Below are 136,315 nucleotides of genomic sequence, written 5' to 3'. Positions count from 1 at the left end.
GAGTCCCGTTCTTCTAAATGTGATTTATGGGCCACTGGTTGTGAGTGTTTTTTAAAAGGCTTATTGCAGAAATTAACCTCAAGTAAACCAAATCAGGATCTCTCTTGGAGAAACTTGGATACCTGCATTTTAATACCACTCCCTGGAATTGTTCTGAATTGGGTTGTCTTCAACAGTAGGGTCTTATTGTCAAGTTCTATGGACCCTGACTGGCCAGTAACTCTAAAAGATGTAATCCATTCCGAGTACTAGGCTTTTTGTTAGCAATAATGTTTATAGTGCCTAGTAGGGGCATTGTTGCCTTATAATAGGGTAATGCCATTTAAATTATGAACTGCATACATACATACATACATACATACGTGCATATATACAGTTTAGGAACCTTCTATAGTAGTAGGTTTCCATATGTCTCTTCCCAAAGGGCTTTAGTGTTTCTCTAGTGTTAGTCCTTCCTAGGTTTCCTTCTCTACCCTTGCATGTTTTCATTATCCATTTTCTGTATCATTATCCATTTTCTGGCTATTGTGAGTATAGCAGGATTGAACATGGATGAGCTGTATCTCTAGAACAGAATATAGACCTCAGGGTATGCCCGAGAGTAGTATAGCCAAACCATGTGGTGTATCGATCTCTAACTTTTGGGGAACCCTCCAACCTGATTTCTGAAATGGTTGCAACAGTTTGTATTCCCTTTATTAGTTCTCTTTCTCCTGCAAAGGACATTTGTCGTCGTCATTGTCATTTGATTATTTTAACCTTAGCCATTCTGACTGGGGTAAGTTTTAATTTGCATTTTCCAGGTGACCAAGGAAGGTGGACATTTAAAAAATGTTTGTCAGCCATTTGTATTTCATCTTCTGAGAATTATTTAGTTTAGTTCTATGCCCCATTTCCTGAACTTATTGAAGTAAGCCAGAAATTAAGTTTGATGTGTTGATTAACTGCTATTCTTGGGAAAGATTAATCTGCAACATGATGGTGTTTGACAGTATTTTATTCATACTAGTGATGTGTTTCAACATCGGGGTCAGTTTCCTCAAACCTGTTGCTGCATTAACAAGCAGGTTTATGTAATACTCAATGCTTTTTTCTTCCAATGGTGTTCACTGCATCCTCTTAGAGTGGATTCCATCCTCAGAATCTACTTGCTTTGCTCATCAATTAAACGTACTTCTCTGTTTAAGTGTTTTTCATGAGATTAAAAGCAATTCAGCCACATCTTCAGGCTCCAATTCCAACTCCAATCTTTCTGCTATTTCCGGCATATCCACAACTACCTCCTTCACTGAATCTTGAATTACCTCAAGCCATCCATGCTTTGGAATTCACTTCTTGCAAACTTCCCCCTTCCTCCGCTTTGGAACTGGCTCTCCTGTAGCCCAGCTTAGCCTCAATCTCATGTAAAAGAAATGAACTTTGAACTCTTGCCTCCACTCCCTGAATACTGGGATTACAGGTGTGTGCTACCATGGCCAGCTCAAATTTTCTTGACATTGACATTTTGACCTCTGGCCATGGATCACAAATGTTCTTTGTTTCATTTAGAATGTTGAATTCTTTGGGAGAGTTTTGGTTTATTTTGCCAAGATCCACAAGTATTGGTGTGTAAGATGTTGTAGCCTTACAAATTTGGTTTTCTCTCCACTTTTCTCCCCCAGATCTCTCATTCCTTCCCTCTCCTCTCTTTCTGTCTCTCTTCCTCCATTCTCTCATTTATTTCTTCTCTCCACTTCGTTTTTTGAGACATGGCCTTGTTTATTCCATCCTGACCTCAAACTCACTAATAGCCTAGGATGACATTGAATCTGTGATCTTCCTGACCCTATGTCTTGAGTTCTGGGATTTCAGGTGTATGCTATGCTACTAGGTATATGCATACATATTTATTCAATAATAAGACTTGAAAATAAAAATTGTATCCATCGCAGAGTGGATTTTGTGTCTCCTTTGGAGCTCTTGAGTGACACGTGGTGCTAATGTCAATTAGCAGTCATACTTGGAATTGTTTTTTTTTTTTTCTTTTTTTATCCTGAATAGTATGTATCAATAATGGGCTTAAAATTGTCTGCAAACCATGTTTTAAACAGATATGATATCATCTGGGCTTTGTTCCATTTACAGCGGACAGGCAGAATAGACAGTATAAATCTCAAGGGCCCTAGGGTTTTCAGAACGGTAAGTTAGCAATGGCTTCAATGTAAAAGCCCCAGCTTCATTAAGCCCTAGCAAGAAAATTGGTCGGGCTTTTGAAGCTTTGACAATGGCATTGACATCTCTCTGGCTATAAAAGTCTGACATGGCATCTTCCAGTAGAAGGCTGCTTCATCTGTGGTGAAAGCCTGTTGGCTGGTGTAGCCCCCTTCATCATTTATCTTTTCTAGACCTTAGGCATAGCATGCTGCATCTTCTGCATCAGCACTGGGTGCGTCATTGTGCCCTTGGATGTTATGAAGACAACTTAATTCCCTGAACCAAATGAAGCAACCTCTGCTAGCATCGAATTCGCCTTCTGTGGGGCCTTCGCCTTTCTCAGTTGTCATAGAACCGAAGATAACTAAGGCCTTGTTGTAGATTAGGCTTTGGCTAAGGGGAATATTGTGGTTGTTTTGACTTTCTATTCAGACCAATAACTTTCTCCACATTAATAACAGGGCTATTTTAGGTTGTTTTATTATCACTCACGTTAATCCCCTTCAAAAAGTTCTTTTCCAGTGTGTTTTTTATTTGCAACTTTTAACAATAAAATAAAAAAAAATCAGTGTATCTTTTAAAAGTTTTCCTCCATCTTTACAACCTGACTAACTGGTAGAGTGGGCTTAGCTTTTGGCTTGCCTATACTTTTTGTATGTCTTTCTCACCAATCTTAACCTTCCTAGCATTTGGTTTAAAGTGAGAGAGAGGAGATTCTTCTTTCATATGGGAATGTAAGAGACCTCCATGTGTGAGCTTAAGGGTTTCATTTCCTTACTGTGTTTCAGGGGCTCTAGGGAGACACAGGTAAATGGACTAGTCAGGACACAGATGATGCTAATGGGTTGGGCCGGCCATCTTATATGGGCATGATTTGTGGCACTCAGAAACATTTACAGTAGTAACATCAATGGATACTGATCCCAAATTACTGTAACAGACATAATGAGAAAGTTGGAAATTCTGTGAGAATCACTAAGATGTAGCACAGATGCCTGAAGTGATCACACGCTGTTGGGAAGGGGACCAGTAAACAGACTTGCTCCATGCAGCTGCCACAGAGCTTTAGTTTGTTGGGAGAGAGAAAGCAATTATCTGGAAAGCCCAGTAAAACCAACCACAATAAAATGAGGTATGCCTAAACTGTACTTGTGCCACGAGTATAAATAACATAAACACTGTGACAGTTCTAGGCAACTGTACTTATGTTTTGTTTTCTGCCCTTGATAAAGTCCATATGACCTGGAAGTTTTCCATTAGGCTGGAAATCGCTTGGAGCAAAGGATATTCTTTTCTTATGAGTCCTCAATTAGTACCAGTCAGGCTGCTTTTCAGTGAAAAGTCATTAATAAATTAAACATACAATTTTAAGTCCTTATTATGATGTGGGTATGGTCCCTGGCATTAAACAGTCATGCGTCTATCCATCCCTCCAGCCATCTATTCAAACATATCCCATACCATATACTCAAGATATTATAAACAGGCATACAGAAGTGAACAAAGGGGAGATAAAGCTTAGGTACTCATGTATGTAAACAGATAATAGAGATGTGGAGTGACTCAAAGTCTAGAGTAGGAGACAAATAAATGAGGGATTAATAATCTCATAAAGGCTTAGCTAGAGTGCATCCTGAAGAGCAGCACCTAATAGATGGATGAAAATGAGTGTAGCTTTCTAGAGGAACTGCTGCTTGGATTTGCAGCTATGAAAGTTATCATGCTATAAAACAGAGATACGAACTGCACAGCATGTACAGACAATGGCATTCTACACTGATGACCCTATCCTTCCCAATTTCCAACCCTTTGTTTTGACACACGGAAATCAGTTATGGGCAAAATTCTCATTAGCCTCTCCTGAGGATACTGCTGCCTGCGGCTCTTTCTTCATCTTCATCCACCTCCCTCATCATCAGGGGAGGAGGCAGCCATCTCCCTTGCTCCATTTCAGTTGCTCCTAGGCCACTGTCTTTCCCTTCTCTGTAAACATGCCGCCACAGTTCTGAGTTCATGCTCTACGGGCTGATAGCCTTGGAGTTGTGTTTCTCTCACTCATCCTCTTTTGAGTGTCTAGAGATGAGATTGATACCCTGGTTTCTCAGTTCCTTCAGTTGCCCTCCAGATAGCTTTACTCTTCAGCCATAGAGCTTACTGATGTTCGTTCTTCAATCCCTGTAACTTGTGTCTTCACCCTCCATATTATTATTGAAACCTTTCTATCTGTCCACATAGTCAGTCTTTCTAGCTTACTCTCTTGTTGCCCTAACTCTGATAGTTTTTTTTGAGCTACAAGAAGTCTACTTTTTAATCAGTCTTGTTTTATTTTGTTTTGGTTTTTTTTTTTGCATTTTTTTTTTATTAATTTATTTTGCAATACAATTCAGTTCTACATATCAGCCACGGATTCCCTTGTTCTCCCCCCTCCCGTCCCCCTCACCTTCCCCCCAACCCCCCCCCCCCCCCATTCCCATCTCCTCCAGGGCAAAGCCTTCCCCACAGACTGAGGTCAACCTGGTAGACTCAGTCCAGGTAGGTCTAGTCCCCTCCTCCCAGGCCGAGCCAAACAATCCTGCATAGGCCCCAGGTTTCAAACAGCCAACTCATGCAATGAGCACAAGATCTGGTCCCACTGCCTGGGTGCCTCCCAAACAGATCAAGTCAATCAACTGTCTCATCCGTTCAGAGGGCCTGATCCAGTGGGGACCCCTCAGCCATTGGTTCATAGTTCATGTGTTTCCATTCATTTGGCTATTTGTCCCTGTGCTTTATCCAACCTTGGTCTCAACAATTCTCGCTCATATAAACCCTCCTCATTCTCGCTAATTGGACTCCCAGAGATCCACCCGGGGCCTAGTCATGGATCTCTGCATCCAGATTCCTCAGTAGTTGGATGAGGTTTCTAGCACAACAATTAGGGTGTTTGGCCATCCCATCACCAGAGTAGGTCAGTTCGGGCTGTCTCTCGACCACTGCCAGCAGTCTGTTGTGTGGGTATCTTTGTGGATTTCTGTGGGCCTCTCTAGCACTTTGCTTCTTCCTATTCTCATGTGGTCTTTATTTACCATGGTCTCCTATTCCTTATTCTCCCTCTCTGTTGTTGATCCAGCTGGGATCTCCCGCTCCCCCAAGCTCTCTTTCCCTCAACCCTCGCCTTTCATTACCCCCACTCATGTCCAGGCTGTTCATGTAGATCTTATTCCATTTCTCTGTCATTGGGTGATCCCTGTGTCTTTCTTGGGGTCCTGTTTTCCAGGTAGCCTCCCTGGTGATGTGAGTAGCAGACAAGTCATCCTTGTTTCATGTCTAGTATCCTGCTATGAGTGAGTACATACCATGTTTGTCTTTCTGAGTCTGGGTTACCTCACTCAGGATGATTTTTTCTAGATCCATCCATTTGTCTGCAAACCTCATGATGCCATTGTTTTTCTCTGCTGAGTAGTATTCCATTGTGTATATGTACCACATTTTGTTTATCCATTCTTCAGTTGAAGGGCATCTGGGTTGTTTCCATGTTCTGGCTATTACAAACAATGCTGATATGAACATAACTGAACAAGTGCTCTTATGGTGTGGTTGAGCATTTCTTGGGTATATGCCCAAGAGTGGTATAGCTGGATCTTGGGGGAGATGGATTCCCAATTTTCTAAGAAAGCGCCATATTGATTTCCAAAGTGGTTGTACAAGCTTGCATTCCCACCAGCAGTGGAGGAGAGTTCCCCTAGCTCCACATCCTCTCCAGCATAAGGTGTCTTCAGTGTTTTTGATCTTAGCCATTCTGACAGGCGTAAGGTGGTATCTCAGAGTTGTTTTGATTTGCATTTCCCTGATGATTAGGGATGTTGAGCAGTTCCTTAAATGTCTTTCGGCCATTTGAGTTTCCTCTGTTGAGAATTCTCTGTTTAGTTCTATAGCCCATTTCTTAATTGGACTGTTGGGCATTTTGATGTCTAATTTCTTGAATTCCTTATATATTCTGGATATCAGTCCTCTGTCAGATGTGGTGTTGGTGAAGATCTTTTCCCATTCTGTAGGCTGTCGCTTTGCCTTGGTGACCGTATCCTTTGCTCTACAAAAGCTTCTCAGTTTCAAGAGGTCCCATTGATTGATTGTTTGTCTCAGAGTCTGTGCTACTGGTGTTCTATTTAGGAAGTAGTCTCCTATACCAATGCGTTCAAGACTACTTCCTACTTTCTCTTCTAGCAGGTTCAGAGTAGCTGGATTTATGTTGAGGTCCTTGATCCACTTGGACTTAAGTTTTGTGCACGGTGATAGATATGGATCTATTTGCAGCCTTCTACATGTTGATATCCAGTTTTGCCAGCACCATTTGTTGAAGATGCTTTCTTTTTTCCATTGTGCACTTTTGGCTTCTTTGTCAAAAATTATATGTTCATAGGTGTGCGGATTAATGTCAGGGTCTTCAATTCGATTCCATTGGTCCACATGTCGGTTTTTATGCCAGTACCAAGCTGTTTTTATTACTGTAGCTCTATAGTAGAGCTTGAAGTCAGGGATCGTGATGCCTCCAGAAGTTGTGTTATTGTACAGGATTCCTTTGGCTATCCTGGGTTTTTTGTTTTTCCATATGAAGTTGAGTATTATTTTTTCCAGGTCTGTGAAGAATTGTGTTGGTATTTTGATGGGGATTGCATTGAATCTGTAGATTGCTTTTGGTAAGATTGCCATTTTTACTATGTTAGTCCTGCCTATCCATGAGCATGGGAGATCTTTCCATTTTCTGACATCTTCTTCAATTTCTTTTTTCAGGGACTTAAAGTTCTTGTCATATAGGTCCTTCACTTGCTTGGTTAGTGTTACCCCAAGGTATTTTATGTCATTTGTGGCTATAGTAAAGGGTGATGTATCTCTGATTTCCTTCTCCGCTTCTTTGTCCATTGTATATAGGAGGGCTACTGATTTTTTTGAGTTGATCTTGTATCCTGCTATGTTGCTGAAGGTGTTTATAAGCTGTATCAGTTCCTTGGTGGAATCTTTGGGGTCGCTCAAGTATACTATCATGTCATCTGCAAATAGGGAAAGCTTGACTTCTTCCTTTCCAATTTGTATCCCCTTAATCTCCTTATGTTGTCTTATTGCTCTGGCTAGAACTTCAAGTACTATATTGAATAAGTATGGGGAGAGTGGACAGCCTTGCCTCGTTCCTGATTTTAGTGGGATTGCTTTCAGTTTCTCTCCATTTAATTTGATGTTGGCTGTTGGCTTGCTGTAAATTGCCTTTATTATGTTTAGGTATGTTCCCTGTATTCCTGATCGCTCCAATACCTTTATCATGAAGGGGTGTTGGATTTTGTCAAATGCCTTTTCTGCATCCAGTGAGATGATCATATGGTTTTTTTCTTTGAGTTTGTTTATATGGTGTATTACATTGACGGACTTTCGTATGTTGAACCACCCTTGCATCCCTGGAATGAATCCTACTTGATCATGGTGGATAATTGTTTTGATGTGTTCTTGGAGTCTGTTTGCCAGTATTTTATTGAGTATTTTTGCATCAATGTTCATGAGGGAGATCGGTCTGTAGTTCTCTTTCTTTGTTGTATCCTTGTTTGGTTTAGGAATTAGGGTAATTGTAGCCTCGTAGAAGGAGTTTGGTAATGTTCCTTCTGTTTCTATTGTGTGGAACAATTTAGAAAGTATTGGTATTAACTCTTCTTTGAAGATCTGGTAGAATTCTGCGCTGAAACCATCTGGTCCTGGGCTTTTTTTGGTTGGGAGACTTTTAATGACTGTTTCTATTTCATTAGGGGTTATTGGACTATTTAAATAGTTTATCTGGTCTTGATTTAACTTAGGTATGTGGTACCTATCCAGAAAGTTATCCATTTCTTTTAGGTTTTCCAGTTTTGTCGAATAGAGGTTTTTGAAGTATGACCTGATGATTCTCTGGATTTCCTCAATGTCTGTTGTTATGTCCCCCTTTTCATTTCTGATTTTGTTGATTTGGATGCTCTCTCTCTGTCTTTTGGTTAGTTTGGATAAGGGCTTGTCTATCTTGTTGATTTTCTCAAAGAACCAACTCTTTGTTTCATTAATTTTTTGTATTGTTCTCTTTGTTTCTATTTTATTGATTTCAGCTCTCACTTTGATAATTTCCTGGCATCTATTTTTCCTGGGAGACTGTGCTTCTTCTTGTTCTAGAGCTTTCAGGTATGCTGTTAAGTCTCTAGTGTGAGATTTCTCCAACTTATTTATGTGGGCATTTAGTGCTATGAATTTCCCTCTTAGTACTGCTTTCATAGTGTCCCATAAATTTGGATATGTGGTGTCTTCATTTTCATTGATCTCTAGGAAGTCTTTAATTTCTTTCTTTATTTCTTCCTTAACCCATTGGTGATTCAGTTGGGTATTATTCAGTTTCCATGAGATTGCAGGTTTTCTGTAGTTTTTGTTGTTGTTGAAATCCAACTTTAGACCATGGTGGTCTGATAGAACACAGGAGGTTATTCCAATTGTTTTGTATCTGTTTAGATTTGTTTTGTGGCCAAGTATGTGGTCAATTTTAGAGAAGGTTCCATGGGGTGCTGAGAAGAAGGTATATTCTTTTTTGTTAGGATGGAATGTTCTGTAGATATCGATTAAGTCCATTTGAGTCATGACATCAGTTAAGTCCTTTATTTCTCTGTTAAGTTTCAATTTGGGAGATCTGTCCAGTGGTGAAAGTGGGGTGTTGAGGTCTCCCACTATTAATGTGTGGGGTTTTATATGTGATTTAAGCTTTAGTAATGTTTCTTTTACATATGTGGGTGCCCTTGTGTTTGGGGCATAAATATTCAGAATTGAGACTTCATCTTGGTGGATCTTTCCTGTGATGAGTATGTAATGCCCTTCTTGATCTCTTTTGATTGATTTTAGTTTGAAGTCTATTTTGCTGGATATCAGGATGGCTACACCCGCTTGTTTCTTAAGACCGTTTGATTGGAAAGTCTTTTCCCAGCCTTTTATTTTTAGGTAGTGTCTATCTTCGAATTTGAGATGTGTTTCTTGTATGCAGCAGAAAGATGGGTCCTGCTTTCGTATCCATTCTGTAAGCCTATGTCTTTTTATAGGTGAATTAAGTCCATTGATATTGAGGGAAATTAATGACCAGTGATTGTTCATTCCTGTTATTTTTGGTGGTGATGTGTGGGTACTTCTATACGTTGGGGTTTACTGCTGTGGCTTTATCTGTTGCCTGTGTTTTCGAGGGTGTATCTGACTTCCTTAGGTTGGAATTTTCCTTCTAGTGCTTTCTGTAGGGCTGGGTTTGTGGATAAGTATTGTTTAAATCTGGCTTTGTCATGGAATGTCTTGTTCACTCCATCTATGGTGATTGAAAGTTTTGCTGGGTATATTAGTCTAGGCTGACATCCATGGTCTCTTAGTGTCTGCATTACATCTGTCCAGGTTCTTCTGGCTTTCAAAGTCTCCATTGAGAAATCGGGTGTTATTCTGATGGGTTTGCCTTTATATGTCACTTGGCCTTTTTCCTTTGCTGCTCTTAATATTCTTTCTTTATTCTGTACGTTTAGTTGTTTAACTATTATGTGGCGAGGGGACTTTTTTTGGGGGTCTAGTCTGTTTGGTGTTCTATAAGCTTCTTGTATCTTCATAGGCATTTCCTTCTTTAAGTTGGGAAAGTTTTCTTCTATGATCTTGTTGAATATATTTTCTGTGCCCTTGAGTTGGTATTCTTCTCCTTCTTCGACCCCTATTATTCTTAGGTTTGGTCTTTTCATGGTGTCCCAAATTTCTTGGACATTTTGGTTCATGACTTTGTTGGCTTTAGTGTTTTCTTTGACTGATGAATGTATTTCTTCTACTGTATCTTCAACGCTAGAGATCCTCTCTTCCATCTCTTGCATTCTGTTGATTATACTTGCATCTGAAGTTCCCAATCGTTTTCTCAGATTTTCTATTTCCAGCATTCCCTCTGTTTGTGTCTTCTTCATTTTTTCTATTTCGCTTTTCAGGTCTTGGACTGTTTCCTTCATTTGTTTCATTGATTTTTCTTGATTTTCTCTCAGTATTTTATTGTTTTCTTCCAGGACTTTATTGATTTCTTCTAATTTGTTTGCCCTTTCCTCTAGTTGTTTACAGCGTTCTTCACATTTTTTTGTCTTTTCCTCTACACAAGCCTCTAGCTTCTTCATGATGTCATTCATAAGGCTGTTTTCTTCTGCTTCTTCCAATTTCTGATGTTCAGGTCTAGGTGTTGGAGGAGGGCTAGGGCCTGGTGATGCTGTATTGCTATTCATTTTGTTGTATATGTTTCTGCCTTGACGTCTGCCCATCTCCTTGTGCTTCGTTACTGGCCTTATCCGCACACTTGGTTCAGCCAGACCAGTGTTCCAAAAGGGAAGTCCGGAGCAAGATGGGAGCTGGGGGCCGGCCTCTAAGTCTCAGGAAGAGGCTTGGGGCTCAGGCGGATGGGCGTGGGGGCAGGGCGTGGAGACTGCAGGGCCTGCCAGGGGTCTTGGAGAAGGGGATCCTTCCCGGTGGGGCTAGCAGGGAACCTGCCCGGTGGCCAGAACCTGGGGCCAAGTTGGGTAGGTCTTCCCTGGAGTGGCTGGTGCCCAGGGATGGGGTCTGGGGCAAGGAAGGGTACTCACCAGTTTTCCAAAAGGGAAGTCCGGAGCAAGATGGGAGCTGGGGGCCGGCCTCTAAGTCTCAGGAAGAGGCTTGGGGCTCAGGCAGATGGGCGTGGTGGCAGGGCGTGGAGACTGCAGGGCCTGCCAGGGGTCTTGGAGAAGGGGATCCTTCCCGGTGGGGCTAGCAGGGAACCTGCCCGGTGGCCAGAACCTGGGGCCAAGTTGGGCAGGTCTTCCCTGGAGTGGCTGGTGCCCAGGGATGGGGTCTGGGGCAAGGAAGGGCACTCACCAGTTTTCCAAAAGGGAAGTCCAGAGCAAGATGGGAGCTGGGGGCCGGCCTCTAAGTCTCAGGAAGAGGCTTGGGGCTCAGGGGGATGGGAGTGGGGGCAGGGCGTGGAGACTGCAGGGTCTGCCAGGGGTCTTGGAGAAGGGGATCCTTCCCGGTGGGGCTAGCAGGGAACCTGCCGGGTGGCCAGAACCTGGGGCCAAGTTGGGCAGGTCTTCCCTGGAGTGGCTGGTGCCCAGGGATGGGGTCTGGGGCAAGGAAGGGTACTCACCAGTTTTCCAAAAGGGAAGTCCGGAGCAAGATGGGAGCTGGGGGCCGGCCTCTGAGTCTCAGGAAGAGGCTTGGGGCTTTTTTTTGCATTTTTGAAATTACAAAATAATTACATCATTTCTCTCCTTCTCTTGTTTTCGTTCCCTTCCCTTATCTTCCCTTATTAACCTCTCCCATTGTTCCTCTTAAATTCATGGATCCGTTCTCTCTTTGTACATATATATATATATATATATATATATATAGTACAATATATACATATATACATATATATATATATATATATATATAGTGCAATAATCCTCTTGTACACTGTAAAGGTTTGTCACTAGAATTGGTTTAATAAAATGCTAATTGGCTGTGAGTAGCCAGGCAGGAAGGATAGGTAGGGTGACCAAACTAAGAATGCTGGGAAGAGGAAGGATGGAGTCAGGAGTCACCAGCCAGATGCAGAAGAAGCAAGATGAGAATGCCATATTGAGAAAAGTTACTAAGCCATGTGGCTAAGCATAGATAAGAATTATGGCTTAATTTAAATGGAAGAGCTAGTTAGGAATAAACCTGAGCTACCAGCCAAGCATTTATAAGTAATATTAAGTCTCCAAGTCAATTATTTAGGAAGGAACTCCTGGGTATTTGGGAGTTGCTGGTGGGACAGAAACTTTGGCCTATACACACACACACACACACAAACACACAAACACACATATGCACACATACATGTATATACATGTATATATACATGTATATACATGTATATATACATGTATATACATGTATACATATATGTATATACACGTATATGTGTGTACATATGCACAAATATATAAATGCAATTTGGTCAGCCCATTTAGTGTTACTTGTATGTGTGTGTTTCAGGGCTGGCCAGCTGGTACTGGATAGTCAATTAGAGGCTCATCCCTAGAGAAGACTATTTCTCCCACTCTTAGTCTATTTTAGTTGCCTATACCTCTTTGTTTAAAGGTGGGGTCTTGTGAGGACCTCATGTTAACACATCTGTTGCTGCTGTACTTGTCTGGGTCTTGTTTAGGCAGCACATTGTTGAGGGGTCATGAGTGAAGCTTCCCTGCCATTTCTAGGAGATTCAGTCTCACAGATTTCCTAGAAGTCTACATTTTCATCATCCCTCCTGTCCCTCCTGTCCTTCTGTCCTTTCTTGCCCAGTTTGGACCCTGTGCTTTATTATAACTCTCTAAGTCTGCTTAGTCTGCTTGTCCCCTTCTGTCATACTCACCTGGCAACATTTAGTGCTTTTACTGTGACCATTACCTGTAGTGTACAACTCTTGTTGGCTGGCCCCCACCAGGATCCCTTTAAATTAATGTGTCCTGAGGTTAGACCTTGCAATGGTCCTGCTCTATCCATTCCTGATTCCTAAGGTTAGACCTTGTTATGGTCCCTCTGCTACATCCATTCCTGATTCCTGAGGTTAGACCTTGCCATGGTCTCTCTGCTACATCCTTTCCTGATTCCTGAGGTTAGACCTTGCCATGGTCTCTCTGCTACATCCTTTCCTGATTCCTGAGGTTAGACATTGCTATGGTCCCTCTGCTATATCCACTCCTTATTCCTGAGCTTAGAGCTTATAATGGTTCCTCTGCTACATCCATTCCTGATTCCTGAGGTTAGACCTTGCTATGGTCTCTCTGCTACATCTATTCCTGATCTAGATCAAAGTCTTTGATCAGAGGGAACCTTGTCTTCCCTTCCAGTACTTGGATGCACTGTCTTTATTCTTAGAAAAAGACAATTCCTCTCCACCTGTGCCCTAGAAACTCACCCCGGCACATCATTCCAATGGTTGCTTCCTTCTCTCCCACACCATCAGCATGTCCTTTCATTGGCCCATTTCCAGTAAAATAAAATGTGCTATGACTTCACCTTTTTCTAGGAAACAACCTCTTCCCTCCCTTTCAGGCAAGTTCTTCAAAATGTTGTCCAGCCTCTCTCTTAAAATTTTCTCCTCTCCTTCATTGCTGAACTTTCCATGAGCCACAGTACTGATCTCAGGGTCTACTGTGACTTTCCTGATGTCACTGAAAGATTCTTGCTTATTACCTAACTTGACCTTATGTAACGTTTAATAAAGTTGACCACCCTTTCCTGTTTGGATACCTCCTCAAATTTTCACAAAAGCAGACTGTTCCTCCTCCTCTTCCTCTCTGCCTCCTCATCCTTCTGCACCACGTTGGCCACTTCTGAGTTTCACTTGCTGGTTTGTCCTCACTCCCTTTATAGATCTGCTCCTGGTATCACAGTGGAAGCCAGTGAGGGTGAAGCAGTGAAAACGGTGGGCAGTTGAAGATGATTAAAATGTGAGGTGCTTTGAAGGGCATGTTGGGGCAAGGTCTTTAGATTTCTCTCTGGGTGAAATGAGAAACCATGGAAGGATATGGAACAAAAACACTTTTGGAGCTACTGAGGAACTTTAAGTAGGGTGTGTGGAATATTATTTTGAGATGTGTTACATTTGTTTATGCTGCAGAGTATTTGTTTAATGATGCAAAGATGTGTTGCATTCTTTTATGCTGCATTTGTTTAACTCAGTAAAGCTATGTTACTTTGCCTGTCGAACACACCTGATTGGTCCAACTAAGAGCTGAACAGCCAATAGCTAGGCAGGAGAGAGAAATAGGCAGGGTTGGCAGGTAGAGAGAATAAATAGGAAGAAGAGAGAGAGAGGAGCAAGAGGAAAAGAGGAGGACTCCAAGAGCCAGCCACCCAGTCACACAACCAGCCACAGAGTAAGAAGGAAAGAAAGGAATATAGAACAGAGAAGGCAAAGGGTAGATGGGATAATTTAAGAAAAATTGGCAAGAAACAAGCCAAGCTAAGGCCAGGCACTCAGAAGTAAGAATGAGTCTCCATGTATTTATTTGGGAACTGGGTGGTAGGTCCCCCAAAAGAGTAAAAGTAGGGGAATCACATGATGAGAATCTTATTTTAGGGCAATCATTCTCTTTGGGACAAAATAACAAATGTGACTTGTTAGGTAGGCAAGCTTGGAAAGTTGCATAGCTGTAGTGGTCTATGAGACTCTACTATGCAGCCAATAGAGACTGTACTCCGGCCTCTGGCCCATCTGATCATTTAGATCCTCAGCAGCTCTTGAGTCTATTGACAACTCTTAATTCCACATCTCAAGTTCTGTCCAACATTCAGCTGCTGGCTCACTTCTTTAATCTCACTCTTCACTGTTCTCTGTATGTTCAATTTCTTTCCATTCCTGGAATCACTTACTGTGGCACTCTAAACACGATGTCTTCTCTGTTGGGAACACTCATCTTTGCTCCTAACCACTGTCTGGCTAACTCCTGCTCATTCTCACATCACATCTTTGACTTTCAATAGTTTGTATACCACATGCGTGCATATGATTGACTTTGTGCAGGAGACAGGGAACACTTGTCAAAAACATCCACACACTGTTTCTGTTAGCAGCCTTGCAGGGGATTTAGTTTTGTGACTGGGGGCCTTCTAGACCCAAATCTGTCCCCAATTCATAGTTAGCAAGGTCTCACCTGATTTCTTCCTCTCAAGTCTTCTTGCAGAGTGCTTTTCTTTCTCCACCTTCCATTTTTCTCCCATGGTTTTGTGTTCATCTGTGCTTCCCTAGATCTGTCTCTCCAGAACTTGTTTCATTAATGTCATATTTTTATGGCTTCTTGGTACTTTCATGGAAATACTAGATTTTTACTTTATTTGGTTGTTTCTCATTATTATGGACTTGAAAAGATTCCTCTCAACTTTCCATCTCCCAACCATGAGCAGAAGTCTTCCATTCCATCCTTAGTTTCTCTGATCTGCCCAAGGATGTTATTCCTCTGAATATATGCTTCCAATCAGCTCTGCTTAATCTTGTATTAGCTAATACTATACTTGCCTGTTTGCATAGATCCCCATTGGATACCAATTTAGGACAGACCGCCTTGATCTCTACTTAGATTCCAGCCCAATGTTTGCTGCATAGCAAACCTTTAGTAAGTATTTGTTGATTATGACAATTAGACCTAATGACCGTGGTGCTTTCACATCTTTACCCTCCATGAACTCTCAATTTAGGTACAACTCACAACTCTGGGTGTTCAATCAGCCTTTGTGAGACACATCTTTGTCAGCCTGTTCTACCTCTTCAGAGCCAAGATGTGCTCCCAGTCAGAAGAGGGAGAATTCAAGAGTGGGTGAAGGAGTTAGACAAAAATCACCACTAGTCACTGCCTATCTATAAGTAAAGTGTTTGTGTGCATATAAAACAGGATCATCAATTTATGAATGTCTCAGCTGGTCAGCAGAAAGCATGGCTATTTCCGTCTGCCTTCTTGGATCTTTGATGAGTACTGCTCATCAGTCATCCATAGTTCCTGGTATCAGTGCCATTCTCACTTTAACACTAGAAGTTCTAGCACTAATAAAAAAACAACCCCTAGCTAGAAATTTTGGCAAACTACCAGGAATCTTCTGACATATATGGTTTTGTGCAGACTTTCTCCCACTGGCAGAAAATAAAACACACTGCCAGCTTTCATTTACTCTAGTGAATTTTGGCAGTAAACTGAGACGATTATGATGAACACTGACTTTAAGGGTAGAGACTATATGTGTCACTCACATTTATTCACTTGATAAAAGCAATCTTAAGAATTTTCAGCAGTTACTTTTGTTTTTGTAGGTGATTTAAATTTAATTTTACCATGGATGAGTTCTTCGGTGGGAGAAAGGATGAGAAATAGGCTCCCATTTTTACTCTGTTCCCTGCTTTAAGATGGAAAAGTTAGAGGTGCACAGATTGGTTCACAGTCACAGGAAAAATGGAATACCCCTTATTCTTTTCCTCTCCTCTAGGCCCCATTCCTTGGGAGTGCTGTAAGCCTCTGTTGGGACTTGGTTAAGGGAAGGAACTGCAGTCTAATCACTCCAGTGTGTCTGTCTTAGACTACTTCTGTTAAGTGACCTGGCTTCCCCAAGACTGCTCACAACACCGGACTATAAATTTATATCCTGCGGGTGGGGGACTAGAGTCTTCTCTAGAAACCCAATCACCTCAAGAGAAGGGGCCCAAAGGCATTTAGTCAGAAAGTCCCCAGTAAAACAATAGGGAGCCCAATGCTATTCTGAAGGTTATATATATTTGAGGGCTTTGGAGAAAAAAAATCTCTCTCATTTCTACTCATGGGACTTTTATCTAAGGAGGTGATTAGGTGATGATACAAAGAAGTTATTAGTCAGCTGGCTAAGGTCCTGTCACTCTACTGAGTAAGAATTGTAGGCTGGTGGGACGCCATTCTGGTGCTGGCAAATCCAGGTGAGTGCCCAAGGCCTACAGGCTAGACCAGCAGACCCAGTGGCTTCCAGCTCTGAACCTTGAAAATTAGGGCTCTGGGTCTATGCTGCCAGGCTGAAGGCTTCCAGCCATGGGGATTAAGAACCAGCAGTCCTGGAAATTGTCATCTTTGGCTTCAGGGAGCAGACAGCAGTGAGCAGAGGTGGGTGACATCATCTAGTGCTGCTGTCATATAGGCTGGGAATGTCCAGGAACAGGGACAGTGTTCCAGGGTGTTAGGACTCTTGGTTCTCAGGCTTGGAGATTCTCTGGAACTCGAGTGTTCAAAGCCTGACATGCCCATTCACCAGTTCCTCACATCTCTCCTCTTCTTTGCGTCTGCCCCACGCATCCTGTGCCTGCCTTATCTGTTCTCAGGAACTCCCCAGCTGCCTCGGCTGCTGTCCTTTCTTCAGGTCACCAGGCCATCCCACTCTGCTATGGGTGAAAAGCAAAAGCAGGCAAGAAACTCTGGAGAAGCCTTCTAAGGGCCTCATGTTGCATACCACGGGGCAGTACAAGAGGCAGTCTTCTGGCCAGCTCAGAAAGTAAGCCCAACAGTGCTTCCACAGTTAGAAAGGGGCGCATGAACCAATCATAGAAATGATGGACTGGATTTGCACCACTTAGAGGCCTTCTGCTGCGCCATTAAGGGCAGTATTCTTCCTTTGCTCTGGGCAGAAAAAGCAAACTCAGAGTTGAGCAAGAGTTTTTTAGTGGCAGAAAGCTCTGTACAAGATGTTGAAAACAACTGTGACTGGGACAGGGCCTTCAGGAGTATAGCTTTGATTTAATAGCAAGCAGCTGTGGTTCCTGGCTAGCTTCCTCAAAGCATCCATGTGTTTTTCAAAGTGGCCATTGCTGGCATGAGGATAATCCAGCTAGCTGCTGAGCTGACGGTCCTTCGCTCAAGGCAGCCAAAGCACTAGGGAAGGATCAAACACTTGTCAATTAGGGAGTCAGACTTCCCTGGCCTCCAATCCCTTAGCTTAATTTAAAGGAGAAATAAGTATTAAAAGGGTGATTACAATAGGGACATCATTAGCAATGCTCTAGCAGTCTACAACGACATTGCAACAATGCTTAACTCCTGCTCTGGGAAAGGTAGGTCTCAACCAAGAAAAGTAGGCAAGAACTCCATGTAAGGTAGACACAAGGGACATTCCAGATCTTGTTCAGGAGACAAGGCAGTGTTGAAGTTTTTCTTGTGAAGGCAAGGTGGGACAAACAGTTTAGGACTGACTAGTTGAAATAATTCTGGAGATCCTGAATCTGGCACCAGAACCACCCATTTGTTTGGGGTAGAAACGAGGTAGGCCTCGATCCCCAGTCTTTGCTTAGTTCTGCACACCTTCAAAAGCATTTAAATCTTCTTGAAAGAAAAGTCTACTTTAAAAAACTCAGGGTATGATGCCACTATCAGCTGCTTTTCATTAACCCCTCCTGGCTTTTTCAGTAAATGACTCAGTACCTGGACTTCTCAAGGTGGTCAGGTTGTTTTGAATCACAACTTCATATAGTCATTTAGATGGGCTCTAGCAGTTCAGCATCAACATTTCCTCTTGAAGCTTTGTTTCTGGACTTGAAAATATCCTCAGAGTTTTGCTATTACAGCTCAAAAAAAAAAAAAAAAAGACTAGGCCAGAAGTTTTGAGTACAACAGTTCAGGAAGTGGTTCGTGTTTGCCAGATGAGGGCCACTCTTTTCTCCTCCTTTGATTTCTGCTTTTTTCGATGTTAGGGACCAAACCTAGGGCCTAGGGCCTTCCATGTGCTAGGCAAATGCTCTACAACTGAGCTCTTTCCTGATGTTGAGAAGCAAGCAAGCAAGCACACACACACACACACACACACACACACACACACACACACACACACACACACACACAGTGGCTAGACATCTAATAGTCATTGGACAAAGGTACACACATTGCCGAGGAAACAGACATATTAAATGAAAGTGGGTCAACTGTCTCTGGAAGTCCACAGCAATATCCCATAGTTCCATTCAAGCATAGTGTTTCCCACTTTGTTTTCCAGACTAGACTCCATTAGCTTTCCTTATCTATTCTTCTTTAGTGCCCAAGCCTTGTCTCCTATGTATCTGTGGTAGGAAAGGTTAAAGTACCCTGGTTTTCAACTCAACACCAGAGCAGAGGTAAATCCAGAACTACATAAAAGCCACCAAGGAGAAAGACCCACCTGGATGTATTAACATTAGGAACTTAACTTTCTCTACATTTCTTAATAAGGGCCCCAAATACCACCATGTCTGAAGGCAAAAAGCCTTATTGGCAGCCCCACTTCCCCTTCCTATTATGAAATTTAGGGGCAGGAGGTGACAGATGTCAGGACACGTTAACTCAATGTCTGCTAGAAATATGTAAAATTTGATTTTGAGGTGTCTATTCTTCCAGGATCCAAAGAAATTGTCATTTCTAAGACTTGATAGTGATAATATGAAATTATTTCTCTCCCAGGTATTTTCCTTTAGTAGGTTTGAGGAAAAATGATCCAAGGTCTTGCTAAGATTATGTATGCAGAGCACACATCTTAGAGATCGTAGCATCTAAGTGGGATGATGCGGAAAGGACTCAGTCAATCACACTTCACAGCTTCAGACTGCTCCTCAAACACGAGTGTAATGTATTTGTCAGGCCAATCCAGGAAGTGGTCGAACCTTCTAAGCAGATGTACATATGACTTGCTGAAAATCATTAATACATAGAGTAGAACCACACATATATCTCAGTGAGGGATACTTCCACATCTGTTCTCCAGGAATAGGGTGTTTGGAGAGAATGCATGACCGAGCACTTATCACATAGCTTGAGGCACTAGTACTCAAGTCTAAGGAGAATAATCTACAAAAAAAAAAAAAAATTGGCAATGTATATAAAACTCCTGAGTCTAAATATTACTGAAAAAATGATTTTTTTGTATGCTGGATATCAAAATGAGCTATAATACAATAACTGTAATAAAATACATCTGCTCTATTTTATGAACAAAGACTTTGCTTTCACTAGGATTAGTGAAAGAAAGACCAAGGAAATATTAACATGAAGTTCATTAAAAAGCAACTTATTGTGGTCTGATTTAAACTTGATGTGAACTAAGAAAAGTAATTTCTTAAGATTACAGTCTAAACAGAAACGAACCAAAATGAACTAATTTGGTTGCTTTCCACTTCCTTATCACTGTGGTAAAATTCATCATGAGTTGATTCTGGCTTACTTTAGAGGTTGTCTGGGACCTTTTTCCTTTGTACACTGTCTCAAAAGTAGAGATTTCCTAAAAGAGTATTAGAAAGCTCTTACTAGAGATGGTTGCAAAGATTAACCTTCATTTTGGCCAGAGCCTAATCTTGTCTGTATTTTGCTCAATGATAGGATGACAGCTGTGTTTATAAGAAAGATCAAAGTTTTGTAGTTAACCACTATCCTAAGCAAAGAAGCCAGCTGCTTTTGTCTTTTATTACACAGAAACAGAGACTCAATAAAGCATTCTAAATGCAGATGGGAGAAACGCATTATTTCATAAACAACAAACCTATTGAATTATGCAGATTGTTTTCAAAGGTCAAGAAACCTGGTGGCCTCCATTTTGCTATTCCTTGTTCATATGGAGTTTATAAGCTTACATAAAGAGTTTGAGTTCCAAGGTCTTCTGTCAAAAATTACCTCAGAATGCAAATAATGACATGAAAAAGGCATGCATGGAAATAAATTGACCCAAAGAAATTTCCAGATAAAATGTCACTTGTTCCTACTCAGAATGGCTCTTGTTTTACCAGGTTAGTTATAGAACAGCTGAAAAGGTCAGAAAGTAGATTAATGGTGTGGTTTTCCAAAAAGACCATGTCCATGTGTGCAACAGAAACTGCTCATGTTGAACATGGCAGTAAATACCTCAGAAAACATGAATTTTCCCTTTTATAAACGAGATCTTCAAAATGATAGCTTAATGATTTTATTGTATTAGTGTGCTTAGGTAATAGCTAGGGTTTCTATTGCTGTGAAGAGACACCATGACACCTCTTACAAAGGAAAAATGTTTAATTGGAGTGGCTTACATTTTCAGAGATTTAGTCCATTATCATCATGGTGTGACATGGTGGCATGCAGGCAGACATGGTGCTGGAGAAGGAGCTGAGAGTCCTACATCTTGACTCACAGGCAACATGATCTCAAAGCCCACCCCACAATGACACACTTCCTTCAACAAGGCCACACCTACTCCAACAAAGCCATACCTCCTAATAATGCCACTCCCTGAGCTGATGGGGGCCAATTACGTGCAAACTACACAGGTAATAACTGTTCATTATAAAGTCATGTTAATTCAAAATGCCTGTCTTCATCTAACAAAAGCCCCAATAATGGGCATAAGAAGTCCTCTTCTGAGTTGTTTGTCAGGGCTCTCTAAGATTATCCAAACATTATAGGCTATTACTATTGCCCTTACTGCCCACCAGAGGAGAAAGTAAGTCCCTGTTGCTGGAAACAACATGCACTTTGGACAAAGGGCCCAGAGGACCTGAGAGGACTAACTTTCATGGTACCAGAAGGTGCCATGTGAGCTTCCAAAGGAGGGAGGGAAGCAACCAACAGTCTTAGCCAGCTATGATACCTATGAACCACCATGACCAGAATGGCATGGTAACTCTATGGGCACTATAGTGGCACACATACCTTGGCAGTAACCAACAGCTCTCGAATGGACTCAAGACTTGCTCAACAAGAGGGAGATCAAGACTAGTACTGGAAATCTAGCCAATTACCTAGGGCTAGTGGAATCAAGGGCCTTGGAGGAGAACTCACCAATAAAACTTTACTAAACCAGTATAACCCCTAACTACATTCTAAATATTTGTCCTTCTACCCACAGATAAGCGTAGACGAATTTCTAAACAGTCTTATTAAATAAGAAACACAGAGCCAAATACAGGGGTGCAAGCCATAGAGATCAGAGAAATAGCCACCGACTAACCTTAGCTCACCACGTTGCCACAGCTTCCCAAGAGCAAGTCTTCCTGTCTAACCTGCACCTTTATTGCCTTGCTGTTCTGTCTTCTCATTGGCTCTTAACCCAGCCACCTCACTTCCTTGTAACTGCCTGTCTATACAGACAGACCTCCAGGTCTCTATGGTTGGTACTTGGATTAAAGGTGTGTGTCACCATGCTTGGCTGTGTCCTTGAACACACAGAGACTCTGCCTGCCATGTGATCGAATTGAGGGTGCGTGCTAAAACTGCCTGACTTCTGAATATGGTTGACTATGAATGACCTCTGATCTCCTGGCAAACTTTATTTATTAACATACAAATAAAATATCACATTTCAGCACAAATAAAATATCACCACAGATAAGTGTAGTTCTCAACCCTCATTAAGGAAACTTCTCTTAGCAACAGATGGAACCGTGATAGAACACTACAACTGATCCAAATGCGCAGTTGTGGAGATCAGTTCCAACTGATACATTACATTATAACGTAACTCCCACACTTAAGGTTCAGGTGAACGCTGCAGAAGAGCAGGAGGAAAGACTGTGAGAGCCAGAGGATCAGGAGTTTGCTGTGAGATTGTGTCTCCTAGTAACGTCAGAAGCTACACCCATAACGTCTCACCAACGTGACTGCCTCAGCATGAGCTGAACAAGGACAACAAGAGGCCAGGAGGCCTCAGCTCTCCACAAGGAACTCCAGGTAACTAATGAACGCTGAGAGCGGGAGAGACAGTCTTCTCCAGGGAAGAGCACACCCGCTGGTTATCAGTACCCAATGGTCAACCTCCAAAACCTACACACACAAGTAACATTATACAGACTGAAGAGACTGTATTTATGTGTTTAGGGATAAAAAAGGAGTCTGTAAATTTGAAAGAGAGCAGGGGTAGGAAGTGGGTACATCAGAGGATTTGGAGGGAGAAAGGGAAGGGGTAAATGACATCAATTTAGAAAAAATATTTAAGCATAATAAAATAACAAACAAACCTGTGCGTTAAGGTTATAGTTCTTTAAATGTACACTCACATTTAAAGGTGTAGATGTTTTTGAGTCAGCAAGGTGTACTATTAAAGAACCTGCTTGCTCCTGTCCTGTTACCAAGCACACAGGTAGTGTTAAAGACACACCGGAGCAGAATGCTGCCTCTAAGGACTCAGCTGAGCTCCTCTAAGGGAAACTGAGGATGCAGCAATCAAAACCACCATTCCCACTTTGCAAAACATGTTTCTGCTATAGGAAATTATGGAAATAGTCTGGAATAGCTATTTCTTAGAAACATTAAAAGGAGCTTGGGGATAACAGTGTCTTATAACTCCCTCAGCATTTCTGGGGTAATGTCTGATTTTGGATAAATTAGAAGTAACCAAAGCAACAAAAACAAACAAGCCACATATGTGCAAAAAAGACTTCAATGTTTTTTTCTTTACTGACGAGATATAAAACAGCTACGGGAACATATCTAGGTCACTGTCAATACATAATCACAAATTATCAAAGTAAACAAACACGAGTATGTGATACTGTGTTTTGGCATGAGACAGACACTGATACTTTTCAACAACCAGATCATCAAAAGCAGACTCTGACTGCATCATCCTGAAAGAATAGGATTAGTTCTGATATCCTGCAGGCTTCTGAGATCCTGACTGCTCAACCGTGCTGAACAACACAAGTTCTAACATAAAAGCACAACTTCTCTCTCTCCATGATGCCTGTGAGTGAAGCTGTCTTGAGGGAAACTGAACTTCAAAAGGAGGGAAACCCTCTCAGACATATTTATAAACAAAAACAGAAAAACTAAACTTGGGAAACACACAGTATCAGAACCCAAGTTACTTATCAAGAACCAGTGATGACTAACAACTCCCCAAGGACATTTCCTCCCATTTCAGTCCGTCTGACTTTCCTATCTGTCTGTCCATCCATCCATCCATCGACCCACCCACCCACTCATCTATTGACAAGGTCTAAGTCTGTAGCACAGGCTGGCCCAGAGCTATTGGCAACCCCCTTGGATTACGGCTTCTGTATTCGCCTAATGGAAACACATTTCCAAGAGCAGGCTTACTGAGGAAAGAGATCCATATTACCGTTGCAAAGACTATAATACGGTGTAAGAGGTGAGCAGTTGGAAAGCGTCCTCCAACCTGTGTAACTAAGGGCAACAGTGAACTTTAATTCTTTCAACTAAGAGATCAAGGAATCCCTCTCACTTCTAGAAAATGTCTTATTGTATAGAAATACAGAATTTACAACTGGAAACTGCATTTTCTCCCCTTATAGGTTAATACCTCCTGTGCATTTTTGGAAAAACTATATTTAAACATGTATACCTTTTCTCAATATAGTTACTTTTAATAAACAGATGGCAATTATACTAGATAATTTCATTAGACCAATTTTACATTCTGGATTAATTTACTCTTGGCAACCCATCCTAGATCCCAACTTCAGCATACTCATGTCACCAAACTGGATCCCTAAATACAACGAACTTTGTTTTTACATCACTTCCTAAGCGTAAGATAACAATTTTCAAATACGGTGGTGCAGCTGATTAACCTTTGGGTTCTCAATGTTTTTATCTCTGACAATTAGGAAAAGGATATACACATTCAAAGTGTAGAAACCAGGATGTAGACTTTCAATACTCTGCTAACAAAGTCTGTCATTTGTTCCTAGTCACCTTTTCTTTGGAGCCGAGCTGGTAAGTTCATGACACAATTCTTACAAGATGATCACAAACACTTGGGCACATGTACACACACATCTGGTATGCAACAAAGAACAACAAGAAAATATTTTTCAAGAAGTCTCCATAATTTTATTTATCAGAAAAGACAACTGAGACATTTTTAGATTTACAGTATATTTGATACAAAAATAAGGATTTCTCCAAAATATATACTAAAAATACAAAGTGTAGGATCAAAAATACAGAGGAAAATCATATTTCTGTCACCCAAAACAAGAGCTTGTGGTCTCCTCCAACTGCACACAGTGGGAGTGTTCTATGCCAGGAAAGACCAGATCCGACAGCTACAGAACCAGTGAGGATGGGCTGAAAATATGTGAAGAATTGAAGAAGCACAGTGAATTCTCAACTCAAAAAAGGGAAAACTACTGTCTATCTTTCTTCTTCTTCTTTTTTTTTTTTTTAAAGAAATGTGTTTTACATTTAATAACTGCTTGGTAAGTGCTGATAAAATAATTGTCATCATTGTAGTAAGAGATGTTACTCCTCCAACTATTATCCCCTGCGAGTCAGAGGAGAGATCTGAAGAGTGCACCAGATGTGGAAGGCGTTCAGACAGACTGCAGAGGCGCTCCTCCCTCTGCAAGCATGATACATGTGCAGAAAAGTAACTACAGAGCGGTGGACTCTTTGCCAGCTCCTAAACTACTTCTATAAGAAAGAAATGGGGCTAAGAAAGCTCAGTGGCTAAGAGCATTTTAGAGGATCCACGCTTCAATACCTAGCCCCCCATGCTGGCTGTTCACAACCATCCCTAACTCCAGTTCTAGGGGATCCAATGCCCCTTTCTGACCTCCACAGGCACCAGGCATGCAGGTGGTGCATATATACACATGCAGGCAAAACACTCAAAGTAAGAAATGTACTGAAAACTATGTAATAGAAGCATAATAATGATAAAATACAAATTATCTACTTACACCTGACTTGAATGAAAACCTAAGCCACCTATGAATAATGGGTACAGTCCAGAATCAAATATTTTTGCAGTCTATACAAACGAAGCAAACAAAATTGATATACTAAAATGAGAGATAAAACGCAGATGGAATAATAAAATTTTACATTAATTTTGAAGAAAAATAATCTGATGCTACTGGTGATCAAACATAAAAAAAAACCTTTCAGTTTAAGTAGATAGCAGACATACCTATTTTTAGTTACTAACTATAAATTTGGGAGCTATGGATAAGAAAGTCAAAAATCTTGTTTAAAAAACCCCAAAAAAAACAACTACCCACAAATGCCATGAAACATTTTCATATTACCTGAGAGTGTCCTAAATGATGAATTTGAAACTGACTTGCCATTTTGCCAGGATATCCAGTGGTTGCAAATAAGTTTTCACTGATTGCAGACCACCTAAGAAATAAGAAAGCATAACAATAAGCATTATCTTGCAGGCAATTTTAAGTTTTTCTAAAACAGGTTATATCTGTCTGTCTGTGCAAAAGCAGTAATTTCATAATTCTAAATGTGTTAATATGGCTTTCCATGTAGAGTTCCAGCTTATTCAGCTATGAATACTACCCTGTTCTGTATATTTCTTGAGTGCTCACTATGAGTCACAGGACTAAGTTCGAACATTATGCAAGGTTAACACAGTCTCTACAGATGGACACACAAGGCATCAGCCATGTAAAGAGATTCTAAAGATCAAAACAGTTGTGATCTGTCATGTGGGTACTGAGATCAAACCAAGATCCTCTGGAAGAACAGCCAGTGTTCTTAATGGCCGAGCCATCTCTGTAGCCCTACTCGTTGACATTTCTTTTAAATTCACGTGCTACCTTTGTGTTTAGGTCACCTGGGATGGCATAACCACTTCAACTGCTCAGGCCTTCAGGTATCTCAGGGGAAATTGCTGTATTCCCTGAGTCAGCAAACGCTAGTGTGGACATGACAGGTGACTAGGACTGCCGGTGTGGTGGAGAAGGCACAAGGAAAAGAATTCTTTGACAATAAATATCTATCTCAGACACTATTAACTGTCCAACAGCTCCTCTGTCCTTTGTCTATGCCAAGTGAATCTCAGCTCTGTTCCTTTAGTGTCCAACTCCAGGGGAATGAGATATAATTGACACAAGAAAGCCACAGCAATCCCCAACCAATATGGGAGTGCTCCGTTTTCTCCTGTGATCTTAGGCAGTGTGGCACCAGACTAAGCTATCTAGCCAGAGGAACACATCCAATATCTTCTATTAGTCTCCTTCCTAAAGACAGGGCATCTCACTGGGCCAGCAGCTCACGATGCCTTATAGGCTCACAGGCCACTGAGCCAGGATCCACCTGTCTCCACTTTCCCATGCTGGGGAGGTGCTGGAGATTGGAACCCAGGTCTCAATGCCTGCACAGCAAGTGCTTTTACCCACTGCACCATCTCCCTAGCATTGTCTGAGTTTTTTTTTTTTTTTGGTTTTTCGAGACAGGGTTTCTCTGTGTAGCTTTGCGCCTTTCCTGAAACTCGCTTTGGAGACCAGGCTGTCCTCAAACTCACAGAGATCCGCCTGGCTCTGCCTCCCGAGTGCTGGGATTAAAGGCGTGCGCCACCACCGCCCGGCTGTCTGAGTTTTTAATGATATGGAAGAGCTGCTAAATCACGCTGAGAAGGTGATTCTAACTCTTCTGAGAACTCCCTTCTTTAGCATTCTCAAAAACCATACATATTCATTGATTTAAAAACATATTTGCTCATATCTCTGAAATTTGGATTATTTGATAATCTATGGAATTTTAAAAATTTATTTTTATGTTCATTGGTGTTTTGACTGCATGCATGTCTGTATGAAGGTGTCAGAAGCCCTGGAACTGGAGTTACAGACAGGTGCAAGCTGCCATGTGGGTGTTGAGAACTGAACTTGGGTCCTCTGGAAGAGCAGTCAGTGCTCTTAACCGCTGAGCCATCTCTCCAGACCCTAATCTATGGAATTCTAATACTATGATGAATATATTTCATTCTTAATAATAATGGAGTCTCCATGATTTTATTAGGAATATTTCAGACTTGATTTTAAAAAAAGCAGCAAATTTCAAATGTCTCCCTGTTTTCAGTCTGGTTATTTGCTTTTTCTATTACTTAAGGCTGCTTAATGACTATATAATGGAATACAATGACAAAAACCAAGAAATATTAATTTAAGTGAAAAACAAAACAAAACTAAACTTCAGCATGTTAAAGATTCATACTAGTTGGCATGACCTTGTTTAAAATAGTGATATTTGTATGTAAACATGGGTCTATGTATATTTGTATTTATCAGCACAAACAAGGAGGAAGCATAATCTATCCCAACATTGGGGTAGTACTGGTAGACTGGCTACATGTTCTCTGTGAACGATAACAATTTTCTAAGTATTTGAAAAGTAGATTTCCTGTTTGCCTAAAGCCAGACTAAGCAACTACGTAGTAGGGAAAGCAAGATAACCCGTATGAAGCAACCAGACAAAGCAAATCAACCGCCAAACTCTACTGCAAGGGCTGGTGAATTATTCCGGTAGCGGCATACCACCAAATCAAGGATTCATACAACTCCAACAAAAACTGTAAATTACCTAAATAAGTGTGCTCGATCCATGTGAACAGGTCTGGTCTCTTGAGGATAACTATAAAACAAGAGTTTGCACTGTGTAAATTATGTGTTAGACTCAAGCAGATAAACTTAAATAGAAGTTTTAAAGGTGTTTTCTCTTTGAAGCCCAATACATTTAAGCTACAACAAAATTCCAAGTAAGCACTCAATTGGAAATAGAAAACAATGGCTATGACTTTGAACCACTCTAGGGCAACACAGGATTGGCATTTTTCTTTTTTTCTAACACTCCCAGAATTCTTGCCCTTCTACAGGAGAGACTGGCTTTCATTGTACAAGGAGGCCTGTATGTACAAGAATGACCCAATGGGTCATTTAACAACATATTTATGTAATGTAACAGATAGATATACTAAATAACTACCTGGACCGAGTGATATCCCAAATTATCCAATCATTTCCTGCAACAGCACCAACTTTGAAGGTGTTTTTCAAGCACCAGTGTGCTGACATTAAGGGTATCTGTTCCGACTGAAGAGATAAAATCGCCTGTTGGGCCATTAGATCATAAAACCGGATTGTTCCATTCTTCTCTGCAACCATCAGCTGTAATCCAGGGAGAAAGAAGGACACTCCATGTTATCTCATTAGCTAAATTTGAGAAAGAAGCAGAGGTTCAATGTCAAAAAATAAACACACACACAAATATACATACATACATACGTATATCACAAACAAGTCAAATGCTTAAGAATTGAGAGGTTATGTAAAAGCATTGTCAAAAAGAAACAAGAAAGGTCAGTTAAATTTTACGGTATCAGCTTTATCACTAGGAAGACCAGATTAACACTCTAGGGAAAGCTACCTTTAAGTTAGTTATGAAAGGCCATTATGTATCTTTGATAGGCGATTATATTACACATCTCCATACAATTTAGATTTTTCCATAGACAAATGGAAGGCAGCATGGAACAGCCAAAGAAGACAGACAGGTCTGGATAGAAAGGTGGCTGCTTCTTCCACTTAAAAGTGAATAACTGCTATGTGACTGGCAGTTCCCTTACTTGTAAGATGAACCAATGCTGGGTACCACTGTGTCCTGAAGTTTACTACCTTTGTCCTACCTCTATAATGTCCAAGAAACAAAACAAAACAAAACCAAAAACGCTGAAGTCGATACTAAAGGAAATAAGGCCAAGCCACAGAGAAGAACCACATGTCCATCTGCTAACCTGGCTCCTGCAAAGTCAGGTCCCAAGCTTATAAAGGTCTTTACAAAGTATCCACAGGAAAAAGCTAATCCTGGCAAAGATGGGAGCAACTGTCCAGAGCTTGCAGATGCCCAAACAGAAAAGGCGGATGATGCTGGAGGTACAAATGAAGCATGTGTACTGTTGGTAATTCTACTTCTGTTGGCTATAAAATTTGAAAAACATTTTAAAATCAAGTTTATAAAAATGCAATCTTCTCTTTTTAAAGCTATATCGCTAGCACACAGAACCTTTCACTGTTGTGGGGGAGAGAGCACGTGTTACTAACAGAATGTTCCCAAAGACTGAGGTACAGGAGAGAGAGCACCTCTCCCTGCTAGTTTTGACTTTTGAATCACAGGATGAAGGATTCCCTCACATGTATACACACGGTTACCTTAGTGAAATGCCTTGTGATGATGCAGGAAAACTCAAATTTACTTTTGTATCTTCCTCCCCCTCTACCATGAACATAGATTCAGTCGTCTTAAAGGCAGACACCTGATCTGACCTTTTACAATTGGCTTAGACAGCCCAGGAGATCTGGACTCCGCAGTGACTCACTGACATGCTGTTCCACCCTAGAACACTGGGTTTCTTTCTAGCATGTGCATTGCTTGTAAATCGACTGGTGGCTACACAATTTGAAAAGGACTCAGGTGGATCTTTAGATTGATATTTCTGCTACTTTCAATTGTCACCTTGACAGGGTGTAGAATCGCCTAGCAGACACACCTCAGAGTGATCATCCACCCAGATTAGGCTAGTTGAAGTGGGAGGATCCACCTTGACCTTGGGTGGCATCATTCCACGTGTTGGGGTCCTGGACTGCACTAAAAGAAGAAAGCGAACTGAGCGCTGGCATTTATCACACTCTGCTTACTGAATGCAGATGCAATGTGACCAGCAGCCTCTTGCTGTCAGGACTTCCCTAAATGATGAATATCCCCTTGAACAGTAAATCAAAAGAAATCCTTTCTTTCTCAAGGTACTCTGGCCAGGGTTTGTTGTAACAATGAAGAGAGCAACTAGTATACAACCTTAATGTGAAATGTCAATCCTCACTTGAACCTTCCCCATCCAGAACCTCAAGTGTAGACTTTATTCAATTTTATGGTATCTTTCTAATTCTGATAGTTCATATATGAAGGGACTTTCAAAATTGTTGTATACTGTTAATGAATGCACGTCTTGTTTGAAATATCATGATGGCTCATGAAATGCATCTTTAGTAAGCTACATACAAGCTGGCATGAAAAAAGTAGTTATAGGCTTGTTGTGCAAAGCATCTAGTAAATATTGAATTCTTAAATCAAGAAAGATTGGCTGTTACCACCTAAATATTTCCTTGTTCTAAGATTCCAATAATTTTAGATGTTTAATAAACTAATTTTATCAATATATGAAATATGTAATCAAATGCATATTTATACAATGAATCCCAATTTTATAAAAATTACAATATGGAAGTTGTTTCCTAGACCCATGAAAACATGTCATTAGGATATCATCTATAGTAGAAAAAATTGCTGCAACTATGTTAGACATGGTATTAACAGCTAATGTCCAAAGAACGTGCTTTATCTCCTCTGTGAAGCTCTTTCTTTCTGAGAACGTTCTTTGAATTTTGATTACAGAAAGGTTAAGCCACTCCTGGAAGTGTGAAGTAATAGTGTCAGAATGCAAAGAGTAGGAAGTGGCATCAGAAATCCTGAGTTCTAACATTTAGTGTCGTTGAGTGGCTTGGAGTTTGCTGTTGAATTATTTACAAAATGAGTAAACACAATTCACAATCAGAATGTAAGAAAAGTTGACATATATACATCTATCTACACACACACTCAACAGGACTAGTTTCAAGAAATAAGTGATCAACAATGTGAAAACTGTCTCCATTTAAGAACGAAGGAAAAACAATCCGCTAATGCATTGGAAATACCACTGGAAATTTGAGAGAATACTGGTAACTAATGAAACTCTGGAGGTAGACTAGGGATGAAATACAACTAAAGTTAAAAGAGGGCTGACTTGGATGACCTAGACATCCGGCATATATACACCTACATATGAAAGTTCAAATCTAGGATCTGCATCTGGGAGAAAATATGAACTTCAGTCCAACTTATTTACTGAACACAGGTTTCAACTTCCATTCTACTGCCCTGCAAACGTAGTGAGTTCCTTTCTCTCTGTAGCTGAACACTAAAGTCCAGCTGTGTACATACACCACATTTCCTTCATTCAACTGTTGATGGGCATTTAGGCTACTCCATTTGTTAGCTATTCTGAATAGCGTAGCAGTAATCAGTAGACATATTTATGAACATACACAACTAAAAAGAGGACCATGAGAAGTGAAGAAGCAGAGATATTAAGGGGAGGTAACAGAATACATGTGACGCGGAGGAACAATGGAGGTGTTGAAGGACAGGAAGGAGAGCAGGCTGGAAGGCAGGAAGACAATGGAAGGGAAGTGGGATACAGTGATCAACAAGAACAAACTATGTATGCCACAATGAAATACATAAATTTGTATTCTCATTTTAAGAAAGCTAGAAAAAAGGAAATATATCTAAACATCTAGAAATAAAACGTACAAAAGAGAAAGCTTAAAATTTAAAAAGAAGTTGGAATAATATAATTGTTAAGAGAAAAAGCTTTACCACTGCACATTTGCTGGATTTAATCAACACTATCCTTTTGTGCAAAATTGAGGATACAGCGATGAACTGAAAAAAACAGGAAGACATCAGAGGCCTATGAAAATGAGGTGCCAAGAATGAGCGTGGTACAGGAAATGCTGAAGGGTTAACTTTGAGATGAACGTGGTACTCAGGTTCTACGGAAAACACACTGGCAAATGAGAAAGGTTGTTGAGTGGTTCCTGTTTGCACCATGAGTTAAGGCTAAACAGCAGTAGTAAGAACTCAGTGTATCCTTAGTATTTGAGGAAGCTTTAATTTGAACAGCAACTGGGCGCCACTAATTCAGAACAAATGTGCCTTATGCCACTGTACATACACCACACTTGTTTATATATGGCTCATAAGCATGGACTTAACTTTTGTTTTTTGTTTTTTTAGACCACATACTGCTAACTAGATGGAGCACCAATTTTTAGGCTGTACTCTGCCAAAGGCCAGGAAAAGTATATTCTGTATATATGAATGATGGTTATAGAAAGCTAACAATATTAGAGAAACTATTCAAGTGGTGACTCTGTGTTAACTCCAATGCGTTTGTGCTCATCTGTGTCTGAAGTGGAGTCACTGGGTCTTTCCATACGGGGTATAGGGATCATCCTTGCATGTCCTTTAGGCTTGGTAAGGGAAAGCCAAGTTAGAGATAAAAACCTTAAACGTTTCCTCAGGGTGCCAGCACACACTCATTCCAGGAGAATGAAGAAGAAAGTGAGCCGTCTGTTTTCCTTCCAAGCTCCAAATCCTAATAAAAGAGTTTGATGTTAAATATTCTTGATATATCACTACCAAAACATATAAATGAAACTTTGACAAACATATTTAAAGCCATTAACTACAGATTATTACATGCATTTGTATTTGATAAACATCTCTGAGAAAATTAAAATACTGCTTTCGAAAAATGTCAAAGTAGCATAAAGAATTTAAGTTTTACCATGCTCAATTATGGAAACAGTCACATATTTTCTAATTCATCTAACATAGTAACATTAATTAATTATTTATGTATCCACTGCAAGCAAAATCAATGTTTCTAGGCCATTAATCAGGTTGCATGCCTACTTAAGGCATCTCAATGAACAATTATTCCCATTAAGGGCGCTTAAACACACACACACACACACACACACACACACACACACACACACACACACACACACATATTTATCAATCTCTACACAACAGCCTTTCCATATTCAAAATAACATACGAAGAAGCAAATATGAGGTGACATGAATTTAGTGCATAGCCATTCCATAGTGTTTATTCCTTCTACCTTTGGGCATGTCTCATCTCATACAAATTCTGATCCAGCTGACTTCTCTAATGTTTTCTCCCTAAAGCTGGCCATGCTTACCAGTTACCAGAGTAAGGCTAGGCAAAAGAAACAGGCACTTAGTTCTTTCTACCGCCTATCCATGAGCATCAGTTTACTCACAAATAGGTCTCTTCATCTCAGTGGCTTTTTTTTTTTTTTTTTGGTTTTTCGAGACAGGGTTTCTCTGTGTAGCTTTGCGCCTTTCCTGGAACTCACTTGGTAGTCCAGGCTGGCCTTGAACTCACCGAGATCCGCCTGGCTCTGCCTCCCGAGTGCTAGGATTAAAGGCGTGCGCCACCACCGCCCGGCTCTCAGTGGCTTTTTAATCTCAGAAATCTCAGGCATGGCACTGTCCCAGGAACTATGCTTTTTGGGAAGCTCATGAGTCTCACCCAGCCACTGTTACAGAGTGTTGAGTACTTCGCACGGCAGGAAAAGCAGTCCGATAACTGGGGTGGCAAAGTGCCTCAGCATTCTGGTCTTAAAGTGAGCACATTCAAAGCTAAGGGGTGCAACTCAGTGGAGAGTGTGCTAAGCATGCACAAGGCCCTGGATTCCATTCTTAACACCCCCTAATAACAACCAATAATCAAAAGCATTAATTAGGACCCCCCCTTGTAGGTTTTATAGTTCTACTTTCTTTAGGACACTAAAAGAGTTTTAAAAATATGGGAATGCAAAGTAGGCAAAGTTTATTTGTAAAAAGTATAAGATGTCAAATTTGAAATATCATAGTAACATAAACTAGCACACATTTTTTAATTAATTTTACATACCAACTACAGTTCCCCCTCCCTCCACTCCTCCAGCCCAACCTACCCCTCTTCACTCCTCAGAAAGGGTAAGGCCTCCTCCCATGGAGAGTCAACAGGGCCTGGCTCATTCAGCTGAGGCAGGACCAAGCACACATATGTTTCAGGATCACCTACTTGATTAAATATTAGAAGCAGATCTTTTCTTTTACCAAAAGACACTTTTCATTTATTTTAACTATATGAAGGAGATAGTTTTGGTTTAATTGAAAAAGCAAATCACTAAGAGTTTAAGCTTTTGTCCTTCAATATCTAGAATGGAGATTTGACATTAAGTCAACTAAATCTTTCTTCTTTATTGCCATTTCCACAGTAAAGTATTGGGCTAGCATATATTTTATCACTATTGGAATAGTAGAAATTTGTCTTCTCAATTCAATGAGTCTCAATAGAGGGTGGACTAAAACATCCATTCTCTTGATTTTATTTTAAAATGAATTTGAGTTTTGTTGGCTCTTATATAAATTGAGCAAATACATGCCAAAATATTTTTATGATGTTTTCCTCCTTCAAATAAAGAGGACAAAAGAGGTGAAAAATAGAGATAGTTATGAAAATAAGTCAATTAACTAAGTATATTGTGGTCTAATCAACCAAATTTTAGTCTAATTTCAGCAGTATTTTATCCTGATCAGAACCTGATGATCCTTAAAAAAAAAGAAAGCTAGCTCAAACATGAGGAGGGTCATATGGATCATATTTCACAGGACTAGGATACAATGATTTATGGTTTGTAATTATACACTGATTCAATAATTCCCAAATGTTACATAATCTCAGTACTAAGTATGCAAAATACAACAAATTGGACTAAAATAAGTTATCCTAACTAAATTAGCTGCAGATGGTACAATTTAGGTTGTTATGTCTTATTTCCCTTTTTGATAGAGTCCATAATTAAGTCCTCTGAAATCCTTTTGTGGAGCTCAATTCATCTGCTATCTTTACCAAATGGTTCATCTAGCAAATATATTAAGTCCACCCGATAATTTCATATTTCTTTCTTTTTTTTTTTTTAAAGTATATCATGCGCACAAATGGTACATGAATCCTAATCACACAAAACACAGAATACACTAAAGAGAACAGCAGCAAAATCTGGAGCATTCCCACAGCACCACACATCACCCACGCTCTTTTCTAGCTGTGTTCCTTACTCTCTGACAAAGGATAAAAAAGGCTCTAGTATGACTTCTAATGAGGTAGCTTATTTTTAAATAGCATAAAAATAAAGCCACATAGTATGTGCTTTTTTGTTTTGGCTTCTTTTACTCACCTTCCTGTTCTGTGAAAATGTCTAACACAATTGCATGCTGTTATAATCTCTCCATTCCTTTCAGAACTCTCAGTTCAGTACACCACACCAGATACTCTGATGGTTCACAAGTTCTTACCAAAAATGTCACTGTAACTCTTCTGTACACATCCAACCATAGTGAGTACAGACCTCCATATAACACTCTCCCAGCCCCCTCTGCATCACACAGCTTCTCCCCCAATCCCTACTGTCTGCCCAGTACATACCTAGGCATGGCACTGGTGGATCAGGTTTACAAACGCATTTAACTCTGGCAAGACAGACATCTGCCAAACAGTTTTCCAAGTTAGCTATACTACATTTTGTTCTTCTCTCACACAAATTTCCTTATAATTACTTCCTTAAAAAGATAAAACTTTCATCTTACGTCCTAGTAAAAAAACATCACTTGTCTGAATGTCAAAAGCTGCAGTTTTCCAGATGATCTAATTTTGTAAGACTGACTTCATTTTTTTATTTAATTGTGTGTGTGGTGACCGCAGAAGCCAGAAGCATCAGCTTTCTCTAAAGCTAGAGTTCTAGGTGGTTTTGAGCATCCTGAAGTGGGCGCTAAGAACCAAAGCTGTTTTCTACAAGAACTGTCCTCTACAAGGGCAGCATGTCCTCTTAACCATCCAGCCGTCTCTCCAGGCCTAAGACAGAGAGTTCTTCCATCATTGTCCTTTCCCTCTGCATCTGATGTCACTTCCCCGATCTATGCATGGATCTATGTAGACAAAACGGAAAACGTCTTGATCCTGGTGGTTTGTTTGTTTGTTTGCTTGTCAATTTGACACAAGCTAGAATTATCTGGGAAGAGAAGCCTCAGCTGGGGAAATGCCTCCATCTAGACTGACATAGGCACGTTCATGGGACGTGTTCTTGATGAATGACTGATGTGGGTGGGCCCACCTACAATCTACTCTGAGTCGTGTAAGAAAGCAGGCTGAGCAATTCACGGAGAGTAAGGCAGTAAGCACCATTCCTTCAAGGCTTCTGCTTTTGTTCTTGACTCCAGGTTCCTGCCCTGAGTTTCCTAATGACGGAGTATGACCCGAGAGTTCAAGCTTTTCTTCCCAAGTTGCTTTTGGCCATGGTGTTCTACCATGGCAACAGAAACCCCGACGCAGATAGTAGAGGCATTAATATGCAGCAGATTCCTTATGATGATTCTTCCTATTTCCCTCCATGAAATCATAAGAGGAAGCTATTTCCTAATGTTCTCTCATGTGCAATCGTTGTATGTTACCAAGATGGATTGTGAGTGTTCTGCCTACAAAGCACTGTTTGTATGTGACTTAAACCTTTTTGCTTCTTAGTTTAATTACTTAATTCTATAAACTGACAATATGAAAATGAAAGCTATTTTAATGAAGTGATGTTGATGGCAACTAATTAATATTAAAAAATCTAAATTAGGTATATGAGACAAGCAAGCACAAAGAAAATCATCCAATAGTGATGCATTTTGAACTGACTTTAAAAACATACTATTTATACTGTAGGTATTTTATTTTATTATGGTAGTTGCTTATAAAACCAGAGGAGAGAGGCATATGTATGGAGGGAGAGAGAACATGATGAAGTCCACATAAGAGCAAGAATGGTCCAATGGTAGTCAATGGACTAATAACCTAAGGAAGGGCTTTGCCCTAGTATCAAATGACTCTTCATTCATGTGTTAGGAATTAAAATGAGTGGCAGGTATGATTTTAAGATGCCCAGCTTTCTGCTTTTCTAAAATCCACTGGTATAGTCCATCCCAGATAGGAGGGCTTTCCACAAGAAGACATTGAAATCTGGAAACCCAGGTCTTAATAGTTCCAAATTTACTTGTCAACAATGTGTTCCTAGTATTTTTCAAAAAAACTGGTCCGCTAGAGAATGAGAAAAGCTTTAGCCAGGAGTAGGGTCTCCCTGTCTCTGTGACAGAACACTTGTTTACCATGTCTAAGGTCAGACACCCAGCACCTCAAAGGGCAAACAAACAAACAAAACAGCATTCTCAGTACACAAATAACCAAACTCATGGAAAGAAACAGGCAGTTTATAAAAGTACGTGTAAATGCTGTTAGGTTAAATTACTGGGGACAAAAAGCCAAAGTTGTATGAAATGGACAGGTGCATATATATGAATGTTTGCAATTAAATTTCAGAGGTAAAGGTTTTAAGGTCCTTATCAAGAAGCTAATCTCCAATGAACCAAAGGGCACTAGAGAAGTGGATGATACAGCACCATTTTCAAAGAGAGAGAAAACAACAGTTTTCACCCAATTTGAACTATAACAAAGAATATCCTTTTCCAACACCATCCTGTAAACAGAAGTTAGATTTAGCTGTAACATGGAGGATCAAAGGTTAACTGGGTCTGAGTTTATGAGTTATAATTGCTTTAGTTTTTCTAGTGTTTTGCTGAAATCATCGCCACATTTTAGGCTGTTTTTCAACAGAATGTTAAATCCTTACCATATGGTATTAAAATGTAACTGTCATACAATTAATTAATTAAAAGATCCCACAACTTGTGTATTGGCATACCATAGATATTTTCGAGGATCTTTTCAGTTGACAATTGGTGGTAGATATTCTGATGGAGAACTCTAGAGAAATTTTCTGTATAACACACTGTTCTTTTCATTTGTTTATTCTCTATTTCAGTTGGCAGCTCATTGTCTGCTAGAAAGTATGTCACAGAAGGACATTTCTGCTAGCACATGTTTTTAAACAACAGACAAAAGAAGGGATGGATGACATTAAGTGGCACATCTGTATCCATTAAAGCCAAAACACAAACCACAGTGTTTCTAAAGACATGAGTAGATCACATGAATCGGTGTGCTGATTAATTAAATAGAAAAGAACAAAAGTAACAGGGCAGAGATGCAGTTGTATGGACGAGAAGGCACTTTCATAATGTCCCTGTGTGCAAGAATGGGACCTCCTGTGTTGACAAGAAATACATTTTTCGTTGATTGTTGTGATAGCAAAATGAAGATTTCCCTTCTTACGTATCAATCGCCACGTAACTCATGTTAGATGATTAGAGAAAGCAGGTGTACGTCTTTACTGAAGACACAGTAAGAAAGGAGAGCGAGACAAAAGGACTGAGTGTTACCATATCTGGTTTGAGGGCAAAGTTCAGAGGTGGGACTCTTCTAATAGAAACCCCAGCTCTAGGAACTCAATTATCAAATCTTGAAGACAGGCTTTGTCAGTTACAGTGGTGTGCAACTTTGCTAGTTAATGGCTCGGACTAGAAAAGTCTGACAGCTATGTAAAGCCTTCAAAGTAGAGACAACTCAATGGTATAATTTGAAGCAAAAGTTTTTTCCAAGGGTATGTCAGTATGTCAGATTTTCAAACATACTCTGAACTTAACATTAGAATTGATTTTTATCTTTTTTAAATACTGAAGTTTACTAAGCAAGTAGTATCAAAAGTTTTAATATATTTGCAATATTAATGATGAAAGAAATGGATTGCTAGCCACAGAATAAGAATTAAAAGATTAAAAATGAGAATTGCCTATGCTTCTATTTTATCTTTCATTAGCATTAATTCATTCACTGAATTAATAGATATGCAAATGTGATCTAGCTTGTATTTATTTCCTGAATTATTTAACTATAACATAATTATGAACATACACTGTCCTGATTTCGCTCTATGCTGGGAATTAGTTAGGCACTGTCCATGTGGTCTTCAATATTGATTATTCTTAAAGAACTGTTACATTGGCCTATCTTCAGAAGGCTCAGTTTCCCCTTTGCTACTTCCATCAAGGGCCATCTTAAAATACTGCACATATTTTATGGTTCCAACTGAAGAGAGGGAAGGGAGAAACTCCATTTTAATAATGGGTCCTAAGAGACTTTCAAATGTATGTAAACAGATCGACTATGGCAAAAGGTTGCTAGTGTGTGGTACACAGAGAAATGGGATCTCCTTCTTCTCTTGTACCAGTCCTTTGAAAGACTCTAACACTGGGTCAGTGAACATCTTAGGTCACTCTTTAGTATTCCTAACCAGTTGTTTGGTCATACTACAAAGACAAACAACAAAAGAGAGGGGCTGGAGACGCCCAGGTTAAGAGTACACACTGCTCCTGCAGAGAACCCAAAATCAGTTCCAGCACCCACATCAGGTGGCTCACAACACCTTGTAATTCCCATTCCCGGGATCTAAAGCCATTTCCTTGACTCTGCAGGCACTGCACTCACATACGCAAATCCCCCACCCCACAAATACAGAACATTAAAAATAATAACATTTTTAAATGAGTCTTATCTCTTAAAGAAAAAGTTATATCCTATCCATTCTTAGCCAGAACATGAGATCTTTAATATTTCATATTTTATAGAGAAAGTGAATGGTATATTACATGCCTCATATGCATTAGTCTTACTAAGAATCTCCTGGTTTGTAGAAGTCAATTTTTCCTTCATTATAAATTTTATCCAATGTTTTTAAAGGCTAAGGGGTAGGGAGAGAAAAAGGTTCTTTTTGACATCTTTTGCAATTATAGTGAGCACCGAATCTATTCCTTTTGTAGCCCCTTAAGTACTAAGTAAGTGTTGTCTATACTAACGCGTTTAATCAATAGTTGTTGATCCGACTTGTTCTTACAGAATGACACTGATTCTAATAGTCAAGAACATATGTGATCTGGCACTGACTACGAATGGGATGTTCTGCATTAATGAACTTTTAATAGGCTTCACCCATTGACCACTTAAACACAGGCTGGAGAGATGGTTCTCCAGTTAAGAGCACTTGCTGTTCTTACATAGGATTAGAGTTTTGTTCTCGGCACTCAGATTGGGCTGTTCAGTCACCTGTAACTTAATTCCCAGAGAATCTGACATCTTCTACAGCCCTCCGTTGGTATTCACTCATATGTGGAAATACACTTACACATAAGTAAAAAAACTTTAAAAAAATTTTAAAGACACAACAATGAAAAACAGTTAAACTTGTGGCTGGAGAGATGGCTTGGCCACTAAGAGCACTCACTACAGAGGTCTAGCACAGTCCAGCAACATGAGGCACTCAGGTACAATGAGGTCTATTTTTCTTCTTCTTCTTCTCTTTGTTGAGAAAGGGTCTTGGTATGTAGTCTTGGCTGCTCTGCTAATCAAATAGCCCTTGAAGGTTTCAAATTCAATCTCCCAAATGACCAATATAGGTGTGTGCCACCATACCTGGATTATATATTTTTTGGCATAGTTCTGCAAAATTCAATTTATTTAAAAGACTTAATCTAAATTCGTTTGTTTTGTCTTTTAAAAATGTCTTTTCTTCCATAAGATGGTGGTAATAGAGTGTGAGAGAGCTCTAAATTTTTTATACTTGATAAAAATTTGTGAATTCTCATAATATTGGGAGAATTTAACTAGTTTGCAAAAAAACCAACCAAATGAACAAAAACAAGACAAATCAAACCAAACCAACAAACAAAACCACTCTCTAGGTCTAATAAGAAAAACACAAGTGTTATATGAAAGGAGAGAAGGTTGGCACACCCTTGATAAGGATGGAGGCCATTGGGAAGCATGTGCTTAAGGCACTGCCACCTCCTTTGTGACAACTAGCCACTGTTTAGAACCACTCTCAGTAACAGGAGACAAAGGTCCAGCTGGACATCTCTTGCCACTAAATGAAACCTCCAGTGTCAGGAATAGGCGACATTTAATTGAATTGTTGGCCAAACAGGCCCATGGAAACCAGCAAATCATCCAGGATACTGCCAGGGTTACTGGTTGCTCTCTACAAACTGATGGTAAGGTCCTATTGCTGAAGACAACACCTCCACAGCTCACCATGTAGGTGTTGACATGGAGAAGTCAGGTTGGTGCCTACAGAGAGCCATCACTGTTACTAATATTCATAGTACTGTAAGGAACTGCATATTATCGGAGAAAGACAAACACTAATCCAACTACAAACTTTTCGATCCACAATGGTGATCTGCCTTCAAGACATGCTGGTGCAACAGTGGAACACAAGATGTGTGAACAATTGATCACCATCTAATGGATGTAAGGACCATTCCATGAGAAGGAACCCACGCCTATATTGCTCAGGTAGCCTAGAATCCAGACTAGACAGTCCATGTACCTAGGGACTACTGTTCTGCCCAAGGGACACCACAATAGAATGACTCCTAATGACATTCTGCTCTACTCAGAGATCAGCGTTTTGTTCAGCCATCAACAGAGAAGCTTCCTCCTGCAGCAGATGGAAACAAATACAGAGACCCACAGCCAGATAATATGCAGAGGGTGAGAGACCTTGAACACACAGTCCTAAATGGGATGTCCCCATCAAAATGTCTCTCCTAAGGGCTCAGGGAACTCTGTGGAATAAGAGGTGGAAAGACTGTACAGGGATGGAAGACACCAAGGGAAAAAAGCCTCTGGATACAACAGGACCGACACACATACGGACAGAGACTGTGGCACCATGCACAAGGCCTGATGGGGTTCCAGAATTGAGGGGGGGAGTGAACACAACCCCCTACCCCTAAACCAAAAAATTTTCTCCAGCTGATTAGTCACAAAGGAATAATTTTCTCCAAGGTTCAAAGGAGTCTCACTATGTATACAAACCACAATTAAGGGCAGGTCCCAGGCACAACAGCAAATGCCAGCACAAATGAACTCAATGGGTTTTTTCCTCATCACACTTTATTTAGACATTTTCTCTCTCTCTGTTTATATATTTTAATGTATGTTTTATTTTAGATATATTATTAATACACATAAAACAATATTCTTATTTATATATTATACACAACATATAAACATATATTAAATAAAATAATGTATTAATATATTAACTATAATTATAAAATATAATTAATATAGTTTAATATGTATTTTGGTTTACCTTGCAGGCCTTTTGCATACATATTAAGGTTTCTGGTTTTGTTTTTATGGGATTCCTGTGTGTGCCAATGTGTATGTCTGTGTCTATATGTTTCTGTGGTTTTGCTTTGGCTCTTTATTTTGTTTCCTGTTCCTTTTTGTCCTATTTGTTTTTATTTTCTCTTATTTTATTCGTATTGTTATTTAAATGTCTGTCTGTTTTATAGTGAGAGAGCATGAGAAAGGGTGTGAATTTGGGTGGGTGGGTGGGTGGGATCTGGGAGGAGTTGGGGGAAGGAGAAACCCTTATCAAAATATATTGTGTCTCTCTCTATTTTTTTTTCAATAAAAAAAGGAAAAACAAACACATGAATAAAACCTAACCAAACCAAACCGAATAGGAAAAAAAAATCCCCAGAGAAACCAATCACAGACTACCGAGTATGCCTAGCTGCCATCTGCTAGTCACAAGTTTCTCCTTGGCTGGCAAAGACATTGATTTCTTCTCCTTTCAAGTTTCATTATCCTAAATGCTTTTGATCAGAAAAATCATGTTTTATAGAACTTAATTATCAAATTTTACTTCTCCTTTCCTATTATTTTAAATGACCTGTTTACTATTTAGGCCTCTATACAAACGGGCTAGTAAACACTCGGGGCTCTAGGTTCTACGGCTACAAACCTTTCATGTCCCTCACAAGGAGACTTTAGCAGGTGGTAAATGGACACAACAGCCTGTAGCTGCAACTCTACCTTTAAGACTGGAAGTTATATGAAGACAGAATATTTAAGAGGTAGCTAGTGGCTTACTTTCAGTGTGCAGTACTACATACTTCGTAGTGGTGTAGACCCGTGTGCATTAACAAACAGGGAGGGCTCTGAAAGCGTGTCACCAAGCAGAGCACACTCAGTGAACTTTTGTTCGGAGTATTGTTAGAGCAAATGAAGCAAGTGACACTTTCCTGACTCCCTCATTTTACTCGGTAGTCCTTAGCTCATTTCTACCTTTACCGTTGTTCTTCATTTTAATGATTTTTGATAGTCTACAGATTTGAGCACTATCACAAAGTTATACATATCCCATTCATTCTAAACAGGGAAAGGAGGCCATGGGGGACACACATCATATTGAAGTGTATCCACTGAGAACTTTATACAGACTTTAGGATTTGTAAAAATACTAAAGTTTCCCTCTTTAGGCAACACGTGAGATTCACAGTTCATTAGTAAACACTAACCTAATGAGCCTACTGAGCTTGTCTAATATTGGAGACTTTGAGCCAGTGGTATACATAGGCTTATAAATACGCAAATCCAAAAGAAGAGGGCAAGAGGAAGTCAGGAACCAGCAAGGGGAGTGCCCAATAACTGTATGAAAACTTAATTCATTGGTTCTGGAATATTTGTGCCATGTCTATAATTTAGACACAGATTTCTTTCATTGATGATATTTCATGGAGCCTATACCGACTACAATTTCCTAATTTTTAAAGTGTTTATTAAAATAAAATGACAATTCACAAATGTGGCTGGAACACAAGCAACATACCTGCAAGTGTGGTCATCACTTACACTTGCAATTTCATGGCCTTCCTTGGGATGGAACACCAAGTCATTAATGAAATCTGAATGACCCTCCAAAACCTGGAAGAGAGAGATCAGTAAGGAAGCATGGGCACAATCTACAACATCCCTATCGAATAGTTTCATTCTGTAATTCTTTCCTTTTTTTTCTTTTTTTTAAGGTTTTTTTGAGACAGGGTTTCTTTGTATAGTCCTGACTGTCCTGGAATTTTGTAGATGAGGCTGGCCTTGAACTCACAGAGATCCACCGGCTTCTGCCTCCCGAGTGCTGGGATTAAAGGTGTGCAGCACCACCGCCCAGAATACTTTTCTATAAATACATTTTAAGAAATCTGCCCTTTTAAAAGTATGATTTATCTAGCCACTTTCCTGGAAGGTTATCTTGGAAAGACGTCAACCATTCACCAGTCTTTCTTCTCTAGTATGCATTTCTTACAGACACACACTATTCTTTCAACTGCATCTGTCCTCATAGCACCTCCATCTCAGTCATTATAGAAAGCTCAAATAAAAACCCAAGGTGGGCTTCCGGAGATAGTCTTTCTAGGTTTTCATCACGTATCTGTTGCTTTCACATTTACAACCACCTAACAAATATATATAAATATATATATAAATCACGTTCTCCTCTAACGTTTGCAATCATTTGGTCAATGTGAGTGACAGCACTGGAGACAGCTAATATTCAAGCCCATAGCCTCAGTCAACACAAAATTCCTCTTCTGGCCCTTAAAGGAACAAATGGGAACTTGCAATGGTCAGTATTATTCGCGTGAGAAAACATGACACAATTTCAACTCAACGTGAGGGCAGCTACTTACTATTAATAGAATATATATATACACATATATATATCATTTATGTATAAAGTATTGTTCTTTGTTCTAAAGGTCTTATATGAATTAGCTCACTCAGTACTCACGATCCAGAGGCAGATACTGTACTCGCTGAAGGTAGGACTGAGCTTTGAATGCAAGGAATGTGACTTTTGCATCTATTTCTCTCTCTCTCTCTCTTGAATTGGCTTCAAACCTGGTCATTTTATTTATTTATTTATTTGTATTTTATGTGCATTAGTATTTTGCCTACATGTATGTCTATGTGAGGGTGCTAGATCCCTTGGAACTGGAGTTACAGACAGCTGTGAGCCGCCAGAAGAGCAGTCAGTGCTCTTAACTGCTGAGACATCTCTCCAGCCCTGCATCGGTTTTCTTTTTTCTTTTTTCTTTAAAATTTATTTATTTATTATGTATACAGTGTTCTGTTTGCATGTATCTCTGCAGGCCAGAAGAGGGAGTCAGATCTCATTACAGATGGTTGTGAGCCACCATGTGGGTGCTGGGAATTGAACTCAGGACCTCTGGAAGAACAGCCAGTGTTCTTAACTTCTGAGCCATCTCTCTAGCCCCTCTTTTTTTTTTTAACTTTCTTTTTACTTATTCTTTGTGTCTTTCACATCATGCCTCCCGATCCTAACTATCTCCGTCCCAAAATAAAACAAAATAAAATTTAAGAGGGAAAAAAGAAAAAAAAAAAGGGAAAATCTAGTCATGGAAGCTGAAGTGTGACTGAGTGAGTCAGACAGTAAACCCTGTTATCCATGTATTTTTAACATGAGGCATTCATTGTAAGGTCTGGTCCGAGGCCCCTGGCCCTTGCTGCACCATCAACGCTGGGCCCTCACAGGACTCTGCCTGCACACCCCCTTGCTGTCCTGTGTTGTCGCATCTGTTTTCTTAAGGAGGTCTGCATTTACTTTTCTAAAAATCTACTTCAAACTTTTCCACCTTTATTGAGGTCCATTAAAATACTTATATATTTAAGGGTACATACACACCGTAAAATGATTATAGCCACAGAGCTAATCTACCCATTGTCAGTTTTTAGTTCACCTGCTTCACTTTTCTTATGTGTACTGTGAGAACATCCAGGACCTACTCCCTCGGCCAATTTTAAGAATACGGTCCATTATCTTTCATGTTTGTAATCATCAATGCGGATATCATGCTCATACCCCTTCACCGGCACTCTGCAATCCTGCCTAGGCTACTCTGCACTCAGTACTTGTCCCTGAAGTCCTAGTTCACTTCATCGTCACTACACCTAGCTGTAAACTCGCCTCTTACGTGTTGTTCCTAGCATCTCTAAGTGTTACATTTACCAACTAGCTTCTTCTCACAACCTAGTTACTAGGGTGTGTAACATAGAAACTGAAACCTAAACTACAGACTGTAAAGAGATGGTGATGATCATCGCCAGCTTGACTGGATCTTGAACTAACTAAGACCCAGGCCTTTGGACTGAAGGGAGAAGACCTTCCTCGGAGTGGCTGGCACCAGACCGAAAATGGTCCCAGGAGAAGCAGTGTTGCTGGTCAGCCGCCTTCACTTCCTGCTGCTGTGTCCAGCCTGCTGCTGTTGCTGCTGTCCCTACTCTTTGCTGACATCGGAGTGCCCATGTGACCTCACTGAGAAACTTCCAGGCCTTCAAGACCACATTGACTGAACAACAGGGTTCCCAGCCTCTTCAGCATGCAGACTGCCACGATTAGATGACCCAGCTCCTATTAGTAATGCCAGAAAATCAAATAAATCCACTTTTATAAATTATTTTCATTCTACTGCTTCTGTTCCTCTAAAGAATTCTTGACCAATTCAATGGCCATTAAAAGGTCATGTTAAATCATAATAAGTACAATTTAATAAGCAAAGAAAATGAACATGCTTTAACATATCAATTTATTATACTTGTCAATATACCTTATATTCATTTTTATCTTGAAGATCTGAAGTAAATAATCTAATCTTCATATCAGCAGCTGAAGTACAAAATCTGAAGAGAAAAAACAAAGCCATTTTTAGCCTTTGTAAATTAAAGTCCTCCCCCATGCCACCTTTGCCTCAAGTCATCAAATCTTGTCATAACTCATAATGCTCTTGGGATTGGTGGTGGTGGTGGTGGGGTTACTGCAGTTTGCATTAAAAAATATTATAGCCATTAAAGAAGGTAGGAGACAAATCCAATGTTTTATTCTGGAACACATAAATGCTAGTACATTCTGGATTTGTGTCTTCAACTATAAACACAGGATTTCGTAGTAAGTTGGCATGGCATACTCTGCATTCTCTACCTTTCTCTGAATTTTTGCTACTTTCGGAGTTTCCCAATCATCCTTTAAGAAGAACAGAAAACCTCAGAGAACTGAAATAAGATGAGAAATCTGCTCTCTACTACTAAGAAAGAAAAACAAGCAGAGATTAAAAGTGCAGCAAGTCAGGAAGAGAGCAACCAACCAACCAACCAACCAACCAACAACACACCGCATTACCAACCAACCAACAACATACCGCATTACCAACCAGAACTTCTTTCTAAATATAAACTAAGACTCACAGCGAGAGAGTCTAAGTCATACCTCAGCCTTTTACAGAGCCCACTATGTGGTCACAAAGAAAACTCTATTGATTTCAGAATACTCTTAAAAATAAAGCAAAAAATAGATCATAGGACTGTAATCATATCCAATTATATATAAATCAGGGATATCCAACTTCTTGGCTTCTTTTAGCTCTACTGGATGAAGAACTGTCTTGAGAAAGACATTAAATATATACACATTAGCAAAAAGCTAATGGGTGAACAAGCCTGTGTATAACTTTTATGATATCTGCTGCCACTGATAAGCAAGAAGTCTTCACATAATAATCTAATTCTGAAGCCCCTGCTTGGAGAGTCTTAAAACCATCAAGCAGGCCCAAGTTTGTCACCACTCATGAAGAAGATGGACATATCTAAGTAACACAACATCATTTTCTTTTTTTATTATGAAAGTAAAAGGGCAACAGTAAATAAATGGACCCCTGACATTGTATTTGAGAAACCATCGAGTCAGTATTTTGTTTGATGGAAGTAGTTACAATTCTCAGTGTATTATCAAGATGCTTGCCAGGTAGTTTGGGTTGAATTTTACCATTGGTGTTCTATAATTTTTAAAAATAGTTTCCCACAAACATAGGTGCTGCCAAAAAGTGATGACATGAACGGGTGCAAAGCAAGGGATATTTGTCGCTGGAAAGATGAGACTTACAAAGTCTAGTTAGAAAAAGAGGCTGGTAAAGAGACATGATCACATTTTTATTGATTGTCAGATTGCAACTCTATGTACTCCATATGTTGATTTACTCTTTCCTGTCTATTTGGTGGAAGCAGAATTACCACTGAAACAAAGTCATGGGCATGACTGAGGTACTCTAGATCACCAAACAAGCATAGCTACTGCCTCTGTCACAGTAACATCAACTGTCCATTGTCTGCATGGGAACTCAAAACAGTGCTGGTCATCATTGTGCTTCACTCTCTAAGTCACTCTCAGCACATTAACATCTGATGGGGCCAATTCGACTGTGCTAGCAAGACAATACATCGGAAGCCACACACCACTGTAAAACTGAAGTCATGAAAGCATACAAATAGTAAGAGCATACACACATTCATTCAGTGACAGTATGACACAATGTTGTCATCCACAAAGTCCTACTTAAGAACTGCAGGACTGAGTTACCGGTCCCTCATTCATAATGTTTTATTTAAGTTCATGAGCTTGTGTTGGGCCTGTTTCATAGCTATCCTGGGCCATACACTGCCCCTGGACTATGGGTTGGATACTCCTGTGAGCAATCAAAGAGTTTTGATATAGAAATAAGTTTCTCTTTTATATTCCTGATCCTTCTAAATTTTACACATTAAGAATATACTATCTTTATAATAAAATGTGTAATTTGTTTGAAAAACAATAAATTTAAGCTGTCAGCTTGCTCTAAAATATTCTTCAAATTACATATATATGCTGTGGGATGGTCTGTATGTCAAGTGTGTTGCTGATTGGTCAATAAATAAATCACTGATTGGCCAGTGGCTTGGCAGGAAGTATAGGAAGTATAGGAGAATAAAGCTGGGAAGTGGAAGGCTGAGTCAGAGAGACACTGCCAGCCGCCAAGATGACAAACAGCATGTGAAGATGCTGGTAAGCCACGAGCCACGTGGCAAGGTATAGATTTATAGAAATGGATTAATATAAGCTGTAAGAACAGTTAGCAAGAAGCCTGCCACGGCCATACAGTTTGTAACCAATATAAGTCTCTGTGTTTACCTGGTTGGGTCTGAGGCTGTGGGACTGGCAGGTGAGAGAGATTTGTCCTGACTGTGGGCCAGGCAGGAAAACTCTAGCTACATATATATGTAAGTTCCAAAAAGAATTAGAGGCAGTTTACTAAAAAACAAGAAATAAACAAAACCCCTCAAAAAAAAAAAAGGTAAGCAATTGCAAACCCATTGAAATTTGGAGAAAGAAGTAGCAAAGAATGAGGCGAGTCAGTGTCTGATACAGTAGACTAGGCTACGAGAAGCGTCACAAAATCAAACACAAACTGTGGGAACAAGACTGTTTCTGTTACTTGCTGTTGTCTAGGTACAGATACTGTGAACTTGACTTTTAATACAAGACAAAAAGCGTACCAGCTGTTGACAATCACTTATGTGTGCTGACAAGAGATGCTGGATAGATCGTTCAATGTTAGATCAAAGTTGTAAATCTGCTGGGCATAGTGGCACATGCCTTTAATTTTAGCACTGGGGAGAGACAGCCAGGAGGATTTCTGAGAGATTCAAGGCCTGTGGGAGCTACATAAACTGTCTGGAAAAAAAAAAAAAAAAGGCTGTAAAATCTAGAAAAAAATAGAAGATCTTCAAAGCCTTGTAGGCAAAGACATCTTATAGAGAAAACAAATCATAAAAGGGCTGGAAATTATTAGTCACAAGGGAAATGCCATATCTTAATGAAATCAGAAAACCTCAGAACTGAACTAGAGCCATTACAATTCAATATACTAAATGTGGGGAGCAGGAAGAGCAAAGTGAACACACACCATTCACTGGAATACACAGTGGTAGAAATGCTTCAGAAATGGGACCCTCCTCCCAGGCTTTGGACTGCTAGAGACAGAACACAGCGCCCCAGGCATGTTAGGCGGGTGTTCTACCACTAAGCCTCATCCACAGCCCCAGAATCTGGCACTTTCTTATTTTATGTGTGTGCTTTGCATGCCTGTATGTATATCCCATGCACAGCTGGTGCCTGCAGAGGCCAGAAGGAGGGTTGTGGCCCACCCTGTGGGTACAAGGAACCAAACCCAGGCTGCCTGTAAGAGCGTCTAAGTACTCTTACCTGCTGAGCCATCATCTCCCCAGCTCTCTGTACTTCCTGATTATTAAACATGTGACCCAGCAATTCTACTTCTCAGAGAATGAAACTATATATTCACTAAAGCTGGATAAAGGTAAGCACATGAAACTGTAGTTATAATAGCTAAAAACTGGAAAATGTCCTGGTATCCATTACAGAAAAATGGATAAACAAGTTAAAAAATACAAAGAACGCAGTAGAATGCAAAGGAGTTGAGACCCAGAAGCCTCAAGCCTGTCACAAAGAACACGTTCTGTATGATCCATCAATGAAGTAACTGTAGGCAGAACTAAGTTCTGGTCACAGAACTCCAATTCATGGCTGCTGTGGCGGGAGCAGGGTTTAGGTACTAACTAGGAAGGAATATGAAGAGCTCCTGGGGGATATAGAAAGGTTGTGTATTCAAAGAATACAGGTTATAAAACTACATGAAGAGCAGGGGTTGCTGCTCAGCTGGTAAACACTGCTTGCTTTGCATGTGTGAAAAGCTGAATTCAATTTCCAGAACTCACGGAGGGCATGAGTTAAACATGCCAGGCACAGTGGTGCGTCTGTACTCCCAGTGCTGGGGAGGTGTAAGGAGGAGGGTCCTCTGCACTATTTGGCTAGTGAATCTGGGCTACTTGGTGAGACCCTGAGGTTGATGGCATTACTGAGGATGACATACAAAGTTGTCCACCAGCAACTGGACCCATGCATGTGACACACACACACACACACACACACACACACACACACACACACACACACACACACTGCACAAAAGCATATGCACTTGTCAAAACTTTATAAAACTGTACTTACAAAGTTTTTTACTTTTAGTTATGTGTACATGTGTGTGTCAGTGTGTGGGTATGTGTCGGTACCTGTGGAAACCAGTTCCATCAGATGCCCCTAGAGTAGGAGTTACAGGTGGTTGTGAGCCACCTGACATGGGTCCTGAGAACTGAACTCTGGTTCCCTGCAAAAGCAGTCTGTGCTCTCCATTCCTGAGCCACTCTTTAGCTCACCGAACTGCACTACTAAGAGCTCACAGTTTCATTAGATATAAACTGTCCCCTAACTAAAATTTTAAGTTAGTTCAATAATAGCTAGCTTAAACTTATTAAGTACTGTTTTCCAAAAGACAAATCTTTTAGCTTTGACATTTGTAGGAAAGAAGATCAGGGATTTGTAACACATCTTAAATAACCTAATAAGGTCTTAGCAGGCATTAGTACTTGATTTTTCTCAAAGCCAACTGTTATTTTTTTAAAAATGCTTTCATTGAAACTGAAACCCATTGACTAAACTAGTGATTTATGTTCTGCTGAACATGAAAATATGACCTTGGTTCACATCTGGGGTCAGAAAGACTGTACTACTGTTTTTTTTTTAAAAAATGTTACTTTAGCAAAGTAGCAACTTATTGCTTTTACATTTATTTTGTGTATGCTTGTATACACACACTGGTGGCTATGTGGAGGTCGGAGGACAGCTTGCTGGAGTTGGCTAGTTTTCCTTCCATCAAACGGCTTCTGGAAACGGAACTCAGGTAGTCAGGCTTGGCAGCAAGTTCTGTTGCCCACTGTGCAGTCTTGCTGCTCTGAAATAGCACTTTAATTCAAAGTACAGATTCTGTGATGACTCTGAATGATCCTGACCAAACTCAGGTCAACAGACTTGGAGTCTGGACCAAACACACCGTCATGGCATCAGCCACAGTCACAAATCTAAATTGCAAAGATGATAATCCAAAAATTATTAAATAATAGCAAATATCAAAATATCCAATCACCTAAGGCCACGGAAAATAGGCACGGAGCACCTGGGATCACATGACATGAAGGACATTAGAATGTTTAAACTTACTTGATTACTGGAGGCAGTGAATCAAGTCTGGTCTCTGGGCTCCAGGCTATGCCATCAACTCGGACTCCATGGTGAAATGTCCGTAGGGTTTTGTACTGAATTCCTTCAATGTCTGTTTCTTCCTCCTAAATGTATACAGTGAATGTTTTAATGTTATGAAGACAAATAATAAAATACTCTGAATTTCATCTTAATCAAAATTTATCATGAGGCCCGCATATGCTTTGTGAAGATAACTAGATATTGAGATCATACTAGTTTAAGAAATTAAAAAGAGGGCTGGAGAGATGGCTCAGAGGTTAAGAGCACTGGCTGTTCTTCCAGAAGTCCTGAGTTCAGTTCTCAGCAACCACATGGTGGCCCACAACCATCTGTAATGAGATCTGGTGCCCTCTTCTGGTGTGCAGGCAGAACAATGTATACATAATAAATGAATAAATAAATAAATAAATCTTAAAAAAAGAAATTAAAAAGAATATTGAGGGCTTGAGATGTAGCTTTAGTATTTGTCTAATATGTTCAAGGCCCTAGGTTTGCTCCTCAGTACCCTGGGGGAGGGGCAAAAGAAATGTAAATGAACAAACAAAAAAGTTGTTAAGCCTCAGTTACAAAAACAAAATACCTTTAGTTAAGTAAAACAAAACAGTAAACATGTTATACTTCACCTAGGAGACATTTTATTTTTAACAGTAAATACACTGTATAACAATTTTTTTAAAAATGAGGTTTTAAAAATCAGTTTTCTAGGTAAATGAGTTGTTATACGTAGATTACCAACTGATAGAAAGGTAACTATATGGAAGATCCTTCGAATGACAATTCATGCTTCCAAATCAGTGTTATTTTCACACAGTATTATATATGCATAAGATGTTGTAATTCACCTGTCCCATTAGAGGCCATGAACAGTGAATTATAAAGGCATACTGATTTAGAATACTGGCATAATGCTAATACTACATAGAAAACTAGGGAACCAGCCATAAAAAATGCCAAGCTTATTTCCTGGGAGAAAGAGGCAATGAGGGAAGACACTTAGGGGTCATCCAAAATAGTTGCTCATCTAATTCTTAGACTTGCAAGAATCTATGTTATATATTTCATTACATGTTTCACAGTATATTCTCATATATACTTATGCTGAATCCCAGGAGATGTATTGATTTTTCCAAGACAGCTTTTGAGATCCTAGCAAAGTCATTTCTCAGGCATCGTACCCATGTCTTTATAAATTCAAACACCATTTTAAAGTAACTTTAAATTTCAGGTAAACTTGAGTTAACAAAAAGATTTTGCATTAACAAAGAAGTGAACAGAAATACACTTCATGAGAAAAGGACAAAAATGGACAAAATTGACTACCTCATCATCTGTGTACATTACAACTGCTCAGCTGACAGACACGCCAAGGCCACTAAGCAGTTTAAAATCAAGTCTAAGAGCCTAATCAGCTGACTTCACAGTCTGACTTAGCTCTAGTTTTCCATACTTTACCAATCTAAAAATGAATTTTTATATAAAAACGCACATTATTTTGCTACTGTAACAAGAGTGATGAAAAGCAGGTCCTGTATTTGTTACTCAAATTAGATATGGAATTATTGAGTGGTCAGAGGGATAATGAAATCATAGGGACTGCATAGACTAAGCTTTATGTATTAACAGGAAGCCTTGCCCTGCCCCTGGCATTACTGGCTGTTACTGAGCCAGCCGATGAAAAGATCAGTGTGTGTGTGGTATAGACAGAGACGACTGCTATTTTTGGTTCAGTTCAGGGTGTAGGCAGTATTGTATAGGCAGGAAATTAAGAGACTTTGGAAAACTTGCTGTAATAGGAATGATTATACAAGGCTCCAGCAATTTGAGGTTGAGGAACAGCCCAGTTGGTGGAAGGACTATTAAAGGATTTTAAAGTGGTAGGCCTTTCTACCACACCCAGTTAGAGCCACATGCAGAATTTCAGTAAATTAAAGCTGGTTTATCTAATGCAACTCTTATTTAGTGCTTTCATTTTTACTCAAACATCTAAAAAAATGTTAAAAAATATAATAGCTCCTTAAACACTTCCAACGAGAAAGAAATAGCTGCTTTTGGAAGAAGTAGATTCAGATAGGGCTACTAGAGTTCCTAACATTAAGGCAGAGTGTCTCCATGTAAATTGTACTTAATGCCCTAGTCTATCTCTGGAAGTGCAGAGAATAAGCTTAATTTAGTGATGGCAAGCCTTGCTACGGCAGTCTCTCCTAAGTGAATGAACACATTCAGAGCGTATTTAGCACCCATCTTGAAGCAACAACTGCAAACCACTGAGGTGGTAAGTCAAGCTTTGCTAGTCTAATTCCTCTTCCATGATTTTTTTTCAAATACACTATCTCCTTTTAATCAGAGTACAATGCTGAGAAATAAAGATTATTATATAAAACATTATCAATTTATAGAGAACTGTGCTGTCTGATAAGGTAGCTACTAGCCATATAGAACCTAAAACATTTGAAATGCAGCCAATATGGATACTTACTTTATAAGGAATAAAATATATACAAAGATCTCTATTAATACCAACTATAGAATAACCTTTATATTGATTATATATAGTTATTTTAGTTACCTTAATAGTTAGAATATTTGCCTAAAATTAATCCTACCTTTTATTTTTATTGTATGTGAATGTGTGTGTATGTGCATGCGCTATCATGCACACACACTGAAGCCAGAGGACAAATCTTAGGAGTTGGTTCTTTTTTTCCCACATGTTGACTCCAGGGATTGAACTTGGGTCATAAGAAGGCTTGGCAAGAAGTTCCTTTACCCACTGAACTCTCATGACCCTACTTTCATGTTGTTACCATAACATTTAAACTTGTATTTGTGGCTCATATTATATTCTAACTGGATAGTATTCAATTAGCTCAGTTTGGCTCCCCATTGTGTTGCCTTGGGTTAATATTCAGGTGACTAAAATTTCTAAGTCCTAATTCTCCCTTCCCAGTTCTGAAGTCTATTGTCTTAAGACTTATAGTCACCTTTATTAAATTTTTGCTTGTTTGACTTGGTCCAGTCTATTAAACAATGTTTGGATCTGAACATAGAGTTTGGCATACAAATGGAACTTAATAAATACTTGCTAAATGAAGTTGGTTATCCAAAGGATTAAGGTATCTCTCTGTTTCAGTTTCTCCACAAAAATCATGTACTTGCCTAAATCAGTGCTCTCATTCAAGCCCAACTGGAGACTTCTTTATTACTCAAGAGGGAACAAGCTGTGAAACTGTATCTTCATTTGGTCATTTATAAATGAGGCTTTTACAAGAGTGTACTGATTTAAGAATCTCTTTGGGACAGGGTCTTTACCAATTTTTTATTTTTAAATTCCCTGGCCCTTAGTATACTCTTGACTTTTGGACAAATGTGTAACAATCAACTCATATCTACTCATATTTCTGGTTCCTTAAAAGGACAGCATCAGATTCTGAAAACTGTTCTGCTGAAACTCAGAATTTTCTGTACTTGGTGTTTCCCAATAATCTTACAGTGAAGACTGGTTTTTCTGACAGGCATGGGAAAATTGGTTCGATTTATATAATTTTTTTCCTTACAAGGTATGAAATTGAGTGATACAAAAGTGATACGTGAAGGTTCTAGGATGAGTGAATGGGGATGTCCAACAACATTTAAATAGATAAAAGAGAACAGTAATTGGTTTTGGGTCTCCAAGGGCAAACTAATGAAGACAACTTCTTCAGGATGTGTGGACTAGTGACTTAATTTGAACAGAAATCAAACGGGTCTGGCAGAAGAAGAGAACAGGGTTTAGAATGAGGTCTAATCTTGTTCTCCTTTCTTAGTCATGTAATCCCCTAAACGTCTTTGAAATAGAATGGAAACTCAGAGGAAACAGACAGTCATATTCTGCTCTATCGCTAATGTTAGGAACAGAACATGATTTGTGTTCATTATGTGCTAATAAAACAAACAAAAAAAACCAACCCATTGTTTTTCCCTTAGATAATTTGGAAGACCTATTTTGTCGCTCCCACATATCTGAGGATCAATAAAGACAAGTCTTTTGAACGACACAAATATTTTATGCCTTCTCATTTTGTCAATTTCCTTTCTCCTTGTTACCTATTTTTTTTCCTTCCCCTAATTTTCTCCCTTCTTTTTTTCCTTCAGTACTTCCTAATTGAACTTAAACTAGAGGTAGACATATTTATCAGCATTTGGAAACGCAGTCTTATGTCCACATCTATTAATTTAGAAAGCACTAACAGTAATTAGGGAAAACTCAGTCCTATCAGATGGGCTGCTTAGCTCTTCTGCACATTAGTGGCCCACATTAGAAGAACAGTTTTTAATAAGTCTCTCTTAGGACAATGCTACATTATTTGGCTGAATCCCATGAATTGTGATTCTGATAGTCCAGCTGAACTTAGGTCAAGGGTCATAGAAACATAGTTCTGTAAATATTATTTTGGTAAACAAAGAATTGCAGAAACTCCAGAGGATTGAACCTTCCCTGCTGGGCATCTCTTACACATAACCTAGGTTTCCCTTGAGAGAACATGGTATGGGGTCTCTTGGAAGCAATTTTTCTTTGGTGATTAAATATGAGAGTGTGACTGTCACTATTGCCCATATCAACCACAACTAAAATACACATATGGGTTACAATGTGTTAAATATCTTCTGGGAACTTTCTATGTACTAACTTACTATACCTCACAAACTGTATTGAACATCATATTCCTCACATTTAGAGAAGAGAGGTTAATTATCTAATGAAAGTATAATGCTAACTAAGTAAGCCATTCAAAAGTAAATATCTAGGCATTGTGGCTCCAGAATTCATAGAGGCCTATGAACTGCTTGCTGTAAATGTGATTCTATACTTTGCTATTCTACATATATGCTGTAAATACAGACAGTGTGAAAGTAAATTAATAGGAAAGCCGAACATTATGAAAGCTACAAACTCTTTGGAAGAAAACTTTTTAGAATTTCAACATCATCCTGTTTCCTGTAACACAGTATAATGCAGGGAAATTTGAACTGGATTTCATTTAATCTGACTTTCTAATACATGTAAATACATGTGTGTTCAGTTACATAATAGCCTTTATAAGAATATTCTACTACTAATCATTAGGTGAAAGAAGAGCTTCATACTTTCCATTTCCATCATCTATGTAATATTTACAAAAGTCTCAATCACTACTCCTGGGAAAGCCTTTCTCTGTGGATCGTCAAGTCATTTTTTTTCTTGTATTTAAGTGCAATGTACTTTTAAGGTTTAGCTTTGGTTTGCATAAATTTTGTTACTGATAAAATACCTTTACCATCACTCCTTGCAGTTTGTAGACTAACCTGAAATGTGCACATGCCAATAACCACATAATTACTGCCACCATATGCAATTAAATTTCCTGAATCTCCACTCTCAAAGGGGTTAAATTCTACCACATGGACATAATCTTCACAATCCACAGTGTAGGCAGCATTTCTTGTAGGATCTTGCTTCATCTTGTATCTCAAAAACTTGAGTAGTTGTAAGAATCAAATAGCTCTCTATTGGCTGTCACGAAACTGTGGATCACAAACAAAATTGAAAACTGTTAGTAATTTAACAGACGAATCAAAACAAGGCTAGGTACTGCAAAATCTGAGGTGGCGCAAAATCTGAGGTGGCGCAAAAGAGAATTCTGCTTATATTAACTAACACACATACACATGCATACACACATTTATATATTCAGCACTTGAGGGTTGAATAATTTTAATAAAAATAGATTTATAAAGTTATTAAGTAACAGAGATACAGCACTATTTGTAGTTGGCATGTTTTACATTTTACTGACATTATCAATCCTAACAGTTCCATAAAAGCTGGTACTACCAATAGTCCCATTTTGCCTAAGAAATTTGCCAAGTGGATAAATGGGGAAAGAATTTTAAAAACTTAGTATTTATCAGGCCCAAATGCTGGAGAAAACACAGATATACACACTTGCCTTTCTTAAGACTATGCTACATTGTTTAATTATATGATTTTCAATATTTTAATTTGACAGTCTAGGCAACTTCTTATGAAGTGTGGAATGAACTGGAAACTCCTACCTCTGCCTAAAGAGACAAGGAGTCTAAGAGCCTTGAAGGATATTATGGTCTAGAGATAGTTATAAATCAACATTAACCCATGCAATGAGCAGATATAAAATGCAGGATCTGGAGTAATGTGTGATATCAATGTTATAATGCCAGTCACAAGCCTCAACTCATTTGTAGCGGGATAGGTAGTGTGCACTGTAGAAATAGCGTTCTCACACGAGAATTAATAATTTTAATTTGTTGTTAATTAAAACGAGGAGCCATTCTAGGCTCAAAACGAACACATTAAAATATCTTTGGAGCATCTGCTGAGATTCGGAGGAGTCCTCCCCGCAGGGGGGCTTCTATGTTAATAACCTTAATAAAGGAGCATTCCAGCCTGGACACGTGTTACGCGTGGCCAGCAGGCGAGAAGTCCACAGTGCAGGGAGGTACAGAACGTGCAAGAGATTCGAGGTCCGGAGGTAATGGCAACCTCTCACCTCCGGGTCTTTAAAGCCTGGTGTCGACACTCGCGGGGCCTCCCGAGGAGGCAGGGACCCAGCACAGTCCAGTCCCCCACGTGTATCCCCACGCCTCTCCGGAGACAACCCACTCCCACCTCGCCAAGTCACCGGGAAGGGTCCCCGGGGCAGCAGCGTAAGCTCGCGGGGACCAGACACCCCCGCCCCGAGCTCCGTACGCACCGAAGGCAGGGAGGGAGGCGACCTGAGCACAGCTCTCCCGGCTGGGGGGCGGCCGCGGCGCTCGCCGGCTCTGCTTCCGGGTCGAAGGGCGGGCGCGGCGATTGGTTCCCGGGTCCTGCCGCGAGATTTGAATGGGCGCTGAGCTTCATTCAAACCTTGGCCCTCCGGCGTCCTGGCTGCTGCGCGGCTCCTCCCTCGGCTCGCACCCCCTTGGCTCCCCGGACTAGGTGAATGTCGCCTTTTCTCTGCCCTTCGGTCCCATTTCGGGGGGTTAATTCAGGCCGCCGCTGCGTGGAGGCGTTTCGGTGACAGCAGCGGCGTGGTCCGTGCAGGGGCTCCTCCCGGACTCCTGGGTTCCTGGAGGCGGACTTCACGGGTATCTTGTGCAGAAGGACCTGGGAGGTCGCCAGGGCTCGACGGTAGACGGGAAGAATGAAGCCCATCAAAGTCCGCTTTTAGTCCGTTAGGCCGGCGACAGGCCAGGGATCTGTCTGGCCGCACGACATGGGCAGACTCTCATTTCCAGAATTTCTGTCAGCTGTTGCATCCTTCAGGGGGACATTCAGGACCAGCCTAGGACAGTAACAGTGTCAGCTGTCATCTTTTCATGGAGTACTTTCTAAGTGCTGGCAATAAGAACGTTGTGTATTTATTTGTTTCACTGATGCCTCATAGTTCTGCTAAGTAGATATTACTGTCTCATGTATGGGCGTGAAGACATTTGTGCTCATCACCATGCACAGCTAATGCGTGGATGTGGTGGCAGGGATGCTGGGCAGTGTCTGCCTCTCTCACTTTACCTTCCAGGGACAATTTCCTGTCTCAGAATTTCTGCTCCAGTTCACCTTGAATCCAGTTTTAAAACAAGAGCCCATTACTTCTGCCTCCTTCTACCTTTGTTTTTATATTTCACCCTCTCCTCCCTCTTCTTTCCTCACTCCTCTATAGAGTGCGCATTTTCCATGTTAGTGTCTCCTTAATTCTTCACAACAGACTGGGGGATAAGAACAGAGGGGTGAGGCATAGTCCTGGTTTCAGTGTGATAATACTTCTACTTGGGCAGCCCTGGAAAAGCTGGGGCTACAGTAGATGTTGGCAGACCGGCCGCAATGCCTATTTGTGAGTAGCCAGTTCCAGAGCTAAACATCATTTTACTTGTTTAAATGGTCGGTGAATAAATGAAAGGAGAAGATTTTGTGACTTCTGAAAATAATATAAAACAGGTTTTGGTGTCCAAAAATAAATAAAATTTTAGTGGGGTCCGGCTATGTTTACTTGTTTGTGTGTTGTTCCTGGCTGCCTTGGTATGACAAGTTCAAGGTACATGGTTGTGAAACAGACTGTATGGCCGGAATGTCTCAAATATTCATTATTGTAGACTCCTAGATGAGACTTCTGGCTTTCTGACATTGGTAGTAATGCTCTTTCAGTTTTAACTCAAAACAGCTTAAAAGCTCATGATGCATGATCATAACAAATGTGCTTGGCATTGCCATAAAAGCTGTGTATGCAGTTATGTCTTGCTTTTCCCAAAACTGTATGAGGTACGAACTTTTTTTGTTTTCACTACAAGAACATTGGGGCAGGGAGAAGTGATATAAATTGGCTGAGATCTCATCGCTTAGTAAATGACAGAGCCAGGGATTCAGGGTGATCTAGTTCTAGGTGAATTTTTATTTATAGAAATCTAAACATATAATACCTTAAAATAATACCAATAGGTAGTCTTTTACCGAAAATTTACTTCAGGCGAACTAATCATATCACTGATGATAGCTCATGCTTTTATTACTTCTTAATTTTTTAAAAATGCATAAGTATGTTATTTTTAAGAGAAAGAAAACTCTCAGCAATGAAGATTACTGATTATGGTCATCTACTTTCTGTTTAAATTGCATCACAGATTATAATATATTATTTCACATCTGAGAGATGCCTCTTTGAAATTGGACAGGTCTGAGATACCTACATCTATATTGCTGCACTATTCACAGCCAAGTTATGTGATAATGTAGATACCCATCAAGGAATGACTAAGAGCTGGGGAGGTGGCTCGATGGGTACAGCACCCGCTGGACAAGTATGAGGACTGGAATTTAAATCCTCAGAACTAATATAAATGCTGGTGTAGTAGTCTGCTTGTACTCCCAGTGTGCAGGAGGTATAGACAAATATATGGAGCGAGCTGGCTAGCCAGACTAGCTGATATGGTGAGCTCCGGGTTCAGCAAGAGACCTTTCATTAATGTAGAAGGTGGAGAGCTTTGGAGGAAAACACTCAGTATCGACCTTGGGCCTCCATACACATGGACTCACATATAAGCAAGCATACACACACAGACATTTAAAAAAAGATAAATGCCGTCAAGAAGAATGAGAGTAGAAAAGGGACAACATAGGTTTGCTATCTAAAATAAACACATCGCATCAGGGTTTTGTATGCATCCAGGAGAAGTGATGAAATACAGTGATTTAAATGCCTAGGTTTTGGGCTTACAAATCTTGGATTTCTGCCTTTGGCTATTTACTAACTTCGTGTGGTTGGACATTACTTTCTTCATGTGTCAAATGCAGATAATTGTAGACTGACATCATTAGGACATGTGAAAATTGAGCAAAGTAATTAATATTGAACATTTGAAAAGCATCTGGCATTGGGTAGCTTCATGTGTTAGATGATATATGGATTATCTATTTGCTGTGTAACAAAACACCAAAAATGTGGCCACTGTAAAATAACAACCAAGCATCTGCTTAAAATTCTGTGGGTCGGCTAGATCGGTTGATTCCTCCGCTTGCCTTGACAGAGAGAGGTGACTAGTGTTGCTGAAGCTCACCTTCCATGTTGATTGGAGTCTCCATAGAAGAAGGTGTCCTCTTTCATGTCTGTGAGTTGGCATTAGTTGTCAGCTGAATTACCTTACTTCTCTCTCACATGTCTTCCTCAGCAGGTTAGCTGGGCTTGGAGTAGCAGGCTCAGGACAGCAGGAGAGTGAGAACTCCCCAGGACTGGTGCTTTGCTCGAGAACCAGGAAAGTCAGCGTTTAGGTGTAGGTGTGTTTGTGAATTACTATAGCAAAAGGATAAAGATGGTATCAGTGAAGGGGAAAAAGATATGTGAATGAAGTCCAGGGAGGCTTCTAAATGTCCTTTTGATAGAGTCACAAAGTCATACATGTCTACCAAGGAAAGTTATTAGAAACTCTGCCAGCGTTTTTACTGGACTCATAGGCATGCCCTGTCCAACATGCACCAAAATCTCCATACTCAGAAGGAAATTAGGTGTTCCTCATAAAACATATATCGTTTATAAAAACAGTTCAGCACAGTCAAACACTCTTAATGGAAACTGCTGAAAGTACATCTCTAGATCCCTGCTGTATTAACTCTTTTGCACAGACCTCTTAAGGCTTAGCTTAGAAGTCTCATTATCTTATAGTCTTCTAGTTAAATCAAGTCATAAGATGTTCCAGATTCAAAGGAGTAGAAAAGTAAACCACTTTTGGGACAATACAGGAATGAGAGCCTCCTCCCCCGACTCTCCACTTATAGTACTATTTTTTCTCAAAATAACTATCTTAAAATACAGATTTAATTAGTGATGTCTGTGTCTATAATTATAAATTTGCAGAATTTGCATGTCTGTTTTATGTGAATTCAAAATTGAAGGTTGGATTTTTGTTATTTCAAAAGATTTGGCTTAAGAAAACTAAAGTAGAGGAAAATATGATTGGGTAGAAATTGTATTATTCTGTTTTCCTAAATTTAATTAAAAGCAATCTTGGTAAATATGAAATGACCTCTTGTTCACTGCTTATTTTTTTTCTAGCCATGCTTGCTTACACATGTTAGATGTTAATTTCCAATTAAAACAAGTCACTTTAACATTGTATTCTGTTCTCCTTTAAGAGAATGGCTGCGCTTAATCAGATGTCTGTCTTGGATATGATTAAAGAGTTTAGGAGGAATTGGCGTGCTCTTTGTAACTCTGAGAGAACGACTTTATGTGGTCCAGACTCCATGCTCTTGGCATTACAGCTTTCCATGGCAGAAAACAACAAGCAGGTTAGTAAACTGTATTTAGTGTAACTTTTTAAAAACTGAATTTCACTTGCTGCCTATTACAATAAGCTTCAGCTTAGGTACATCATTTTCTTTGCAATATTTGCCCTCCTATCACAGGCTGTTTCAGAGATGCTTCTGCTCATCTGTGTCAAATATTGCAGCTGGAATTGTTTGAAAAAAAAAAATAGCCTATGCATCTGAAATGATTTATTAAATTATTTCATGTGTATAATTTGAACATGGAATGTACACATTTGATATTTAATGAAAAAACATAAAGATTAAATCTGAAACTCTTATGGTTATATGTATTCCAATTTAATAGTTATTCCTTTGTTTTCTAAAAGAAGCTCTAGAGAAGCACATATAATTTTTATTCAATGCAAAGTATTTTATGTCTAGTTTCAGCACTGTTGTTTGGTTTATGTACTCTTAATCAGTTTAGGCTGGGCAGTGGCAGTGCATGCCTTTAGTCACAACACTCAAAGGCAGGCAGATCTCTGAGTTCAAGGCCAGCCTGGTTTATAGAGTAAGTTCTAGGACTGCCAGGGCTACACAGAGAAACTCTGTCTCGAAAAACAAACAAACAAAAAATCAGTTTATGCATCAAAATCATTTGGGAGTTTTTTTTTTTTTTTTTTTTTTAAGAAAAAAAAAATACTAGCTCATTGGAGCTTGGTGGTACGGGCTTGTAAACCCAGCTACTCATAAGACAGACAGGATGGTCAGAAGTTCAAGACCTATCTGGACTAAAGAGTGAGTTCAAGGCCAGCCCATGACTTGGGCCTTTGGGACTCTGTCTCAAAATAACATGTAAAAAAGGGCTGGAGAAACCTCGGTGTAGAGTTCTTCCCTAGCACATGGGAGGTGCTATTTCAGTCTCCAGCACTGCCAACCAACTAACCAACCAACATACAAAAAACCAGTCTCCAGCACTACCAACCAACTAACCAACCAACATACTAAAAACCAAAGTTGTTGCCTTGTTGCCCTAATCCAGTCTTCACTGACCTGCTAGAAACTATCTTTTAGACAATCTCTAGAAAGTGATTCTGTTGGACGGAGCTTTGGGCCCACTGACCTTCAGCTAGAGATGGCTGTGGGTTAAATGCAGGCTAAGGTGGTAAAGAAAGGCTTCTTGTGTTTAGATAGATCCTAGATAGAAAGAGAGGAAGATTTAGGGAAGGGAGAAAAGAAAGGGAGGGTTTAAAGGAGGGGGTGATCAGTTCTGAAGTAGAGGTCAGGGAGATCATGATACTGCCTGGACTATGGAAGAGTACATTGGCTTCAGTACATTGGGATGGATAGTGAAATGACATTCTTATGAATTACTTTAATCTGACATATCAGTAGTTTCCAGACTTCTAGTTTCACAGACCAATAAATCTTCAAAAAGTATTAGACATTAACAGAAAATAAAAACCATTTAGGAAAAAGGAAAAAAAAAACAGTTGATATATAATATGACCATTCTTTGAAAAAGGAAAGTTATTTTAGCACCTAAAAATTAGGATGGTTATAGTCTTATATCAAAGGATAGTGTGTTAGTTACCTTATTTTCTGTCACTATGACAAATGCCTGAGGGAAATAAAGGGAGAGATGAACTTACTGTGACTCATGGTTTTCAGGTCTTAATTCAGTCCTCTGTTCTTGCTCCATTACTTCAGGGTACATGGTGAGGCATTGCATCCCAACAGTGAGACTGTATGGTAACCACTACTCGACTCATAGGCAGGAGGCAGATAGAAAGGGACCTTCAGATCATGCCCCCAGTGACTTATTTCCTCCATCTTGGCCTCATTTCCTAAAGTTTCTAGCACCTTCCAAAGTAGTGACACATATTGGAGGCCAGGTGTTCAGTGCATAAAACTATGGGAAACATTTCATATTCAAATTCTTACAGTTTTGCCTTTACATGGAGAGTTGGAAGTTTTGCTTATTTAAATCACTGTATAAATCATTTTGAATGGAGAAGAATTTTGGCAACTTATATCTTATGTATTTGTTAAAAATATTTATTGAGTTTTTATTATGTCTTAGATATTAGTATAAACATTGGGAATACAACAATTTAGAAACTCCCTGATTGTGGTGGTTTGAATTGGTATGGCACCCATAGACTCATGTGTTTGAATGCTTGACCCATAGGGAGTAGCACTATTAGGAGGTGTGGCCTTGTTGGAGGCAGTGTGTCACTATGGGGTGGGCTTTGAGGCCTGGTGTGGCTCACTCTCTTTCCTGCTGCCTGAGGATCAAGATGTAGAACTCTCAGCTCCTTCTACAACACCATGTCTGCCTGCATGCCACCATGTTTTCTGCCATGATAATAATAATAAGCCAGCCCAATTAAATGTTTTCATTTATCAGAGTTGCTGTGGTCATGGTGTCTCTTCACAGCAGTAGAAATCTAAGACACTGATGTTACAAAGTTAATATTGTGGCAAAGAGCAGCTACTACTCAAAACAGGAGCATTTTTGATCATAATAAGTGCTGTGGGGATATAAAGATGGGAGCTAAGGAGTAATAGGGGTTGAGGTGGAGAGGTTGTGGCAGTTTTAGAAGCAGGAAAAGCTTCATCTGGAATGTACCATTAGGACAAAGATGGGCAAAGATGGTCAATTTCACACAAACTGCTGTAATTAGCCCCTGCTGTTTCCCAAATGTGCCAGGGAATCCCCACCCTGGGGGTCCTTGCATGTGCTTTTCTCGTTACTCCTGCTTCAGCTTAGCAGGCTGCAGGCCTGCATTTGCAGGCACAGCTCTTTATTTTAAGCATTGACTGTGTTCTAGGCATTGTATTAAGTGTTGGAGTTAGAATGGTGAGCTGGGGCATTGAATCCTGCTTTGTCACTCAAAGGTGAAGATGACGTTATGCAGATAGTTATGCAGATAAATTCAAATACTAGTTAAGAGGAGTACATGGGGCTCTGAAACCAAGAACTTGATTTGGTAAGAGAGACAAAGGTGGAGATAAGAAGGAACAGGATTGACTACATAAAGGAGTAAGGGGTAAGACAAGGATGGGACACCAGCATGTGAGGTGCTACCCGTGAGAGCTTAGAAATCCTAAAGGGACAGGGCAGCTGAAGAAGTGGGTGGTGGTGTTTGCATGTCCAGCTCTTCTAGTCTTTGTTTTTAGCCATGGTTGTTCAGGGGTAAATTGAAGTAGTACTTATTTTACTTAGTGATTTGGAAATAAACGTTAAATTGGTTGGAAATTGAAGGAATAGTACATTGATTCCCTCATACCTTCTATTTCAGTTCACAAATTACTAACATTTGCTGTTAGGCTATTGCGCTGGGCCAGGGTATCCCATGTGCAGGGAAACATGCCAGGCAGATTCAGTGGCAGACAGTCACTCATGCCCCAGGCACTGCATCCACAAGGAAATAAGTTTATTATAATAGAGAGATGAAGAGAGAGAGAGAGAGAGAGAGAGAGAATGGGAATGGAGAGGGGGAGGGGCAGTTCTCTTTCAAGGGGACTTTACCTCTGTACACTGGGCAGATTTCCAAGGGGTGGGTCAGAATACTAACATTTGCCACATTTACACATTCTTTTAAATGTTACGATATTTGGCACTTAATCTTAGTGTTAGTCTCTTTTGCCTGTGTATATTTTGATTATTATACTTTAAAGATCATTTAGTGAAATTGACTGTAGACCCTTGTTTTAGTTACTTTTTGTTGCTGTGATAAAATGCTGTGACCAGAAGCAATTTGTGAAGCGTTTATTTTGGCTTATGCTTCCAGAGGGGAAGTCCATGTTGGCAGCAGGTGGCCTGAGCAGGACGCAGAGAGTAAAATGGAAGTGGAGTGAGGCTCTCCCTCTCAAAGTACATCCCCAGTGGCAAATTTCCTCCAGCAATGCTGTAACCTCCTAAAAGTTCCATAATCTCCCCCAAATAGTGCCACCAACAGGGGACAAAGTGTTCAAATGCATGACCCTAGGAAGGACATTTCTCATTTAGAACATCATGACTTTTAACAAATTTTCCCCAATCCAAGATCATGTAATTGTGTTAGTATGTCTTTATGTCCTTTATTGTGAGCAGCCTTTCTGTCCTTTAGGACAGATACTTCTGACACTTGTAAGACTAGCAGCCTTTTTTTTTGGAGAGTGTCCCTCAATACTGAATTTTTAATTGTTAACTTGTACATAGTAAACATTTTTGAGTGGAACAACTTACAGATGATGACTGTGTTCCTCAAAAAGCATTGCCTTTGGAGGATTGCATGATGTCATGTTTTCCCACGATGGGTGATGCTCATCTCTTATTGAAGGCTGGTTGATTTAAGTCTGTTCATTCAGTACATCAGTTCCCACAATCACTGTCTTTCTATTGTCTCCATGGCCTTGCCTTTTCATGTTTTAATTAATTAATTAAGGTTTTTCAAAACAGAGTTTCTCGGTGTAGCCCTGAAACTTGGCCTTCCTGAAACTTGCTCTGTAGACCAGGCTGGCCTTGAACTTAGAGATTTGCCTGTCTCTGCATCCTGAGGGCTGGCATTAAAGGTATGAGCCACCACCACCCAGTTTCTCTTCATTTTTTAATATGTATGTGCACATATACAAACATACAGGTAAAAATACTTATATGCATATATAGCACTATATATATGAATATAAATACACATATATACATACACAGGTACTTATATTCTTTATGAATCATTTGATAGGAAGTATCAGGCAGCTTGAACTTTTATTTCTAAAAACTTCAACCCCTATCTTTCATATCTAATGTTATTCTGTTGTATGATCACAACATAGTTGTTAATTTCAGAAAATTTTACTATGCTGATATTCTACATTGAATTTAGTGTCCTCTACTAGCAGAAAAATAATTACTGGGGAAAAATCTGAGTGAAGAGTACCCAAAAAAGACACAGTACTGAAGCTACTTCCAAATCACTTCTGTGGAATCTTCCCATCACATTCTTGTGGGAAGAATTTTTTTTTCCTAGTGGTCATAAAAAGACTGCTGATTTTTAAGAGGTTTTGGCTTTGTGTAACAAAGTGGATGGAATGGCCCTCTCACTCAGCTGCCCTCCTTTCTTGGGAGGTATTTCCATCTTCTAGCATCTTTATTTCTTCAGCATGTTACAGTTTTCATCATAGAGGTCTTATGCTTCCATGATTAGGTTTATTCTAAGTTACATTTGTATGCATGTGTTTTTAGGCAATTGTGAATGAGATTGCTTCTCCAATTTCTTTCTCTACAGGTTTGCCATTAGTAAATAGGAAGGCTACTAATTGTTTTAAGTTTGAATCCTGCCACTTTGCTGCAAGTGAAAGAGCTTTCTGATGGGATTTTTAGGACCTGTTAAAATATATTTTAGTTGTTATTATTATTTGTGTGCATGTGTATGTGTGTGCACTTGTGTATTTGTATGTGTGTGCAAGTGCACTTGTGCCATGCTGTGAATGTGGAAATCAATCTGTTCACTCCTAAATTATGGGTTCTGGGGATTGAACTCAAGTCATCAGTAGTGGCTCCAGGGTAGTTTGTTTTTGTTTTTGTATAAAATCATATCATTGGCAGATAAGGACACTTTGACTTCTCCTTTGTAGTTGTATCTGTTTATTTCCTTCCCTTACTGCTCTAGCAGAGACTTCAAACACTGAATTGAGTGTGGAGAAAATGGATACTCTTGTTTGCAATTTTTGTGAAAATGGAATTTTTTTCCACCTAGTATGATATTGTCAATTTTTTTGTATACTTTATTTTGTATATTTATGTAGTCTTTATTATGATGAGATGTTCCTCATGTCTCTCTAGTGCTTTTATCATAATGAGATGTTGGATTTTGTCAAATGCCTTTTCTGCATCTAATGAGATGCTCATGGGATTTCTGTCCATGGGTCCATTCATGTGATGTAGTCTACTTACTAACTGCTTCTGCTGAAGCATCTCTGCATCTCTGGAATGAAGCCAACTTGACTATGGTGACAGATCTTTAATGAGTTCTTTGATTCTGTTTGTAAACATTTCATTGAGAACTTTTGCATCTATGTTCATCATAGAGATTGGTCTGAAAAAAATTTTTTTTTGTTGTTGTTGTATCTTTTTCTAGTTTTGGTATCAAGAAAGTACTGGCTTCATAAAAACAGTTCCATCAACTCCTTTTCCTTTCAATTTATGGAATAGTTTGAGAAATATCCATGTCAGTTCATTAAGTTCCGTCTTGAATTTGCAGTGAATCTGTCTGGGCCTGGGCTTTTTGGTTGTTGAGAATTCATTTTATTGCTGCTTTATTCTCCTTGTTTTCCGTAGATGTATTTAAAATTGCTTATCTCATCTTTGTTTGATTTTGGTGGGTAATCAATTTCTTTGAGATTTTCTCGGCTTGTGGAATATAAGTCTTTAAGTTATATCCAATGACTTCATTGCCATCTGTTGTAACATTTCCTTTTTTATCTCTAAATTTATTAATATGGGTCTTCTCTTTTTGTTAGTTTGGCTAAGAGTTTTTGAATATTTGTCTTTTAAAAAGAACCAACACTTTGTTTCATTGATTTTATGCATTTAAAAAAAATGTTTCCTTTTTATTCATTTCTGCTCTGCTTGTAATTATTTCTATTTCTTGATTTTCGGTTTGGACCTTTCTTGTTTTCCCAAGTCCCTAACATGCACTTTTACTTCTTTTTGATCTGGTTGGTGTTTTAGTATAGGTAGCTGTAACTATAAAGTGCCCTCTTAGGATTGACTTCATTGTATCCCATAGCTTTCACTGTGCTGTTTTCATAGTCATTCATTTCTAGGATCTTCTGGGTCTTCAGTAACCTACTCATCATCTAATTATGTGTTCAAAATGTGTGAGGTTGTATATGTTCTGTAGTTGTTCTTGCTGTGGATTTCTTTTTTTGTTTCTCTGTGGTCAGAATATAAAAGTTATTTCATTGTTCCTTTATTTGCTGAGATTTGCTTTGTGTCCTGTTATGACTGATTTTAGAGAAAGCCTCATCATTCTGCAGTACTTGGATGGAGTGTTCTATGGATATTTGTTATATCAATTTGGTTTAAGATGTCATTTAACTCAGATGTTTACTTTTTTGTCAGGTACCTTGTCTATTGATAAGCATAGGGCATTGAAATAATCCATTATTATGTTTGGGGTTAATCTCTGTCTTTATATATAGTAGTACTTGTTTTATGAAATTGAATGTATATATGTTTGGTGCATATAGTTCAAAATATTTAAGGAACATTCACACTGCTTTCCTATAAAGGGTGTACTAATTTACATATCTATTTAGAATATAGCAGTTCTTTCTCCACATCTTCAATATTTCTTACCTTTCATCTCTTTAAATAAATAAATAACTAAATAAATAAATGGTTAAAAGCTGTGAAATACCTTACAGAACATATTCAAATACTAAACATACAAAAAGATGTTGAACATCATATGTCATTAGAGAATTAAAGATAACAAGATACCACTCTGCACCTATCAGAATGGCCAAAATATAAAAGATGGACATCAAATGCTGGAGAGGATATCCATCTAGGCTCAGGAACCATGTCAGAAGAAAAGGAGGAACGATTGTAAGAGACAAAATCACAGATTTTGCTGTGAGATTGTGTCTCCTAGAAATGTCAGAGGCTACATCTACAAAGGCTTACCAATATGACCTGAACAAGGACAATACCAATAGATTTGCTAATGTGGAGTGGACAGAGGTCACGAGGGCTTCAATCTTAGACAAAATCTGCAGGCAGCTAAGGAATGCTGAGTGGGAGAAAGGGTCAGTTTCAGAGAATGGTCAGTCCCGAAAAGATATGATGTACAGGTAACATAATGCAGAATGAGCAGGTTGTATTTATATATTTGGGAACACCCCCCCACCCCCCACACACACACCCACACACCCACACACCCACCTACACACACGCTCTTATGAACAATTAAAAAGTGAAAGAAAATGGTGGAAGATTCCATTTGGAGGGAGGAGAGGGAAGGGGGAGATGAATAACATTTCATCTTTTTTGACAGCCTTTCTAAAAGATGTGAGGTGAAATCTCATTGTTTCAACTGGCAATTCATTGATTAGTTATTCTGAGCAGTCTTTCATTTTCATTCCCATTCTGGGATGATAGACAGGGCTAAGTGCCCAGCTTTACACAGCGCCGGTATTCCAGCTCAGGTCCTCAGCCTTGCACAGCAAAAGCTTCACCCACTGCTGCATCTCCTCCATCTGTGCATTGGGGACCTTTGACTTCATGCTATGGCAAATGTTTTTTACTTCACTGGGGAGCAGTTGCTGTTTGGGCCTTTTCTTTAGAAATGGCTTCAGAGTTCGTATCTGTCTGACAATTATTCTGTAATAGGATATTTGTCACCTTACATAAGGTGAAAGCATGTTACTTATGTTTCATTGCGTGAAGCAAAGGTACTTAATAACTTTGTACAAAGCAATTATTAGAGTACCCACAATAAACTATTAGATTCAAAGATGACCTAACACGTAAGAAACATGTTTAACATTATACATTTACTGACCACCATTTCAAGAATTATTTTACCTTGAAAGGGGAAAGAGACAAAAATAGATGTACAATCTTATTTTATAGCCAGAGAAACAGAGTTGGGGTATTTTACATAACCAAGTTCACAGAATTGATTAACCAATGCTCTTTTCTCTAATGGTACCAAATGAAGTCAAATTAATTAAAACTTTAAATTTTACTTAAAAGTAGAGTCATCCTAAATTAATTTTGATATATAATCTGAGTGCAAGTACTCTTAAAATATGTGATTCCCAGTGTCCTTTAGGTATGACAGGTAAACTGCACCCAGAAATCTCAACAGTACGCTTGCCTGAATGTGACTTGCATAATTACAACTCTGACATAGTGTGAATTGGGGAAATTCCAAAAGTCTCTTCCCTAGATTGGAAGTCAATGGCTTTTTTTTTTTTAAGATTTATTTATTTACTATATATACAATGTTCTGCCTGCACGCATACCTGCACTGCAGGCCAGAAGAGGGCACTAGATCTCATTACAGATGGTTGTGAGCCACCATGTGCTTGCCAGGAATTGAACTCAGGACCTCTGGAAGAGCAGCCAGTGCTCTTAACCTCTGAGCCATCTCTCCAGCCCGAAGTCAATGGCTTTTAAGAGAGGGACAATCAGTATTCTTCAGGGGTGAGCTTCTGCATGGCTTGCCCTATACCAAGTGGTTATCACTGGACATATGTACATTCAAACAATGCTAAATGGACTCATTAGGTTGTGTATACATATGTATGTTACCTTAGGGTTTCCATTGCTATGGTGAAACTGTAAGTGTACTGGAGAAGTCTCACAAAAGACCACCATCCATGTATGCAATCAGCAAGTGTGTTTATTATCTTGAGAAAGATTTCAGCATGCTTGGGCCAACCATTTTACACAAAGGCAAAATGGTGATGACCTCACGAGAGACATGTGGGCTCTTTTTAATCACAGCCAAGAGGAGTTCCTAGGGTAGCTAGGTAATTTCAGATATGATTGGCTTAAGCAAGTAGCAATCTTATTAATACGTTATTCCAATTATTCTAATTGGCTGGGGCTAGTCAGGAACTGGTTAAGGCTACAGCCTTTTCCATTTTGGGGCAGGACAAGTCCCAGGCTTTGTCCTTATTTGGCTATTACCTTGAGCTGTTGTGGCTCAGGCTGACTATGGGAGCTGGCTCAGGCCTGGTATAACATGTAGCAGGCCTCCTTGTCCTTGCTGTCAGGGATGTTGGAGATTGATTGTCCTTTGTTCATGGCGCTTCCTCAGAAACTGCCTGCTCAGTTCCAAGAAGCAGGGATAGAGGCCTAGTTCTTAACTGAGTTATTTGGGCAGGCTGTCATGATATTTGCCTGGCCCTCTAAGAAACTCCATGATCAAAAAGCAAGTTGAGGGGGAAAGAGTTTATTTGGCTTATACTTCCATATTGCTGTTTATTATTGAAGGAAGTCAGGACAGGAACTCAAACAGGCTGGTGTGGAGGGCCCCAAAACAGCTTGACCACACAGCTGCCATGACAGGCTTAGGGGCCTAGACACAGCTTCTGTGACAGGCTTACTGGCAGACAACACCCAGATCCAGGAAAAGCCTTAAGCTGATACCACCCAGTGATCCACCCAGGGATGAGGAAGTATCTGACATCCCAGACATTCCAACCATTAGATAAGGTGGACAGATGTCCTTGAGTCTAGCACACACCTATTTTTGTCATACAGATACCCCTAGACAATTGTCAGCCAATCAGGGTCCTGGACCCTGGAAATCCCCTCATCCCAACCTCTGCTATGATAAAAACTCTGCCCCACCTGAGCTCAGGTTTCTCTGTCTGTCCGACACTCAGAGCCCGAAGATAATAAAGGCTCTTTGCTTTTACATGCGGGATTTGGTCTCTGTGGTGGTCTTTTGGGGGTCCCCGCGATCTGGGCATAACAGGCGGGAACTTGGAAGCAGGAGCTGATGCCGAGGCTATGGAGGGGTGCTGCTTACTGGCTTGCTTCCCATGGGTTGCTCAGACTTTTCTTATAGAACCCAGGACCAGCAGCTCAGATATGGAACCACCCATAATTGGCTGGGCCCTCCCTCAGCAATCACTAATTATGGAAATGCCCTTAAGCTGGATCTAATGGAGACATTTTCTCAGCTGAGTTGCCCTTAGATAACTGTAGCTTGTGTGTCAAGTTGACATAAGACTAGCCAGCACGTATGTACATGTAACAATAATAAAGACAAGATGATGAATTTGGGGGCACAAGAGAAATTGGAGCAGGAAAAGGGGCAGGAATAATGTATATGTAGTATTGATATATGAAGTTCTCAAAAAGAAGTGTAATTGTTACACTTTTCATTTTGTTCTTATGAAATATAACTCATGTCCATAGGAGAATTAAAGAATTGAACATTTGTCCTTGCTTCATACATTAGTCAGCTGGCATGTTTTCATAGCAAGCAAAACATTTTCTGATTTGACCACTTACTCTCTCAATCAGTTGTCACTGGTTTGAATCATAGCGTATTCTGTCATAATGGGCACCTGATGAAAACTGAATCTGGAATGCCTTTTCAGTTGGTTTTAATTTTTTTTTTTTACAATCCCATTATGAAACACTTTTAATCAAGTAATATATGAGATCATGAACTTGCATAATTTCACTTTAACTATCTCTAGTCAACCCAAGGAGAATAAGTTATATGCTTGCTTTAGGGAAGAAATCTTACTTTTTTTTCTAGTATAAAAAATTGTCATACTAAAAAAATTTTGGAAATTTTTGAGAAAAATCAATTTAGTGTTGAAATTCACTGAATTTGTTTTATATCACTTAAAAGTGTATTAGATTATAACCTTTAAGGGCTTAGGAAATATTAAAATACCTAATTTTTGATATGGTACTGGGAAATAATCTGGCTTATGTTTGGGTTATAGATTTAAAGTTTGAGAGTTAATGGTAGGGGTCATTGAGCGAGCTCCATATATTGCAGTTGACTTAAATATTTGTGATATAACAGGTCTCTATCCTAAGACAATAGGGACAATTTATTGTCTCAGTATAGTTAAGTAAAGAGTTAAGTTTTAAAAGACATTTTAAACATGTCTTAAATCTAGATCTCAAATAACATATATGACCGGTTATCATAAAAGAAAGATACAGATTTTTAATAATTCAAATATATATATATATATATATATATATATATATATATATATAATATATGTTTTGGATACATTGATTTCTTTGAATTATTCTTTATTAAGTAAGATTTAGTTCCAGAGAATAACAGTTGCTAACTACTTAATTACCTATCCTTCTTGGAAAGGAGCTACAGTAAAAGTCTTAGTGTTCGCAGAAACTGGGAGAAACTTAATCGTGGAAAGCAGCACATATTACATTTCACAGACCCACATGTGGATACTCAAAAATATTTTTTATTCATTCTGAATTGAAAATGAGAATTTAGAATTTTTTAATAAGTTAAGGCTGGTGTGGAAGTCTTAAGACTTTTAGAAGTCACCATTATTAATATCTTGCATACTATGTGGGAGAAAGATTCATTGAATAAAAAGCAAGCATGTCTGCTGAAAATTTATCATGTTGCTACCCAGGGAAATACTTTAAGGAAAGCTCTTATACTTAGATAAATATTGACCTGCAACCTGTTGGTAATGGTATTAGGTCTCTTATCAACTACATACTAGTGTAGTTAAATCACAATCTTTCGGTTTCTTCCAGAAAAATCAACAACAACAACAACAAACCGAAGCCAAAAAATAAAAGAATAAATTTGCCTGATTAATGTCATATGAGTACTCACAGAAATAAGCATAACTTGATTTTTAGTACTTAGTTACTATAATTTAGTGTATTTAGGACCAGGGAAGAAACAAAAATCTTTCCAGGCCCCGAGTTTTGCACTGATACTTTTCTTTCTCTGTAATAGTAACAAAATAGAAATAAGTCATAATAATAATGACCTGAACACTATGACTGAATTTTAAAGCCGGTACTTGGAATATATTTTGTTTTATATATATATAGGAATTCATCATGGCATTGGGAATATAAAGAGATTAAAAACACTTTAGCTATTTTAGTATATTTTGCACCCATCCTTTTGCTTTGAGTAAAAGATACAGTGGAATTTGAGAGAGGAAACATTGATTATACATTTATGAAATCTTTCTTTCTTTCCTTCCTTCTTTCCTTCCTTCCTTCCTTCTTTCCTTCCTTCCTTTCTCTATTTATTATTATTTATTTTTGTTTTGTCTTTCAAGACAGGGTTTTTCTGTGCTGTTCTGCAACTTGCTCTGTAGATCAGGCTAGCTTTGAACCCAGAGATTCTCCACGTCTGCCTCCCAAGTGTTTAGATTAAAGGTGTGCTTCAACATGCCTGACCCCATTTACCAATTTTTTTATCTGCAAGCTTGCCTACTTGTATCTATTTTATCTAATTTTCACAGCCTTTATGTTTGCTATAAAAGCATGCTATTTGTATTTCTCATATCAATTATAAGCCACTAGATAAACGGACACTGAAATATTAAGCACTCACATTTATCCTTTCTTTTTTTGCATCTCTTTCAGCACAATGGAGAATTTACAGTCTCTCTCAGCGATGTCTTACTGACATGGAAATACTTCTTACATGAAAAACTGAACTTGCCCACTGAAAGTATAAAAGTGGTTGACCACTATGAAGACATTAAGAAAACATATGATGATTTCTTGAAGAATAGTAATATGCTAGATCTGATTGATGTTTATCAGAAATGTAGCAACTTGACTTCTAGTTGTGAGAATACCATGATATCTTCAGTAAGTATTTTAAAAACAATTCTACTTTAATCAAATTCAAGTTTAGTCAATTACTTTTATTTGAAACTATAGATAGAGTTACTAGTCTTAAAAGTATGGGGGAAGGCAGAGGCTATAGTCTTCGTTTTCAGTAGTAATGTACTGGGTAGAAGCAAAAGATTTAATAAGTTAATTTTTTTTCTTTTTCAATCATGTTAAAAATGGAAAGTTTAGCTACCTAAAGGCTAGTTTTTACTTGAAAGACATATTTTTGGTAAGTTTTATTGGGAGCTGAAGAGATGGCTCAGTGGTTAAGAGTACTGGCTGCTTTTCCAGAGGTCCTGAGTTCAATTCCCAGCACCCATATGGTGATTCACAACTATCTATAGTGGGATCTGATGTCCTCTTCCGGCATAAAGGTGTACATGCAGATAGAGCACTGATACATATAAAATAAATCTTAAAAGAAGATAAATTTTGTTGGGCTTATGATATTGTTATTTGATATAAGAACATTTTTCTTAATAGATAAAAATTTGACAAAGAATAATTTCCAAATACTAGGTTTATTTTGAATGAGATCAAAGATTGCCTGTTTACAACTTTTTTTCTTCTTTGTTGAATGTATATCTGTTTATTTGGTGTGTATTGTATAAAATGATTGTTACAGTTCTTTTACATGATTTAATAGCTTCTTAGATAGTCATGCCATATATTACTATTAGAGAATAGAATAATATAATGTCTATGAGATAATAGCCTTCATTGTGTAAGCATATTTATTTTTAATAGAGTATAAATTTAAAAGCTATAGTGTCCTTTAGATTTGTTTGTATTAGAATTGATAAATTATTTTAGAATCTATTTGTATATGTGCAGGTTTTATTTTTTGAGTGTTGGAAATACTTTAATATTTTCTGTGTGCCAATAAAGTAATAAGTAAATGCTGATAATGGCTGAATAACTATAGCTGGACTTAGGAGGATTATTTACTGCATTTTGTGAGATACTAAGCTCTTTTCATATGATAATTAGGAATAGTATTTAAGTTCATTGTAATAGAAATCTCTAGTATAAAATGTGTGGAGAAAGGAGAGGTTTACTTTACCCCCCTATAAAATGGCCAAAGGCAGCTGTTGACGGTCCAGCATTAGAGCAATGCTCTCTGCAGGAGGGAGGCAGTAGGACTGGGGAATGGCACTCTGCTTTTAAGGAACAGCTCTTTTGCTTCAGTCGAATTGCTTAAAGCTTGGTTGAGGGCGCGTGAAGAGTATGGTCTTTGTTCACAGTAGCAGTGTAGCAGGGGACAGCAGACATTCTGTCAGTGTAACGGATATTGGGCGGCTTGTCGTCTTTTCTCCATTGGTGCATCCTGCAGACCTTTGCCCTACGGTAACTTCTTCAAGCACATCCGCACATGTGTTCTTTTGTGGCCACGTGCAACACCTTGGAAGATGATTTTTTTTTACATGTTCTTGCTTATAGGGCTGAGTTTTGACTAGTCCTCTCACATAGTTGATGTATACAGCTGATCGTATGTAAGCACTGAGTTGTAGAAGTGAGAAAGATAGCATGCCTGAAATCTTGGGCACGTTGTTTTCATCCCGTGCTTCCACCATCTTAGGTTCTCTAACACATTTCCTCACTGAGCGAATGAGACATGTAAAGGTTGCTCTTCAGGCTAGCTATGTGGAGGATTGTCTGCAAATGTTAATGTGTCTCTGCAGAACACCAAAAATTAAACCAAAGCTGCCAAGATGGTAGTTCATGAAGAAGACTCTGGAATTCTAACAACTCAGTCTCTGATACTTGTTTTCTCCAAGGGAATTTCCACCAGCAACAAAATTGTACAGCAAAACGTATCTTGGATTGATTTTTTTCAAAAGTGTCTTAAATGTACTCCTAATTAGTTTGGACTGTGTCTTTAAAGTTACATATCAGAATATTCCAAATAGTTCTGGTTTTCATGCTCTTGAGTCTTCATGGCCTTAATAAGGTTGCTTTGATTCTTATTTGTTGTAGTTTAAATAATGCAGGTATTACTGGGAATTAAGATAAACAAAGATGTGGTAGTTCTGGAGAAGTGGTAACTCGAACCTTTACTCCCTAGTGTATAATTCTCCATCTAGGAGCATATAAGGCTTTGGATTTTAACTGGAATATCAGGGAGAGAGATTTGGGACAGATTTGTTTTCACATGAACTTAAAGTATGTGGACCACAGTATCAGAGAGCTGTGGCCAGCAGAAGTGTAGATCTCAGAAGAGCTTAGGCACAGAGATCTGTGAACCCTCTGGGCAAGATCAACAGATATTTCCTGTGGACAGGCAGGGTTCTCTGTCTCTCTAGCTGAGAAGTAGTTCTATTATCCCCTGTTGGTAAGGCTTGGGAGAACACAGACTTCCTCAGCAGGTGACTGACAGCCTCTTTGGTATTTTCTTCTCCGGCTGCTCGGCTGCTCAGAGGAGCACAGAGACCATGGCACCTTTCATTACTTGTAGAAATGTCATGTCAGAGAGCCTGAAGGAGCCAATCAAGAGAAGCAGCAACCCAGTCAAGGATTCCCATCAACCAGAGAAGGATGAGTGGAGTGGTAATGCATTCACAACAAAAGAGAGCAGTTGGAGGGAGGAACGACGCCTTAAATACACAGAACTATTCAAGTATGACACATAAATCCAAGGACGACACATGAACTCAAGCCTTGCTAGGTCTTACCTGACAAAGAAGCCACGCTTGCTGGGGGCACCATGGGAGTGACGCACTGATGCTAGGGTGTCAGCTGGGGCACCATGGGAGTGACGCACTGATGCTAGGGTGTCAGCTGGGGCCAGCACAAGCACGTGCTCCAACTGTCCAGGCTGCAGGGAGGACACCGGGGTGCACTTTTCTGCACTGGCTGCAGGTGGGAGAGAGAGTTCCTGATGAGGCCGCGCTCGAAAAGACTCAGACAGCACCGGACTCCCGAGGAAGCTACTACACTTAGCTGTAGCCGGAGACCTGCAGGAGATGCCCTGAACCTTTGTGAGCAGAGTGTGGAAGGTGGACGCCTGGTGCCTTCAGACCTTTCCCAGGACATCCCCATCCACACGGCAGAGGTCAACGCCACGGCAGCCTCTAGGAAAAGGAAGCCGATTTCCAGGGCTTCCAAGCGGCCCCGTGGACAGTTAAGTCCCTGCCAGGATCTCTCAGCACCTGCGGAAGATCCCTCCACGTTAGCCTCATTGGCCCAACATCCTCAGCAGAAGCCAGAGTCTCTTGCAGGCGGGTCTCAAAACTCAACGTTGCCCAAGGTTTTCCACAAAACCCGCAGGGGGAGGCGAGACCCCACGAAGCTGGCAGCTGCCATGGAGCGGGTGAGGCAGTGGGAAATTGGCCTGCTTCAGAACCTCGAGGAAGCTGCGCAGCACCACCTCACTATAGAAACCGAGGATAAGAAACCATCGAGCCAGGAGCGTCAGTTTACCGCAGAAGACCAGCCAGAGCCCTTCTCCCAGGCCCACACAGGGCACAGACATTTGTGTATTTTGGACACATGATCACTAAATGTAAAACTGGCATTACTCTTATAAATGTTTGTACCACTCACTTTATCCAGAAGCGCTTGCTCCTTTATTGTAAAACCGCACGCACCCAAACCTGCCAGCCCCATCCTTTCTCCCCGGCTTTATCCACCCCTTCTTCAGGTGCAGGGGCGGCAGCGCTGGCTCTTCCTCGAGATGCAGGCAAAAGCCTGTTGCTTGAGTAGACTCAGAAAACATAGTTCCCGAGAGAAACCGAAAACTGACTTGTTCACAGCCTGCACTAGATGCCAAGGGCGTGTAAGGTCTAGGAGGTGCTAACAGGCAGGTGATGTTGATTTTGAAACTTCAGGTTGGGGGGAAAGTATTTCCTCCAGTTTGTGTCAGAAGGAGAGGCGTTTTTTGAAGGGTTACCAACCTGCAGGAACTCAGGAAATCTACCACGACTGGATGAGGTGCAGGCTGACACCTGCAGTTCCTCTGCTCCAGTCTGGGTGGTAGGAACCGACTATAGTGTACGATGTTCCAGCGTTGGTAACTTTTACGAACTTCCTCCTGTGTAAACCGACTGTTCAGCTGGCTCATTTTTTCATAATTACTAAGAGGTTATAAAATTACCAGCTATAAAAATGATACAAGTCTGTTAACTTTTCAAATAAAACAGGAAAATATAAAGAAACACAAAAACTTACTATGTAATGATATAAAGGCAAATACTTCCAAGTAATTCCCAATTTTTATGAAAAATAAGCTGTTTTCATGACAACTTAGAGAAAAATATGAAGATTTCCCCACACAAAAGGCATATTGACACAAAAATTAGTATCCTAACAAACACCAAATTGAAAGAGCTTAGAGGTAGAGTTATAGATCTTAACATGAAGATAGTAGTAGTCCCAGGAGGGAGAACACCTGAGGGTATAACTAAATAATAGTATATTTGTCATAATAAATAGAACTGTTAGCTGAAGAGAAAGTGTACTGATAATTAGTGTTTAAGTTCTAGGCTATACTGATGAGAAAAGATACATAGATATGACCTGATAAAATTCCTGGACTCTTAAATATTATAAAATTCCTTAGTTATAATTTATTACTGAATTATAACTTAGATATGTTTGTTATTTAGCAAAAGATGAACTAGAATGTCCCTTCCCAACCATGGAAATTGTTTATCATTCAATTTCAAAGGATTTGTGAGAATATGCAGAATTGTGTAGAAGGAAATGTTATGTTCATTTATATTTGTCCACAGATGTCAAGCAATCCTTGGTACTGGAGCATCTGTGACAACATGCAGAATTTTATATAACATAATAGTCTGTTTCCTATACCTTTATTGTACTGTGTATTGTTTACAGAGTCAACTGCGGGATTTTCTGTCTGGCACACGGTGTGCAGTCAATGATGAAACTAATTCTCACGTACCAGCATCCCCAGTGAAATGTAGCCAGGATGGTGAACAGGTACTGTAACCCTGTCAGCCACTTAAAGCAGGTGTGACCACTCAGGTCATGAATCTGTCGGTTCATTGCAGTTATCACTTTTTTTTTTCTTTTCTCCAAGTTTTAAAGTTGTTTAAATAAAGCTGAATTTGTAAAGGATACTACATTGGGATTGGTAAGAGTGTCATCTTAATCCACATCTTCATGGTTTGAGCCACGGTAACCAACTGCCCTGAGCAAACAGGCACAATCCACAGTCCAGAGATGTAGTTAAGTTTCAGCTTGTCAGATCTTTTTTTTTTAAAACCTTCTATTAAGTAAAATTCACATCTGCTGTTTTAGATGATTGATTCTTGAGAGGATGTGTTCCATAATGGATAATGTTCTTATGGCAGAGTATATTGTACATACTACTTAAAATTAGTATGGTTGCTGGTTGGTCCTAGTGAGGTTTACCTTTAGCTGAATATTACGTTAGGCACCTGTTGCCTCAACTAACCATGAGCTGTGTTTATAAAGGTTTCCATGTTTAATTGAATCACCATTGATGAGAGCTTAAGAACGCTGGCAAAGTCAGTAAAATTTTATTGAATGTATTTTTGAAATCCCACTTTCATGGCCATCTACTCCAAAAAAGTTAACACATTTCATGAATTCCTCTCAGTTTTTCAGGAGAGAGACTCTTCTGAAGTTTGGTGTTAAGCAACTTGAACCTTAAGGAACAGACTCTATCGCTGTTTCCAACTAAATGCTTACTCACTTCCTGGATTTAATAATGTACTTTTTTTCCCCCTGTGTTTCCCTTTTTTCTGTCTTATTTAAGGGTTACCAAAATCCTGTGCCATATGTATGCCCGAAATTCTTCAGCATGCATTTCCTGAAAATGAAGGAAGGATAAGCCAATGTCTAATTTCTCCATGTGCTCCTAAAATAGTTGTTGTCTCTGTTGACTCTTTTAGTCTTGAAGGACTCCCTAATTTCCCTTTTTCCTTTGTCTCCTTAATACTCTGCTGTTCTTCTTTACCTTGTCCCTTATTTGTTGTATCTCTAATAAAGGCTGTAAGTTAAGATTTAGTGTTAATATTTTATTAGGAAACAGAAGTTCAGGTTGTACTGAACTGGCCGATTTCTAGTATAAAAGTTAGTTTCCACTTTGCAGTCATCACCAAAGACCTGTGAGAAGGTCCTCTGTCTTTACCTTAGCAGTCCTGTTTCCCAGCAACCCTTCACCCAGTGGGTTTTTAATGCATGCAGTGATGATTCTTGCCTGACTCAGTTGTTTATTTTTCGCCCAGCACTTGTAGCACCCTGAGTTTCTTATTTGCAATGTCTTCATTAATCACCTTCAGTCACCCCAAGCTTCACCTTGTCTAATGGGATAAAGACAGTTCTCTAAAATTGGGAAGGTCATTGCTTAAACTCCTCTATCAACTTAGGAGTTGATGTGATGGAGCTACATTAGAGGTAAACTAGATACATAATTGTTCTATTTGTCTTTGTTTGTTTATTCAGTGCTTTAAAATTTGCTGTACTTTAATGCTAAAATTGAGGGAGCCTCATTAAGTTAGCTTCTGTGTCTTTTTTTTTTTCCATATACCCTGTAAGATTTTTGAGTATTTTCTTGTTTCTGGTATAAGAAAATCCCAGGCCTACCATGAATATTCCTGTCCAGAATACCAGGTTCTTTTTAGTGATTTTTATCACTATTTTCTCTTGCTTAAAATTAATTTTTTTACTTGCTTTCTCTTTGTTTTTTATTCTTGTCTTAAGTCTTTATAAAATACTAATCAAAATTTTCTTACTTAATGAGTATATTCCTAAATGTCAAATCAGAACAGAGTATTGTCTTACAGATCTTGCCTCTGATATTTCTCTTAAAAACTGTGTGTGTGTGTGTGTGTGTGTGTGTGTGTGTGTGTGTGTATGCATGCATGCACCACACATGCCTGTGGGTGTCAGAGGACAGCTTGTAGGAGTTGGCTCCCTTCCCCCCAGCCTGTGTGATCTGGGGATCACACTCAGGTCTTCAGGCTTGATGGTGAGCACTACACCTACCTCAGTAGCCCAGTGTCTCTGTTCTCTCCTAAGTACTCTGTAAGGAGGACACAGTAATTGCTGTTGTGGTCTTTCAAAAAAGAGGAATGTCTTGTATGTGAAAAAAATGTAAGCTTTATTGTTTTGACTTAAAGATATACACCAGTATCCCAAAAGACTAGCTGTCACAAGGATTATACTATTCAGAAAGTGACGGGATTTCACTATTTCCATATGGTTTCTTTATTTTAAAAACACTGAGAGTACCTTGAGGTATAGCTAAGTGGTAGAACATGTGCTTAGCCTCTACCTGGCCCTGGGCTATATTTCACTTATTAAATATGCTTTCTATAATCATGCTATTTCAGGCAAAACATAGGCAGTCATTAACAGCATGCCACTTTCAACCTTCTTCATGTGTGAAAACGACAGAGAGCTTCTGTAAAGTCCGATGAAGGCTTCATTTAACACCCTGAACAGGCAGCTGAGTGAGGGCCAAGTTTTGCACATTAAGCTTACCAGCTTTTCAGACTGACCCTGACTTTCAGGAAGTGTATGAAAACGGCAGAACAACCAGTCTGCAGACGATAGTGTGGGGAAGGACCCACTGTCCTGAGGAGGAACACCATCTCTGACATTACCAAAGCTAGTTTTAGGGAGTCAGGCCTTAAGGGACCTCTGCTTTTAAGGGAGCTCTTTGTTGATGGGAGGAGGGGGATGAAGACATAAAAGTGAATATGCTCACATCACAAGGAATTTGTGCCAAGTGAGCATCAAGAGAAGTCTCAGCACTAGCAGGAAGGGGATGCTCTTCCTCACATCAGTCAGCTTTGGAAACATTCTCTGAGGAACGCATGTTCCCTCTGCCACAACAGCGAAGTTGTGCTAGCACATAGCTTAAAACAGAACTTGAGGAAACAGTGAAACAGACTGCTTTTTATAAAACGACGTAAAAAATACCCTTTCATACTGTTCAGCCACCCAAAGTAGAGTTACCCAAGTGCACACACTTCACTGGGCGCCTCCAGAACCCTCAGCTGACTGTGCCTTCTCTGTTTTAGTGTGCCCGTGTTCTGCAGCGCTGTTCCCGTCCCTGCAGACATCTCCCTCCCTCTCTTCAGTTTGGGTACTTTGTCTCCGTTCTAAGGACCCTTTTAGGCTTGTGCCTGACTTAAAGGCGTTTTTAGAAATCAGCTTACTTAAATTCCAAAGTGACTTTTGGGGATGCAGTCTTGCAGAGGTATATTCTGATTATCAAATACATTTACTAATGGCACACCAAAATCTTCTCATGGAACTGTAAGATGAGTTTAAAAAATACTCTATTTTCTTATTTTATTTTCCCCTAAAGTGTTAAACTGTTGCTTTAGAAATTCTGAGGTAGTATACAATATACAATATTCTCTTGTCAGGGCATTAAGCAAGAAAAAAATTATATCAGTATATCAGTTCTAGTTCAATCATTTGTCATATACAAACATTTATGTGTTAGCAAGGAAAGTTTTTAACAAGGAAAAATTTTTTTTTCATCTAAATTCCTGACTTCAAATTAAGGTTGGATATTTGCATCTCAGTAAAAATTAAAGGAAAGTGAAATAAGCGGGAAGCAGTCAAGAAGATAAATAAAGTTGTTTAGCTCCCAGAAACTGCAAGTATTTTGTGATATGGATAGAGTTGGTGTATTAAGCAAATAGAATTGTACTCTCCCTTTTGGTGCCTTGCTAAAGCTTTAGCCTTGTGGATTTTTTCAATTTACGTTCTTGCTTCTGGATGTCATAACTGTATTTATGGACTGCTTTTTCAGGGATGCTTTAAAAACTAACTTGCACATACAAGAGCACAGAAACCATAACTGCCATGTTATCTGACCATAATGAGAGGGCACAGGTCCAGCTGCAGCCAGAGTTTAAAGAAGCCCTTCATCTGTGAGGACTCCAAGATACTTTCCCAGTGTTTACCCAGCGGCACAGATCAGAGAAATGGAATTTGCAAGTCTTAAAGAGCAAGTTGTAGGTGTGGAAGCTTAAAGTTTGACTTTGAAAAAAATATGTATATATATATATATATATATATATATATATATATATATGTATAATATGCTTTGATCAAATCTACTATCCCTTCTCATCAAATTCCTCCCCTATTTCCCCATCCCTACTTTTCCTTTCCAACTTTATATGTTTTATATATATATGTACATATATATATTTAAAATATGTATATTTAAGCCCACTGAGTCCACACAGTGCTGCCTATATGAGCATGGGTGTAGGACCATCTGCTAAGGCATCAGTAGCCTTTTAGGGGCTCAAGTTCTTTTGCACATTTAAATAATCCAAAGGCTTGTCTTTAAATTGTCTTTTAAAATATAGGCTTGTAGTGGGTAGATATTCCAGCTTTGATCTGGAAGTTCCAAACCCATTGAGGCTTCAGTAACTGTCACGCCTACAAGGTGGGGCCGAGAGAGTACCCTGAAGACCTGAGATCTGAGATCTGGATGTGCCAGCTCTCTTGTTTCCTGGACCCTGGACGCTGGAGGTAGACTGAGCAGAGTTCTCCAGAGAATACCGCCGGACTGCGCTACACCTTTCCCAGACCCTGTTACCTATCCCTTCATTTGTGAGTTACCCCACAAAATAAACCTCCATTTTAACTACATGGAGTGGCCTTAATAATTTCACCAATATCTGATGCCCAGCGTGGGGCAAATTCCAAAGGCCTGGGTGGCTGCTACCCTCAGCTTCCTCCCCAGCTGGCAGGTACTTGAAGCTGCAGGGTACCACCTACAGAGCTCCGTAAAACCAGGAAAAACCTACATATCCTTCCAAAACATTTCCACCAACTGGGGACCAAGCTTTCAAATATATGAACCTGGGGCAGGGTGTGGGGGGGAATGGATTTTCATTCAAACCACTACATATGCATATGATGCATTTTAAGAATATTCATTCCATTCCTACTCTCCTCTCTTAACCTTCTCCAACTCCATCTAGAATCTTCTTCTCAACACCCGCCTCCTAATTTCATGCATTTAAAAATAACCCACTGAGATGAATTATGGTTGCCTGCCTGGTAATGGGTATGTGGTTATTTACCATGGACTATCCTGTAGGAAAACAGCTCATCTGACCCAGCAGCAATGAACTGCCCATAGTTCCTCAGCTAGGGGTGGGAATCCTGTGTGTTCCTCCTTCATGATACTGGAATGTTGTATGGTGCAGGTTTGGTGGAGATACTCACAACCCCTGTTGGTTCGTGTGTGTGTAGCAGCCATACCTTGTTTGAGAAGACAGTTTTACATTCTTGCCCTCTTCTCAGACTCGTACAGTCTTTCTATATATACCCTTTTCCTTGGATGTTCCCTGAGCCCTGGGAAGAACTGGGGTGGTGGCTGATACAGATGTCTCATTTAGGCCAGAGCACTCACCTAAATAAACTCAGTACTTTGACCAGCTGTGAGCCTCTTCATTAACTGTTGCTCCTTGCAGAGACTCTCTGACTTGGGCTGAGGGCAGCACTAGTTTATGCATACAAACATAAATATTTAGAGGGTAGTTTGGCAACATGACACCATATGCATTTAGTAAAACAACATGAATAGTTCTCTCCCACCTCTCTTGGCCCTGTCAACTTCAGTCACAGGCTTTTGAACAGTTTATAGTGCCAGGCATGAATTCCCTTCTGTAATCTGAGTCACAAAACCAGTCAGAAAGTGTCCGGTTGCACCCATAACGTTCACACCACTGTTGTACCTCTGGGCACAGCTTGCCTAGCATGCCAGTGTTGTGGCATGTACACTGCTAGCTAGGTAAGACCATTGACAACCTTTCCCTGCTAGTAGTCTGCACAGCACCTTCTGGAACTATGAAACCTAGCAAGTAGTCCAGTTCCAATTTGATTACTCCATGTCCTGCAACCAAACTTTTGTGTCTTCAGCAGATGATCTAGTTCTGATAGGCAACCAGAAGCTGTGTTGGTAGCCTGTATTGTTTTGGGGGTGTTGTGAGTCTCCTTGGCCAACATAGGGAGGTATTCCACTTCTTATACTGGGCTAAGAAAATTTAAAGAAATGACCTTCTTAGAGTTTGGAGATGATACATTACTGGGGCTTCAGATTTCTGGTGTTATTGGAGCATTTATGAATTTCTTTTTTGACCATGATTTGAGCTCAGCATCTGTAAATCTGTTATCTGGGCGAAAGATCTCAAGTGTATGATATGAGAGCGAGAACTAGAAACAAACAATTCCAGAGCTGTAGTGATGGTCATAGTTGAAAGGAAAGGGACTTGAGGAGAGCCCATAAAAGTTCCATTTTGCTGAGATCTAATTGTTCTTTTCTTTTTGTTTCTTTCTTTTTGCCCTTGAATGTGCTTTTGGTGTCAACTCTAAGTTCTCTGCCTAGGTCTGGGATTTAAGGATTTTCTTCTGCGTTTAGTTCCAAAAGTTGTCCAACTATATTTATTGTACATTTAAGTCTATGGGCCATTCTGAGTTACTTTTCATAAGAGGTGTGAGCTTTGGTTGGGGTTCATTTGTTTTCATATGACTGTTGGAGGTGTGTTGTCCCACCCCAGTGATGGCACTTCCTGGTTTGTACTTTCGTTGTGGTGTCTTTGTCTGTCTGCTTCTGGGCTCTTTTCAGATTCCACTGAGCTGTGCATCTGTCTTTCTGCACATACTTCTCTCTCTCGGTTACTGTAACTGTGTAGTAATTCTTAAGAGTTTTCTCATACAGTTAGTATGGTTTTATAAGGCTTACATTTTTCCTAGTAAATCTGTTAATGCTACCAAAGGTCAGTTAATGTCAACACTCACTAAGTGTCATTGTTTTCTAAACATTTGTTTTATTTTATTCATTTTGATCTTTAGTTATTTGATTTAGTACTAGTCAGTATCTAGTACTCAAAGACTTAAGCATTTAATTTTAGCTCTGTGTCTGGTGATGCAATGGGATGTAGATTTGGGTCCGGTGGCTGGACCACTCTCACTCTAAGGTTCTGGAAACTGCGACATCGGCTGCTATTTCCTGGCAGGCTTATGCAGAGGAATAAGATGGAACCTCAGCAGAAAGGCCTCTATGAACTGTATCTTTTATGTCATTCTGTAAGAGCAATTTTCCAGTAATCACCATAGTTAGTATTTTCTTGTTATTAAGTTCATTTTCATAAGAAAGAATATGTTGGTTATCCAACTTGTTCCCAGTTGGTTTGGCCGTTCTTTTTGCCTAAAGAATGGGATGCAGTATCATTATTACATGATTCTATGTATTCTTCCTGTATATAGAAAAGAGGTCTAGAACAACTGAAATAAAGAAAATAATGAATCCTTTACTGTGCAGGTACGGCTATTGGCAAGGAAAATCTTCTTTTCCTATTTGGGTCTGCTAGTGAATTCCAAGAATGACCTGGCTCTGGCTCATGTTCTCAACGTCCCTGATCGAGGACTGGGGAGAGAGGCCTTCACCACCTTGAAGCATGCTGCTCGAGAGAAACAACTGTCTATGTTTTTGGTATGGGTGCTTACATTTTCAGGATTCTTACATTTCAGGATTCTTACACTTCAAGACTCCCTAAGCAGTGAACTTTAATGTAGATTTCTTGTCATTATAATGAAACAATTTTTAAGTAGTTAATGTATGTTTTATCTCTGTATTTGAAAACCCATTGCTTTTTATTTTTTCCTGTGACTTCCAAGTTCAGCAAGGGAGGATTTCTATAAAGCGGTATTTCCTACATAAATATGTTCTATAGACTGTTAGCACTAATAAATAAATGTACACTTTCCCTCTCCTGTCCTGTTCTTTTCTCCTTCCTTCTTTTCTTTCTTTCCTTTGTGGTGCTTTGCTATGTGGCCCAAGTTGCCCACAGATTCTTGGTTGTCTTGCCTCTGTTTCACAAGTGCTAGGGTTGCAAACATGTATCACTGTGCCTGGCTTTGATAAACGCTTCTTGAATAAGTGTTTCTGAGGGCACACTCTACGGACATGGTATATATGCTGCTAGTTTACACAATGCGTGTCTGCATCTCAAGAGCTGTGAGAAGTCCTTCCATGAAGAACTTTCTCCTGCCTTGTAGACAGACAGTCGGCCTGGTTACTTCGTCTGTTGCCATGAAGAACTTTCTCCTGCCTTGTAGACAGACAGTCAACCTTGTTACTTCGTCTGTTGCCATGGAGAACTTTCTCCTGCCTTGTAGACAGACAGTCAGCCTGGTTACTTCGTCTGTTGCCATGGAGAACTTTCTCCTGCCTTGTAGACAGACAGTCAACCTTGTTACTTCGTCTGTTGTTCCTCCTCAGGCTGTTTGACCACAAGTCACTGATATTCCATAATGTGACTTTCTCAGGATAATTTGGAAGATACTGTTTTTAGAACATGTTACCTTTTTGATGGAGATGTTCTTGGGTATAGTTATCAAATATGTATTTTTATCAGTGTAAAGACAGGTCTTTCAACTGCTTATCCTGAAATGTGAAAATTTGCTGGAATTTAGTGATTATCTAGTACAAATCTTTTTTTTATAGCGAAGGTAAAATAAAAATTTGGACCCATATAAGACAGAGTAGTTGACACTGAAAATGGATTTGTTCTATGTAATGATTTCAGTAGCCATTTATCTGTATAAATGAAACTATATTCATAAACTAAGTCTGTATAGTCAATGCCCTTAAGAATGTGACTATATTCTTTCATCTTTGCTCTGTCATCTGACTGAGCATCTCAGTCTTCACCTGCAGCTAATTGCTGCTGGTTTCATCCTGCCTACGTAGCACAAAATCCACATGGCACTTACTCCTGTGATTATCTGCTCCTCAAAATGTGACATGATACATAAAATATTCTTCAATGTAATTGTATGCCGGGGATTACACAAACGTACTCAGCTTTATTAAGCATATTGTAGTTTAGCCTTCACAATCACTAAAGATTGCTAAGTCATTCTTTTTCATTCACAGATGGCCACATCATTTATTAGAACATTAGAGCTTGGAGGGAAAGGATATGCACCATCACCATCAGATCCTTTGCGGGCACATGTAAAAGGGCTGTCTGATTTTATCAATTTCATTGACAAGTTAGATGAAATTCTTGGAGAGATACCCAATCCAAGGTAATAATTTATAAATTATAAATGTTTGTTGTCAGTCTGTCTTTAAAAGTTTACAGAATCAGAGGTAGGAATGAAGGTAATATTGAAGTCCCCAAGTATCAGAGCAAAGCATAGATAAGGAAATAAAATATCAAAATGGATAAATCATAACTACATAACCTTCCTCTCTACATTTCTGCCTTGCTATGATACTTGTGTGTGTGTGTGTGTGTGTGTGTGTGTGTGTGTGTGTGTGTGTGTGTGTATGTGTGTGTGTGTGGAAACAAAATGTTGTGTTTAAATTAAATTTGTTTAGTGAAGATGGTTGTTATTTATCTTTATATTGAAGAGACAGATTTTTCAGAACTGGAAATCAAGTAATTTTTTAAAGTGTTTTACTTATCAATAAAGGAAACCAATACTAAGAATGAGGAGGACAATTGAAAAGATAATGAATTTCATATTTGGTTTTTGCTATTTTTTTATTTTCTTACATCTACAAATCTTTGGTTTATCTAGGATTTGTTTTCTATATTAGAGATAAACATTCTTTTTAAATCTGATAGACTTTCATTAATGGTATAGATGTGTTAGATGTTTGGTTTATAATAATAAAAGCCTCACATGGTAGATAACATTACTATTCTCGGTTTAGAAATGAAGAGACTGAAGCATTTACCCTGGCTTACACTGTCATTTTGTAGCAGAGCTTGGACTTGAATTAGTTCAGTCTGCAGTAGACATTTGTAGCAGGCTTTCTTGAACTGCCTGCCAGCTCCCAAATCAAGACACGGAGATTTATTATCAGTTATGAATGTTCGGCCTTATCTTATGCTTGTCCCACCAGCTCTTATAACTTAAATTAACCTGTTTCTCTTCATCTACATTTTGCCTTGGGGATTTTTTACCTTTCTTTCATTCTATATGTCCTTCTCTGTCTCTGTCTGGCAGCTGCCTGGCTGGCTAGCTCTAGGCATCTCTCTCTCTCTCTCTCTCTCTCTCTCTCTCTCTCTGCCTCTTAGATTCCTTCTCCTACTTATTCCCTCTGCCCACTAGCCCTGCCTAACCCTTTCCTGCCTAGCTATTGGCCATTCAGCTTTTTATTAGCCCAATCAGGTGCCTTAGGCAGGCAAGGTGAAACAGCAACACATCTTTACATAACTAAACAAATGCAGCACAAACAAATGCAACATATCTTTACATAGTTAAAGTAATATTCCACAGCAGATATTCTTTTATCTCATTCTGAGGAACTTCTTTCCAAGATTCAAATTCCATATTTGTTTTCTTTTTTTTACATAATGTATATGTGTGCTTGTGTGGATGGGGTGGGGCACATGTGTACCATGACATGGGAATAGAGGTCGGGGACAACTTCCAAGAGTTGGTTCTCTACCGTGTGGATCCCAAGGGTTGAACTTGGGTTGTCAAGTCTGGCAGTAAGCACCTTTGCCCGCCGAGCCTGTCTTGTCAGCCCTAAAGTCCGTATCTTTAAGGATTTTGTTCTCAATTGTATTGTGTCTTAGTGGACACCTATTCCATAAGAGCAGGAAGGTGGAGAGAGTCCAAAGGAAGTGAGGCCATAGTATAAAGCCTCAAGACCCACCCCCAGTGAACCACTTCCTCAGAAAGGTTTGGCAACCTTCCCAAATAGCTCTACCAGGTAGGAACCAGGTGTTCAAATATGAGTTTAAGAGAGAGATTTCACATTCAAAACATCTACTTTTTCTTGTCATTTGCTTCCTATTTTTATTCATCAGTTAGTTATGAAGCTTGACAAATTCTGCGTTGATATTGGTCCATTTCCTTAGTCACCCTTTGCCTTGGAGACTTTCCTTCTGCACAGTCTCCGTCATCACTTCCCCCTACCTTTGCTTGCGAGTCTGCCCCAGAGTGCTGACTGGAGTCTTCATCAGCACCTTGTGAGTTTTCCTTGCCTCTGCCCTGCTCCCTGAACCTCATGGCTTTACTTTCCACTGCTAAGCTCTTCTTCGCTCAGAGGCTTTCTTCTGAAAAGCAAACACATGGACAGGGAGATGGCTCAGCAGGTAACGGCACTCGTTGTGCAAACCCGGTGACTACATTGGATTCTGTGAGGAGAGAGTCAGCTCCTGGAAGTTGTCCTCCGTCTGCCACATGAGTGCCATGCGTGTCCCGCCCCCCCCAATAATAAAGATACAAGAATAGGATAAATAGGATAAATAAAAGCAAGCAGGAGCAAACACCTTTATTCTCACATTGGACTTTCTAGGCCTTATTGTATTTTATCTTTCTAAGATTATTAGTCATATCTAACTTTAGTTGGGCATGATCACTCATACCTGTTTGAAGCACCTGGGAGGTGAGACAAGAAAGTTGCCTGGAGTTCAAGGCAAGCCAGGGTTCCAGTGTGACCTTCCTTCAAGGTGGGGAAAAAAAGCAAGAAGAAAAGAATTTAACATTTTTATCTGCTTTCTAGGAGTTTTTGGTTAGAGTTTCTTTTTTGGCCAGTATTCTTAGAGGATATGGTGATTCCAACCCTTCTTTTCCTGTTTAAAAGTGAGGCCCTGTAAAGCCAATCAGCAGTTTTGTGTAGTGGACTTAATTATAGCGTGGTGGTCAGTTGGCCCTTTTGTGAGGGACTTAGCTCTGCAGAAGTCAGATAACTGTACATCATTTCTTTGCGTCTTTCCAAAATTATCCACAGATCTATGCCTTGGTCTCTGAAAGCCGAAATTCTGGCCGTGTGATGTGCTTGTTGACACTGAGCTCACAGTTCATTGTGTACCATTTTATTGCCTTTATTTTCAGTCCTCGCTGCCCCTGGGTCTGGGTCCTCTTGAGTGATCCCGCCTTCCGTGCCATGGTGGAAGAGGCACACTGGCTTGACTGCTGAGAATGAGAGGGGAGCTCGGGGTGTGTGTCTTTCATGTGCACATGTCAAATTTTCAACATCCTTGGTTGAAATCAGGCCCTCCTATGGGGTCTTCTGTTTCTGAGGGTCTTCCAAGTGCTCCTTCATTCTCTCTGAGCAGTGACTTACGTTTATCTGTCTTTGTTCTGGGTAGTTAGTGCTCATCTGTCTGCTATCTGTCTTTCCATGCTTTGATGGAATGTCTGTGCTATTACCGTATTGTCTTTTGTTTTATTTTCCTGTAGGGGTTAAAAAATCTGGTTTACTGTTTTTTGACTTCAGTAAGGTTTGGGGAGAAAGCTAAAATAAATGCATACATTCAGTCCAATGAATCTGTTAAAATTTTAATGGACTATATGGTTGGGAAAATAGACTAAATGGTTAGAGATGCATTTATTTTATAGACACTCAGGATAAGAGAATATATTTCTTCAACTTAGCAGCCATTTATGTGACATCTTCAGTTTGATCATAATGAATACTTACTCCATCTTCTGAGGAAGACACTAAGGAAGTTGGTATCTAAATAGAATCTTCAAGTGGGATTCTAAATAGTCCAGTTAAACAATTTTGTCTTCTTCTTTTTAAACAGTAAGTATATGTTAATTTTGTAATTTAAAATAGTGAAACTATAAAAACTAACAACATACCCTATGTATGCAATATTAGCTGGAAGAGGTACAGGGAGGGCCTGGTTGACCTGGCTTGTGGGAGCTTGTGATAAGGGTGTCAGGAAAGCAGGCCTAACAAAATGTTACAATTGAGCTTCATCTAGCGGGTAACAACCTTGCCGTGCGCCAGATGTGGGGGTGTAGATCACCTACTGGACCTACGCTCCATTGGCTATGCCTTTTCTCTTTCATTTGTACTTTTTCTTGACTTGCACTTTAGCCATAGTCTATAAAGACAGTAAGAAAATCCCAGCAACCTGTTTTCTGTCCAGTTCTCCATCCTTTTGCTCAGATTCATGAGAAATCAGTGTTCTTTTTCTCTCCGTCTTTGCAGTGTTGATGCACATTTCTCCCTAAACAGTAACTGTTGTAAGAGCTCCTGTCTTCACTAATGTGCTCGCCACAGCAGTCTCTGATCCAGTGTGATGTGCTTGTTCACTCTTGAGCAGTTCACACTATTCTCGTTCCCCGCTCTTCTGTCAGTGGTCCTCTGTGATCTTGCATTTATTACCATCTGGAGTGCTTTGACTCCTCGTATTTAATCACTTCTTAGAACTTCTCCTCATAGCTTCTGTGATGTCATTCTCTCATTTTCTACCTCTCCAACTTCATATGTGGAAATTCTTACTAATCTGTTACGTGGTGAAACCCAACTTCAGTGCCGAGTGAGTTTCCAAGACATGTCTTCAGGCATCTCCTAGATGGTGCCTCAGAGTAGCGCCAATGTAACTTGCACCAAAGATTAATTGTCGTCTTCCTCTGAAAAACTGCTTGCCCCCTGGGTGGATTCACCCTTTCCCCCTCCAGTTACCCACGTCTCACACCTCTGTAAGTCCTTTCCCTCTGCCGCTGCCTCAGCTTACTGTTTTTTCTTAAACATTTTCCCATCTTCTCTTGTCTGTGTTCCTGTAACTACTGCCTTATTTCCAGTGTTTGCTGTCCGTATCTGTCCTTACCCTGTTTTACTGGGCTTTTTCCCCTGAGTTGTTCATTCTGTCCTAATCCTGAATTGCTGTATCCTGTTAGCTCACTGAAGCCTGTGTGATCTTCCTGCAATGGCTTTTGGTGTACCGTGACGCAGACCTTCAGGGATTCCACACTTGCTACAGGATAAAGTCTCAGGAGTCTTGGCTGATGTGCACAGTTGTGTATAATCTAACTCCTGCCTTCCACTCCTGTTACTTCATCCTTTGTTTCTCTCGCTACCTTACAACTTAAGACATAAAGATATCTGTCTTCTTGCATCTGAGGAGAAGTTTATGCTTCTCTTATAAAGGAGGCGTTATAATAACCTTTGGGTCTAAGGAAGAAGGACAATAGGTAGGTAGGAAAGAAGGGGAAAAATGGAAAAATCCAAACTGCCACTTAGTATCCTCTGCCAGCTTTTCATGAGGCCATCTTAGGGAAGCTGGCTGCATTTCTGCACTTTGCCAGTAGGTGCCACCATAAAATGCATGCTGTACTTTTACCTGAAAAATGTCTTGGAAATGTCACCTTATACAAATTAGTTAGGGTCTATTGTTAAGAATTTCAAAATGCTGTACTTTAAACTTACTACACAGCTTTTTAATGCATACCTGTGTTATATATTGGAATAAATATATGGCTACAGAATATTAATTTGGCTGGAAATTACCTGTCTCATGCATTGTTAATTATTTTTTTGTTTGAAAATACTTCAGAAGTGTTTTGATATTACTTATGTGCCTTTAATCATATTTAATTTTTAAATATTTTTAAAGATATTAAAGCAAATAGTTATCAAATTCTTGAATATATAATGGAAATAAATTTACTTTATTTAGTAAAATGAACAGTAATCAATTACATGACAGTATTTGTCCATATTATTGCTTAGTATTTTCTTCCACTCATTTAATTTTTAATTGTGCTTTTCATTACCCACCTCGTTGTATTTTCTGTCCAGGGACTCAAGTGTGATGGAGTTAGGAACTACAGTTTTATTCTTTCATCTAAATGCTACTTATAATGTTTATCTAAATTAGCAAAGAAAAAAAATGTGTCTTTTGGGAATAACTCATTCTTCCTTCCACTTTTCCATTCAAGTTCCCTCTGTACTTTTAGTATCATTCTACTTCCCCCAAAAGTTTTTATTCATCTTAAAAAACCACTGCATAGCATGGATGGCCTGGAGCGTTGGATTAAAAACCTGTGGCGCTTCCAGGCTCTAGCAGTAACAGTGTGAGGGAAGCAACTGTATTTCCAGCCAGACACTGGGAGTCTAATGGCTGGCTTTAGGAGGCGATACAGAAATTAGCCAGAGCAGTGTTGAGAGTGTCTGCCGGTGGCCGCTGCTAACCTGGCAAACAGCTGAAGCAGAAGTTTTATACAACTTTTCCTGGATACAATTCTGGCAATGAGTTATACCATCTTGAGAATTTGGCAACTTTGTTCTTATATAATTAATGGGGGGAACCAAAATGATAACCTTTTCCTAATATTATTTGAATTTTTTGTTCTTATAATTTGTAACTAAGAAATTCTTTCATAGTTTATTATCCTTTGAATCTCTACTAAAAATGTTTTGGTAGTTTCTTTGTAGCTTTAATAAACATATGCAGTTGACCTAGCTACTTCAATAAAAGGATAAATTTGAAAACCACTTGAAAGATCATTTTTAATAAAAAGGATTTTTATCAGGCTGGTGACTGAACTCAACATTACCTTAATTGGCAGAGGTCCTGTGAACTGTAGCTGCTGTCTTAAAATCCCCCCATTAGTGTTCACATTATCAGTTAGAGGGCTGCTTAACTGGGGTTGAAGGAGGGATCAGGTAGGGTGTACTATGCATAGCATTTCACAACTCTTGAGAACAAGTGTAGTCTAGTTAGGAGAAAACCAACCAGGATTGGAATCACACAAATGTTCTTGACAAGACTCCAGTACTTGTAACTATAAAACATTTAGTTTAAAATGTGATTAAAATACATAAAATAGCTATACATGTACATAGTGTATTCTGTAGCTGTCAGTTTTTTGATGCTCATCCTTAGTAGCGCTTAATCAAACACTATGATCAACTAATACTAGTTTTATTCCAAAAAGGCCAATATATATATATTTGTCAATTCTAGTACTTTAGTAGCTAGCCACCAAGTCATTAACATATGTAAGCTTTCATCATCAAAAGAAAAATGTCCCTTACGAATAGTAGTAACAGCTTGTCACTACCAGGCCTCATTACTCACATCACTGAAGTCTGCAAAGCATGACATTCATATTTATCCCGAGTGAAAGAATGACTTAAGAACACATATAATGTATTCTAAACAATATTTTACAGATTAAGAAAACTAAAGGACTTTACAGATTTTACTACCAGAAATTAACTACCAGAGTAATTCCCAGAAAAAGCAGAAAATGCCAGTGTGCTAATTATGGATTAATTTGGGTACATTTCATCCAATTCGTCTGTTTTTTTTTAAAATAGAAATATGTTTAAAGTAACAGCTGAAAAGAAAGTTTTTATGTAAGTGGAAGTATTCCTAGAATCAGCCTAGACTTCTGGTTGTGGAAGTAGGACAGACAAATTCCCTGGAATGACCCTTTCATTGACAAAAAATAATAATTCTGGATAATATTTAAGTGATTCTTAATGCTTTGAATGAGTAGGCAAATGTAATAAAAATACAGGCCAAAGATCAGGTGAAGAAGAAAAGTCAGAGAGACAAGTCAAAATGGAGCAAGCCAAATAGAGGTGAACCTTGGTGAACCGGATTGTATTGTGTGTGTGCATAGATTCTGTTCTGTGGGAGGGAAGGGTGAGGATGTGTGTGTGGTTGGGGGTGTGGACATGTGTGTGGAAGCCAGAGATTACCCCCCCCCCCCCAATTAGGAGCTGTCCACATTGTATTTGGAGACCAGGTCTTCCTGGCACCTGTGGTAGCTGGCCTGTGTGCCCCAGGGATCTGCCTGCTTCCACCTTCCCAGATCTGTGACTCCTGGTGCACTCTGCTGCATCAGGCTTTTTATGTGTTTGCTGGAGATCAAAGTCAGGCACTCATGTACAGCCACTGATGCCTATGGGACAGCTCAAACTGCAGGCCTCATAGGAAGACATAACCACCCTGCAGAGATGATCCCTCAGCCGAAAGATGAACTAAGAACAGGGACTGTGTAACGTGATAAAAGGGTTCCTAGAAAAACCTAGTCAACTTGTGGGACTTGGTGGCACATACCTTCAGTCCCAGCACTAGGCAGACAGAGGCAGGCAGATCTCTGTGAATTCAAGACCAGCCTGGTCTACAAGGTTCTAGGACAGTTACGGCTGTCACACAGAGAAACCCTGTCTCAAAAAACCAAAAACCAAAACCAAAACCAAACAAACAAAAAACAACCCCCGCAAAAGACCAAAGAACCCCTCTCCAAAAAAACAGTTAACTATAAAATGTTTTAGCATTCAGTTTAAGATTCAGATGAGAGTTCTTGCTATCATCATTTCTTTTCAGCAGAGTATTTGATGGTCAATTCAAATCAGTAAGGCATAGTAGGTAAAAGAAACAAAACTATTCGATTGTGATATGATTCTATTGTTATAAAATTCAAAGACTCTAGAGCAGTAGTGTTTAAATATTAAATAGTAAAATAAGCAGTAGAGTTGAAGTGTTGCTCTGATATAATGAATAAATTCGAAACAATTTTATTTCTTTATTACCACTCTATAGGAAATATTTTACAAAAAAAATTCCCAAATTAGAAAGTCAAAAGACTAATAAGAATCATACCAGTTCCCTGTCTCCTGAGATTTCTATCAAGTGTGGAACTCTGTCTGCCCTGTCACCTTCCTCCTCTCTCAGTACTTGACCCCAGAAGGCAGTACTCCAGGAACACTGGCCTGCAGGAAAAATGCCACCTGTCCTGCTTGCCTGCCACACACAGCTTACTACACCAGCTCTTGTTAATTCTTTTCAGCGGGAAAAACTGCAGATATTTTAATATTTTTTTTCCAGGCTTGCCAAGCTCAGTGAGATGTCTACTCAGAGATTAGACCATGATAATATGTAAATGCAACCCCCTAAGTACTATTATATTGCAAATAGTAATATGAATAATAGTGAATTACATTTTCTTCTATTAAAAACTTCAGAGTACCTATTTTTAGGACTGTGATCAGAGGCACTCACAATGTACAACATTTAACATACCATTATAGAATTTCTTACAAAACTAGGTTGTCCCCAAACTCTTGGTAATAGAATTATTTATCTTTATATTATACAGACTTCAAGGGGCTACTCCTGTGAGGCCTAAAGTCCTTAAGAGAGTGCCAGGACCAAAGCCAAACAAAAAGAAAGAAGGAAAAAGCACCGCATGAGCCTGTGGTTCCATGTGTGCAGCATGCTTCCTTATTAAGGAACAGACCACCATGTGAACCTGTTGAAGGCACGAGCACAGTTAGAAAACTAAATAAATATGAAGCTTGCATTAAGTAGTAAAAATAAAGGCTCATTCTGCAGGGGGGAAATACCCAGAGTGTTTTATTATTAAAGTCTTCAGATAGAACAGGGTCCATTCGTTCGTCAACACCAGGCCTCTCTTCTGTATGTCAAGTGGAAACTGATACTGAAGAATGTTGAATAGAATTCCCCTCTCAGAGCTGAGTTTTGCACGAAATGCTTCCCGCCTTGCTTTAGCGTAAGAGTCCCCTGTGGTACAAATGCAGCTATGTAGCACCCTTTGGAGAAGGTAATTCAGTTAGCTAGGATCAGGAGCTGGGAACAGAACTGAATATGATTCTTATGATAGGAAATGTGGGAGAGACCTAGCTAATGAGTTATTACTGGACTTGCAGTTCTCTGTGATTGCCTCATATGTTTCCTCTTCTGTGTAGACCAAATACTTAGCCAGTCAATCATATTTTCACATACTTGTTAGAATACCTGAAGTATAACCTGGTGATAAGATATCGAGGATGAAAACTTCAGTTTATAGTTTTTTATTTATGCTACTACAAGAGAGAAGCATAGTAGCATTCCCAAGGTAGAGAAAGGCAGAGTTACCATGACTCCATATCTAACCAGACATGTCTTCCTGGGCACAGCCTTTCCAGGGGTACCTCATGACTTCAACAGAGAGCCCTCGTGTATTGTTAGACACCTCTAATTTCTTCTTTCGAACAGACCATCCTCTGGTGTGTTTCTCACACTGAATCTGTGCCAATCCTCTACAGCAGGAGCTGCAACCAAAATTTAGGCTTATAAAGAAACATTGGCTTCAGGTGTTGACAAAACATTTGTCTTTTGGCCGTAGGTTTAGGTTTTGGTTTGCTTGGATCAGTACTGACTGGCTTGATTTCTCTTCTGTATGTAATACTGCTTCATGCATGGTGGTGTAGTATTTATTTCAGGTCAGCCTTCTTTCCTCAACAGCATGTGATCTAGGACAAGGTATTTCATCTTTATGAGACTCAATAGCAGCTTACTGAGTTGGTTTTAAGATTAAGGTAACAGGCATTCATTGAGAAGTGGCTGTTTTTGTTGTCTTAGTAAATACATATATCAGCTATATAGGAATTCATCTGATCTGTCATCATATTTCATACATAATTAAAATATTTTCTCAGCTTTCAAATCAAGGAAGCTGTAACTTGTGCCATGCTGGATTTTAGAAAAACTTTATTTTGTTTTTCATGGTTTTTATCTTTTCCTTAAATGCTTTGCTCTTTGATCTATGAGGTCAGAGTTATGTTCTTTGAAAAGTGTTAACACTGAGAAGTAATTTTTCAAGCTTATAAGCTTACTGCCATTTACAAAACTATCACAAGCACACTCTTATTTCTGTTTTCAGCCTGGCAGGGGGTCGGATATTATCGGTGATAAAGATGCATCTGATCAAAGGCCACAGCAGTGGAGATCCTTTCTATAAAGCAGTAGAGGAAGTTGTTCGGGATTTGGATTTGAGGATTAAAAATATTATCAATTCTCAAGAAGGTGTAGCTGTCAGCACCACCAACATCAGTCCTGTACCGGTAATGGATTTATTCTTCATTGTCCTTTTATATAAAACATAATCTCTTCTATTCATTGCAGAAATTGTTTGCTGTTTCTACTTGAGTCAGAAGAGTGCATTTTCTATGTTTTAAGGTGATGCAATCAGATTTAATTTTCTCAATAGGATTATGTTCAACTGAGGTAAATCATAACATCTTTGGGGAAAATGTATTTGTTAAAATAAGACATCAGATAATCTCTAGTGTGTCTTTCAGCACTGAATACTTAAGGTGCTTAGAGCTACTTTTTCATAATTGTTCTTATAATACTATTCTTTTTGTATTTACTCTGATGTACAATAACAGTCTGGTTTTTGACCCCAGTACTCATCTCTCTGCAGGACAGCAGCAGCCCTATTAGAACAGGTTTTGTCATCAGAAGTTAGTTTTCATTTATAGAGCCATGTAAGTTTTGTTACTAACTACATTTCCAGTTGATTACAATTCAGTCTCCCTTGTACTTGGGAATCTTGATTATACAACATATACTTCTTCCTTGACTTTCTTGTATAGATAGTCGATTTTAATAGATCATTACTACAGAAATGAATTACCATGATTTTAAATACAGAACAGAATTTTGGACTATGTATTATAGTGGGTCTATCTTTTCCCTTTTTCTTTCTTTGTTTTTATTTGAGACAGTCTTTCTGTGTAGTCCAGGTTGGTTTGGAACTCACTACGTAGCCCAGACAGGCCTGAAAGTCCTCTCATAGCCTCATGAATGCTGGAACTCCATGTGTAAACCGTTGTGCCTGTCTACATTGTGGTGTTTATTTGGTTAACAAAAGGCCCTTTTCATTAGGTGTCACCATGGCAGGCAGTGCATGAAGAAATTCTTTTGCTTTTGCTATTTATTCATTTTTTCATCCACAGGCCTTGGTGATCATTTTTATCTATTTCCCTACAAAAAAGCATGTTCTTAGATTGACTTTAAAGGCATCATGGGTAAGATTCTGGGATGCTACCCCATTTATTTCATGTGCATGCCAACATTTTGAGTGACTAGCTTGGCACAAAACTCAAGGGAGCTATCACAGCAAGTGTAAGCCAGGAACCATTGCCATCTCAGATCACTCAGAGTGCCAGCTTCCCATTTGTAGGCAGACAAAATCCTGACACAAACCACCTGTTCTTAGTTTTATGTTTTCCACTAAATCACGAATCTTGAAATCACCATCAAATAACACTCAGTGAAGGTACTAATAGCATTGTGACACTCTGATAGTGATGTAAACCATATGGTAAGTACTAGATCTGGTAGGCTCTGTGAAGGTACTAAAGCAATGTGGCACCCTCTGATAGTGATGTAACCATGTGGTAAGTCTAGGTTATGGTAGGTCTGTGAAGGTACTAAAGCAATGTGACACTCTGATAGTGATGTAAACTGTGGTAAGTACTAGGTCATGGTAGGTCTGTGAAGGTACTAATAGCAATGTGACACTCTGATAGTGATGTAAACTGTGGTAAGTCTAGATCATGGTAGGCTCTGAGAAGGTACTAATAGCAATGTGGTACTCTCTGATAGTGATGTAACCATATAGTAAGTACTAGATCATGGTAGACTCGTGGCTTTACTTTGAGTGCAGCTGTGCATTACAGTTTATCGGTAGCCCAAGCTGAGAGAGGGGGGGAGGGACAGAAGGAGAGGGAGAGGGAGAGGAGGGAGAGAAGCCGAAACTGTGTCGATAAATGCTGAGGGGACTGGCACAAGTGCCCTGAGGGCCCCGGAAGAGCAGCTCTGATATTTGGGCACAGTGACTGTCACCTCAGTGGACAAGGCACTACCATCGCTTTTTTTTTTTTTTTTTTTTTTTTTTTAGTTTTTCAAGACAGGGTCTCTCTATGTAGCTTTGTGCCTTTCCTAGAACTCACTCGGTAGCTCAGGCTGGCCTCGAACTCACAGAGCTCCACCTGGCTCTGCCTCCCGAGTGCTGGGATTAAAGGTGTGCGCCACCACCGCCCGGCCTTATTTTTGCTTTTTTGAGACAGGGGTCTCATTATAACCCAGGTGAATCTTCAACTTACGTAACTGAAGCTAGTCTTGAACTCATACTCTTGCCTCTGCCTCCCCACTGCTGGGATTATAGGCGTGTGCCACCACATCTGGCTCGTGATTAGATCTTAAGCACATGTGGGTTTGTTTTAGATTGCCAGACCCCCCACCCCTTTTGTCTAAGAGAAAAAGCACACAGCGATAGAGAGCTGAAGTCATGGGGTTGAGGCCACACTGTGCCCTACCTAGATAATGACTAGATGGTTCCATCTTACAAGCCTAATGCTATTCACCTCAGAAACAAATGTCTTCCTTTGATGATATTCTTATATGTCTGAAAATTGGTAAGATTGATTACAGTGTGGTATAAGGAGAAATGTCTACATATCTTATATCTACTTTCTATGGGTGATTTTCTGTGATTTCAGCAATAAAGAAGAGTGGCATTGAAATTGAAATTCGTGGCTGACTCACCTAAATGGGGTGATTATTATACATAACTTAAACATATTTTTTGTTTTAGCCAAAATCTTTTGCCATAAACCATGATACTGCATACTGTGGCAGAGATGCTGTGAAAATTTTACTGGTTCTTTTGGATGAAGATGCAGCCAGTGCTCCCACCAGAAACAGAGCAGAGCTTTTATATAATGACGAGAGTACAGTTCCACACAATGGAACTTCTCTTCTTACACTCTTTAGGTATGTAATATGCAAGCTCTATGTGTATAAGGACTAACATGAGGTGTATATGTATGTGTGTGTGTGTGTGTGTATATATATATATATATATATACCATATATATATATATATATATATATTACCTTGTTGATTATCAGAGAAATTTATACTTCTGATAGGAAACTTGGAAGCAGCTGGATAATATGGAAAAAGTGAACAAAAGCTAAAGGAAGATTGGGCATTTTACTGTAGCACAGTTATATTTATAATGTAACATTTAAGTGTGGTAGGTGGTTTGGGTTTTAATAGTTCCATTTAAGTCTTTTGCTGTAAAAAATATTTCTTTGTTTTGGTATGTTTTAAATGTCAGCCCTTAAAGCAATTCCTTTTAGTAGTGTCCCCACTGTCTAAGTGAAGAATCGAGACTTGTGAGTGATTGCATAGTATTCCCAAGAGAGCTCAGTTAACAAGTAGCAAAGGTTTCTTCTCCCTAACTTGAAGTCGCTCTTTGTGACCACTGTTCTGCGTAAGACTAGGATGGACATGCCCACCATGTTTACAGCAGAATCAGCATTTGTTGGCTTCCTTGTATATTATGGAGACAGATTTGCTAAGTGAATGTTGGTGTCACATAAACACCTTGACACTGCCTCGTTGTTGCTCCAGCAGCCGTAATAAATGCCATAGGCTGATATGACCGCTGTTAAACACCAGAAACCTAATGTGACGTGAGAACAGCATGGGTGGTGTAGGCGGCTCAGGCGGGTTCTGTTAAGAACGCTGCCTCCTTAGAAGATGACAGTTGTGTTTTGTTTTCCCTACATGACCTTTCTTCAGTGTGTGCACATAATGCCCTCTCTCTTGTCCCTTTCTTACCAGGCATTTGTCCTCCCTAGTTGAGAGTTTACCCTTATGAGCGCCTTTAGCTGTAAATGTCTCTTCGAATCCTTGCCACAGGATCGCAGGCTTTTTTTGTTTTGTTGTTTGTTTGTTTGTTTTTCTTGTAAATATGCTGCTATGGGAGTAGGGAGAAAACTAGTTTAAAAGCTACTCTGGCTTATAAGTGTTATAGTTTATTTTAGTTGCTACCAAAAGCTATCTTAGACTGGATAATTTATAAATAAATTCATTTCTTGTAGTTCAGAGGCTAAAATCCCACTCTCTCAGTGTCCGCAGATTGGTTGCCATTTATGGGTTGAGGCCCGTTCCTCATGCATTGTACCTGCCCATGCATCTTCACAGGTAGAAAACTTGAAAGGACAACCATGGCCAAGCAGGGTCTCATGCTCTTTTATCAGAACACTAATCCAAATCATTAACCTGAAAACCTTCTAAAGGCCTTCCCTCTTAATATTGTCTCATTGGCAACTAAATGTCAATATAAAATTTGAAAGGGCAGAAATATTCAAGTTCTATTAATATGTGTGTCTTTTTCTTTTACATAGGTCTCCCACACAAGCGAATAATACATCAATTAAACCCCTCAGAGAGCGAATCCATAAGTCAGTGCAAGCAGAAAAAATTAAGGTATAAGAAGATTTAATCATAAAATGTCAAATATTGATTTATTTTGGAAGAAATAAGTATATAAAACTGGGCTGAATATTGCAAATATGCAATTCATGTAACAATAAGAAGGAAATGAAAAATAAGCAATGATAATGATCGTTGGTATAGAAACACATTGCTTTCTAATTTCCTGGAGCTGAATGAAAGACAGAGGTAAGCACTTGCCGTTGTAAATGTTCCATCAGTGTCTGTCGAGCGAATGAAAGGAGAAGTAAGGAGCTGTGGCCTTGTCTGTGCTTCTGATGTCCCAGTGCATGGAGACTCAGTGTGTTGTCATCACTGTAACAAGGACTGAGATAATCAACTGTCATAAATTCTGAAGACATAATGCTGGGAGATCGTTAGTTATAGATTCCATGAGAGTCTTTACATTGTTTCTTAGTGGGTGTTTATGTTTTCATTTAACTTGAAGTCGGTGTTCTGATCTTCTAGTAGAACATTTGTGTGTGTGTGTATACACACTGTGTATATGTATGTATGTATATATATTATACACACACACACTGAGCAGATTGTATGTATATATGTATACAACTAACATGTATATATGTATACATCTAACATACATATATACACACATACATATACAGGTATACATATATGCACACAATCTGCTCAGTCTGTATAATGTTACTTGTATGTATTTACTTTCATGGCTGACCATTTGGTATTAGATAACTAATTGGTGTGGTTTTCCCTGGGGAAGACTAGTTTTCGACTCTCAGCATTCTTGTGTTGCTCATGGTTCTCCGTGGAGAGGCCTCTTGAGAGCCCTAACCCCCTCCCTCCCTCCTCCCTCTCTCCTCTCTCCCCCCCTCCCCCCCTCCTTGCCCTCATCTATGTTAGCGTGTCTGTTGGTGTCGTCCTTGTGTAGGTCATGTGACCCAATCTCACAACAAACTCCCTGATCCTCTGGCTTTTAAAAGTCTTTCTGTCCTCTCCTCTCTCTTGATCCCTAAGCCTTAGATCTTGGAGTTGTATTGTAGATGTATCCCTTGGGATTGGGCTCCACAGCTAACCGTTTTGTTGGCGATGGTTTTCTGTAGTAGTCTCCATCTGTTGTGAAGAGAATTTTGCTTGGTAAGTGGTGAGGACTACATGTATATGTGGGTATAAGGACAAATATTTAGAATGTAGTTTGGAATTGTGCCTTTTTAGAAATCTCAAGTCTCGGCTAATTAGTATAAAATGAAAACAAATTCATGTGTGTTAGAGAAATAGAAAAGATCCTCTGATTTAGTGTCATTTACATAGGGAATGCTGTCTAATATTACAGTGACCATGCAGTATCTGATGTCACTTTGCACATTCATGAAATTAAACTTACGTTGCTTTGTTGTTTAACAGCGAAGTCTAGTCTACACAGCTCTGGAACTAAAAGACAATAAAGAGTTCATAACTGTGCTTTATAGTAAGTAGCCTTTGTAAAAGCAAAACGTGGAATCTCTCAGTGTAGCCAGACACGTAACTGAAGCATGGCTGGGTAAAGTACTTGTTAGGAATAACAAGAAATGTCGCTAACATTCCCTCCTAGAGTGATGATGAAATCGTAGTCCAGCCACTTATTGCTCTATCTTTCTGCTACTTTTGCCCTTTTGACATAGAGTTGTGGTGAGGTTTTTGTTTGGTTTTGTTTTCTTTGTTATGGAAATTACATGCAGTCTGCACTTGAAATACTTAGAGCATTTTAAAAGAAGAAAATGTTTGAGGATTTAGATTTTCAAATCGATACTACATGGAAAATTAGTTCTCCTTAGATTTGAGTTTCCTTATTCATAAATATAAATGAATACTTTTCTGGTCACAAACTTAGGTCTTTAACTTTCATTGTACACTGTGGTCTACTAGGAAACTTGCATCTGATTGTCCAATAAATTCATCCCTATGAAGGAAACTGAAAGGTTCTCACTAAACCTCCATGGTTTTGATACAGACCTTTGGAGAATATTTCTCCCATTTCTTTACCATTACTTTTAAACTAGTTTAAATAGCTTATTAAATTGCCTTTTTTTTTTAATTAGAAGATTTTCAAGGGCACATTAGCCTCCATAAACTCCTGTGGATGGTTTTATCCCTTCTGTCTTGATTTGGCAGCACCTTGCCTATCTGCGTCAACTGAAAGGCTGGACATGCTTCTTCTCTACTGTGTCTTTAATGCCTTTGACCATCTCAATGGGTCCATGCTGTATATATATTTGTGTACTTAATAATGTAAACTACTCGACCCACAAAGTATGGGATCCTTAACCAAGAAGAAGTAGGTGGAGTGAAATTTAGATAGTTGTGGCGTGAGAAAGTTGCCCTCTCTGTAACTCTGTGGCTTCCATAGATGGTTCTTGTCCTGTGGTGTTGGAAAATTCTGTCTTAGATAACCAGGTTTAGCCTGGGAACTTGAAAACTTGAAAGCATGTCCAAATTAAAAGGTGAATTGAGATGGAGTCTCAGCATCTCCTCTCCCTGGCTTCCTAAAATGAATGGAAAAGTAATTAACCCTGACAAAAGTAGGGCTAAGGAGATGGGGACTTAGTGAAGTGTCTGCCGCACAAGCACAGAGACTGGAGTTCAGGTTCCTAGCACGGCATGCGCCCATACCCAGGGCCCTGGGAGGGGGAGGCAGGCTGTGGGAGGGACAGGTAGTCACAGGGTCCTGGTGAGCACTGGCTAGCCAGTCCAGTCAAATGGCAAGCTGAGACTTCAGGGAGAGACCCTGCCTCGCGAATTTAGGTGATAAAGTGATTGAGGAAAACATCCTGACAACAATCTCTGACTTCCACACGTGCCAGGTTAAATGAGGGCAGCTTTGTGTACACACACACACACCCCCCAGAAGTAATCACTGAGAACTAACAACAAAGAATATTATAATAAATTACAGTCAAAATGGCCCACAACAGAAGCTGAAGGTCTCAAAGGGAAGAAGCTTAGCATGACTTAGCAACTTAATTTAGTCTTGGTTACCAGATAGAGAGATGCAATACTAGTCTAGTCCTAGTTACCAGATAGAGAGATGCAGTACTAATCTAGTCCTAGTTACCAGATACAGAGATGCAGTACTAATCTAGTCCTAGTCATCAGATAGAGAGATGCAGTTCTAGTGAATATACAGAATTATGAGAATTGTCCCTAGGATTTCCCAAACTGAGAAGCCAAATAAATGTGTGTGTTTCTCTTTTCTCTTTATTTTTCAAAGAAATGATAGGCACAGCAATTAGATAGTAATGTGTGAGAATGAACTCTGAGATTATATATTGAGAGAAGTGGAGGCTCTTGGGCTCCATACTAAATCTTATCCAACCAGGTCTCTAATTAGAATGAAGCAGAATCCTGACTAGATAAAGTAGACCTTCTGATTATATATATATAAATAATATATATATATATATATATTATTTATATATATATAAATAAACTCAAGAAGAGGACCCAGAAACCAGAACCTTCTTTAGACTGTTGCCTCAGATGACCTCGATATCTACCCCCACCATTCCTTGGGCAACAGAGAAACAAGGGCCAGAAAATATGTGACTCTGGGGAGAAATCAGATGCTTTCAAATAAGAACCAAGGAACAGCATTGAGTAACTAGTCACAGACTGGAGACTTCTTTTCCTAGCTATGGGGTAGTAGGTTGTGGCTGAACACCACTTCTCTTACAGTAACATGATTACAAAAGGCAGATAAGCTTGGAAAACACATTTTAAAGACACGGTAGAGCTGTGAAGCAGAAGTATTAATATAAAGCAAGAATCCAGAGAGAATGAAATCCTGCTCAGATAGACAGTCCATTGTTGATTGTTCCCTTCTGGTATCATTTGCCAGCTGGGATATATGCTGAGGATGGCTACTGGCCACTTAAAGGACCTCCATGGAAGGAAGGGGACAAGTTAGCGGAATTGTGGTGTTTTGAGAGGCTGGTCACCCTTTGAAATCTCAAGACCACCTAAATCTGCAGCAGGATTTTTCTTCTACTAAGGACACTTAAGAATTTTGTCGTAAATAGAGTTAACCCTTGTTAACTCTAGAGGCTGTTTTGCAGACCACACTTCCAGCAAGCAGCAGGGCGAGGTTTAGAGTTAGGTTCCAGAGTTCAAAGTTTGATTATCACTGAAAAGTAAATAAGAGGCTCATTTAAAATATAAAATTATAATGTTATTGCTTCAGTGAATTTTTTCTATTTAGCTCTGCAATTGAATTTGCTCTGATAGAAAAATATGTATGTACAAATTCTTCAGTATCAAATAAAAGATAGTAAAAATCTCTATTCTTTTGAAAATGTGGTAATGTAAGAATAAGATAAATTTGGATTCATTTACTTTAGATACATAGTTAGCAGGTATTTTGAAGACAGTTTCCCTTTTCAAGCTTGTTAATGGTACAGTGGTAGCGTAAGACTTTCATTTTCTGGCTAACTCAGTGTCTCTTCCTGTTCAGTGCTTTGACTCATTCATCTTAATTTAACTAGAGTCAGGCTTTCCTATGTGAAGTACTTTTTCCTCAAACTGGGAACCTCCTAATAATTTTAATTTAAAAAGAGCTGTGGCAAAGGACTTTTCCAATGCTTGGCAAGTCTGAAGTTCGTTGCAATTTCACTGTGGATAGAAATCTTCCCAATGGAGGGAAATCACTCCACCAAAGAACACTTTCAATCTATTTCTCTCTTGTGACTTGAACATAAAATGATTTTAACAGCCATGTATGAATCTGGACATTATCTGGGTTTTTTAGTACTTCAAAAGCACTTTCAGGAGGGAATTGTTTTGCTTATTTGTGATTCTAAGTCAAATACACAGAGAGCTTTGGAAGATTTGCAACAGGAAGTAATCTCAATTCTATGTGACCACTAATCTTGTGCAGAAACATTCAACTTTTATGAACAAAGGAAAAGCATTTCCTTTCAAGTTATAAATACAAGCCACTTTATCTTGCACTGTTTTAATAATTAAATGAAGACACTGATGATAAGGTCCTTGTCCTGAGCTACATTCTAGAATCTCTTTAGAACTGACCTGGACCTGAGAAGTCTGATCCAGCAGAACTTATTTTATATACTCACTTCATCTGTGTTATAATAGCTATCCAGTATCTTTATTAGGTCTCTAGAGTGTACATGTATATATCATATATATATGTCTCCATATGTGCATACATGGGGTATATTCATAATCTCTATACCCCTGATTTTGGTGTTTGAAACAAGGGGACACACACACACACACACTTTTTTTTTTTATTTTTTTTGAAACAGTGTCACTATGTAACCCTGGTTGGCCTAGAACTTGCTATGTAGAGACTAGGCTGACTTTGAACTCACAGAGACCTACCTGCATCTGCCTCCTGAGTGCTGAGGTTAAAGGTGTATGCCATGCCAATCAATGTCTATATTTTTTTTACTTCTGTAATGCTGACAGTTCTATGAGGTGAATATTATTACACTTAGGTGAGAACACATTAGAAGTTGATGATTTATTCAAGATTATCTAGTTATCAAGGGTCTGTCAAGATGGCTCAGTGGATAAAGGTGTTTGCCACCAAACCTAACAACCCGAGTTCTATCCTTGGGACCCACATGGTGGAAGGAGAAAACTGACTCCATCAGTTGTCCTCGGATCTGTAAAACCCACGTACCTGTGATTTCAGATTGCCCTCGAGCCAACTTACCTTCATCTTGTACATATATACTTGATGGTTTTTAATCTAAATATAGAACTTTGTTTTTCTGAATCTATTTTCTTCCTTTTATTTTTTTATGTGGTTAGAGTCTGGAAGTTTTCAGTCTTTGAAATTCCTTTCTGCTTGTGTCAACAGAAGATTTTATAAATAAAACCCCTTTGTGATTATAGACACTTTCTGGTTATCTCTTGAATACTCTGTGCCTATCATGTAGTATAGAGACTCAATAAATAGTACTTTATTTGAAAAGACTTTTGTAGAGGAAGAGACTAAAGAAAATCCATATACAACACTTCACAAATAGAAAAAAACGTTTGAGTTGGGTATCCTGGGGCATATCCATAATCCCTGCAGCCTTGCACTCTGGGGTCTAAGACAAGGAGGATCTCAGGTTCGAGGCCAGCCTGGGTTGCATGGTAAGATTGTGTCTTAAACAAGCATACAGGCAGAAAACCCCTCAATGTAGTTACTCGTTGCTATTTTAGACACAGCTATTCCAAGGTCACGTAGAACTCTTATGCTTTTTGTATTTTGATATGTATTTCATGGTTAATAATTTTTTTCTCACCTGTACCTGTCCTTCTTGCTATAAGAACATGCTGTCTTGTAACGTAGTTTTCTGAATTTGACATGTCACTGAGGGCTTTGCTATTTCCCTATGTGGTGCCTGAAGAGGAACTCTAGCAGGAGAGATGGTTACACTAGTTCTTGACTACATGTAATGGGAAACAAAAGTTTTTTCTTAGATTGTATATTAAAAGTAAATAAAGAAATTATAAGAAAATGTATGTTCTTGCTCAACATGAAACTGAGAAAACAGACTATCCTGAGCAGTGTAATTTCTGTCTTTTTATTGGCATGTCCTGTAGGTGGTTCCAAAAGTTTGTAAGGGGCAGTAGCGATGTGTAGGTGCACACTCTCCAGATGCTAAGGGAATGACCTAAACCAGTCTTGGCCTACGCGGTCTTACCATACTTCCTGTAACTCGTTGTTTGTCTGAGGAAGGCAGTGAGACGGCGTCACCATGTAGCCCAGGCTGGACTAGAACTCTGTACTGCCTCAGTCTCCAGATGCTAGTATTAAATGTGTACATCATTTGGCTCTCTGTAACTTTATAAGCAAGTTTATAACTCTTTGTAAGCAGTAGAAAGAGTTACCCAAAGTGTTGTGCTCCGGGAAGGCTTGTGGTGAAATGATACAACCGAAGGTGTGTTCCTGGGGATTCACAGATGCCTAGTGAGTGGTGCTGCTGTCACCAGCCTGCTGCTGTCAGCAGCCTGCTCGTTTCTCCTTTCTGTAAAAAATAGCTTTTCACTTCTTTTTGATTAGCAAACTCCAATTGTCTAGTTCTTCATTGAAAAATATGGAACACAATTTGTACTAATGTGGAAATGGCTTTCATTAGTTTAAAGGAGAGTTTATCACTCTAAATGAAATTGGCTTTTATGAAGCAGCTGGGAAGGAGGACTTTCTCATATCTTTTAAACTGTGGTCAGTGATTGTATTGCTATCATCTTCGCAAACATCTGCATGAATTAGAACACTGGTCTCTGATTATATAACATAAAATGTAATTACTGAATATAATATATAATTATATTTTAATCAATAAATTCTCTTAGTAATATCCAACGTAAGTATAATTTGAAGGGTAAAAGGATATGAGGTAGCTTCTAACGACTTGGAGACATCTCCCCATAATAATTAATGGTTATCGACCAAGTGTGACTGATGATATATTCACATTTTATGTGTAGACTAGATGTTCTGAAATGTATTCCTATTCCTATAATAGCTCAGCAGTCTCATATTTGCATAATGCATCTCCAGACTGCTTGTTTTCCTGTCCTGGTTCATAGATTAGCTTTCCCCCTCTCCCTCCTCCCTTCCCCCTTGCCCTCCAGTGTCTTAGTACATAATCCAGGCCGTCCTTCAACTTTTGATCCTCCTACTTTAGCCTCGGAGTGTTAGGACTACAGTTGTAGGTCGACATACTCTGCTTAGAATTAACTTTATCTGTCTGATTTTCTCCTGTTTATGAGAAAGTTGGCCTTTCATTTCTTATCTCTGAGGTTAAAGACAAGTGTATATTTTGAAATTTTGACCATTAAAACTCTTGGTTGAGTCTTTCTAGAATGGTATAGTTAAAAACTCTTTCTGGTTTTCCCAAATATTTGTTTTAACCAAGAAATAATGTCTTTCCATGTTGTTTGTGGTCCTCTTGCTCAACATTTGCTATTTCTGTTTCTTCTAACTTCTCAGTTCCCATTTTTGTCTTCTTATTTCTCCTTCCACCAATTTCTTTTTTTTATTATTAAGAAGTTTTCTGTTCATTTTACATAGCAACCACAGGTGCCCCTCTCCTCCCTCCTCCAACCACCTCCTCCCCCAGCCTTCCCCTCCAACCCACTCCCCATTCTTACTTCTTCCAAGGCAAGAACTCTCATGGGGAGTCAGCAGAGCCTGGTACATTCATTGAGGCAGGTCCAAGCCCCTCCCCCTGAACCAAGGCTGTGTAATGTGCCCCACCTTAGGCACTGGGCTCCAAAAAGCCCACTCATGTAGCAGAGACGAATCCTGATCCCACCCACTACCAGGGGCCCCTTAAGCAGCTAAACAACTGTCTCGCCTATGCAGAGGGCCTAGTCCACTCCCATGCAGGCTCCACAGCTATTGGTCCACAATTTATGAGTTCCTACTAGTTTGGTTCGGTTGTCTCTGTAGGTTTCCTCATCATGATATTGATGCCCCTTGCTCATAGAATCCCTCTTCTCTCTCTTCGACTGGGCTCCTGGAGCTTGGCCTGGTGCTTGGCTGTCCTTCCACCAATTTCTTTAATGGCATGTACTACTTTTTCTTATGGAGTGTTGTGCTCTTTTTTTAATATAGGATATAGAACTCCCATTTTTTATGATTGTGTGATGTATTCAGTTATCATAACACTCACTCCAAAGCAGCCCAAAGGATTGTTACAAAACCTCTAGAGTATAAAATTGCGTTTTAGAACTGTTATAAAAATATAAAATATATGGGTAATGCTAGATATTGCTAAAAAGAACTAAGAGGCTAGCCATAGTAACAAGTGAGTTTGAAAACTGAAACAAAATATAGATAAAAGTTCCCAGTGAATGGTGGGATTTGTAAGAGCAGTCTTTATATTATGCGTCACTTACTAGGGAGCATTTATATAACTAAATGGAAAATAAGACCAAATATAATTGCATATTTTTTCTTTGTGTTATCAGATGAGGCAGACCTTAATTAGATCACAGTTCGCTTGTACTTACAAAGATGACTACATGACAAGCAGGAATCGGTGGAATGTTAATTCACCCTCAAAGCCGTTGTGTGCTCTTCACTTGGAAAACGATATTGCTGGTAATTATCCTTGTTTGAATAATTTGTCCCCCATTTCTCTTTGCAAATACTAAGAAATGTAAAGACTTGTATTTTAAGGCCTGGATTTTTTTAAGAAATTGAACCTAAGTTCAGATTTATGGATAGGAATAGGATATAATTTAATCTAACTAAGTGGATTTAAAAAACAATTCATAGTATGTACCTGTTGTATTTTTACATAGATGTTTGTTGTTTTGGATGAGAGGTGTCATAGTAAAATGAAATAATAAAAAGATAATATAGCTTCTTCATGGCATCTAATTGAGTATGATTATTATATTATAAATAATATGTCTTTAAATACTCTAGCCATTTTAATGATTATTTTATATGTCTCATGACTTATAATACTAAATATTACATGAATCCTCTCCCCTTGTCATTCTTATAACAGAAGGTGCACACTCCTCTGTTGGAAGAGCAAGAATTGAAACAAGTTCTGAAAATGTGCATCTGGACAGAAGTAAAGATGACAAAATCCCCAGAAAATCTGCAGAAAATAGAGTATCGAAAAGGAAGCAGGTGGACGTAGACAGTGACAGTATTCACCGGGATAATGGACGTGAACCATCCCGACACCGAAATGTGAAGTTGCCTAAAGTACCCGATGACTCACACAAGAAGGCTGGTGGCAAACTGGCCGGAGGAGCAAAGGGCAGTAGGTGTGCTGCCGGGGGCAAGCTGATTCCTGGCCAGACCAAGCTAACTCAGTTTTTTAGGCTGTGATTTTCTCATCTATATGCCTTAGATCTAGATATATAAGACCATTCACCAAAGCCATGAGCTGACTTTTAAATATCAAGATGTAAATTCTGGTGCTTTACTACTTTAATAAGTGTATGTGAGGCTCACATGTTAACCACTGTTCAAAAATACCAGGAAGTCAGAATTATGCAGAATCTTTATGAAGTTTAATGCACAAGCCAAAGCACATCATTTAGATGATTACGTATCTTAACTATTTGAAAACAGACATTTGGGGTAATATATAAGTCATATCAACATTAAGGGCTTTGCTCTCCATTTTCAATGAGTTATTTTCTTCTGAAAGGATGATGTGGACCAGCAGGTTTCAGACTTGCCAGCAGGGTCGGTAGACTCTTCCCAGCATGCACCTGAGCACTGGGAGGGAACAAACAATGACTATAATTACCACACAGAATTCAGAAAAATTATGGACCTATTATACTGAATTCTGAATAAATCAAGCCACAGTTACTGATTTTTAAAAATTCCCCATTTTGGCAGGGTCACCTGCTGTCTGGTAGAACTGAACCATGGTCTTATTAGATTTTGTTATGGTCAGATCAGTTAAGCTCCGAGCTCTTTTTATAGCATTAAAATAGAGGAATTGAATTTTTAAAAGGCTACTCACTGTCAAAATCTCTCCTTCCTATAGGAAATTTAGCTGAGTTTTCTTCATCCCCAATTTCTCTCTTTTCTTGTGTTGACTCAGTATTCTGAACTCCATTCTCAGCTGGAAAAGCTACTGATCCTTTCAGAGCGAGATAAGGTTTTATAGCCAGATTCAGTGGCAGACCATGATTTATGAGGTTCTGTTTGGAGCCTGTGTTCTGTAAAGAGAAGGTTGGTTTGTATTCCAGCCATCTTCTTCAGAATAGAGCTAAAATGCAGTTGCACAACATTCTTGCTGATCAGTTCTAAGATGTGCTACACTGTTTTTCACTTCTAAAATATCTTAGATACAAGAAACAAAGTTTTTGATAAGATGGGGAAGTACCTGGCATGTATGAAATCATATTAGTTATCTTAACGCACACTGTGACTCTGTTTGCTTGTATTCCCGTTTACAAAATGAAAATACCAAGTTTACCTTTAGGTTATTTATAATTATAAAAGTAATTTTCACTGCTATTGTAATAAAAGTCAGACTACATGTACTTACCTTTGAGTTTTTGTTTTCATCATCGTTCATGAAACTGCTGTCATCATTTTTATATTGTTCCAGAGAAGGAGCAGCAACTGATCTTTCTGCAGTATCCTCCTTCTGAAAGGCTTTTCCCATCCTAAATGTATTAAATACCATGTCATCTTCTACATTTCTTATGGACTTGGAAGCTGAAAGTAAAATACCTTGAGAAAACAAAGAAAAAGTCAGCATTAATATGTAGGAAGAGAGACTCATTTTTGCCATCCTTAGTTCGATGCTTGCATAAAGCCAAATGGGTAAAATGAAGAATTCCGCACTCTGCCAGTGGCCAGATGATTCCCTACCTTTATATGTTTCTGCATGAATAGAAAACACTTGAAGGACTTATCTTTTCATCATTTAGAATTGACTCATCTAGCCTTTTGTAAAGCTGCTAATGCCTGATTGTTTGGGCTTTAGTGGCCTCTTGTGTATTTTGTGTGTGAATTTTCTGAGAATCTGATTAAGGCCTTTGATAGAAGGCTTTCTGTTGAGTAGATTATAGGCTCTTGAAAGTGGGTTGTTATTAAGGAAGACCACAGGACACCAGGCTCTTTGAATATTACTGTTTCCTTCTTTGTATTTCCTGATTAAGCTATTAAAACACAAGTTATTTCATTCACGGATGATAAGGATAAAGTTTTATGCTCTTTTAATCCTTATTAATAAAAGTTATCTCCAGACAAGATTTTTATTTTATAAATACTTGATATGATCTTTTGTGATTAAAGTACATATGCTTGTCAGTATTAACAAAACAAACAGACCAAAAAACTGTTCATTCTTCATCCAAAACTGATCTGTCTGATGTGTTTTATCTTAGTTCCAAGAGAATAATAAATTATTAGTAAATTTAGTAACTAAGTGATAAAAAGTCTGTGAAAAAATATTTATGGTTTCCATAGAGATTAATTTTAGACATTTTATGTTTTTGCTTTGTTTCTTATTTATTGAGACAGGGTCTTGCCTTGTAGCCCTGGCTCTCCTTCCATCTATGGCAATCCCTCTGCCTCAGCCTACCAACGGTTGGGATTACAGGTATGTGCTGTGCCACCATATTCAGTTTAGAAATTATGTCTTTGAATCACACATTTCAGACTTAATTTCTAAGACTTTACTGTATTCTCATGCATGTCTTTGTGTGTGTGTGTGTGTGTGTGTGTGTGTGTGTGTGTGTGTGTGTGTGTCTATAAAGCTGTGATTCTAGGGGTAGAATTTTAGGCCATAGCATATGTATATCTTTGGTTTTAGAAATGCTTTCATTTAACAGGGCACAAGAATCCCTCTTGCCACATGTTTGGACCTGACAAGCTTGAGTATCTTGGTATACTTTAAGTTTTCACTTCCCTAATTACCAAAGGTGTTAGGCTTGTCTTTTCCCTGTGATTTTATATGCTCTCTCCCCTCATCCTGAGATTTGAACTCAGGACTGCACATGTTGGGCTCATGCTCTACCACTGAACTGCATCTCTAGCCTTTTTTTTTTTCTTCTAGTTTTCATTCTTTAGATGGTGTGGCACTGTTTTCCAGTGTGGCCTCGAACTCACCCTGTAGCTGAGGCAGGCCTTAAATTTTCAATTCTCTTTAACGTTCAGAGTAGCTAGAAAGCAGGTCCGACTTTTGGTTCTCTTTTGATAATTGATTATGAGCACTCTTTATACACTATTCTGGACATTAATTGTTAGATATGCATGTTGAGAATATGTTTCTCAGTTTGGAGCTTGTTATTTCAACTTTTTTGTGGTGTGTTTTGATGACTTAGGCTGCTTAATATTAATATGTAATTTTTTTCTTCATGTTTAATTATTAATATGTGCATTCTAAAGAAATTTTCCTGAGATTATTAACATATTTTCATATATTTTATTTTTAAACTTAAATATTTTTATTTTTACATTTATTATATATTAATTAGTTCTAAATTATTTAGAACGTTGCCAATGGTAGAATATTTAGACTTTTAAGTTTCCGGTGTCTACGTGTTTCCTGGGTCATTATGCATCCTCTTCCTGCTGATTTGTGGTATATCTGTGCAGTATGCCAGGCTTCCTTGAATGTGTGGGTTCTTTTCTGAACTGTTCACTCTGCTGTCACACTGACAGTCCTTTCAGTTTATATTTTAATGTCTAGTAGATGAAGCCTACCACCCATCTCATCTGCTGCAATTTTTTTAAAGTAGTTCTTTGGTTCTTCCTGGACAATTCTTAGTTCAAAAGCACGTGGATTCCTTATGGACTTTTTAATGAAGACACACTAGCCCAAACCTCCAGCCAGTGTTGGAATGGAGGGAACATGCCTCTCTGCATACTAATGATTTCAAAGAGAACAGTAGCACTTTACCCTTGAGCACGACCATAGGTCTCTTGTAGACTATCTAATGGGTAGGAGATTTTCTCCTATTTCTGCCGTACTGACAATTTTTACAACAGATTGTTGGATCTTATTGAATTCTTAATACTATGTATATTTTGGAAATGATCATATAATTTTCTTCTTTCATCTTTAGTAAGTAAGAGTTTTTTTCTAGTATTAAAATTTTCATGTGCTTGTAAAACCAATTTTTATTTATATTCAACCTAGAAATATTTCATTCAGTTATTTTAAATTCATCATCATGAATGAGATCTGTAAGTTCTCATTTTAGTATTGAATTTGTCTGAGTGTGACATTAGATTGTAATAACTTTGTAAAATGGGAGAGAGTCTTTTCTTTTTTTTTTTTTTTTTTTTTTTTTTTTTTTTTGGTTTTTCGAGACAGGGTTTCTCTGTGTAGCTTTGCGCCTCTCCTGGAACTCACTTGGTAGCCCAGGCTGGCCTCGAACTCACAGAGATCCGCCTGGCTCTGCCTCCCGAGTGCTGGGATTAAAGGCGTGCGCCACCACCGCCCGGCGAGAGTCTTTTCTTATCCTTTACTATTAAACTATTTGGGTGTGGTACTCTCTTAGTGTGATTAAAATTTTTTTTTGTTCTTTTCAGCTGTAGAGAGGTATTTAACCCCTCATTTTTTTTGTTTTAAGAATTTACATTCTATGATGTGTGCAAAGCATATTTCATCAGATAGACATAGTTAATAATGTCCAATCACTTGGGGTTATTAAAGTCATAATGGACAAGTGTTTTCTGGGTGTTATTTACACAAAAATCTCGGCTCTCTTCGCTCTTAGAGAGTGCTCATCTGTTATTTGCTGCCGTTCGTTCGTTGTTTTTAATCTTCTTAATGCTGTTACTTGTGGCCTGGTTTGTTTTCCAGCATTTAAAACCTGCTTTGGAGGTGTGTGCATGATCTATAGAAGTGCTTACTAATACTAACCTTTTTCTTTTCTTCTGAGCTGCTGTCTTGGAGTATGGTAAACATTAATAATTATGTATTTTTTTTTAAGTTTCCACTGGGTGAATTGTTTTGGCTAGGCTTCCTCTAAGGTTGGGGCCAAATCCAAACCATTCTGACAGTTTAAAATATTAGTTAGTGTTTCCCTTTATTTTGCTTAAACTGTTCTAGCCTCTGAGCCATGTGAGGTTTTCTCATAACCATTTAATTATGGAGATAGTTTCAATTTTTAATGATAACTTTTTTTTCCATCAGTTACTTTGATGTGCAATAGAGCATGGCAGATTTCCTTTTCATTGATGCTAAAAATGAAAGTTCCACAAACAGTAGAAAGCAACTTTGAAGAAGAAAAATTATTGTCAGATGGAATTGTGTGGTTCAGGAAACCTGTGTAGTGCTAGGTTTCTATCAAATAAAGAACTACTATGAATACTGTCTTTGTTTGCAAATCATTTTATTATTAAAATTCTCTTTTTTCCAATTAGCATACTGTTGCTATGTGATGAGAATAATTGCTGAGAATCCTGTCACTTAGCCGCTGGTTTACTATGAATGAGGAATTTGTTACTGACTAAATCTATCAGTGTAAGCCTCAAGGTTGTTTCGGAACTTTTATGTGCAGGAAAACAGTGCTTAGGGAAGTTCTTTTTTGCTGAACTTGAAAGATACAGTAAAAAACAAATACTGTGGGTCTTTAAATACACAGAGAAATATTAACCAAGTTATTCATCACAGAAGAAATCCACATGCAGGTATACTGCTAAAGGAGTCTTGAAATGTAACACATCTGTACCAAAAAGATCAACATCTGATTCCCTGGCCCATGATGTTTCAGACTCATAGAGGCTTCTCTTGTGAGTCTTCTATTGGGACTGCTGAGAGCATGGGCCATAGCTAGGTCAGTCTTTGAATTTACTAGCAGGTTTAGTTTGAAAAGACATGTTTGTTTGTTTGTTTTTTATTTGCAGTTGTACCTGTACAAAATACTCAGTTATTTTCTTTATTGCAGATGCAGTGAATAACCTGGATTTTTCCACCTAGATTTTATCACTGATATTTAGATGTATCCCTTTATTTTCTCTACCTTTTTTTATACAGGATGATTCCTTTTATTAACTGAGTTGAAAGAGTTAATTATTACCAGTATATTGCTCTGTGTGTGTGTGTGTGTGACTATTATCTCTCAATCTGCTCTTAACTTAGTTGAATTTTTGATAAGCATAAAATTTTTCTTTTGATTAGACACAACTTATCAAATTAAGAATTGTTACTGCACCTCATGGTGGTGGCACATGCCTTTAATCCCAGCACTCGGGAGGCAGAGTCAGACAGATCTCTGTGAGTTTGAGGCCAGCCTGGTCTACAGGAGCAAGGGGCAGGGGTGGGGGGGATTGTTACTGCTTTTGTCTTCTAAGAAATATTTGCATATTTCTAACCTGTAAAGATGTTTTCTTACATTCCTGAAAGCTTTTGTTTTTTATGTTACATTTAATTCTATCATCTTTCATATTAAGTTTTGCATTTTGAAGTGGTAGAACCTGGTTCTCTGTTTTTATCTTTCCACATGGAGGCCCAGCTGTGTCAGCACAGTAGCTGAAAAGGTCTTCCTTCCTCTGATTGCTTTGCTTTGACGTATGTGTCAGAAATTAAATCCCTAGCAGTAAAGAGTTGTCTGAGACCTCCTGTCTTATTTGTTTATTGGCTGATGTATTTGTTAAGATTTTGCTGCTGTATTGTCTTGATGTGTACTTGATACTTGGTAAGAGAGCAGATTTTGAGGGTTTTGGGATAGCTTTGCCATATTTCAGCTTGTCTTTATAATAATGTTGGATTCAATTAGACAATTTGTTTCATTTTCATGATTGCTAGATATGCTAAGCTTTGTTTTTTTAAATCATAGCTTATACTTTGGAATCACTGGAATTAAATTAGAAATCAATAACATTAAAATCATGTAGTTTAGGAAAGTAACCATAATAAAAATTAGAGGATAGTTTGGATTGAAGATAAATATGACATAATTTGTGGAACCAGGTAATGTGCCTAAAAGGAAATGTGCATTTGGTAAAATAAAAAAAATCAGTTTGTACCTTAAGCTTTCATCTTAGTGAATACAAAAAAGAATCAGGAAATGAAGCAAATCAAAGACAAGAAATAAGAGAGCAAAGAGCTGGCTCTGTTGGTAAAGTGCCTGCTGCACCAACATAAGGACCCAAGTTCAATCTCCAGTACCCACAGAAGAGTTAGGCGTGGTGACACTCCCTGGTCATCTCAGCACTGGGGAGGGTGTAAGAGTTAGACGTGGTCACGTACCCTGGTCATCCCAGCACTAGGGAAGGTGTGCCAGGAGGATCTGTAGGCCTTGCTGGCCAGCCATTGTAGCCAAATCAGTGAGTTCCAGATTCAATGACAGACTTCATCTCAAAAAATAATAATAAAAACAATGTGGAGAGTGATTGAAAAAGATACTCAGCATAGATCTCAGGCCTCCAAACACACAAACATGTACAAACAAGTGTGTTCATACACCTGTATACACTCAAACATGTACGCACATACACATATGCAAATGTACACACAAACATGTACAAGCACATGTACATGTGTCCACAAAAAACACATACACGCCGGGCGGTGGTGGCGCACGCCTTTAATCCCAGCACTCGGGAGGCAGAGGCAGGCGGATCTCTGTGAGTTCGAGGCCAGCCTGGACTACCAAGTGAGTTCCAGGAAAGGCACAAAGCTACACAGAGAAACCCTGTCTCGAAAAAAAAAAAAAAAAAAAAAAAAAAAAAACCAAAAAACACATACACACAAACATCTACACATATATACACACATAGAAACATACACATGCACCAAGAAATGAAAATCTTCAACAGTGTTTTACAAATAAATGAATAATAAATTGGCAAACATTTTTCTGCAGAGCGATAGGTAGGACATACATTGGGCTTTCTGTGCCTCACAGCCATACCTGCTTAGCTCTACTGCAGTAGTACAGAAGCAGCCACGCCGTGTACTGATATCTGCTCAGCTCTACTGCAGTAGTACAGAAGCAGCTCTGCATGCACTGATATCTGCTCAGCTCTACTGCAGTAGTACAGAAGCAGCCACACCATGCACTGATATCTGCTCAACTCTACTGTAGTAGTACAGAAGCAGCCACGCCATGCACTGATATCTGCTTAGCTCTACTGCAGTGGTACAGAAGCAGCTCTGCATGTACTGATATCTGCTCAGCTCTACTGCAGTAGTACAGAAGTAGCCATTCCATGCACTGATATCTGCTTAGCTCTACTGCAGTAGTACAGAAGCAGCTCTGCATGCACTGATATCTGCTCATCTCTACTGCAGTGGTACAGAAGCAGCTCTGCATGCACTGATATCTGCTCAGCTCTACTGCAGTGGTACAGAAGCAGCTCTGCATGCACTGATATCTGCTCAGCTCTACTGCAGTGGTACAGAAGCAGCTCTGCATGTACTGTTATCTGCTCAGCTCTACTGCAGTGGTACAGAAGCAGCTCTGCATGTACTGATACCTGCTTAGCTCTACTGCAGTGGTACAGAAGCAGCTCTGCATGCACTGATATCTGCTCAGCTCTACTGCAGTGGTACAGAAGCAGCTCTGCATGTACTGATAGCTGCTCAGCTCTACTGCAGTGGTACAGAAGCAGCTCTGCATGCACTGATATCTGCTTAGCTCTACTGCAGTGGTACAGAAGCAGCTCTGCATGCACTGATATCTGCTCAGCTCTACTGCAGTGGTACAGAAGCAGCTCTACTGCAGTGGTACAGAAGCAGCCACGCCATGCACTGATAACTGCTCAGCTCTACTGCAGTGGTACAGAAGCAGCCACGCCATGCACTGATATCTGCTCAGCTCTACTACAATAGTACAGAAGCAGCTCTGCATGCACTGATATCTGCTCAGCTCTACTGCAGTGGTACAGAAGCAGCTCTGCATGCATTGATATCTGCTCAGCTCTACTGCAGTGTTACAGAAGCAGCCACGCCATGTACTGATATCTGCTTAGCTCTACTGCAGTGGTACAGAAGCAGCTCTACTGCAGTGGTACAGAAGCAGCCACGCCATGCACTGATAACTGCTCAGCTCTACTGCAGTGGTACAGAAGCAGCCACGCCATGCACTGATATCTGCTCAGCTCTACTGCAATAGTACAGAAGCAGCTCTGCATGCACTGATATCTGCTCAGCTCTACTGCAGTGGTACAGAAGCAGCTCTGCATGCACTGATACCTGCTTAGCTCTACTGCAGTAGTACAGAAGCAGCCATGCCATGCACTGTGTACTTTGTAAGGGGGCTAACTGTGCCACAATAAAGCTTTACTTGTAAATATGGACAACTTTAAGGCTATAGTTTTCTGACTCCTCTTGTAAACAAATAGTAAATATCACAAGATAAGTCTGGCACAAGAAAAAAACTAGAAATATAAATATTTCTTTGTCCATTAAAGGTAACTGAATGCATGAATTAAAAGCTGTTGTCACAGGGGAAATGCCAGGGAATATGGCATTACTGATAAATCCTTTCACACAATGATACCAGTCTGATCTGGGGAGAACTAGTTCAGTTGTCAAAATCCTAACTGTGGAAGCATGAGAACCTAAGCACACATTTGTAATCTCACTGGGAAAGAGGAGATGGGTGGATCCTTAGGGCTCACTGGCCAACGAGCCTAGATTACTCATTGAGCTCCAGGTCAGTAAGAGACCTTGTCTTGGGCTATCGATATGGCTCAGTGGTTAAGAACACTTGCTGCTCTTGCAGAGATCTGGATTTGGTTCTCAGCACCCAGCATGCAGGATGCTTACATACATGCAGGTAAAACACTTATGAAAATAAAAAAATCTTTTAATAAAGGAAGGGGGAACTTTGTCTCTAGAATAAAAATAGGTAGAGGGCATTTGAGGAACAGCATTACCTCAGATTGTTCTGGCTTCCATATGCACTTGAATACACGCATGCACGCACGCACCAGTCTTAGAGAAACCTCCTTTGGAAAATAAAGGAAGTAACATTCTCTTCTCTGTTCCCCCAGATCCAATCCTCGAGTCTCATCCACAGCTCTGCAGCAGAACACCCTTGGCAGCCTTTCCTGTCTGCTGCTCCCATCCTCTCTGGGTCCCACACATCTTTCCCTTCTAATCTCCCTCCCTCCACTTCTTGGTTTTTCCCAACCCCCAACTCCAGCAGGCACCCTCAGCTACCCCAAGGGCTGTTCCTCCCAGGGCAACAAGTAGGCTGAAGGCAGACCTATGCCTCTCCTACTGCTCCTGAGATCCAATTCCCCAGTCTCATCTCTAGCTCTGTAGCAGGAAACCTGCTGTGGTCTCCCTTTTATATCTGACCCCGTCCCCAGGAGACCATAAGACTCTAGTCCAACTTTCCATCCCCCAACTCATCCCAGTATTGCAGCCTCCAACACCAGAAGGCATTCCCTATGAACACGCCATCTAAGCAGGCCAGGCCAACAGGCAACACACAACCATCACACTCTCGGAAAATCCAGAGAGGAAACAGAAACCAAGGAACAAAACACCCACTCAAGAAAGACACCCAGAAATCAGCACCTAGACCTATAATTGTCCCAAACTCAGGAGCCTAGACACCACCATAAAAACACAGTAACAGGGCAATATGTCTCCAGTAGAGCCCAGCTATCCTACCACAGCAGGCCTTGACTATTTCAACATTTATGAAGCACACACTCAGAAAAGACCTTAAAACCAACTTTACAAAGATGATAGAGGTCCACAAAGAGGAAATGAATAAATCCCTTAATGAAATCCAGGAAAAAACAAACAATTGGAAGAAATTAATAATCTCCTTAATGAAATCCAAGAAAACACAAACAGTTGAAGGAAACAAATAAAACTGTTCAAGACTAAAAGTGGAAATAGAATCAATAAACAGCAACTGAGGGAATTCTGGTAATGAAAAATTTAGGAGTTTGAACAGGAACTGCAGCAGAAAGCTTCACCAACAGAATACAAGAGATAGAAGAGAGGATCTCACGCATTGAAGATATAATGGATGCATCGCTCAAAGAAATGTAAATCTAAAAAACTGACACAAAACATCCAGGAAATCTGTGGCACTGAAAAGACCAAACCCAAGAGTAATAGGGATAGAGAAAGAAAAAGAATGTCAGCTCAAAGGCCCAGAAACAAATTTGGAACTCCCGTTGGAGACCAGGTTGGCCTTGAACTCAGAGAGATCTGCCTGCATTTACTTCCCTCGTGCTGGGATTAAAGACATGCACCACCACAGCAGGTCAGAAAATATTTTCAACAAAATCATAGAAGAAAAATTTCCTAACCTAAAGAGGGAGATGCATGTCAAGGTACAAGAAGCTTACAAAACACCAAATAGACTGGACCAGAAAAGAAAGTTCCCTCACTACATAAGAATCAAAACACTAAACATACATAACAAAAAAGAATATTAAAAGATGCAACAGAAAATAAATAACATATAAAGGCAGACCTATTAGAATTACACCTAATTTCTTAATTTATGCTGTAAAAGCCAGAAGGGCCTGGACAGATGTGTTGTAGACTCTAAGAGACCACAGATGACAGCCCAGGCTACTATACTCTGCAAAACGTTCAGTCATTGTAGATGGAGAAAATAAGATAGTCCATGATAAAGTCAAAATTAAACAATATCTATCTAAAATCCAGCCCTACAGAACGTGATTGAAGGAAAATTCCAACCTAAGGAGGTTAACTACACTCATGAAAATACAGGAAATAAATAATCGCACACCAACAAAATCAAAAGAATGGACCCCCCCACCACATGTACACACATTACCACCACCACCTCCAGTAACAACAACAAAATAACAAATCAATTATTGGTCATTGATATCTCCCAATATCAATGGCCTCAATTCCCCAATAAAAAGATGCAGATGAATAGAATGGATTAACAGGATGCATTCTTTTGCCGCATACAAGAAACGCACCCTAACATCAAGGATAAAACATTTCCTCAGGGTAAAAAGGTTGGAAAAATATATTCCAAGCAAATGGACCTAAGAAGCAAGCTGGTATGTCCATTCTAATATCTAACAAAATAGATATCAAACCAAAACTAATCAAAAGATATAGGGAAGTATGCTACATACTCATCAAAGGAAAGATCCACCAAGATTACTTTTTAATTCTTAACATCTATATCCCAAACATAAAGTCAACTAAGTTTGTAAAAGAAACAGTGCTACAGATTAAATCACATATTGGCCCTCACACACTGATGGTGGAACACTTCTATACCTTACTTTTCACCAATGGACAGGTCATCCAGACAAAAACTAAACAGAAATACTGGAACTAACAGATGTTATAATCCAAATGGACCTAACAGATATCTACATAATAGTTCACCCAAACAGAAAAGAATATAACTGCACCTCATGGAACTTTTTTCAAACTCATGGAAACTGAACAACTCTACTGAATGAAAAATGGGTTAACCAGAAATAAAGAAATTAAAGACTTTCTAAGATGCAATGAAAACGAATACACAGCATAAACTAACGGGACACCATGAAAGTGGCCCTGAGATGGAAGTTCATGGCACTAATGCCTGCATAAAGAGTTTGGAGAAATGCATAAAGAGTTTGCAGAAATCTCACATTAGTGACTTAACAGCAGACCTGGGAGCTTTAGAACAAAAAGAAGCAAACTCACCCGAGATGAGTAGATAGCAGGAAATAAACATGGGGCTGAAGTAAATAGAAACAAAGATAACAACACAAAGAATCGATGAAACGAAGAGTTGGTTTTTTTAGGAAACAAAATAGACAAGTCCTTATCCAAACTAACTAAAAGACACACACACACACACACACACACACACACACACACACACACACACACACACACAGGATATCCAAACTAACAAGATCAGAAACAAAATAGGAAAATAACAACAATGGACAATGAGAAAATCCAGAGAATCATAAGGACATACTTTAAAAACCTGTCCTCCACCAAACTGGAAAATCTTTAAAAAAAAAAAAAAAAAAAAAAAAGGATAGTTTTTACAATAGATACCAATTACCAAAGTTAAAGATCGGATAAGCAATTTTTATAGACCTACAACTCCCAGTGGAATAGAAGCAGTCTTTAAAACTCTTCCATCGAAAAAAAAAGTCCAGTGCCAGATAGCTTTAGGGCAGAATTCTACCAGACTTTCAAAGAAGAGTTAACACAAATAGAAAAAATAGAAACAAAAGGAACATTGCCTAATTCATTTTATAAGATCACAGTTACCCTGACACCCAAACTATATAGTCCTAACAAAGAACAAGAATTACAAACCAATTGCCCTTATGAACAAAGATGCAAAAATACTCAATAAAATACTTGCAAATGGAATCCAAGAACACAGCAACAAGATCATCTGCCATGATCAAGTAGGCTTCATCCCAGAGATGCAGGGATGGTTCAATATAAGAAAATCAGTAAATGTAATCCACCATATAAACAAACTGAAAGAAAACAAAATAACACAATCATCTCATTAGATGCAGAGGCCTTTGACAAAATCCAATATGCCTTCATGATAAGAGTCCTGAAGAGATTAGGGTTACAAGGGACATTCCTCAACATAATAAAGGGAATTTACAGCAAGCCCATGGCCAACATCAAATTAAATGGAGAGAAACTCAAAGACATTCCACTAACAGCCAGAAATACACAATGGGAAAAGAAAAAGAAAGCATCTTCAACAAATGGTGCTGGTCTAACTGGATGTCCACATGTAGAAGAATATAGATTCATACTTATCACCCTGCACAAAAACTCCAGTCCAAATGAATCAAAGACTCAACATAAAGTCAGATACACTAAACGTGATAGAAGGGAGACTGGGGAATAGCCTTGAATGCACTGGTACAGGAGATGACTTTCTGGACGGAACACTGATAATGTAGGCACTAAAATCAATAACTAATAAATGGGACTTCATGAAACTGGAAAGCTTCTGTAAGTCAAAGAACACTGTCAATAGGACAAAGTGGCAGTCTACAGAAAGGGAAAAGATTTTTACCAACTCTACATCCAATAGAGGACTAATATCTAAATTATATAAATAAACAAAAGACTAGACATCAAGAGAATAACCCAATTTAAAAAAAAACAAGATACAGATCTAAATAGAGAAGTCTCAACAGAGGAAACTCAAATGGTCAAGAAACAAAGACATGTTCAATATCCTTAGCCATCAGGGAATGCAAATCAATACTACTTTGAGATTCCATCTTACACCTGTCAAAATGGATAAGATTAATAGCACATGTGACAGCTCATGGTGGTGAGGATGTGGAACAAGGGGAACATTCCTCCATTGTTGGTGGGTGATAAGTTTTTTTTTTCACCCTGATAAGCCTTTCTGCCAATGCAGCAATCCAAATCAGACCAAATCCGACTGAATTAGAAAAGCCCTGGTTTAATGGGTTAAGTGTTCCTGGGTGATTCTCCAGCCCCCCCAGAGAGGAGATGGGGACAAGAGACTGGAAAACTATGTGTCTGTTTTCTGGAATGCAGCTTATATACCCTGTGGGAGTGGTCTTGAGCCTCTCTGGGGGTGGAGCTGTGTTTGGTGGGCTTTGAAGGGGCATGTTTGGGGAAAGAGATGGGGGAGGGGAGTTGAGGTGGATCTTCCACTAGAACATTCCAGAGTCTTTGGGTATACAATGCCAGGGTGCCAGGGGTTGAGGTTGGAGCTCCCACCAGAACTGTGGGAATGCAAACTTATCCAGCCACTTGGAAATCAAGATAGTTGTTCCTCAGAACATTGGGAATTGATCTACCTGAAGATCCAATTATACCACTCTTGGGCATATACCCAAAGGACTCTCCATCATACCATAAGGATATTTGCTCAACTGTGTTCATTGTGGCTTTATTCATAATGGTCAGAAACTAGAAACAACCTAGATGTCCCTCAACAGAAGAATGGATAAAGAAAATGTACATTTATACAATGGAGTATTAGCTGCTAAAAAGTGACATCATGAAATTTTCAGGCAAATGAATGGAACTAGAAACCATCATTCTGAGTGAAGTAACCCAAACCCAGAAAGATAAAAATATAGCATGTGCTCACTTATAAGTGGATTGTAGCCATTAAGTAAATGATAACCAAGCTACAATTTGTAGGTCAGAAAGGTTAGGTAAAGGGGAGGAATCTAGGGGAGACACATGGATCTCTCTGGGAGGGGGAAATAGGATATATTTTATGAGTGGACTCGGGGGTGGGTGGGGACAGCTGGGAGTATTAGGTGGGGGAGGGAGATAGGTTGGAGGGAGAGAGTGTGGGGAGAAATGGCTGGAATTAGTTTGCCTTTGAGGGTGGGTGGAAACCTAGTGCAGTGGAAACTTCCTAGAATCTATGAAGGTGATTCTAATGAGAACTAGTAAGGGGGTTATAGAGTCTCCACAGGTCATCTCTCATTGTCAGGCAAGGCTTCCAGTAATGGGATTGGGTTGCAATCCATTGAGTTGTTGGCCAATGGGGTCCCATGGAAATTCCCAAGCAATCCAGGCTGTTGCTAAGACAAAGGGTTGCTATCTGCAAACTGACAACAGACCCCATTGCTGAGGACAATACCTACACAACTCATTGAACATGGAGAAGTTGAGCTGGTGCTCACACGGAGCCTTCACTCCTACATTCTAGTCTCTTTGGTGAGGATAGGTACTCTGCAGGCTACCCAAAGAGAAACATGGAAACCAACCCAGCCACAAAACCCTTGACCTACAATCTGTCCTGTTTGCAAAATATGCTAGGGCAATGGTGGCACAGGACTTGTGGGATTAGCTAACCAATGTCTGATTTGACTTAAGACCTACTCCATGAGATGGAACCCATACCAGACACTGCTTGGGTGACCAAGAACCAGAGATTAGATAGCACAGAGATCTAGGGTAAAACCAAACAATACTTATTTTTTAAAACATAGAATCAATAAAATGACTCCTAGTGATATTCTGCTATACTTATAGGTCAATGCCTTATTGAGTTATCACCAAAGATTTTTCCTCAGGCAGCAGATGGGAACATATCCAGAGACCCACAACCATACATCACACTGAGAGAGCATCTAAATGGGAGGTCTCCATTAAATACCTCCCCTCAGAGCTCAGGGAATTCCATGGAAGAAGAGGCAGAAAGATTGTAAGAGCCAGAGGGGATGGGATGGAGGGCACCAGGAGAATGAGGCCCTTTGGTTCAACTAGGCAAGGCTCCTATGAGCTCACAGAGACTGAGACAGCAATCACAGGGTCTACCTGGGTCTCCACCAGGTCCTCTCTGTATATAGTATAGCTATTAGTTTAGTATTTTTATGGGACTCTTCTTTTCTTTTTCTTTTTTATTAAGAAATTTTTTATTCATTTTACATACCAACCACAGATCCCCTCCCCTCCCTCCTCTCACCCCTAGTCTCCCCTGCCCCATGCATCTTGACCCCCATTCCTACCTCCTCCATGGAAAGGCCTCCTGTGGGGAGTCAGTGAAGCCTGATACACTCAGTTGAGGCAGGTCCAATCCCCCCTCCCTAAACCAAGGCTGTGTAAGGTGTCCAAACATAGGCAGTGGGCTCCAAAAAGCCTGATCATGGCCTAGGGCTGGATCCTGATGCCACTGCCAGGGGGCCCCTTAAGTAGATTAAGCTATGCAGAGGCCCTAGCCCAGTCCCATGGAGGCTCCACAGCTATTGGTCCACAGTTTGTGAGTTCCTGTTAGTTTGGTTCGGTTGTCTCTGTACGTTTCCCCATTCATGATCTTGATGCCCCTTGCTCATAGAATCCCTCTTCTCTCTCTTTGACTGGACTCCTGGAGCTTGGTCTGGTGTTTGGCTGTGGATCTCTGCATCTGCTTCCATCAGTTACTGGATGAAGGCTCTATGATGACAGTTAGGATATTCACTAATCTGATTACTGGGGTAATCATTCTGTATAAATAAAAAACCAATTGGCCAGTGGCCAGGCAGGAAGTATAGGCGGGACAAGGAGAGAGGAGAATTCTGGGAAGTGGAAGGCTGAGGAGGAGACACTTCCAGCCGCCGCTATGACAAGCAGCATGTGAAGATGCTGGTAAGCCACGAGCCACATGGCAAGGTATAGATTTATAGAAATGGGTTAATTTAAGCTATAAGAACAGTTAGCAAGAAGCCATGGCCATACAGTTTGTAAGCAATATAAGTCTCTGTGTTTACTTGGTTGGATCTGAGCGACTGTGGGACTGGTGGGTGACAGAGATTTGTCCTGACTGTGGGCCAGGCAGGAAAACTCTAGCAACAGGCCAGTTCAGGCACCCTCTTTGCTATAGCTAGTAGTCTAAGTAATCATCCTTGTAGATTTCTGGGAACTTCCTTGGCACCCAGGTTCTCCCTATCCCCACGGTGTCTCCTTCTATCATAGTATCTCTTTCATTGCTCTTCCATTCTGTCCCTGTTCTAGGTCAACCATCCCATTCCCTTATGTCTCATCCCCCATCCTCTACCCTCCATTGGCCCCCTCAACACCAGTCTATTCATGGAGATCTCAACCATTTCGCCTTCCCAGGGTGATCCATACATTCCTCTTGGGGTTCTCCTTGTTAGCTAGCCTCTCTGGAGCTGTGAGTTGTAGACTGGTTATCCTTTTTCTTTCATCTAGTATCCACTTATGAGTGAGTACATACCATGTTTGTCCTTCTGAGTTTGGGTTACCTCACTCAGGATGATATTTTCTAGTTCCATCCATTTGCTTGTAAATTTCATGATGTCATTGTTTTTTACTGCTGAGTAGTATTCCATTGTGTATATGTGCCACATTTTCTCTATCCATTCTTTGGTTGAAGGGCATCTAAGTTGTTTTCAGGTTCTGGCTATTACGAATAATTCTGCTATGAACATAGTTGAGCATGTGTCTTTGTGGTGCGATTGAACATTCCTTGTGTATATGCCCAAGAGTGGTATTGCTGGGTCCTGAGATAGATTGACTCCCAATTTTTTGAGAAACCACCATACTGATTTCCAGAGTGGTTGTACAAGTTTGCACTTCCACCAACAGTGGAGGAGTGTTCCCCTTGTTCCACATCCTCTCCAACAAAAGCTGTTATCAGTGTTTTTGATCATAGTCATTCTGATAGGTGTAAGATGGTATCTCAGACTCATTTCGATTTGCATTTCGCTGATTACTAAGGATGTTGAGCAATTCCATAAATGTCTTTTAGCCATTTGAGATTATTCTGTTGAGAATTCTCTGTTTAGCTCTGAAGCCCATTTTTTAATTGGTTTGTTTGGTATTTTGATGTTTAGTTTCTTGAGTTCTGGGACTCTTGACTGTGAGAATAAGTGGGTCTCTGACTCTTGTGTCTACTCTTGGGACTCTTTCTTCCTGTGTCCAAAGTCATGTCCAACTTTGATATGATAGTTTTTGCTTCATCCTATTATATTTTATGTTGTCATGTTTGGTTGTTGTGTCGTGAAAGCTATTCTTTTCTAATGAGAGACAGAAAGGAAGTGGATCTGGAGGGGGAAGGGAGGCAGGGAGGAACTGGGAAGAGTGGGGGAGAGAAAACTATATTCAGGGTATAGTGTATGAGAAAAGAATCTATTTTTAATAAGAGCAAAAAATTTATAAAAGAAAATAGAAAAAAGTAATTTTGGTTGTGGGAGGAGGATTGGGAAGATACTGATCAAGGAGACAAAAATTTTGTTAGGAATAAGTTCAAATATCTACTGTATAAGGTGGCAACTATAGTCCATAATAATGTATATACTTGTAAGTTGACAGGAATAAAGATTTTAAGTTTTCTGTTGTCGATTTTTCAATGTATCTACTTTCCTTGACTCAAAATGGATTTTCAGAATTTCACTTTCTTTATCTGTATGTTTCCAATTGGTGTGGGCCACAGTGGACATTCCTATTTGAGAATTTGATGGTGGAAGTAAAGGAAAGATCACCTATAATTCATACATGATGTCACTTGTCTGCTGGCTCATCTCATTGGTCATGTTAGCAGTCAGACCCACCGTTGCTCTACTTTCCCTTGGAACAATGTTCAGTTTCTCTGGCTTTGTGTGTGTGTGTGTGTGTGTGTGTGTGTTCTGTGTTCAGACACAGGAAAATCTGAGGAGTTTCATTCTGTTCTCATGGGTTTCAAGTCCTGCTGGTAGATTCTAGTTTTTCTCTACTGTTTTGCTCCTTGGTTTTTAATTTATATGCATCTGTCCTCTGCTTGCCTAGTCTGTGGATATCAGCATAAGATGGAGTGATCTTATTAGGGATGCAGAATTAGCTACCACAGTTGCATCAGATCAAATCCCTATAGCAAATCATGTATATATTTCTGCATATGATTGTATCTATATGTATGATTTAACTTTTCTGCTGAATCTTGATATTTATCTCAGTTTTATTTTATAAGTCTGGCATAAACTTGGTTACCAGAACCTGAAAAGAATATTACCAGAAGGGAAAATTATAGGCCAGCCAGTTTTTTTTTTTTTTTTTTTTTTACAAATATGGGTGTAAGCCCTCAACAAAATATTCCCATATAGAATCCAGTTATATGGAGGACATATGACATGGCTAGATGATATTTATTTTAGGAATTATAATTTTTAATTTTCAAAAATTCAAATAAAATCACTTTAAGTAAATAAATGTAGACTAATGTGTGGAATAACTATCTGTACCAAAGCTACCGTGTTTATGAGAACTAAGATTGTTGAATTCATCATCTGGTTGTCACTAATGGCCTTCATCAAGCATGTTCAATGACACCAGTAGGTACTGTTTCTTAATGGGAGGAGATGTAAGGAAGAATGAGAGGGAATCAGAGGGGACATTGAATAGGGACACTATGCTAATGATTTATACTGCAGAATGCAGAAAAATTGAATTGTAACAAAAGGTGTGTGGTACTGAGGGAAGATTTCTGATTAAAAACGGAAGACACATCAAGGTGATAGTGGTGACAGGATAGGTGAATTTGTGAGGCAAATAGTGGAAGGTTTCATATTCTCCTGATGGTGTAGAACGAGAAGGACATTCATCCTGCTTTCCAATCTTCAGCGTGGGTGATAAAGATCAGGGAAGCAGAATCACTTCTAAATGCACTTGATATTCAGATAGCATAGTTTAAAATACCGGGGAAAGGAAAAAGAAAACAGCTTTTTAATGGAAGGGAAGGTGTGGGAAAACAGCTAACAAAAATGATGTCTGTAGGTAGAGCAGGGGCTACAGAGCACATGGTATGGTTAAGTTTGGCTTGCAGGAGAGTTCATCCTGCCACTCCCTTCCCAGGGGCCTCTGGGTGGTGTTATATAGCTAACAGGAAAATGTGGTCATCTAGCCACTCAACAATAGTTAGCTGGACATGTTGGTTCTTACCTGCTATCCCAGAACTCTGGAGGTGGAGGATCATGAATTCAAGGCCAGTCTATCCTAGAACCGAGAAGGATCATGAGTTCAAGGCCAGTCTCAGCTCTACATGTGAGGCCAACCTGGTCTTGGGTCTCATTACCAGAGGGTATGCTGTGTTTAGTGTCATGTAAACAGAATTAAGGCAATCTTATAAGGAATGGAACATATTCAAATATTAGAATTTTAATCTGCTAATTTTGAGAATCCCCTTCATGCTCTTGTCACAAAGCAAAATTTAAGTAACATTAAAGGTTGATGAACATGCTTAAGATTATATTCATGACTGTTGTTTTCTAGTTCCTTGGAAAGATGATTTTTGAATTTTGTTTTAATTCCTAGCAATTTTGGAGTCATCTGATCTCTTTCTTCCACAAAAACAATCTGATGATAGCTTTCAACATTGGGTTACCAACAAGGATTGTTATATGTATACATTGATTCATAATTCCACGTTTCTTCATGTTATTTACTGTAAAGCTACATTGAGTCTTCATTGTTATGCATGTTAGGAATCTTAGGTTTGTACTCTTGTGGATGTCTTTAGCCCTCAGACATTCCTATGTATTATATTTTGAACTCTAGTCTCCTAAAACATTTTAAAAATGGAGTGGTTTCTTTTATATAGGTTAAATGTGTATTTCATTTGTAAGACTGCATTTTTCTATGTGTGATAGATTGAACAGTGAAAGAATCTGGATAACTGGTACACCTGCTAATCTTTTAATCATTTCCATGGTAAGTACTCTTTACCATCATCATTGCGTTACTCACAATAATTCTTGCTCTTAAAATACCTTCATCTTGTCTAGTCATCCATCCATCCATCCATCCATCCATCCATCCATCCATCCTTCTATCCAAATCTAAAATATCATTTAAGATCCTTCTGGTGTTAGGATGGTGGTTCATCCCATAAAATTTGTCCCATGCATGTATAAAGACCTGAGTTTGTTTTCCAGAATTCAGTGAAAGACCCAGGCAGAGCGACATCTACTACTGGGATATGGATATAGGCAGATACTTGGAGCTCACTGGCCACCCAGACTAATTGGTCAACTCCAGGTTCTGCAAGAGAGTCTGTACCCCAAAGTAAGGTGGAGAACAATTGAAGAAGATATCCTGTGTTGACATCTGGTGTCTATACATGTGCACTTGTATCTGCACAAACATGCTCAGTTCTTTTTCTCCACTTTGTCCAGGACCCCAGCCAGAAAATGGCACCACCTACTTTGGGCAGTTTTTCGACCTTAATCTGTACAATCAAGATAAATTCCCTATGGACATTCTCACAGGGCTCAAATTCCAAATGACTCTATATTCTGTCAGCTTGACTAGTTGACAGCACAAAACATCACAGTGTCCACCAGAAGTACCTTTTTATTCTGTGGAGTGTTGTTGCAAATATTTGTAAGATCATCTATAAATAGTATCTGACTTAAGAAAAAGCCCGCTGGGAGACCTTGACTTGGAGGAGGTGGGAAAGGGGGGTGGGTTGAGGATGGAAGGCTGGGATGATGGGAGGAGGGAGGACGAGGAAATCTGAGGTTGATATGTAAAATGAAATCTGAGGTTGATATGTAA

General features: G+C 39.4%; 3 protein-coding genes and 1 pseudogene across 6 annotated transcripts; 2 read left to right on the top strand and 2 right to left on the bottom strand.

The window, feature by feature from the left end:
- Positions 1 to 24,492: 24,492 nt before the first annotated feature.
- On the bottom strand, positions 24,493 to 58,768 carry Nup37 (nucleoporin 37). Of its 4 annotated transcripts, none has more exons than XM_052753035.1 (10): positions 58,689 to 58,768; positions 57,262 to 57,480; positions 51,898 to 52,022; positions 46,565 to 46,637; positions 43,771 to 43,865; positions 32,580 to 32,670; positions 28,401 to 28,582; positions 27,999 to 28,049; positions 25,715 to 25,808; positions 24,493 to 24,752 (listed from the first exon to the last, which is right to left on the bottom strand). In XM_052753035.1, the coding sequence occupies exons 2-10, from the start codon at positions 57,415 to 57,417 to the stop codon at positions 24,639 to 24,641; spliced, it is 981 nt and encodes a 326-aa protein (XP_052608995.1). In that variant the 5' UTR covers positions 57,418 to 57,480; positions 58,689 to 58,768; the 3' UTR covers positions 24,493 to 24,638. The 4 variants fall into 4 exon arrangements, with proteins under 4 accessions (XP_052608995.1, XP_052608996.1, XP_052608998.1 ...); XM_052753036.1 differs by having other exon boundaries at positions 58,604 to 58,718; XM_052753038.1 differs by lacking the exon at positions 58,689 to 58,768 and adding an exon at positions 58,485 to 58,572.
- LOC128120148 (uncharacterized) lies at positions 40,846 to 40,957 on the top strand (annotated as a pseudogene).
- Positions 58,769 to 58,838: 70 nt separating the features above from the next.
- Parpbp (PARP1 binding protein) lies at positions 58,839 to 114,751 on the top strand. The gene is made up of 11 exons (XM_052753033.1): positions 58,839 to 58,915; positions 62,597 to 62,752; positions 75,837 to 76,067; positions 80,928 to 81,032; positions 88,384 to 88,554; positions 90,001 to 90,155; positions 100,506 to 100,686; positions 103,227 to 103,405; positions 104,831 to 104,912; positions 113,868 to 114,000; positions 114,416 to 114,751. The coding sequence occupies exons 2-11, from the start codon at positions 62,600 to 62,602 to the stop codon at positions 114,745 to 114,747; spliced, it is 1,722 nt and encodes a 573-aa protein (XP_052608993.1). The 5' UTR covers positions 58,839 to 58,915; positions 62,597 to 62,599; the 3' UTR covers positions 114,748 to 114,751.
- A 7-nt stretch (positions 114,752 to 114,758) lies between these two features.
- Positions 114,759 to 117,698, bottom strand: Pmch (pro-melanin concentrating hormone). The gene is made up of 3 exons (XM_052753032.1): positions 115,928 to 117,698; positions 115,397 to 115,595; positions 114,759 to 115,143 (listed from the first exon to the last, which is right to left on the bottom strand). Exons 1-3 carry the CDS (start codon positions 116,174 to 116,176, stop codon positions 115,094 to 115,096), a joined length of 498 nt encoding a protein of 165 aa, XP_052608992.1. The 5' UTR covers positions 116,177 to 117,698; the 3' UTR covers positions 114,759 to 115,093.
- Between the last annotated feature and the right edge of the window lie 18,617 nt (positions 117,699 to 136,315).

Source organism: Peromyscus californicus, unplaced genomic scaffold (assembly GCF_007827085.1).
Source record: "Peromyscus californicus insignis strain IS unplaced genomic scaffold, ASM782708v3 Scaffold_24__1_contigs__length_46423439, whole genome shotgun sequence".
Classification (NCBI taxonomy): domain Eukaryota; kingdom Metazoa; phylum Chordata; class Mammalia; order Rodentia; family Cricetidae; genus Peromyscus; species Peromyscus californicus.
This window is presented reverse-complemented; position numbering and strand designations above follow the sequence as displayed.

Coding starts and splice junctions, on each gene's coding strand:
- Nup37 (XM_052753035.1), bottom strand. CDS start 57,417: ATGAAGCAAGATCCTACAAGAAATGCTGCCTACACTGTGGATTGTGAA. Junction 28,050..28,400: donor TGGGATATCACTCGGTCCAG/GTAGTTATTTAG, acceptor CTTGTTTTATAG/TTATCCTCAAGAGACCAGAC. Junction 25,809..27,998: donor GATCGAGCACACTTATTTAG/GTAATTTACAGT, acceptor CTTATTTCTTAG/GTGGTCTGCAATCAGTGAAA.
- Parpbp (XM_052753033.1), top strand. CDS start 62,600: ATGGCTGCGCTTAATCAGATGTCTGTCTTGGATATGATTAAAGAGTTT. Junction 88,555..90,000: donor AACAACTGTCTATGTTTTTG/GTATGGGTGCTT, acceptor TTTCATTCACAG/ATGGCCACATCATTTATTAG. Junction 100,687..103,226: donor CCAACATCAGTCCTGTACCG/GTAATGGATTTA, acceptor TTTTTGTTTTAG/CCAAAATCTTTTGCCATAAA.
- Pmch (XM_052753032.1), bottom strand. CDS start 116,176: ATGGCAAAAATGAGTCTCTCTTCCTACATATTAATGCTGACTTTTTCT. Junction 115,596..115,927: donor ATGAAAACAAAAACTCAAAG/GTAAGTACATGT, acceptor TTCTCTTTACAG/AACACAGGCTCCAAACAGAA. Junction 115,144..115,396: donor AGGAAGGAGAGATTTTGACA/GTGAGTAGCCTT, acceptor GTTCCCTCCCAG/TGCTCAGGTGCATGCTGGGA.